We start from the raw sequence: 144,179 nt of genomic DNA, 5'->3' as shown, positions 1-144,179 counted from the left end.
GAGTTTATGAAAGTTACGAAGTAATATTTTAAAATATGAAAACGCTGAATGGGTTGTAAATAGCTTAATTTTACACCTTTTTTCACCTTTTAATCGAAATAGCCCGAAAACGGAATCGAAATTAAAAAAAATGGTCCCAACATTTTGTGCGCCTTTAAAGGGCGCACAATTTCAGTTATACCAAATTTGAACAAAATAATATTTGCTTTCGAAAAATGGTACCTAACTGTCAAAATTGTAGTTTTTTGTCAATTTACGCCACTTCCGGTGCCGACAGATAACACTATTGGTAACAAAAAAAATGACAATTGAGACAACGGGGCATATGAACTTTGTTTTATACAAATCGAACAATAAATAATTAATCTAGGACTGAAAAACTGAATTAGCCAATGGGGGCCAAGGAAAATTACCGAGACAAAAAATTTTCACATTTTTGCCCAAGTCAGAGGACTCGTTATATTTGTGTAAAACACGATTAAAAAATATTCATAAATAAAAAAGTTTTTTGTAAAAATTTAAATTTTCTAAATTTAGCGCCTAATATCTGCGAAGATTTGCAGAAAATCAAAAATCAAAAGTAGCGTAGCTATGTGCCCCGTCTCCGGCTATGCCAAAATGCATCGAAAGTTAAAATCCAATGATTATTGTTAAAATTACTGCAATATTTCTAAAAACGATAGCTTCGGTGATTTCGGACATTTCGCATTGTCGCAGAACGTTCAAAATAGCTTTATCCTCTAAGTCACACCCACTTTTCCGATAAAACCGAAGAAATCGTAACGATCCGACAATCAGTTGCTGAGATCTACTCAAAACAAAAGAAGAATAATAATAATAAGAATAACTAGAACTGCGAAGCAGTAATGACGGGTTTCACCGGTGCCACGTTACCCTTGAACTTATGTCACTTCCGGTACCAAAATTACATTACTTCCGGTGATAATGAAAATGTTAAATTGGTTTATGAAATCAGAAATAGCATCATCACATGGTGAAAATTTTATGTAAATCCTATAATAGTTGCCACCTTTATAGACCAAAAACCTTGAAAAATGACTTGTAGAAAATCGCCTATTTCTCTGCAACCGTACAAGTTAGAAACCATTTTGAGGTATCTGTATGATCGAATGAGTTCATTCTATTTGTTGATTGGAATCAAATATCATAATTTTAAAAACATTACAAATCTGATTCATTTGAATAAAATATCTGTTTTGAAGGCTAAAAATACAGTTTTTGCCAAAATGACGTTACTTCCGGTGATAATGAAAATCTTAAATTACTTGTATGAAATCGTAAATGGCATTAGGTATCACACAATGAAAATTTCATGAAAATCGAATAATAATTGACACTTTTATTGACAAAAAACCTTAAAAAGTGACCTGTTGAAAATTGCCTATTTCTCCGCAACTGAACAAGTTAGAAACCATTTTGTGATATCTATATGATCGTAAGGGTTCATTGTATTAGTTCATTTGAATCAAATATCAAAATTTTAAACAAATAACAAATATGACTCATTTGAATAAATTACTGGTTTCGAAGGCTATAAATACAATTTTTGCCCAAATTACGTCATTTCCGGTGATATTGAAAATGTTAAATTGGTTTGACCTAGTTAAAATTGACATTACACATCAAATGGTGTCACTTTTATGAAAATCGAATAATAATTGACTCTTTTACAGGCAAACTAGCGTAAAAAGTGACTCATGCAAAATTGCCCATTTCTCGGCAACTGCGCATATTACAAATTAATTTTCACATACATTCTCTCCGTATAGATTATTGCTACGAGTTTATGAAAGTTACGAAGTAATATTTTAAAATATGAAAACGCTGGATGGGTTGTAAATAGCTTAATTTTACACCTTTTTTCACCTTTTAATCGAAATAGCCCGAAAACGGAATCGAAATTAAAAAAACTGGTTCCAACATTTTGTGCGCCTTTAAAGGGCGCACAATTTCAGTTATACCAGATTTGAAAAAAATAATATTTGCTTTCGAAAAATGGTACCTAACTGTCAAAATTGTAGTTTTTTGTCAATTTACGCCACTTCCGGTGCCGACAGATAATACTATTGGTAACAAAAAAAATGACAATTGAGACAACGGAGCATATGAACTTTGTTTTATACAAATCGAACAATAAATAATTAATCTAGGACTGAAAAACTGAATTAGCCAATTGGGGCCAAGGAAAATTACCGAGACAAAAATTTTTCACATTTTTGCCCAAGTCAGAGGACTCGTTATATTTGTGTAAAACACGACTAAAAAATATTCATAAATAAAAAAGTTTTTTGTAAAAATTTAAATTTTCTAAATTTAGCGCCTAATATCTGCGAAGATTTGCCGAAAATCAAAAATCAAAAGTAGCGTAGCTATGTGCCCCGTCTCCGGCTATGCCAAAATGCATCGAAAGTTAAAATCCAATGATTATTGTTAAAATTACTGCAATATTTCTAAAAACGATAGCTTCGGTGATTTCGGACATTTCGCATTGTCGCAGAACGTTCAAAATAGCTTTATCCTCTAAGTCACACCCACTTTTTCAGTAAAACTGAAGAAATCGTAACGATCCGACAATCAGTTGCTGAGATCTACTCAAAACAAAAGAAGAATAATAATAATAATAAGAATAACTAGAACTGCGAAGCAGTAATGACGGGTTTCACCGGTGCCACGTTACCCTTGAACTTATGTCACTTCCGGTACCAATGAAACCGTTAAACAGGTTTCCACATAAGCATTGCACACATGAAATAAAATGGACGCAGAAACAACCAAATAAAGCAATCAATTCATTTGCTACATGTCAGTGATCCTGTCAAAATTACATTACTTCCGGTGATAATGAAAATGTTAAATTGGTTTATGAAATCAGAAATAGCATCATCACATGTTGAAAATTTTATGTAAATCCTATAATAATTGCCACCTTTATAGACCAAAAACCTTGAAAAATGACTTGTAGAAAATCGCCTATTTCTCTGCAACCGTACAAGTTAGAAACCATTTTGAGGTATCTGTATGATCGAATGAGTTCATTCTATTTGTTGATTGGAATCAAATATCATAATTTTAAAAACATTACAAATCTGATTCATTTGAATAAAATATCTGTTTTGAAGGCTAAAAATACAGTTTTTGCCAAAATGACGTTACTTCCGGTGATAATGAAAATCTTAAATTACTTGTATGATATCGTAAATGGCATTATGTATCACACAGTGAAAATTTCATGAAAATCGAATAATAATTGACACTTTTATTGACAAAAAAACCTTAAAAAGTGACCTGTTGAAAATTGCCTATTTCTCCGCAACTGAACAAGTTAGAAACCATTTTGTGATATCTATATGATCGTAAGGGTTCATTGTATTAGTTGATTTGAATCAAATATCAAAATTTTAAACAAATAACAAATATGACTCATTTGAATAAATTACTGGTTTCGAAGGCTATAAATACAATTTTTGCCCAAATTACGTCATTTCCGGTGATATTGAAAATGTTAAATTGGTTTGACCTAGTTAAAATTGACATTACACATCAAATGGTGTCACTTTTATGAAAATCGAATAATAATTGACTCTTTTACAGGCAAACTAGCGTAAAAAGTGACTCATGCAAAATTGCCCATTTCTCGGCAACTGCGCATATTACAAATTAATTTTCACATACATTCTCTCCGTATAGATTATTGCTACGAGTTTATGAAAGTTACGAAGTAATATTTTAAAATATGAAAACGCTGGATGGGTTGTAAATAGCTTAATTTTACACCTTTTTTCACCTTTTAATCGAAATAGCCCGAAAACGGAATCGAAATTAAAAAAAATGGTCCCAACATTTTGTGCGCCTTTAAAGGGCGCACAATTTCAGTTATACCAGATTTGAAAAAAATAATATTTGCTTTCGAAAAATGGTACCTAACTGTCAAAATTGTAGTTTTTTGTCAATTTACGCCACTTCCGGTGCCGACAGATAACACTATTGGTAACAAAAAAAATGACAATTGAGACAACGGGGCATATGAACTTTGTTTTATACAAATCGAACAATAAATAATTAATCTAGGACTGAAAAACTGAATTAGCCAATGGGGGCCAAGGAAAATTACCGAGACAAAAAATTTTCACATTTTTGCCCAAGTCAGAGGACTCGTTATATTTGTGTAAAACACGATTAAAAAATATTCATAAATAAAAAAGTTTTTTGTAAAAATTTAAATTTTCTAAATTTAGCGCCTAATATCTGCGAAGATTTGCCGAAAATCAAAAATCAAAAGTAGCGTAGCTATGTGCCCCGTCTCCGGCTATGCCAAAATGCATCGAAAGTTAAAATCCAATGATTATTGTTAAAATTACTGCAATATTTCTAAAAACGATAGCTTCGGTGATTTCGGACATTTCGCATTGTCGCAGAACGTTCAAAATAGCTTTATCCTCTAAGTCACACCCACTTTTCCGATAAAACCGAAGAAATCGTAACGATCCGACAATCAGTTGCTGAGATCTACTCAAAACAAAAGAAGAATAATAATAATAAGAATAATAATTTTAACAAAAACAATAGTGTTTCACACAAGCTACGCAGTGTGAAACCCTAATAATTTTAACAAAAACAATAGTGTTTCACACAAGCTACGCAGTGTGAAACCCTAACTAGAACTGCGAAGCAGTAATGACGGGTTTCACCGGTGCCACGTTACCCTTGAACTTATGTCACTTCCGGTACCAAAATTACATTACTTCCGGTGATAATGAAAATGTTAAATTGGTTTATGAAATCAGAAATAGCATCATCACATGGTGAAAATTTTATGTAAATCCTATAATAGTTGCCACCTTTATAGACCAAAAACCTTGAAAAATGACTTGTAGAAAATCGCCTATTTCTCTGCAACCGTACAAGTTAGAAACCATTTTGAGGTATCTGTATGATCGAATGAGTTCATTCTATTTGTTGATTGGAATCAAATATCATAATTTTAAAAACATTACAAATCTGATTCATTTGAATAAAATATCTGTTTTGAAGGCTAAAAATACAGTTTTTGCCAAAATGACGTTACTTCCGGTGATAATGAAAATCTTAAATTACTTGTATGAAATCGTAAATGGCATTAGGTATCACACAATGAAAATTTCATGAAAATCGAATAATAATTGACACTTTTATTGACAAAAAACCTTAAAAAGTGACCTGTTGAAAATTGCCTATTTCTCCGCAACTGAACAAGTTAGAAACCATTTTGTGATATCTATATGATCGTAAGGGTTCATTGTATTAGTTGATTTGAATCAAATATCAAAATTTTAAACAAATAACAAATATGACTCATTTGAATAAATTACTGGTTTCGAAGGCTATAAATACAATTTTTGCCCAAATTACGTCATTTCCGGTGATATTGAAAATGTTAAATTGGTTTGACCTAGTTAAAATTGACATTACACATCAAATGGTGTCACTTTTATGAAAATCGAATAATAATTGACTCTTTTACAGGCAAACTAGCGTAAAAAGTGACTCATGCAAAATTGCCCATTTCTCGGCAACTGCGCATATTACAAATTAATTTTCACATACATTCTCTCCGTATAGATTATTGCTACGAGTTTATGAAAGTTACGAAGTAATATTTTAAAATATGAAAACGCTGGATGGGTTGTAAATAGCTTAATTTTACACCTTTTTTCACCTTTTAATCGAAATAGCCCGAAAACGGAATCGAAATTAAAAAAACTGGTTCCAACATTTTGTGCGCCTTTAAAGGGCGCACAATTTCAGTTATACCAGATTTGAAAAAAATAATATTTGCTTTCGAAAAATGGTACCTAACTGTCAAAATTGTAGTTTTTTGTCAATTTACGCCACTTCCGGTGCCGACAGATAACACTATTGGTAACAAAAAAAATGACAATTGAGACAACGGAGCATATGAACTTTGTTTTATACAAATCGAACAATAAATAATTAATCTAGGACTGAAAAACTGAATTAGCCAATTGGGGCCAAGGAAAATTACCGAGACAAAAATTTTTCACATTTTTGCCCAAGTCAGAGGACTCGTTATATTTGTGTAAAACACGACTAAAAAATATTCATAAATAAAAAAGTTTTTTGTAAAAATTTAAATTTTCTAAATTTAGCGCCTAATATCTGCGAAGATTTGCCGAAAATCAAAAATCAAAAGTAGCGTAGCTATGTGCCCCGTCTCCGGCTATGCCAAAATGCATCGAAAGTTAAAATCCAATGATTATTGTTAAAATTACTGCAATATTTCTAAAAACGATAGCTTCGGTGATTTCGGACATTTCGCATTGTCGCAGAACGTTCAAAATAGCTTTATCCTCTAAGTCACACCCACTATTTCAGTAAAACTGAAGAAATCGTAACGATCCGACAATCAGTTGCTGAGATCTACTCAAAACAAAAGAAGAATAATAATAATAATAAGAACTAGAACTGCGAAGCAGTAATGACGGGTTTCACCGGTGCCACGTTACCCTTGAACTTATGTCACTTCCGGTACCAATGAAACCGTTAAACAGGTTTCCACATAAGCATTGCACACATGAAATAAAATGGACGCAGAAACAACCAAATCCAGCAATCAATTCATTTGCTACATGTCAGTGATCCTGTCAAAATTACATTACTTCCGGTGATAATGAAAATGTTAAATTGGTTTATGAAATCAGAAATAGCATCATCACATGTTGAAAATTTTATGTAAATCCTATAATAATTGCCACCTTTATAGACCAAAAACCTTGAAAAATGACTTGTAGAAAATCGCCTATTTCTCTGCAACCGTACAAGTTAGAAACCATTTTGAGGTATCTGTATGATCGAATGAGTTCATTCTATTTGTTGATTGGAATCAAATATCATAATTTTAAAAACATTACAAATCTGATTCATTTGAATAAAATATCTGTTTTGAAGGCTAAAAATACAGTTTTTGCCAAAATGACGTTACTTCCGGTGATAATGAAAATCTTAAATTACTTGTATGATATCGTAAATGGCATTATGTATCACACAGTGAAAATTTCATGAAAATCGAATAATAATTGACACTTTTTTTGACAAAAAAACCTTAAAAAGTGACCTGTTGAAAATTGCCTATTTCTCCGCAACTGAACAAGTTAGAAACCATTTTGTGATATCTATATGATCGTAAGGGTTCATTGTATTAGTTGATTTGAATCAAATATCAAAATTTTAAACAAATAACAAATATGACTCATTTGAATAAATTACTGGTTTCGAAGGCTATAAATACAATTTTTGCCCAAATTACGTCATTTCCGGTGATATTGAAAATGTTAAATTGGTTTGACCTAGTTAAAATTGACATTACACATCAAATGGTGTCACTTTTATGAAAATCGAATAATAATTGACTCTTTTACAGGCAAACTAGCGTAAAAAGTGACTCATGCAAAATTGCCCATTTCTCGGCAACTGCGCATATTACAAATTAATTTTCACATACATTCTCTCCGTATAGATTATTGCTACGAGTTTATGAAAGTTACGAAGTAATATTTTAAAATATGAAAACGCTGAATGGGTTGTAAATAGCTTAATTTTACACCTTTTTTCACCTTTTAATCGAAATAGCCCGAAAACGGAATCGAAATTAAAAAAAATGGTCCCAACATTTTGTGCGCCTTTAAAGGGCGCACAATTTCAGTTATACCAGATTTGAAAAAAATAATATTTGCTTTCGAAAAATGGTACCTAACTGTCAAAATTGTAGTTTTTTGTCAATTTACGCCACTTCCGGTGCCGACAGATAACACTATTGGTAACAAAAAAAATGACAATTGAGACAACGGGGCATATGAACTTTGTTTTATACAAATCGAACAATAAATAATTAATCTAGGACTGAAAAACTGAATTAGCCAATGGGGGCCAAGGAAAATTACCGAGATAAAAATTTTTCACATTTTTGCCCAAGTCAGAGGACTCGTTATATTTGTGTAAAACACGATTAAAAAATATTTATAAATAAAAAAGTTTTTTGTAAAAATTTAAATTTTCTAAATTTAGCGCCTAATATCTGCGAAGATTTGCCGAAAATCAAAAATCAAAAGTAGCGTAGCTATGTGCCCCGTCTCCGGCTATGCCAAAATGCATCGAAAGTTAAAATCCAATGATTATTGTTAAAATTACTGCAATATTTCTAAAAACGATAGCTTCGGTGATTTCGGACATTTCGCATTGTCGCAGAACGTTCAAAATAGCTTTATCCTCTAAGTCACACCCACTTTTCCGATAAAACCGAAGAAATCGTAACGATCCGACAATCAGTTGCTGAGATCTACTCAAAACAAAAGAAGAATAATAATAATAAGAATAATAATTTTAACAAAAACAATAGTGTTTCACACAAGCTACGCAGTGTGAAACCCTAATAATAATTTTAACAAAAACAATAGTGTTTCACACAAGCTACGCAGTGTGAAACCCTAATAATAATTTTAACAAAAACAATAGTGTTTCACACAAGCTACGCAGTGTGAAACCCTAACTAGAACTGCGAAGCAGTAATGACGGGTTTCACCGGTGCCACGTTACCCTTGAACTTATGTCACTTCCGGTACCAAAATTACATTACTTCCGGTGATAATGAAAATGTTAAATTGGTTTATGAAATCAGAAATAGCATCATCACATGGTGAAAATTTTATGTAAATCCTATAATAGTTGCCACCTTTATAGACCAAAAACCTTGAAAAATGACTTGTAGAAAATCGCCTATTTCTCTGCAACCGTACAAGTTAGAAACCATTTTGAGGTATCTGTATGATCGAATGAGTTCATTCTATTTGTTGATTGGAATCAAATATCATAATTTTAAAAACATTACAAATCTGATTCATTTGAATAAAATATCTGTTTTGAAGGCTAAAAATACAGTTTTTGCCAAAATGACGTTACTTCCGGTGATAATGAAAATCTTAAATTACTTGTATGAAATCGTAAATGGCATTAGGTATCACACAATGAAAATTTCATGAAAATCGAATAATAATTGACACTTTTATTGACAAAAAACCTTAAAAAGTGACCTGTTGAAAATTGCCTATTTCTCCGCAACTGAACAAGTTAGAAACCATTTTGTGATATCTATATGATCGTAAGGGTTCATTGTATTAGTTCATTTGAATCAAATATCAAAATTTTAAACAAATAACAAATATGACTCATTTGAATAAATTACTGGTTTCGAAGGCTATAAATACAATTTTTGCCCAAATTACGTCATTTCCGATGATATTGAAAATGTTAAATTGGTTTGACCTAGTTAAAATTGACATTACACATCAAATGGTGTCACTTTTATGAAAATCGAATAATAATTGACTCTTTTACAGGCAAACTAGCGTAAAAAGTGACTCATGCAAAATTGCCCATTTCTCGGCAACTGCGCATATTACAAATTAATTTTCACATACATTCTCTCCGTATAGATTATTGCTACGAGTTTATGAAAGTTACGAAGTAATATTTTAAAATATGAAAACGCTGGATGGGTTGTAAATAGCTTAATTTTACACCTTTTTTCACCTTTTAATCGAAATAGCCCGAAAACGGAATCGAAATTAAAAAAACTGGTTCCAACATTTTGTGCGCCTTTAAAGGGCGCACAATTTCAGTTATACCAGATTTGAAAAAAATAATATTTGCTTTCGAAAAATGGTACCTAACTGTCAAAATTGTAGTTTTTTGTCAATTTACGCCACTTCCGGTGCCGACAGATAACACTATTGGTAACAAAAAAAATGACAATTGAGACAACGGAGCATATGAACTTTGTTTTATACAAATCGAACAATAAATAATTAATCTAGGACTGAAAAACTGAATTAGCCAATTGGGGCCAAGGAAAATTACCGAGACAAAAATTTTTCACATTTTTGCCCAAGTCAGAGGACTCGTTATATTTGTGTAAAACACGACTAAAAAATATTCATAAATAAAAAAGTTTTTTGTAAAAATTTAAATTTTCTAAATTTAGCGCCTAATATCTGCGAAGATTTGCCGAAAATCAAAAATCAAAAGTAGCGTAGCTATGTGCCCCGTCTCCGGCTATGCCAAAATGCATCGAAAGTTAAAATCCAATGATTATTGTTAAAATTACTGCAATATTTCTAAAAACGATAGCTTCGGTGATTTCGGACATTTCGCATTGTCGCAGAACGTTCAAAATAGCTTTATCCTCTAAGTCACACCCACTATTTCAGTAAAACTGAAGAAATCGTAACGATCCGACAATCAGTTGCTGAGATCTACTCAAAACAAAAGAAGAATAATAATAATAATAAGAACTAGAACTGCGAAGCAGTAATGACGGGTTTCACCGGTGCCACGTTACCCTTGAACTTATGTCACTTCCGGTACCAATGAAACCGTTAAACAGGTTTCCACATAAGCATTGCACACATGAAATAAAATGGACGCAGAAACAACCAAATCCAGCAATCAATTCATTTGCTACATGTCAGTGATCCTGTCAAAATTACATTACTTCCGGTGATAATGAAAATGTTAAATTGGTTTATGAAATCAGAAATAGCATGATCACATGGTGAAAATTTTATGTAAATCCTATAATAATTGCCACCTTTATAGACCAAAAACCTTGAAAAATGACTTGTAGAAAATCGCCTATTTCTCTGCAACCGTACAAGTTAGAAACCATTTTGAGGTATCTGTATGATCGAAGGAGTTCATTCTATTTGTTGACTGGAATCAAATATCATAATTTTAAAAACATTACAAATCTGATTCATTTGAATAAAATATCTGTTTTGAAGGCTAAAAATACAGTTTTTGCCAAAATGACGTTACTTCCGGTGATAATGAAAATCTGAAATTACTTGTATGAAATCGTAAATGGCATTATGTATCACACAGTGAAAATTTCATGAAAATCGAATAATAATTGAGACTTTTATTGACAAAAAACCTTAAAAAGTGACCTGTTGAAAATTGCTTATTTCTCCGCAACTGAACAAGTTAGAAACCATTTTGTGATATCTATATGATCGTAAGGGGTCATTGTATTAGTTGATTTGAATCAAATATCAAAATTTTAAACAAATAACAAATATGACTCATTTGAATAAATTACTGGTTTCGAAGGCTATAAATACAATTTTTGCCCAAATTACGTCATTTCCGGTGATATTGAAAGGGTTAATTTGGTTTGACCTAGTTAAAATTGACATTACACATCAAATGGTGTCACTTTTATGAAAATCGAATAATAATTGACTCTTTTACAGGCAAACTAGCGTAAAAAGTGACTCATGCAAAATTGCCCATTTCTCGGCAACTGCGCATATTACAAATTAATTTTCACATACATTCTCTCCGTATAGATTATTGCTACGAGTTTATGAAAGTTACGAAGTAATATTTTAAAATATGAAAACGCTGGATGGGTTGTAAATAGCTTAATTTTACACCTTTTTTCACCTTTTAATCGAAATAGCCCGAAAACGGAATCGAAATTAAAAAAACTGGTCCCAACATTTTGTGCGCCTTTAAAGGGCGCACAATTTCAGTTATACCAGATTTGAAAACAATAATATTTGCTTTCGAAAAATGGTACCTAACTGTCAAAATTGTAGTTTTTTGTCAATTTACGCCACTTCCGGTGCCGACAGATAACACTATTGGTAACAAAAAAAATGACAATTGAGACAACGGAGCATATGAACTTTGTTTTATACAAATCGAACAATAAATAATTAATCTAGGACTGAAAAACTGAATTAGCCAATGGGGGCCAAGGAAAATTACCGAGACAAAAAATTTTCACATTTTTGCCCAAGTCAGAGGGCTCGTTATATTTGTGTAAAACACGACTAAAAAATATTCATAAATAAAAAAGTTTTTTGTAAAAATTTAAATTTTCTAAATTTAGCGCCTAATATCTGCGAAGATTTGCCGAAAATCAAAAATCAAAAGTAGCGCAGCTATGTGCCCTGTCTCCAGCTATGCCAAAATGTATCGAAAGTTAAAATCCCATGATTATTGTTAAAATTACCGCAATATTTGTAAAAACGATAACTTCGGTGATTTCGGACATTTCGCATTGTCGCAGAACGTTCAAAATAGCTTTATCCTCTAAGTCACACCCACTTTCCCAGTAAAACCGAAGAAATCGTAACGATGCGACAAGTAGTTGCTGAGATCTACTCAAAACAAAAGAAGAATAATAATAATAATAAGAACTAGAACTGCGATGCAGTAATGACGGGTTTCACCGGTGCCACTTTACCCTAAACATGTTACTTCCCGTACCAATGAAACCATTAAACAGGTTTCCACATAAGCATTGCACACATCAAATAAAATGGACGCCGAATCAACAAAATCCAGCAATATCAATTCATTTTATACATTTGTTACATGTAAGTGTACTGTACTTCCGGTGATAATGAAAATGTTCAATTACTTTTATGAAATCAGAAATGACATAGGGCATCACATGGTGAAAATTGTATGTAAATCGAATAACAATTGCCACTTTTATAGACCAAAAACCTTGAAAAGTGACTTGTAGAAAATCGCCTATTTCTCTGCAACCGTACAAGTTAGAAACCATTTTCTGGTATCTGTATGATCGTATGGGTTCAATCTATTTGCTGATTGGAATCAAATATCATAATTTTAAAAACAATACAAATAAGACTCATTTGAAAAAAATATCTGTTTTGAAGGCTAAAAATACAGTTTTTGCCAAAATGACGTTACTTCCGGTGATAATGAAAATGTTAAATTAGTTCTATGAAATCATAAATGACACAAGATATCATATGGTGAAAATTTTATGAAAATCGAATAATAACTGACACTTTTATAGACCAAAAACCTTGAAAAGTGACTTAAGGAAAATCGCCCATTTCTCTGCAACCGTACAAGTTAGAAACCATTTTGTGGTATCTGTATGATCGTATGGGTTCAATCTATTTGATCAATAGAATCAAATATCATAATTTGAAAAAAATAACAAATACGAATCATTTGAATAAAATATTGTTTTTTGAAGGCTAAAATTTAAGTTTTGAGCAAATGACGTCATTTCCGGTGGCAGCGCAAGGGGTAAAATGGTTTGACATAGTCCACTATGGCATTAGGCATCCAATGGCGAAAGAAAATTGAAAATCGAATAATAATTGATTCTTTTACAGCCAAAATTACGTGAAAAGTGACTCATGCAAAATTGCCTATTTCTCGGCAACTGCTTATATTACAAACTAATTTTCACATACATTCTCTTCGTATGGATTATAGCTACAAGTTTATAAAAGTTACGTAAAAATATTTTAAAATCTGAAAAGCCTGAATGAGTTGTAAATAGGTCAATTTTACGCCTTTTTTCACCTCTTAATCCAATTTGCTAGAAAATGAAAAAGAAATTAAAAAAACTGCTTCCGACATTTTTTGCGCCTTTAAAGGACACACTCTTTGAGTCATATAATTTTTCAAAAAAATAATATTTGTTTTCAAAAAATGGTACCTAACTGTCAAAATTGTAGTTTTTGGTAAAATTATGCCACTTCCGGTGCCGACAGATAACACTTTTGGTAATAAAAAAAATGACAATTGAGACAACGGAGCATATGAACTTTGTTTTATACAAATCGAACAATAAATAATTAATCTAGGACTGAAAAACTGAATTAGCCAATGGGGGCCAAGGAAAATTACCGAGACAAAAAATTTTCACATTTTTGCCCAAGTCAGAGGGCTCGTTATATTTGTGTAAAACACGACTAAAAAATATTCATAAATAAAAAAGTTTTTTGTAAAAATTTAAATTTTCTAAATTTAGCGCCTAATATCTGCGAAGATTTGCCGAAAATCAAAAATCAAAAGTAGCGCAGCTATGTGCCCTGTCTCCAGCTATGCCAAAATGTATCGAAAGTTAAAATCCCATGATTATTGTTAAAATTACCGCAATATTTGTAAAAACGATAACTTCGGTGATTTCGGACATTTCGCATTGTCGCAGAACGTTCAAAATAGCTTTATCCTCTAAGTCACACCCACTTTCCCAGTAAAACCGAAGAAATCGTAACGATGCGACAAGTAGTTGCTGAGATCTACTCAAAACAAAAGAAGAATAATAATAATAACTAGAACTGCGATGCAGTAATGACGGGTTTCACCGGTGCCACTTTACCCTAAACATGTTACTTCCCGTACCAATGAAACCATTAAACAGGTTTCCACATAAGCATTGCACACATCAAATAAAATGGACGCCGAATCAACAAAATCCAGCAATATCAATTCATTTTATACATTTGTTACATGTAAGTGTACTGTACTTCCGGTGATAATGAAAATGTTCAATTACTTTTATGAAATCAGAAATGACATAGGGCATCACATGGTGAAAATTGTATGTAAATCGAATAACAATTGCCACTTTTATAGACCAAAAACCTTGAAAAGTGACTTGTAGAAAATCGCCTATTTCTCTGCAACCGTACAAGTTAGAAACCATTTTCTGGTATCTGTATGATCGTATGGGTTCAATCTATTTGCTGATTGGAATCAAATATCATAATTTTAAAAACAATACAAATAAGACTCATTTGAAAAAAATATCTGTTTTGAAGGCTAAAAATACAGTTTTTGCCAAAATGACGTTACTTCCGGTGATAATGAAAATGTTAAATTAGTTCTATGAAATCATAAATGACACAAGATATCATATGGTGAAAATTTTATGAAAATCGAATAATAACTGACACTTTTATAGACCAAAAACCTTGAAAAGTGACTTAAGGAAAATCGCCCATTTCTCTGCAACCGTACAAGTTAGAAACCATTTTGTGGTATCTGTATGATCGTATGGGTTCAATCTATTTGATCAATAGAATCAAATATCATAATTTGAAAAAAATAACAAATACGAATCATTTGAATAAAATATTGTTTTTTGAAAAGTGACTTGTAGAAAATCGCCTATTTCTCTGCAACCGTACAAGTTAGAAACCATTTTCTGGTATCTGTATGATCGTATGGGTTCAATCTATTTGCTGATTGGAATCAAATATCATAATTTTAAAAACAATACAAATAAGACTCATTTGAAAAAAATATCTGTTTTGAAGGCTAAAAATACAGTTTTTGCCAAAATGACGTTACTTCCGGTGATAATGAAAATCTTAAATTACTTGTATGAAATCGTAAATGGCATTATGTATCACACAGTGAAAATTTCATGAAAATCGAATAATAATTGACACTTTTATTGACAAAAAACCTTAAAAAGTGACCTGTTGAAAATTGCCTATTTCTCCGCAACTGAACAAGTTAGAAACCATTTTGTGATATCTATATGATCGTAAGGGTTCATTGAATTAGTTGATTTGAATCAAATATCAAAATTTTAAACAAATAACAAATATGACTCATTTGAATAAATTACTGGTTTCGAAGGCTATAAATACAATTTTTGCCCAAATTACGTCATTTCCGGTGATATTGAAAATGTTAAATTGGTTTGACCTAGTTAAAATTGACATTACACATCAAATGGTGTCACTTTTATGAAAATCGAATAATAATTGACTCTTTTACAGGCAAACTAGCGTAAAAAGTGACTCATGCAAAATTGCCCATTTCTCGGCAACTGCGCATATTAAAAATTAATTTTCACATACATTCTCTCCGTATAGATTATTGCTACGAGTTTATGAAAGTTACGAAGTATTATTTTAAAATATGAAAACGCTGGATGGGTTGTAAATAGCTTAATTTTACACCTTTTTTCACCTTTTAATCGAAATAGCCCGAAAACGGATTCGAAATTAAAAAAACTGGTCCCAACATTTTGTGCGCCTTTAAAGGGCGCACAATTTCAGTTATACCAGATTTGAAAAAAATAATATTTGCTTTCGAAAAATGGTACCTAACTGTCAAAATTGTATTTTTTTGTCAATTTACGCCACTTCCGGTGCCGACAGTTAACACTATTGGTAACAAAAAAAATGACAATTGAGACAACGGAGCATATGAACTTTGTTTTATACAAATCAAACAAAAAATAATTAATCTAGAACTGAAAAACTGAATTAGCCAATGGGGGCCAAGGAAAATTACCGAGACAAAAAATTTTCACATTTTTGCCCAAGTCAGAGGACTCGTTATATTTGTGTAAAACACGACTAAAAAATATTCATAAATAAAAAAGTTTTTTGTGAAAATTTAAATTTTCTAAATTTAGCGCCTAATATCTGCGAAGATTTGCCGAAAATCAAAAATCAAAAGTAGCGTAGCTATGTGCCCCGTCTCCGGCTATGCCAAAATGCATCGAAAGTTAAAATCCAATAATTATTGTTAAAATTACTGCAATATTTCTAAAAACGATAGCTTCGGTGATTTCGGACATTTCGCATTTTTGCAGAACGTTCAAAATAGCTTTATCCTCTAAGTCACACCCACTTTTCCGATAAAACCGAAGAAATCGTAACGATCCGACAATCAGTTGCTGAGATCTACTCAAAACAAAAGAAGAATAATAATAATAAGAATAATAATTTTAACAAAAACAATAGTGTTTCACACAAGCTACGCAGTGTGAAACCCTAATAAGAATAATAATTTTAACAAAAACAATAGTGTTTCACACAAGCTTCGCAGTGTGAAACCCTAATAACTAGAACTGCGAAGCAGTAATGACGGGTTTCACCGGTGCCACGTTACCCTTGAACTTATGTCACTTCCGGTACCAATGAAACCGTTAAACAGGTTTCCACATAAGCATTGCACACATGAAATAAAATGGACGCAGAAACAACCAAATCCAGCAATCAATTCATTTGCTACATGTCAGTGATCCTGTCAAAATTACATTACTTCCGGTGATAATGAAAATGTTAAATTGGTTTATGAAATCAGAAATAGCATGATCACATGGTGAAAATTTTATGTAAATCCTATAATAATTGCCACCTTTATAGACCAAAAACCTTGAAAAATGACTTGTAGAAAATCGCCTATTTCTCTGCAACCGTACAAGTTAGAAACCATTTTGAGGTATCTGTATGATCGAAGGAGTTCATTCTATTTGTTGATTGGAATCAAATATCATAATTTTAAAAACATTACAAATCTGATTCATTTGAATAAAATATCTGTTTTGAAGGCTAAAAATACAGTTTTTGCCAAAATGACGTTACTTCCGGTGATAATGAAAATCTTAAATTACTTGTATGAAATCGTAAATGGCATTATGTATCACACAGTGAAAATTTCATGAAAATCGAATAATAATTGAGACTTTTATTGACAAAAAACCTTAAAAAGTGACCTGTTGAAAATTGCTTATTTCTCCGCAACTGAACAAGTTAGAAACCATTTTGTGATATCTATATGATCGTAAGGGGTCATTGTATTAGTTGATTTGAATCAAATATCAAAATTTTAAACAAATAACAAATATGACTCATTTGAATAAATTACTGGTTTCGAAGGCTATAAATACAATTTTTGCCCAAATTACGTCATTTCCGGTGATATTGAAAGGGTTAATTTGGTTTGACCTAGTTAAAATTGACATTACACATCAAATGGTGTCACTTTTATGAAAATCGAATAATAATTGACTCTTTTACAGGCAAACTAGCGTAAAAAGTGACTCATGCAAAATTGCCCATTTCTCGGCAACTGCGCATATTACAAATTAATTTTCACATACATTCTCTCCGTATAGATTATTGCTACGAGTTTATGAAAGTTACGAAGTAATATTTTAAAATATGAAAACGCTGGATGGGTTGTAAATAGCTTAATTTTACACCTTTTTTCACCTTTTAATCGAAATAGCCCGAAAACGGAATCGAAATTAAAAAAACTGGTTCCAACATTTTGTGCGCCTTTAAAGGGCGCACAATTTCAGTTATACCAGATTTGAAAAAAATAATATTTGCTTTCGAAAAATGGTACCTAACTGTCAAAATTGTAGTTTTTTGTCAATTTACGCCACTTCCGGTGCCGACAGATAACACTATTGGTAACAAAAAAAATGACAATTGAGACAACGGAGCATATGAACTTTGTTTTATACAAATCGAACAATAAATAATTAATCTAGGACTGAAAAACTGAATTAGCCAATTGGGGCCAAGGAAAATTACCGAGACAAAAATTTTTCACATTTTTGCCCAAGTCAGAGGACTCGTTATATTTGTGTAAAACACGACTAAAAAATATTCATAAATAAAAAAGTTTTTTGTAAAAATTTAAATTTTCTAAATTTAGCGCCTAATATCTGCGAAGATTTGCCGAAAATCAAAAATCAAAAGTAGCGTAGCTATGTGCCCCGTCTCCGGCTATGCCAAAATGCATCGAAAGTTAAAATCCAATGATTATTGTTAAAATTACTGCAATATTTCTAAAAACGATAGCTTCGGTGATTTCGGACATTTCGCATTGTCGCAGAACGTTCAAAATAGCTTTATCCTCTAAGTCACACCCACTTTTTCAGTAAAACTGAAGAAATCGTAACGATCCGACAATCAGTTGCTGAGATCTACTCAAAACAAAAGAAGAACTAGAACTGCGAAGCAGTAATGACGGGTTTCACCGGTGCCACGTTACCCTTGAACTTATGTCACTTCCGGTACCAATGAAACCGTTAAACAGGTTTCCACATAAGCATTGCACACATGAAATAAAATGGACGCAGAAACAACCAAATCCAGCAATCAATTCATTTGCTACATGTCAGTGATCCTGTCAAAATTACATTACTTCCGGTGATAATGAAAATGTTAAATTGGTTTATGAAATCAGAAATAGCATCATCACATGGTGAAAATTTTATGTAAATCCTATAATAATTGCCACCTTTATAGACCAAAAACCTTGAAAAATGACTTGTAGAAAATCGCCTATTTCTCTGCAACCGTACAAGTTAGAAACCATTTTGAGGTATCTGTATGATCGAATGAGTTCATTCTATTTGTTGATTGGAATCAAATATCATAATTTTAAAAACATTACAAATCTGATTCATTCGAATAAAATATCTGTTTTGAAGGCTAAAAATACAGTTTTTGCCAAAATGACGTTACTTCCGGTGATAATGAAAATCTTAAATTACTTGTATGAAATCGTAAATGGCATTATGTATCACACAGTGAAAATTTCATGAAAATCGAATAATAATTGACACTTTTATTGACAAAAAACCTTAAAAAGTGACCTGTTGAAAATTGCCTATTTCTCCGCAACTGAACAAGTTAGAAACCATTTTGTGATATCTATATGATCGTAAGGGTTCATTGTATTAGTTCATTTGAATCAAATATCAAAATTTTAAACAAATAACAAATATGACTCATTTGAATAAATTACTGGTTTCGAAGGCTATAAATACAATTTTTGCCCAAATTACGTCATTTCCGGTGATATTGAAAATGTTAAATTGGTTTGACCTAGTTAAAATTGACATTACACATCAAATGGTGTCACTTTTATGAAAATCGAATAATAATTGACTCTTTTACAGGCAAACTAGCGTAAAAAGTGACTCATGCATAATTGCCCATTTCTCGGCAACTGCGCATATTACAAATTAATTTTCAAATACATTCTCTTCGTATAGATTATTGCTACGAGTTTATGAAAGTTATGAAGTAATATTTTTAAAATATGAAAACGCTGGATGGGTTGTAAATAGCTTAATTTTACACCTTTTTTCACCTTTTAATCGAAATAGCCCGAAAACGGAATCGAAATTAAAAAAACTGGTCCCAACATTTTGTGCGCCTTTAAAGGGCGCACAATTTCAGTTATACCAGATTTGAAAAAAATAATATTTGCTTTCGAAAAATGGTACCTAACTGTCAAAATTGTAGTTTTTTGTCAATTTACGCCACTTCCGGTGCCGACAGATAACACTATTGGTAACCAAAAAAATGACAATTGAGACAACGGAGCATATGAACTTTGTTTTATACAAATCGAACAATAAATAATTAATCTAGGACTGAAAAACTGAATTAGCCAATGGGGGCCAAGGAAAATTACCGAGACAAAAATTTTTCACATTTTTGCCCAAGTCAGAGGACTCGTTATATTTGTGTAAAACACGACTAAAAAATATTCATAAATAAAAAAGTTTTTTGTAAAAATTTAAATTTTCTAAATTTAGCGCCTAATATCTGCGAAGATTTGCCGAAAATCAAAAATCAAAAGTAGCGTAGCTATGTGCCCCGTCTCCGGCTATGCCAAAATGCATCGAAAGTTAAAATCCAATGATTATTGTTAAAATTACTGCAATATTTCTAAAAACGATAGCTTCGGTGATTTCGGACATTTCGCATTGTCGCAGAACGTTCAAAATAGCTTTTCCGCTAAAACTGAAGAAATCGTAACGATCCGACAATCAGTTGCTGAGATCTACTCAAAACAAAAGAAGAATAATAATAATAAGAACTAGAACTGCGAAGCAGTAATGACGGGTTTCACCGGTGCCACGTTACCCTTGAACTTATGTCACTTACGGTACCAATGAAACCGTTAAACAGGTTTCCACATAAGCATTGCACACATGAAATAAACAACCAAATCCAGCAATCAATTCATTTGCTACATGTCAGTGATCCTGTCAAAATTACATTACTTCCGGTGATAATGAAAATGTTAAATTGGCTTATGAAATCAGAAATAGCATCATCACATGGTGAAAATTTTATGTAAATCCTATAATAATTGCCACCTTTATAGACCAAAAACCTTGAAAAATGACTTGTAGAAAATCGCCTATTTCTCTGCAACCGTACAAGTTAGAAACCATTTTGAGGTATCTGTATGATCGAATGAGTTTATTCTATTTGTTGATTGGAATCAAATATCATAATTTAAAAAACATTACAAATCTGATTCATTTGAATAAAATATCTGTTTTGAAGGCTAAAAATACAGTTTTTGCCAAAATGACGTTACTCCCGGTGATAATGAAAATCTTATATTACTTGTATGAAATCGTAAATGGCATTATGTATCACACAGTGAAAATTTCATGAAAATCGAATAATAATTGACACTTTTATTGACAAAAAACCTTAAAAAGTGACCTGTTGAAAATTGCCTATTTCTCCGCAACTGAACAAGTTAGAAACCATTTTGTGATATCTATATGATCGTAAGGGTTCATTGTATTAGTTGATTTGAATCAAATATCAAAATTTTAAACAAATAACAAATATGACTCATTTGAATAAATTACTGGTTTCGAAGGCTATAAATACAATTTTTGCCCAAATTACGTCATTTCCGGTGATATTGAAAATGTTAAATTGGTTTGACCTAGTTAAAATTGACATTACACATCAAATGGTGTCACTTTTATGAAAATCGAATAATAATTGACTCTTTTACAGGCAAAGTAGCGTAAAAAGTGACTCATGCATAATTGCCCATTTCTCGGCAACTGCGCATATTACAAATTAATTTTCACATACATTCTCTCCGTATAGATTATTGCTACGAGTTTATGAAAGTTACGAAGTAATATTTTAAAATATGAAAACGCTGGATGGGTTGTAAATAGCTTAATTTTACACCTTTTTTCACCTTTTAATCGAAATAGCCCGAAAACGGAATCGAAATTAAAAAAACTGGTCCCAACATTTTGTGCGCCTTTAAAGGGCGCACAATTTCAGTTATACCAGATTTGAAAAAAATAATATTTGCTTTCGAAAAATGGTACCTAACTGTCAAAATTGTAGTTTTTTGTCAATTTACGCCACTTCCGGTGCCGACAGATAACACTATTGGTAACAAAAAAAATGACAATTGAGACAACGGACATATGAACTTTGTTTTATACAAATCGAACAATAAATAATTAATCTAGGACTGAAAAACTGAATTAGCCAATGGGGGCCAAGGAAAATTATCGAGACAAAAAAATTTCACATTTTTGCCCAAGTCAGAGGACTCGTTATATTTGTGTAAAACACGACTAAAAAATATTCATAAATAAAAAAGTTTTTTGTAAAAATTTAAATTTTCTAAATTTAGCGCCTAATATCTGCGAAGATTTGCCGAAAATCAAAAATCAAAAGTAGCGTAGCTATGTGCCCCGTCTCCAGCTATGCCAAAATGCATCGAAAGTTAAAATCCAATGATTATTGTTAAAATTACTGCAATATTTCTAAAAACGATAGCTTCGGTGATTTCGGACATTTCGCATTGTCGCAGAACGTTCAAAATAGCTTTATCCTCTAAGTCACACCCACTTTTCCGATAAAACCGAAGAAATCGTAACGATCCGACAATCAGTTGCTGAGATCTACTCAAAACAAAAGAAGAATAATAATAATAATAAGAACTAGAACTGCGATGCAGTAATGACGGGTTTCACCGGTGCCACTTTACCCTAAACATGTTACTTCCCGTACCAATGAAACCATTAAACAGGTTTCCACATAAGCATTGCACACATCAAATAAAATGGACGCCGAATCAACAAAATCCAGCAATATCAATTCATTTTATACATTTGTTACATGTAAGTGTACTGTACTTCCGGTGATAATGAAAATGTTCAATTACTTTTATGAAATCAGAAATGACATAGGGCATCACATGGTGAAAATTGTATGTAAATCGAATAACAATTGCCACTTTTATAGACCAAAAACCTTGAAAAGTGACTTGTAGAAAATCGCCTATTTCTCTGCAACCGTACAAGTTAGAAACCATTTTCTGGTATCTGTATGATCGTATGGGTTCAATCTATTTGCTGATTGGAATCAAATATCATAATTTTAAAAACAATACAAATAAGACTCATTTGAAAAAAATATCTGTTTTGAAGGCTAAAAATACAGTTTTTGCCAAAATGACGTTACTTCCGGTGATAATGAAAATGTTAAATTAGTTCTATGAAATCATAAATGACACAAGATATCATATGGTGAAAATTTTATGAAAATCGAATAATAACTGACACTTTTATAGACCAAAAACCTTGAAAAGTGACTTAAGGAAAATCGCCCATTTCTCTGCAACCGTACAAGTTAGAAACCATTTTGTGGTATCTGTATGATCGTATGGGTTCAATCTATTTGATCAATAGAATCAAATATCATAATTTGAAAAAAATAACAAATACGAATCATTTGAATAAAATATTGTTTTTTGAAGGCTAAAATTTAAGTTTTGAGCAAATGACGTCATTTCCGGTGGCAGCGCAAGGGGTAAAATGGTTTGACATAGTCCACTATGGCATTAGGCATCCAATGGCGAAAGAAAATTGAAAATCGAATAATAATTGATTCTTTTACAGCCAAAATTACGTGAAAAGTGACTCATGCAAAATTGCCTATTTCTCGGCAACTGCTTATATTACAAACTAATTTTCACATACATTCTCTTCGTATGGATTATAGCTACAAGTTTATAAAAGTTACGTAAAAATATTTTAAAATCTGAAAAGCCTGAATGAGTTGTAAATAGGTCAATTTTACGCCTTTTTTCACCTCTTAATCCAATTTGCTAGAAAATGAAAAAGAAATTAAAAAAACTGCTTCCGACATTTTTTGCGCCTTTAAAGGACACACTCTTTGAGTCATATAATTTTTCAAAAAAATAATATTTGTTTTCAAACCCCAAATGGTACCTAACTGTCAAAATTGTAGTTTTTGGTAAAATTATGCCACTTCCGGTGCCGACAGATAACACTTTTGGTAATAAAAAAAATGACAATTGAGACAACGAAGCATATGAACTTTGTTTTATACAAATCGAACAATAAAAAATTAAGCTAGGACTGAAAAACTGAATTAGCCAATGGAGGCCAAGGAAAATTACTGAGACAAAAAATTTTAACATTTTTGCGCAAGTCAGATGACTCTTTAATTCTGTGCACAACACGAGTAAAAAATATTCATCAATAAAAAAGTTTTTTGTAAAATTTTAAATTTCCGAAATTTGGCGCCTAATATCTTCGAATTTTTGCTGAAAATCAAAAATCGAAAGTAGCGCAGCTATGTGCCCTGTCTCCAGCTATGCCAAAATGTATCGAAAGTTAAAATCCCATGATTATTGTTAAAATTACCGCAATATTTGTAAAAACGATAACTTCGGTGATTTCGGACATTTCGCATTGTCGCAGAACGTTCAAAATAGCTTTATCCTCTAAGTCACACCCACTTTCCCAGTAAAACCGAAGAAATCGTAACGATGCGACAAGTAGTTGCTGAGATCTACTCAAAACAAAAGAAGAATAATAATAATAATAATAACTAGAACTGCGACGCAGTAATGACGGGTTTCACCGGTGCCCCGTCAGAAATGGCATAAGGCATCATATGGCGAAAATTGTATGTAAATCGAATGAGAATTGCCACTTTTATAGACCAAAAACCTTGAAAGGTGACTTGTAGAAAATCGACTATTTCTCGGCAACCGTACACGATAAAAACTATCTTTTGGTATCTATATGATCGTATGGGTTCAATCCATTTGTTGATTGGAATCAAATATCATAATTTGAAATATATTACAAATCAGACTCATTTGAAAAAAATATCTGTTTTGAAGGCTAAAAATACAGTTTTAGCCAAAATGACATTACTTCCGGTGATACTGAAAATGTTAAATTAGTTCTATGAAATCATAAATGACACAAGATATCATATGGTGAAAATTTTATGAAAATCGAATAATAACTGACACTTTTATAGACCAAAAACCTTGAAAAGTGACTTAAGGAAAATCGCCCATTTCTCTGCAACCGTACAAGTTAGAAACCATTTTGTGGTATCTGTATGATCGTATGGGTTCAATCTATTTGATCAATAGAATCAAATATCATAATTTGAAAAAAATAACAAATACGAATCATTTGAATAAAATATTGTTTTTTGAAGGCTAAAATTTAAGTTTTGAGCAAATGACGTCATTTCCGGTGGCAGCGCAAGGGGTAAAATGGTTTGACATAGTCCACTATGGCATTAGGCATCCAATGGCGAAAGAAAATTGAAAATCGAATAATAATTGATTCTTTTACAGCCAAAATTACGTGAAAAGTGACTCATGCAAAATTGCCTATTTCTCGGCAACTGCTTATATTACAAACTAATTTTCACATACATTCTCTTCGTATGGATTATAGCTACAAGTTTATAAAAGTTACGTAAAAATATTTTAAAATCTGAAAAGCCTGAATGAGTTGTAAATAGGTCAATTTTACGCCTTTTTTCACCTCTTAATCCAATTTGCTAGAAAATGAAAAAGAAATTAAAAAAACTGCTTCCGACATTTTTTGCGCCTTTAAAGGACACACTCTTTGAGTCATATAATTTTTCAAAAAAATAATATTTGTTTTCAAAAAATGGTACCTAACTGTCAAAATTGTAGTTTTTGGTAAAATTATGCCACTTCCGGTGCCGACAGATAACACTTTTGGTAATAAAAAAAATGACAATTGAGACAACGAAGCATATGAACTTTGTTTTATACAAATCGAACAATAAAAAATTAAGCTAGGACTGAAAAACTGAATTAGCCAATGGAGGCCAAGGAAAATTACTGAGACAAAAAATTTTAACATTTTTGCGCAAGTCAGATGACTCTTTAATTCTGTGCACAACACGAGTAAAAAATATTCATCAATAAAAAAGTTTTTTGTAAAATTTTAAATTTCCGAAATTTGGCGCCTAATATCTTCGAATTTTTGCTGAAAATCAAAAATCGAAAGTAGCGCAGCTATGTGCCCTGTCTCCAGCTATGCCAAAATGTATCGAAAGTTAAAATCCCATGATTATTGTTAAAATTACCGCAATATTTGTAAAAACGATAACTTCGGTGATTTCGGACATTTCGCATTGTCGCAGAACGTTCAAAATAGCTTTATCCTCTAAGTCACACCCACTTTCCCAGTAAAACCGAAGAAATCGTAACGATGCGACAAGTAGTTGCTGAGATCTACTCAAAACAAAAGAAGAATAATAATAATAACTAGAACTGCGAAGCAGTAATGACGGGTTTCACCGGTGCCACGTTACCCTTGAACTTATGTCACTTCCGGTACCAAAATTACATTACTTCCGGTGATAATGAAAATGTTAAATTGGTTTATGAAATCAGAAATAGCATCATCACATGGTGAAAATTTTATGTAAATCCTATAATAGTTGCCACCTTTATAGACCAAAAACCTTGAAAAATGACTTGTAGAAAATCGCCTATTTCTCTGCAACCGTACAAGTTAGAAACCATTTTGAGGTATCTGTATGATCGAATGAGTTCATTCTATTTGTTGATTGGAATCAAATATCATAATTTTAAAAACATTACAAATCTGATTCATTTGAATAAAATATCTGTTTTGAAGGCTAAAAATACAGTTTTTGCCAAAATGACGTTACTTCCAGTGATAATGAAAATCTTAAATTACTTGTATGAAATCGTAAATGGCATTAGGTATCACACAATGAAAATTTCATGAAAATCGAATAATAATTGACACTTTTATTGACAAAAAACCTTAAAAAGTGACCTGTTGAAAATTGCCTATTTCTCCGCAACTGAACAAGTTAGAAACCATTTTGTGATATCTATATGATCGTAAGGGTTCATTGTATTAGTTCATTTGAATCAAATATCAAAATTTTAAACAAATAACAAATATGACTCATTTGAATAAATTACTGGTTTCGAAGGCTATAAATACAATTTTTGCCCAAATTACGTCATTTCCGGTGATATTGAAAATGTTAAATTGGTTTGACCTAGTTAAAATTGACATTACACATCAAATGGTGTCACTTTTATGAAAATCGAATAATAATTGACTCTTTTACAGGCAAACTAGCGTAAAAAGTGACTCATGCAAAATTGCCCATTTCTCGGCAACTGCGCATATTACAAATTAATTTTCACATACATTCTCTCCGTATAGATTATTGCTACGAGTTTATGAAAGTTACGAAGTAATATTTTAAAATATGAAAACGCTGGATGGGTTGTAAATAGCTTAATTTTACACCTTTTTTCACCTTTTAATCGAAATAGCCCGAAAACGGAATCGAAATTAAAAAAACTGGTTCCAACATTTTGTGCGCCTTTAAAGGGCGCACAATTTCAGTTATACCAGATTTGAAAAAAATAATATTTGCTTTCGAAAAATGGTACCTAACTGTCAAAATTGTAGTTTTTTGTCAATTTACGCCACTTCCGGTGCCGACAGATAACACTATTGGTAACAAAAAAAATGACAATTGAGACAACGGAGCATATGAACTTTGTTTTATACAAATCGAACAATAAATAATTAATCTAGGACTGAAAAACTGAATTAGCCAATTGGGGCCAAGGAAAATTACCGAGACAAAAATTTTTCACATTTTTGCCCAAGTCAGAGGACTCGTTATATTTGTGTAAAACACGACTAAAAAATATTCATAAATAAAAAAGTTTTTTGTAAAAATTTAAATTTTCTAAATTTAGCGCCTAATATCTGCGAAGATTTGCCGAAAATCAAAAATCAAAAGTAGCGTAGCTATGTGCCCCGTCTCCGGCTATGCCAAAATGCATCGAAAGTTAAAATCCAATGATTATTGTTAAAATTACTGCAATATTTCTAAAAACGATAGCTTCGGTGATTTCGGACATTTCGCATTGTCGCAGAACGTTCAAAATAGCTTTATCCTCTAAGTCACACCCACTTTTTCAGTAAAACTGAAGAAATCGTAACGATCCGACAATCAGTTGCTGAGATCTACTCAAAACAAAAGAATAATAATAATAATAATAAGAATAACTAGAACTGCGAAGCAGTAATGACGGGTTTCACCGGTGCCACGTTACCCTTGAACTTATGTCACTTCCGGTACCAATGAAACCGTTAAACAGGTTTCCACATAAGCATTGCACACATGAAATAAAATGGACGCAGAAACAACCAAATCCAGCAATCAATTCATTTGCTACATGTCAGTGATCCTGTCAAAATTACATTACTTCCGGTGATAATGAAAATGTTAAATTGGTTTATGAAATCAGAAATAGCATCATCACATGTTGAAAATTTTATGTAAATCCTATAATAATTGCCACCTTTATAGACCAAAAACCTTGAAAAATGACTTGTAGAAAATCGCCTATTTCTCTGCAACCGTACAAGTTAGAAACCATTTTGAGGTATCTGTATGATCGAATGAGTTCATTCTATTTGTTGATTGGAATCAAATATCATAATTTTAAAAACATTACAAATCTGATTCATTTGAATAAAATATCTGTTTTGAAGGCTAAAAATACAGTTTTTGCCAAAATGACGTTACTTCCGGTGATAATGAAAATCTTAAATTACTTGTATGATATCGTAAATGGCATTATGTATCACACAGTGAAAATTTCATGAAAATCGAATAATAATTGACACTTTTTTTGACAAAAAAACCTTAAAAAGTGACCTGTTGAAAATTGCCTTTTTCTCCGCAACTGAACAAGTTAGAAACCATTTTGTGATATCTATATGATCGTAAGGGTTCATTGTATTAGTTGATTTGAATCAAATATCAAAATTTTAAACAAATAACAAATATGACTCATTTGAATAAATTACTGGTTTCGAAGGCTATAAATACAATTTTTGCCCAAATTACGTCATTTCCGGTGATATTGAAAATGTTAAATTGGTTTGACCTAGTTAAAATTGACATTACACATCAAATGGTGTCACTTTTATGAAAATCGAATAATAATTGACTCTTTTACAGGCAAACTAGCGTAAAAAGTGACTCATGCAAAATTGCCCATTTCTCGGCAACTGCGCATATTACAAATTAATTTTCACATACATTCTCTCCGTATAGATTATTGCTACGAGTTTATGAAAGTTACGAAGTAATATTTTAAAATATGAAAACGCTGAATGGGTTGTAAATAGCTTAATTTTACACCTTTTTTCACCTTTTAATCGAAATAGCCCGAAAACGGAATCGAAATTAAAAAAAATGGTCCCAACATTTTGTGCGCCTTTAAAGGGCGCACAATTTCAGTTATACCAGATTGGAACAAAATAATATTTGCTTTCGAAAAATGGTACCTAACTGTCAAAATTGTAGTTTTTTGTCAATTTACGCCACTTCCGGTGCCGACAGATAACACTATTGGTAACAAAAAAAATGACAATTGAGACAACGGGGCATATGAACTTTGTTTTATACAAATCGAACAATAAATAATTAATCTAGGACTGAAAAACTGAATTAGCCAATGGGGGCCAAGGAAAATTACCGAGACAAAAAATTTTCACATTTTTGCCCAAGTCAGAGGACTCGTTATATTTGTGTAAAACACGATTAAAAAATATTCATAAATAAAAAAGTTTTTTGTAAAAATTTAAATTTTCTAAATTTAGCGCCTAATATCTGCGAAGATTTGCCGAAAATCAAAAATCAAAAGTAGCGTAGCTATGTGCCCCGTCTCCGGCTATGCCAAAATGCATCGAAAGTTAAAATCCAATGATTATTGTTAAAATTACTGCAATATTTCTAAAAACGATAGCTTCGGTGATTTCGGACATTTCGCATTGTCGCAGAACGTTCAAAATAGCTTTATCCTCTAAGTCACACCCACTTTTCCGATAAAACCGAAGAAATCGTAACGATCCGACAATCAGTTGCTGAGATCTACTCAAAACAAAAGAAGAATAATAATAATAAGAATAATAATTTTAACAAAAACAATAGTGTTTCACACAAGCTACGCAGTGTGAAACCCTAATAAGAATAATAATTTTAACAAAAACAATAGTGTTTCACACAAGCTTCGCAGTGTGAAACCCTAACTAGATCTGCATAGCAGATATCAAAGCTTTCATATAAACTTCAAAAGGGGTTATTAGAATCTATGAATCATCAACCACTCTGACGGATGTAGAAAGGAATATATTGTTACTAAATCTGTTGTACTGTTTCTTGTTATGGTAAAGAAAACATGAATACAACTATGAGATTTGTATAGAATTGGCATTAATCAATATATTTATTGTTTAATACTACATGTATATTATAGATACAAAGTGAATTAAATGAACCCAATTACATGTACTTTATATAAGCAATGTTTTTTTATTCATCGTTACTTTGAAATCACATTATTTTCATTGATGATAAAAAGGTTGTATTTGTACCGAATCCAAAAAGTATGTTGTATGACATTGCATTATCTGTACCAATTATTTATTTGCAAACCAATATACAATGTTTATTTCTACTCCAATATATTTGTTTCAACCCATGATAGTTTATTCACTCTTCTCACTTAAATACAAGAATAACACACGATTAAATTACTGAAACAAGTAATGCTGGTAGATTATAATTTGATATTGTATACCATTTACTCTCTGTTAGATAAGGCGACGTGGTAATCTGTTAGATAAACATACATGGAAGTATATGTTAGATAACTACAATTTATGATATATTTTAAACCAAGGAAGTGGCCTTTCTAAAAATAAAAAAAAATAAAGGAAAATATATTTCATACAATTGTTATACTGTTACTGTTATCGTGAAGAAACATGATTGTTTATTTAATGTTGTTTATGACAAACATGTAATCATGTACATTTTTTAAATAAGAACAATTATGCTAACAGAACACAGTTTTTATGGGATACAATCACTAGTTTATTCTAAAAGCACGACGTTTCGACAAGTATCCTCTTATCGTTATCAAGCACAAATGACAATTTAGTAAACTTGTGGACAATATGTATGAAATTAATAAGAAACCATCTGCATGGATTAAGAATAACAGTAATAGAAATGTGGCACAATTTCACTGTCTCTACATCTCATGAGAAAGGTTAAGTTATTACACACTCATATATATTTATCTTCAAGTTTACTAATCTGGCGAACACACTTCGTTGCCACATCCCCATATTGACGTTGAACATATTCTTTAAGTGGCATTTAGCGATCAGGGAACAAATTAACAGAACACAGTTTTTATGGGATACAATCACTAGTTTATTCTAAAAGCACGACGTTTCGACAAGTATCCTCTTATCGTTATCAAGCACAAATGACAATTTAGTAAACTTGTGGACAATATATATGAAATTAATAAGAAACCATCTGCATGGATTAAGAATAACAGTAATAGAAATGTGGCACAATTTCACTGTCTCTACATCTCATGAGAAAGGTTAAGTTATTACACACTCTTATATATTTATCTTCAAGTTTACTAATCTGGCGAACTTAACCTTTCTCATGAGATGTAGAGACAGTGAAATTGTGCCACATTTCTATTACTGTTATTCTTAATCCATGCAGATGGTTTCTTATTAATTTCATATATATTGTCCACAAGTTTACTAAATTGTCATTTGTGCTTGATAACGATAAGAGGATACTTGTCGAAACGTCGTGCTTTTAGAATAAACTAGTGATTGTATCCCATAAAAACTGTGTTCTGTTAATTTGTTCCCTGATCGCTAAATGCCACTTAAAGAATATGTTCAACGTCAATATGGGGATGTGGCAACGAAGTGTGTTCGCCAGATTAGTAAACTTGAAGATAAATATATAAGAGTGTGTAATAACTTAACCTTTCTCATGAGATGTAGAGACAGTGAAATTGTGCCACATTTCTATTACTGTTATTCTTAATCCATGCAGATGGTTTCTTATTAATTTCATATATATTGTCCACAAGTTTACTAAATTGTCATTTGTGCTTGATAACGATAAGAGGATACTTGTCGAAACGTCGTGCTTTTAGAATAAACTAGTGATTGTATCCCATAAAAACTGTGTTCTGTTAATTTGTTCCCTGATCGCTAAATGCCACTTAAAGAATATGTTCAACGTCAATATGGGGATGTGGCAACGAAGTGTGTTCGCCAGATTAGTAAACTTGAAGATAAATATATAAGAGTGTGTAATAACTTAACCTTTCTCATGAGATGTAGAGACAGTGAAATTGTGCCACATTTCTATTACTGTTATTCTTAATCCATGCAGATGGTTTCTTATTAATTTCATATATATTGTCCACAAGTTTACTAAATTGTCATTTGTGCTTGATAACGATAAGAGGATACTTGTCGAAACGTCGTGCTTTTAGAATAAACTAGTGATTGTATCCCATAAAAACTGTGTTCTGTTAATTTGTTCCCTGATCGCTAAATGCCACTTAAAGAATATGTTCAACGTCAATATGGGGATGTGGCAACGAAGTGTGTTCGCCAGATTAGTAAACTTGAAGATAAATATATAAGAGTGTGTAATAACTTAACCTTTCTCATGAGATGTAGAGACAGTGAAATTGTGCCACATTTCTATTACTGTTATTCTTAATCCATGCAGATGGTTTCTTATTAATTTCATATATATTGTCCACAAGTTTACTAAATTGTCATTTGTGCTTGATAACGATAAGAGGATACTTGTCGAAACGTCGTGCTTTTAGAATAAACTAGTGATTGTATCCCATAAAAACTGTGTTCTGTTAATTTGTTCCCTGATCGCTAAATGCCACTTAAAGAATATGTTCAACGTCAATATGGGGATGTGGCAACGAAGTGTGTTCGCCAGATTAGTAAACTTGAAGATAAATATATAAGAGTGTGTAATAACTTAACCTTTCTCATGAGATGTAGAGACAGTGAAATTGTGCCACATTTCTATTACTGTTATTCTTAATCCATGCAGATGGTTTCTTATTAATTTCATATATATTGTCCACAAGTTTACTAAATTGTCATTTGTGCTTGATAACGATAAGAGGATACTTGTCGAAACGTCGTGCTTTTAGAATAAACTAGTGATTGTATCCCATAAAAACTGTGTTCTGTTAATTTGTTCCCTGATCGCTAAATGCCACTTAAAGAATATGTTCAACGTCAATATGGGGATGTGGCAACGAAGTGTGTTCGCCAGATTAGTAAACTTGAAGATAAATATATAAGAGTGTGTAATAACTTAACCTTTCTCATGAGATGTAGAGACAGTGAAATTGTGCCACATTTCTATTACTGTTATTCTTAATCCATGCAGATGGTTTCTTATTAATTTCATATATATTGTCCACAAGTTTACTAAATTGTCATTTGTGCTTGATAACGATAAGAGGATACTTGTCGAAACGTCGTGCTTTTAGAATAAACTAGTGATTGTATCCCATAAAAACTGTGTTCTGTTAATTTGTTCCCTGATCGCTAAATGCCACTTAAAGAATATGTTCAACGTCAATATGGGGATGTGGCAACGAAGTGTGTTCGCCAGATTAGTAAACTTGAAGATAAATATATAAGAGTGTGTAATAACTTAACCTTTCTCATGTGATGTAGAGACAGTGAAATTGTGCCACATTTCTATTACTGTTATTCTTAATCCATGCAGATGGTTTCTTATTAATTTCATATATATTGTCCACAAGTTTACTAAATTGTCATTTGTGCTTGATAACGATAAGAGGATACTTGTCGAAACGTCGTGCTTTTAGAATAAACTAGTGATTGTATCCCATAAAAACTGTGTTCTGTTAATTTGTTCCCTGATCGCTAAATGCCACTTAAAGAACAATTATGCTACATGTATGAATAACTCTCAAAAATTATGTTTTCATCAATCCAAGTATTTTTTTATTTGTATTACTTGATTTATACTGAATAAAGATTACACAAACATACAAAATGGTGTTGGGTGTGTGACTGAATTCCTCGTTGAGAAGTGGTATCGGGTGTCCCATAGAGAAGAAGCAAACCCTCCTTGTGATACACTTGTGAACATTTTAAAAGACCCATTTCGCTGTGTTCCAGAAAAATCCCCATTATAGCTAGTGCATTACATGGTTGTTGTTGGGGGAAAGGTGGGTCTTTTCTATTGGCAATGATTTACTTTTTATAGGCCCACATTGAAATGTGGTCGTATATTGTCGTCGCCCCCCTTTTGCTGTTAATATCCGATTGACTTTAAATTTATACGCAGTGTTTAAGGTCATAAGACGAAGAAGCCTTTGATTTGCTCTGCCCAGGCAACGTTCCTGTGCTCCGATTGCCTTCAAATATGCACAGAATGTACCTTGGGATTCTAGCTATCACATATTAAAAATAGAAGAGTGTTGGATTCCGAGAACGTTCAAAATAAATTCAAAACCCGCCCCCAACAATCAAAGGTTTTTTGCTTAAAAAATTGCCGTATTTTATCGAATTTTTATTGTTCTTGATATCTGAGGATTTTTCTCAATTTAGTATGTGATAAATATCATCGCGGCGCAGCCAACCGCTAGAAATTCCAGAGATTTGGACCACCGGAATGATGCCTCAGCAGTCAAAAAAGGTCAAAATAGGCGATTTCGGTTTCTAGTGTCGATACATCGTTACGGTCATTTTAAAAAATTGTCTTTTAAGGATAATGTGTATAGTACCAGTACCTATCACATACGGAAGAGGCGATAAAATCTCTTTGCATTTGCAATTTCAAAATTAATTAAAACCAATATTAAATTCCTAAAATCGTTTTTTTGCTAAAACTTTTTTTTTTTTAATCGGATCAAAATGGGAGTAGGGCACAGAGTCCGGGGTGGTAATGGGCGTATTGTGTCCAAATTTCATGGTTTTCGGACAATCGGTGCCGGTGTCACGGCGAAATTCCACTTTTTTCCCCTCATGGAAGCCGTAAATTGACTTAGAAAAAAAACGACGAAAGGCAGGTGACAAGAACAAACGACTTGAACGAATGCAGGTATCACCTTGAAATTTTTAGGGTACCTAGGTACCAACGTGAAAAGTTGCTCGCCGGAATTTAGTACTCATGGTACCTTTGGTTCCAGCGTAGCGCATGCGCGAAGTCAAATCCAGCTAAACTCGAAAACAACCTTGTCGGCACCGAAAACATCAAAGGAGAAATTCGAATAAAAAATGATACAATGATTTCACACAACAGGCCAGCTATTAGCCTCTCGATTGACAAGAGTTTCATCGCCCTCCATTCATTATAACCAATGTCATCGTGCCCTAAAGAATCAACAAATCAGCTTGCTTATCTCTGCTTACCCTAGGCAAAAAATGCTCATCTTTGAACTCAATCATGACATTGACCTAGTGAACGCCTACACCAAGTTTGAACATTCTAGCTTAATTAGAAGGAGAGTTCTTGTGTTCCAAAGTCCCGGCCCTTCAAATTGCTTCTATTTTTCATTTTCAATTCAAAATGGTGACCATCACGTGACCGAAATCAAAATTCTGATCCGATAGATTTTTAGGTATTCCTTCCAGGATTCCGAAAATATGACGCCCGAGTCTGTAAGTAAAATAGCAAAAAAGCCTTTTTGATTTTTCACGTTTAAAGATGGTGGCACTTCCGGTTCGATCGACAAACTCCATATTTTGTGTACGAATCAGTAATTACTTGTCTAGTATCGAATTTTTTTTTTAGGTCATTCTGACCTATATTTCGACGATTTTTTTGAAAACTTTGATCCTTAATTTCACCAAGGGGAGATAATTTAGAAAATTTCCAAGGACATCATTGAAGTCGCATTGGCAAGAAGTTGTCAAATTGGTAATAACTTCCGGTTCGAAATGACAGCGACGAATTTTCGAAATGAAAAAATCCGAAATTGCAGATTTGAAGTAAATGTTTCAAGATACTCAAAGAAAAAAGAATTAGTAAAATAGGTCAAATAGTCACAGAGTTACAGCATTGTAGGTCAAATGCATTCCTTCGTAAAATTCGGTGATTTCGGATTCGTAAAACGTTTTGAAAATATATTTAATCAACAGCCACCACCAATTTTTGGGGGGATAGGTAAAAGTTTCAGAACGATCCTATGGTTAGATTCTGAGAAATCCGATTTGTGGACAAAACACAAAAAAAAAATAACAATAATAATCTTAACAGAAACAATAAGCTTTCATATGTAATATGAAAGCTTAATAAGAATAATAATTTTAACAAAAACAATAGTGTTTCACACAAGCTTCGCAGTGTGAAACCCTAATAATAATTTTAACAAAAACAATAGTGTTTCACACAAGCTTCGCAGTGTGAAACCCTAATAATAATTTTAACAAAAACAATAGTGTTTCACACAAGCTACGCAGTGTGAAACCCTAATAATAATTTTAACAAAAACAATAGTGTTTCACACAAGCTACGCAGTGTGAAACCCTAATAATAATTTTAACAAAAACAATAGTGTTTCACACAAGCTACGCAGTGTGAAACCCTAATAATAATTTTAACAAAAACAATAGTGTTTCACACAAGCTACGCAGTGTGAAACCCTAATAATAATAATTTTAGTAATCTCAATAGGCTTTCAGACGAAAGTCTGAAAGCCTAATAATAATTTTTGTAATCACAATAGGCTTTCAGACGAAAGTCTGAAAGCATAATAATAATTTTAGTAATCACAATACTAATTTGTTCAAGAGACAATTTTTGTTATTTTTCAAAATTTTCAAATTTGACCTACATTTTTGGATACCTGAAGACCATCCGATACCAGAAATATAAGTTTCATTCCGAGTTATCGCCCTTTATTTTTCGATTTTTTTCGAATTTTCTGCCCATTTCCCAACCCTTATATTTTTGGGAAAGGATAAATCGACAGTTCTGAAAGTCCTGGAACATAAAGCTATATAGTCAGACCGCTGCATAAAGCAATTTCAAAAACGATCCCGAAACCGGAAGTAGTCGAAATAATGATCGATATTTCGAAAAAAACGCAAAAAATTGGTGTTTTGGGGGAAAAACTCGATTTCTCCGTCCAGTATCAGACAAAAGTCTGAAAGCCTAACTAGACCTGCAAGCAGCACTGAACCGGCTATTTATCGACCTACCAAACGATACTTTAGATGTTTTGATCCGGTCACACCCGACGGTGAAATCCCGATTGTTGCAAGAGCACCGATTTTTTTACTGTTTTTTTTTTTTTAAAATATCGAATATTTTTTTGACTACTTCCTGTTTACGGAACATTATCGGTATAGATTTAACAAGTGGTATGGGAACTTAACTTCCTGTCCCAGAAGTTTCAGAAAGATCCATTGGACATTATACCATTAGAAGCAGATTTACAGATATAACGATTTTTCGACTTTTTTCAAAGATTGTGGCCCTTTTGGACCATTTATACTATATTGAGGCTTTTAAATTTGGATTCACACCATAGACCACCATTAGGACTCTAAGTAACATAAGTTTAAGAAAGGAAATAAATAAGAGACGTTTTTTAAATAAAAGCGTCTGAATAGGCTCAAAAAAGGAAAATAATAGATTTTCAGCGTTCTATTATTTATTGCCTATCTCGCGAATTTTTACCATTTAGATGTCATAAGATCGTCCATTGTTCGAACTATCCGATGACACTTTAGTTGTTTTGATTCGGTGGAATGTGGCGTAGTAATCACTTTTTTTCGCAAGATCACCATTTTTTTACTTTTTACGGGTTTTTTTTCTCAAAATATCGGAAATTTTTTCGATTACTTCCGGTTTTTGAATCACTGTCGGGATAGCTTTAACAAGTTGTTTGGTTACCTTATCTTCTGTACAAGAAGTTTCAGAATAATCCATTGAGCTATTTTCCAAAGAAAGAAAATTAGAAGATCATTTTCAGTAATTTAAGGATTTGTCAACTTTTTCCAAGATTGAGGTTCTTTTTGGACCACTTATATTATTTCAATGCTTTTATTTTTGGCATCTCAAAATGCTCCAAAACGGAAAATACTAGATTTTCGGCGTACCATAATTTATTTTCTAGCCATCTAAATCGTATCATTCAGATGTCATATGATAGTCCATTAATGGGGCTATCCAGCGACACTTTAGTTCTTTTGGTCCGCTAACATCTGATGGAGAAATCAAGTTTTTCGCAAGAGCGCTATTTTTTTAAACCTTTTTTCTTCATTTTTTGAATACTTCCGGTATGGAGATTATTGTCGGGATAGTTTTAATAACTGGATTGGCTTATCAAATCGCCACAGGGCTATATAATGATATATTACATTGTCTGATCAGATAAAATGTCCCTGGGAAATCCTAAGTTCAATAGTGCCAAAAATTGTAAAAAATTGTTTAAAAAATAAAGTAATAGAGCATTTTCCAAAATTTCACGATTGTTCAACTTTTTTCGATTTTCAGTACGTTATTTTACCTATTCCAGACATTTCAATGTCTTATTGGATTGATTCATGCACAGGACTACCGGAGGGACTCTCGATAGGGAAAGTTTAAGAAAAATCCCGGGAGCCGTTTTCGAGATACAGGGGTCCAAAAACGCTAAAAATCAGAAAATACTTGATTTTCAGTGTGTCATATTTTGCTGCTTGGTCATATTATCCGTATAAATATAAGGGTTTGGAAATGGGCAGAAAATTCGAAAAGAATCGAAAAATAAAGGTCAACAACTCGGAATGAAACTTATATTTCTGGAATCGGATGGTCTTCAGGTATCCAAAAATGTAGGTCAAATTTGAAAATTTTCAAAAATAACAAAAATTGTCTCGTAAACAACGTATTTTCAAAATTCGAACGACAAAAGCCATAGAAGAATGTTCGAAATTGAAAAATGTGAGATAGCCATTATCTCGGAAAAGATTCGGGGTTTCCGAAAATGTCATTTGTTTGAAAATAGGTAAAGAATTGACGAAACTACGGCCGATTTTCAATTCCGGAAAAAAGTACGAAATTCGGTTACTTCCGGTATGCGCAGAAGTTTCGAAATTGTTTTATCAAGTAGCCACCACATGGTTTCCAAATAGAAAATTTGGTTCCAGATCGATATCTGTTTTCGATCATGGAGAAATAGGCTCCCGCGGAAAAAAAAAAAAAAAAATAATAATAACTAGACCTGCAAGCAGCACTGAACCGGCTTTCAGGAATCAGACAGGAAGTGTGTCATACAATAGCCCATTTATCGACCTACCAAACGATACTTTAGATGTTTTGATCCCGTCACACCCGACGGTGAAATCCCGATTGTTGCAAGAGCACCAATTTTTTTTTACTGTCTTTTTTTTTATTGGACTACTTCCTGTTTACGGATCATTATCGGGATAGATTTAACAAGTGGTATGGGGACTTAATTTCCTGTACCAGAAGTTTCAGAAAGATCCATTGGACAGTTTTACCTCCCTTATACCATTAGAAGCAAATTTACAGATATAACGATTTTTCGACTTCTTTTCAAAGATTGTGGCCCTTTTGGACCATTTATACTATATTGAGGCTTTTAAATTTGGATTCACACCATAGACCACCGTTAGGAGTCTAAGTAACAGAAGTTTAAGAAAGGAAATAATAGAAGTTTTCGAAAAAAAAGCGTCTGTATAGGCTCCAAAAAGGAAAATAATAGATTTTCAGCGTTCCATTATATATTGCCTAACCCGCGAATTTTTACCATTTAGATCTCATAAGATTGTCCATTGTTCGAACTATCCAATGACACTTTAGTTGTTTTGATTCGGTGAAATCTGGCGTAGTAATCATTTTTTTCGCAAGATCTCCATTTATTTAATTTTTACGTTTTTTTTTCTGAAAATACCCGAAAATTTTTCGACTACTTCCGTTTTTTTGATCATTGTCGGGATAGCTTTAACAAGTTGTTTGGTTACCCTACCTTCTGTACAAGAAGTTTCAGAAAAATCCATTCAGCTGTTTTCCAAAGAAAGAAAATTAGAAGATCATTTTCAGTAATCTAAGGATTTTTCAACTTTTTTCCAAGATTGAGGCTCTTTTTGGACAACTTATGTTATTTCAATGCTTTTATTGTTGGACTCACGCCATAGCCCACCCATAGGAATCTGCGTTAAAAAAGTTTCAGAAAAATCGGAGTTGTCGTTTTCGAGAAAAAGACGTCTAAAAAGGCCCTAAAAACGGAAAATACTAGATTTTCGGCGTACCACAATTTATTTTCTAACCATCGAAATCGTACCATTGAGATGCCATATAATAGTCCATTAATGGGGCTATCCAAAGACACTTTACTTCTTTTGATCCGGTAATATCTCACCGAGAAATCCAGCTTTTCGCAAGAGCGACAATTTTTTAACCTTTTTTTTTCATTTTTTGAATACTTCCGGTATGGAGATTAATGTCGGAATAGTTTTAATAACCAGTTTGGGAAATTAAATAGCGGCAGGGCTCTGTAATGATATATTACATTATCTGATCAGATAAAATGACCCTGAGAAATCCTATGTTCAAAGGTGCCAAAAATGCAAAAATGTCAAAATATCGAAAATTAAATTTCAATAACTCAATACATATTATACATCGTTAGAATCGTAATTAGGTCAGCTATCCGAATCTGTAATCTTTTTGTAAAAAATTGTTTAAATAATAAAGTAATAGAGCATTTTGCAAAATTTCACGATTTTTCGACTTTTTTCGATTTTCAGTCCCTTTTTTATCGTATTCCAGACATTTCAAAGTCTTATTGGATGGCATAATTCACAGGACTATCGACTGGACTCTCGATAGAGAAAGTTAAAAAAAAGTTGCGGTTAAGATTTCGAGATACAGGCGTCCAAAAACGCCCCAAATCAGAAAATACTTGATTTTCAGCTTGTCATATTTTGCTGCTTGGTCATAGTATTCGTATAAATTGGGCATCATACGACAGTCCAATCCTTGGGCCACTCAACGAAAGCTTAATTCGTTTAATCCATTGATAATGGATCGTTGTTGAAATTGCTTTATGCAGCGGTCTGACTATATAGCTTTATGTTCCAGGACATTCAGAACTATCGATTTATTCTTTCCCAAAAATATATGGGTTGGGCAATGGGCACAAAATTCGAAAAAAATCGAAAAATAAAGGGCGATAACTCAGAATGAAAATTATATTTCTGGAATCGGATGGTCTTCAGGTATCCAAAAATGTAGGTCAAATTTGAAAATTTTGAAAAATAACAAAAATTGTCTTTTAAAGAAAATTTTTCATTTTTCGAACGCTAGAAGTCAGCGACGAAGTTTCGAAATTTTCAACTGCTATCGTCCGAGAAAAGACTCAGGGTTTCTGAAAATGTTATTTGTATGAAAATAGGTACAGAATTGACGAAGCTACGGCCGTTTTTTTAAGTTTTATGCACCGCACGAAATTCGGCCACTTCCGGTCTGCGCAGAAGTTTCAAAAATAGTTTATCAAGTAGCCACCACATGGTTTCCCAATAGAAAATTAGGTCTCATATCGGTATCTGTTACAGGCACTGAGAAATAGGCTCTACCCAAAAAAAAAAAAATAATAATAACTAGATCTGCATAGCAGATATCAAAGCTTTCATATAAACTTCAAAAGGGGTTATTAGAATCTATGAATCATCAACCACTCTGACGGATGTAGAAAGGAATATATTGTTACTAAATCTGTTGTACTGTTTCTTGTTATGGTAAAGAAAACATGAATACAACTATGAGATTTGTATAGAATTGGCATTAATCAATATATTTATTGTTTAATACTACATGTATATTATAGATACAAAGTGAATTAAATGAACCCAATTACATGTACTTTATATAAGCAATGTTTTTTTATTCATCGTTACTTTGAAATCACATTATTTTCATTGATGATAAAAAGGTTGTATTTGTACCGAATCCAAAAAGTATGTTGTATGACATTGCATTATCTGTACCAATTATTTATTTGCAAACCAATATACAATGTTTATTTCTACTCCAATATATTTGTTTCAACCCATGATAGTTTATTCACTCTTCTCACTTAAATACAAGAATAACACACGATTAAATTACTGAACAAGTAATGCTGGTAGATTATAATTTGATATTGTATACCATTTACTCTCTGTTAGATAAGGCGACGTGGTAATCTGTTAGATAAACATACATGGAAGTATATGTTAGATAACTACAATTTATGATATATTTTAAACCAAGGAAGTGGCCTTTCTAAAAATAAAAAAAAATAAAGGAAAATATATTTCATACAATTGTTATACTGTTACTGTTATCGTGAAGAAACATGATTGTTTATTTAATGTTGTTTATGACAAACATGTAATCATGTACATTTTTTAAATAAGAACAATTATGCTACATGTATGAATAACTCTCAAAAATTATGTTTTCATCAATCCAAGTATTTTTTTTATTTGTATTACTTGATTTATACTGAATAAAGATTACACAAACATACAAAATGGTGTTGGCTGTGTGACTGAATTCCTCGTTGAGAAGTGGTATCGGGTGTCCCATAGAGAAGAAGCAAACCCTCCTTGTGATACACTTGTGAACATTTTAAAAGACCCATTTCGCTGTGTTCCAGAAAAATCCCCATTATAGCTAGTGCATTACATGGTTGTTGTTGGGGGAAAGGTGGGTCTTTTCTATTGGCAATGATTTACTTTTTATAGGCCCACATTGAAATGTGGTCGTATATTGTCGTCGCCCCCCTTTTGCTGTTAATATCCGATTGACTTTAAATTTATACGCAGTGTTTAAGGTCATAAGACGAAGAAGCCTTTGATTTGCTCTGCCCTGTGCTCCGATTGCCTTCAAATATGCACAGAATGTACCTTGGGATTCTAGCTATCACATATTAAAAATAGAAGAGTGTTGGATTCCGAGAACGTTCAAAATAAATTCAAAACCCGCCCCCAACAATCAAAGGTTTTTTGCTTAAAAAATTGCCGTATTTTATCGAATTTTTATTGTTCTTGATATCTGAGGATTTTTCTCAATTTAGTATGTGATAAATATCATCGCGGCGCAGCCAACCGCTAGAAATTCCAGAGATTTGCACCACCGGAATGATGCCTCAGCAGTCAAAAAAGGTCAAAATAGGCGATTTCGGTTTCTAGTGTCGATACATCGTTACGGTCATTTTAAAAAATTGTCTTTTAAGGATAATGTGTATAGTACCAGTACCTATCACATACGGAAGAGGCGATAAAATCTCTTTGCATTTGCAATTTCAAAATTAATTAAAACCAATATTAAATTCCGAAAATCGTTTTTTTGCTAAAACTTTTTTTTTTTTAATCGGATCAAAATGGGAGTAAGGCACAGAGTCCGGGGTGGTAATGGGCGTATTGTGTCCAAATTTCATGGTTTTCGGACAATCGGTGCCGGTGTCACGGCGAAATTCCACTTTTTTCCCCTCATGGAAGCCGTAAATTGACTTGAAGCCAGGGTCCTTGAAGTTGTACAGCTGCACCCGGTGACCGATATTTATTTAACGGGGAATAAGTGATAATTCATATTATAGCAGTAAATAATTAAAATATTTCATAGGGATTATAATAATATCTATATCTTGTCTGGATACAGGGTTAAAACCAATATTAAATTCCGAAAATCGTTTTTTTGCTAAAACTCTTTTTTTTTAATGGGATCAAAATGGGGGTAAGGCACAGAGTCCGGGGTGGTAATGGACGTATTGTGTCCAAATTTCATGGTTTTCGGACAATCGGTGCCGGTGTCACGGCGAAATTCCACTTTTTTCCCCTCATGGAAGCCGTAAATTGACTTAGAAAAAAAACGACGAAAGGCAGGTGACAAGAACAAACGACTTGAACGAATGCAGGTATCACCTTGAAATTTTCAGGGTACCTAGGTACCAACGTGAAAAGTTGCTCGCCGGAATTTAGTACTCATGGTACCTTTGGTTCCAGCGTAGCGCATGCGCGAAGTCAAATCCAGCTAAACTCGAAAACAACCTTGTCGGCACGGAAAACATCAAAGGAGAAATTCGAATAAAAAATGATACAATGATTTCACACAACAGGCCAGCTATTAGCCTCTCGATTGACAAGAGTTTCATCGCCCTCCATTCATTATAACCAATGTCATCGTGCCCTAAAGAATCAACAAATCAGCTTGCTTATCTCTGCTTACCCTAGGCAAAAAATGCTCATCTTTGAACTCAATCATGACATTGACCTAGTGAACGCCTACACCAAGTTTGAACATTCTAGCTTAATTAGAAGGAGAGTTCTTGTGTTCCAAAGTCCCGGCCCTTCAAATTGCTTCTATTTTTCATTTTCAATTCAAAATGGTGACCATCACGTGACCGAAATCAAAATTCTGATCCGATAGATTTTTAGGTATTCCTTCCAGGATTCCAAAAATATGACGACCGAGTCTGTAAGTAAAATAGCAAAAAAGCCTTTTTGATTTTTCACGTTTAAAGATGGTGGCACTTCCGGTTCGATCGACAAACTCCATATTTTGTGTACGAATCAGTAATTACTTGTCTAGTATCGAATTTTTTTTTTAGGTCATTCTGACCTATATTTCGACGATTTTTTTGAAAACTTTGATCCTTAATTTCACCAAGGGGAGATAATTTAGAAAATTTCCAAGGACATCATTGAAGTCGCATTGGCAAGATCTACTAACATTCTAAATTTCACGAAAATCGCACAACTATTAAAGAAGTTGTCAAATTGGTAATAACTTCCGGTTCGAAATGACAGCGACGAATTTTCGAAATGCCAAAATCCGAAATTGCAGATTTGAAGTAAATGTTTCAAGATACTCAAAGAAAAAAGAATTAGTAAAATAGGTCAAATAGTCACAGAGTTACAGCATTGTAGGTCAAATGCATTCCTTCGTAAAATTCGGTGATTTCGGATTCGTAAAACGTTTTGAAAATATATTTAATCAACAGCCACCACCCATTTTTGGGGGGATAGGTAAAAGTTTCAGAACGATCCTATGGTTAGATTCTGAGAAATCCGATTTGTGGACAAAACACAAAAAAAAAATAACAATAATAATCTTAACAGAAACAATAAGCTTTCATATGTAATATGAAAGCTTAATAAATAATAATAATTTTAGTAATCACAATAGGCTTTCAGACAAAAGTCTGAAAGCCTAATAATAATTTTAGTAATCACAATAGGCTTTCAGACAAAAGTCTGAAAGCCTAATAATAATAATTTCAGTAAAAACAATAGCACTGAACCGGCTTTCAGGAACAGACAGGACGTGTGTCATATAATAGCCCATTTATCGAGCTACCAAACGATGCTTTAGATGTTTTGATCCGGTCACACCCAACGGTGAAATCCCGATTGTTGCAAGAGAACCGATTTTTTTACTGTCTTTTTTTAAAAAAAAAATATCGAATATTTTTTTGACAACTTCCTATTTACGGATCATTATCGGGACAGATTTTACAAGTGGTATGGGAACTTAACTTCCTGTACCAGAAGTTTCAGAAAGATCCATTGGACAGTTTTACCTCCCTTATACCATTAGAAGCAGATTTACAGATATAACGATTTTTCGGGCTTTTTCAAAGATTGTGGCCCTTTTGGACCATTTATACAATATTGAGGCTTTAAATTTGGATTCACACCATAAACCACCGTTAGTTAGGACTCTAAGTAACATAAGTTCAAGAAAGGAAATAAGAGAAGTTTTCGAAATAAAAGTGTCTGAATAGGCTCAAAAAAAGAAAATAATAGATTTTCAGCGTTCCATTATATATTGCCTAACTCGCGAATTTTTACCATTTAGATGTCATAAGATCGTCCATTGTTCGAACTATCCAATGACACTTTAGTTGTTTTGATTCGGTGGAATTTGGCTTAGTAATCACTTTTTTCGCAAGATCGCCATTTTTTTTACTTTTTACGGGTTTTCTTCTCAAAATATCAGAAAATTTTTCGACTACTTCCGGTTTTTGGATCATTGTCGGGATAGCTTTAACAAGTTGTGTGGTTACCTTACCTTCTGTACAAGAAGTTTCAGAATAATCCATTGAGCTGTTTTCCAAAGAAAGAAAATTAGAAGATCATTTTCAGTAATTTAAGGATTTTTCCAAGATTGAGGTTGTTTTTGGACAACTTATGTTATTTCAATGCTTCTATTTTTGGACTCACACCATAGTCCACCGATAGGACTCTGAGTAGAAAAAGTTTAAAATCGATGCTCTTGCAACAATCGGGATTTCACCATCGGGTGTTACCGGATCAAAACATCTAAAGTATCGTTTGGTAGCTCGATAAATGGGCTATTGTATGACACACTTCCTGTCTGATTCCTGAAAGCCGGTTCAGTGCTGCTTGCAGGTCTAGTTATTATTATTTTTTTTTTGGTAGAGCCTATTTCTCAGTGCCTGTAACAGATACCGATATGGGACCTAATTTTCTATTGGGAAACCATGTGGTGGCTACTTGATAAACTATTTTTGAAACTTCTGCGCAGACCGGAAGTGGCCGAATTTTGGTGCGGTGCATAAAAATTAAAAAACGGCCGTAGCTTCGTCAATTCTGTACCCATTTTCATACAAATGACATTTTCAGAAACCCTGAGTCTTTTCTCGGACGATAGCAGTTGAAAATTTTGAAATTTCGAAACTTCGTCGGTGACTTTTAGCCTTCGAATAATGAAAAATTTTGTTTAAAAGACAATTTTTGTTATTTTTCAAAATTTTCAAATTTGACCTACATTTTTGGATACCTGAAGACCATCCGATTCCAGAAATATAATTTTCATTCTGAGTTATCGCCCTTTATTTTTCGATTTTTTTCGAATTTTCTGCCCATTGCCCAACCCTTATATTTTTGGGAAAGAATAAATCGATAATGCTATAATGCTATATAGTCAGACCGCTGCATAAAGCAATTTCAACAACGATCCGTAAACCGGAAGTAGTCGAAATAATGATAGATATTTCGAAAAAAAAACGCAAAAAATGGGTGTTTTGGGGGAAAAAATCGATTTATCCGTCCAGTATTAATGGATTAAACGAATTAAGCTTTCGTTGAGTGGCCCGAGGAATGGACTGTCGTATGATGCCCAATTTATACGAATACTATGACCAAGCAGCAAAATATGACAAGCTGAAAATCAAGTATTTTCTGATTTGGGGCGTTTTTGGACGCCTGTATCTCGAAATCTTAACAGCAACTTTTTTTTTAACTTTCTCTATCGAGAGTCCATTCGATAGTCTTGTGAATTATGCCATCCAATAAGACTTTGAAATGTCTGGAATACGATAAAAAAGGGACTGAAAATCGAAAAAAGTCGAAAAATCGTGAAATTTTGCAAAAAGATTACAGATTCGGATAGCTGACCTAATTACGATTCTAACGATGTATAATATGTATTGAGTTATTGAAATTTAATTTTCGATATTTTGACATTTTTGCATTTTTGGCACCTTTGAACATAGGATTTCTCAGGGTCATTTTATCTGATCAGATAATGTAATATATCATTACAGAGCCCTGCCGCTATTTAATTGCCCAAACTGGTTATTAAAACTATTCCGACAATAATCTCCATACCGGAAGTATTCAAAAAATGAAAAAAAAGGTTAAAAAATTGTCGCTCTTGCGAAAAGCTGGATTTCTCGGTCAGATATTACCGGATCAAAAGAAGTAAAGTGTCTTTGGATAGCCCCATTAATGGACTATTATATGGCATCTCAATGGTACGATGGTTAGAAAATAAATTGTGGTACGCCGAAAATCTAGTATTTTCCGTTTTTGGAGCCTTTTTAGACGTCTTTTTCTCGAAAACGACAACTCCGATTTTTCTGAAACTTTTTTAACGCAGATTCCTATGCGTGCGCTATGGCGTAAGTCCAACAATAAAAGCATTGAAATAACATAAATTGTCCAAAGGGAGCCTCAATCTTGGAAAAAAGTTGAAAAATCCTTAGATTACTGAAAATGATCTTCTAATTTTTTTTCTTTGGAAAACAGCTGAATGGATTTTTCTGAAACTTTTTGTACAGAAGGTAAGGTAACCAAACAACTTGTTAAAGCTATCCCGAGAATGATCCAAAAAGCGGAAGTAGTCGAAAAATTTTCGGATATTTTGAGAAAAAAAACCGTAAAAATTAAAAAAATGGAGATCTTGCGAAAAAAGTGATTACTACGCCAGATTTCACCGAATCAAAACAACTAAAGTGTCATTGGATAGTTCGAACAATGGACAATCTTATGAGATCTAAATGGTAAAAATTCGCAGGTTAAGCAATATATAATGGAACGCTGAAAATCTATTATTTTCCCTTTTTGAGCCTATTCAGACGCTTTTATTTCGAAAACTTCTCTTATTTCCTTTCTTAAACTTCTGTTACTTAGAGTCCTAACAGTGGTCTATGGTGTGAATCCAAATTTAAAAGCCTCAATATAGTATAAATGGTCCAAAAGGGCCACAATCTTTGAAAAGAAGTCGAAAAATCGTTATATCTGTAAATCTGCTTCTAATGGTATAAGGGAGGTAAAACTGTCCAATGGATCTTTCTGAAACTTATGGTACAGGAAATTAAGTTCGCATACCACTTGTTAAATCTATCCCGATAATGATCCGTAAACAGGAAGTAGTCCAATAAAAAAAAAAGACAGTAAAAAAAAATTGGTGCTCTTGCAACAATCGGGATTTCACCGTCGGGTGTGACGGGATCAAAACATCTAAAGTATCGTTTGGTAGGTCGATAAATGGGCTATTGTATGACACACTTCCTGTCTGATTCCTGAAAGCCGGTTCAGTGCTGCTTGCAGGTCTAGTTATTATTATTATTTTTTTTTTTTTTCCGCGGGAGCCTATTTCTCCATGATCGAAACTTCTGGTACAGGAAATTAAGTCCCCATACCACTTGTTAAATCTATCCCGATAATGATCCGTAAACAGGAAGTAGTCAAATAAATATTCGATATTTAAAAAAAAAAGACAGTAAAAAAAAATCGGTGCTCTTGCAACAATCGGGATTTCACCGTCGGGTGTGACCGGATCAAAACATCTAAAGTATCGTTTGGTAGCTCGATAAATGGGCTATTGTATGACACACTTCCTGTCTGATTCCTGAAAGCCGGTTCAGTGCTGCTTGCAGGTCTAGTTATTATTATTTTTTTCCGCGGGAGCCTATTTCTCCATGATCGAAAACAAATATCGATCTGGAACCAAATTTTCTATTGGGAAACCATGTAGTGGCTACTTGATAAAACAATTTTGAAACTTCTGCGCATACCGGAAGTAACCGAATTTTGTACTTTTTTCCGGAATTGAAAATCGGCCGTAGTTTCGTCAATTCTTTACCTATTTTCAAACAAATGACATTTTCGGAAACCCCGAATCTTTTCCGAGATAATGGCTATCTCACATTTTTCAATTTCGAACATTCATCTACGGCTTTTGTCGTTCGAATTTTGAAAATACGTTGTTTACTCGACAATTTTTGTTATTTTTCAAAATTTTCAAATTTGACCTACATTTTTGGATACCTGAAGTATATCCGATTCCAATAATATAAGTTTCATTCAGAGTTATCGCCCTTTATTTTTCGAATTTTCTGCCCATTTTATAACACTTATATTTTTTTGAAAGCCTCAATTGATGTTTCTGAAACTACTGGAACATAAAACTATATATAGTCAGACCGCTTGGTAAAGCAATTTCAACAACGATCCGGAATCCGGAAGTAGTCGAAATAATGATAGATATTTCGAAAAAACGCAAAAATGGATGTTTTGGGGAAAAACTTGATTTCTTCGTCCAATATAAATGGATTAAACGAATTAAGCTTTCGTTGAGTGGCCCGAGGAATGGACTGTCGTATGATGCCCAATTTATACGAATACTATGACCAAGCAGCAAAATATGACAAGCTGAAAATCAAGTATTTTCTGATTTGGGGCGTTTTTGGACGCCTGTATCTCGAAATCTTAACAGCAACTTTTTTTTTAACTTTCTCTATCGAGAGTCCATTCGATAGTCTTGTGAATTATGCCATCAAATATTTTCTGATTTTATCTCAAAAACTTAACCTACATTTTTTTTTTAACTTTCTCTATCGAGAGTCCTTGCGGTATTCTTGTGCATGAAAACATCCAATAAGTCTCTGAAATGTCTGGAATAGCATAAAAAAGGGACTGAAAATCGAAAAAAGTCGAAAAATCGTGAAATTTTAGAAAATGCTATATTATTTTATTATTTAATCAGATCGTTACGATAAGGTTACACATTCAGATAGCTGACCTAATTACGATTCTAACGATGTATAATATGTATTGAGTTATTGAAATTTAATTTTCGATATTTTGACATTTTTGAATTTTTGGCACTTTTGAACATAGGATTTCTGAGGGCCATTTTATCTGATCAGATAATGTAATATAGGGTCATACTATATACCGGAAAACACCGGGAAAACAACCGGAAAACACCATTTTATACTGAATACCGGAAAACACCGGAAAAACACTAAATACCGGAAAACATCCTAAATACCGGAAAACACCCTAAATAGGTAACCCGGAGCCTGGTCCTCTGTGTGCGGTTTTGGACCAAGTGAGCGCCGATGAAGGAAGGTCAAGGTCATTACGATGTTCGTTTTACAAATAGCCCCCCCCCCCAAAAAAAAAAAAAAAAAAAATATAAAAATTTCCGATTATTTTTCTCTGAAATTTTGTTGATGCCTATTATGTTTTGAATGTTTTAAAAGACACAATCAGTCTACCTCCATCATTGACCATATTTTATTTTGTATTTTAATTTTAGTTTTCAGTAAATTTCAGTAGATTTCAGTGTTTCAGTATTTCATTAGATTAAACACTGCCCTTGGAGGGCCCCATTATATGCCGGTTGCGCCGGTCTCCTGGTTCGAATTAGTGGAAGGCACGACTAGGCCAACTCCTCCCTAGGTAACAAAAAATCGCATCATAAAACAGCAAGTATCATCAAAAGCGAGTTAATAAATCTCTGAATAGTTCGAGTTGAAGTTCCAGGTTTAACCGCTATGTGTCCTAATCACCAAACGAAATGGATGCCAAGCAATTCTCGGACAGGCTGTAATCTGAAAAGTGTTTATCCTTTCCAAGAGCTGTCCATCCCGTTGGAAGGGCTAAAAATCTACTTGTTTCTGAGCTTACTTTCATTCCAGGGTCAAATATAATCACTTGAATCATAATAATATTCAACATATTCCATCATATTCCGAGGGCCGCACACAGGATTTTTTTCTGGATTACTTTTCGAGCTTTTTTCCCCAACTTGTTGACCAGTTTTCCTTGAGAAAACCCCAACTTTCGCCCAATTGTCCATGAGAAAACTACATAATCTATCTTACTGCATTGACGGGAAGTGGTAAGCTGGACGTCTGTGAAAAGGGTTGATCGATAAATTTTCAAGGAAGCAATTGTTGTTTTTGTTTGTGAAATAGAGGACTCTAGCCGATGAGGCTACTTTCCCCCCGAGAATCTCAGGCAACCAATTTGTTTTATGTACTACTATCGTAATAAAACATTACTATGTTAACCACTTCCTGGTGGCTGAAGACTTACACCGAATGCGTATTCGGAAAAAAATGTCCCCGAGAAAATGTTTTTTCCGACAATCGATATTTGCACATCTTTTGCACAAATTATGCTGCACTGTGTAAGAACTTGCATCCTTTGATCTGAAGATTGTAGATGGAAAAGTATCATTTGCACTATTTCAAAGTAAACCTGCATTTTCGTATATCATCCCGTAATTTGTGATTAATGACAATGACTGTGGAAATAATATGGGTTGAGGAACAGAAGATCTATGTTCGTCACGTGACTGGACAATTTCACCCAAGTCCCACCCTGACGATGATCCCTCCCTGAGCGGCGCGGCGCGCTCTCTAAAAAAGATTTGGGCACAGTTTACTCTTCTAAGTTTTCCGGTAGCTATTTAGTAACCCGGAGTTTGGTACTCGTGTGTGGTTTTGGACCAGGTGAGCGCTGATGAAATAAGTTCATTAACATACAAGCGAGCGATCGCCTACGGTCAAAGAAAAATTTCTTTTCAGATTTTTTTTAACAATTTCTTCTCCTAAATTTCTCTCAAAAAAAAAATTCAAATTTTTTTTCCAGTATTTTTCTCTGTAAAATTATTTTCTACGGAATGTTTTTTTGTAAAACCAATTTTTTTTGTGACAGAAAAATTTTGGAGAAAAAAAAATCGGAAATTTTTTTGGGGGGTGGGGGCTATTTGTAAAACGAACATCGTAATGACCTTGAACTTCCTTCATCGGCGCTCACTTGGTCCAAAACCGCACACAGAGGACCAGGCTCCGGGTTACCTATTTAGGGTGTTTTCCGGTATTTAGGATGTTTTCCGGTATTTAGTGTTTTTCCGGTGTTTTCCGGTATTCAGTATAAAATGGTGTTTTCCGGTTGTTTTCCGGTGTTTTCCGGTATATAGTATTGCCGTGTAATATATCATTACAGAGCCTTGTGGCTATCTAATTGCCCAAATTGGTTATTAAAACTATCCCGACGATAATCTCCATATCGGACGTATTCAAAAAATGGAGAAAAGGGTTAAAAAAAAATTAGCGCTCGTGCGAAAAACTTGATTTCTCCATCAGATCTTAGCGGACCAAAAGAACTAAAGTGTCGCTGGATAGTCCCATTAATGGACTTTCATATGACATCTGAATGATACGATTTAGATGGCTAGAAAAAAAATTATGGTACGCCGTAAATCTAGTATTTTCCGTTTTGGAGCATTTTTAGAGGACTTTTTCTCAAACACAACAACTACGTTTCTTCTTAAACTTTTTTTTATCTCAGAGTCCTATGGGTGGGCTATGGCATGTAATATATCATTACAGAGCCTTGTGGCTATCTAATTGCCCAAATTGGTTATTAAAACTATCCCGACAATAATCTCCATATCGGACGTATTCAAAAAATGGAGAAAATGACATCTGAATGATACGATTTAGATGGCTAGAAAATAAATTATGGTACGCCGAAAATCTAGTATTTTCCGTTTTGGAGCATTTTTAGAGGCCTTTTTCTCAAACACAACAACTACGTTTCTTCTTAAACTTTTTTTTATCTCAGAGTCCTATGGGTGGGCTATTGCCGTGTAATATATCATTACAGAGCCTTGTGGCTATCTAATTGCCCAAATTGGTTATTAAAACTATCCCGACAATAATCTCCATATCGGACGTATTCAAAAAATGGAGAAAAGGGTTAAAAAAAAATTAGCGCTCGTGCGAAAAACTTGATTTCTCCATCAGATCTTAGCGGACCAAAAGAACTAAAGTGTCGCTGGATAGTCCCATTAATGGACTTTCATATGACATCTGAATGATACGATTTAGATGGCTAGAAAATAAATTATGGTACGCCGAAAATCTAGTATTTTCCGTTTTGGAGCATTTTTAGAGGCCTTTTTCTCAAACACAACAACTACGTTTCTTCTTAAACTTTTTTTTTATCTCAGAGTCCTATGGGTGGGCTATGACATGAGTCCAAAAATAAAAGCATTGAAATAACATAAGTTATCCAAAAAGAGCCTCAATCTTGGAATAAAGTTGAAAAATCCTTAGATTACTGAAAATGATCTTCTAATTTTCTTTCTTTGGAAAACAGCTGAATGGATTATTCTGAAACTTCTTGTACAGAAGGTAAGGTAACCAAACAACTTGTTAAAGCTATCCCGACAATGATCCAAAAACCGGTAGTCGATAAAATTTCCGATATTTTGAGAAAAAAAAACGTAAAAAGTAAAAATATGGTGATCTTGCGAAAAAAGTGATTACTACGCCAGATTTCACCGAATCAAAACAACTAAAGTGTCATTTGATTGTTCGAACAATGGACGATCTTATGACATCTAAATGGTAAAAATTCGCGGGTTAGGCAATATATAACGGAACGCTGAAAATCTATTATTTTCCTTTTTGGAGCCTATTCAGACGCTTTTATTTCGAAAACTTCTCTTATTTCCTTTCTTAAATTTCTATAACTTAGAGTCCTAACGGTGGTCTATGGTGTGAATCCAAATTTAAAAGCCTCAATATAGTATAAATGGTCCAAAAGGGCCACAATCTTTGAAAAAAAGTCGAAAAATCGTTATATCTGTAAATCTGCTTCTAATGGTATAAGGGAGGTAAAACTGTCCAATGGATCTTTCTGAAACTTCTGGTACAGGAAGTTAAGTTCTCATACCACTTGTTAAATCTATCCCGATAATGATCCGTAAACAGGAAGTAGTCAAATAAATATTCGATATTTAAAAAAAAAGACAGTAAAAAAAATCGATGCTCTTTCAAAAATCGGCATTTCACCGTCGGGTGTGACCGGATCAAAACATCTCAAATATTGTTTGGTAGCTCGATAAATGGGCTATTGTATGACACACTTCCTGTCTGATTCCTGAGAGCCGGTTCAGTGCTGCTTGCAGGTCTAGTTACTATTATTATCTGACCAGTTGACTTTTACTCGTATGAACAGTTTTGGACACCCACTGTGAGTGTGACCCACTACAAATTTGGGGGGTCAAACCTTTTGTAACTGATGGCCATATTATTTTGTAATTAGATTATGAATATTGACTGTCGGAGTCACTTCTCTGCAGGTAGGGTGGGTTTGTCGTTCAGATTGGTTAAGTTCTTGTCCAAATCCGAATGAATTGAACAAAAATATAAAGTGAGTCATTCGTGTCTTTCCAGTGTCAAATTCCCATAGAGGGCGCTTTTCCGTTAGGTCGCGCGTCAACATAGCCTCGCACATCCAAGCCGGCATCGTTCGTAATATCGTTGATAAATGTTTCTGGAAGTAAGGGTCTATAACAGGAAAGTGGAGTTTTAACAGGTGGGGTCTATTTGTTGAAAAGTTGAATTTGAATAGTATTAGCGAAAGAAACATTCCACTATTTTGAGACTTAAAACAGGTAATTTAAAAGCCGAGAGTTTGAAAACTGATAGATAATACCAGGAATTAGATCAAAGGTCTTGTTCTTCAGAGAAAGGCATCGTATTCGTAAGGTCGAATAATCCGTGAAAGGAATGTCATTCCTAATAAGGACATACGTAAACTTTTCAAGTCTAGTTTATGAATCGATCATTATGTGTAGGATAAAGCACGAGACTAAGGTTATAATTATGCTGGGGAAAGAAAGACTGAAGAAAATAACCCGAGAAAAAGAAAAACCGAGGCCGGCAGACCGAGGTTTTTCTGTCGAGGTTTTTTTTCTGAAGTCTTTCTTTCCCAGCATAACCGAAGTCGAGGACTTTACTTAAAGGCTCAATACCACTCTTGTTGTAACTGAATAATATGCCCCAATCTTTATTCTGGTCAACAAATTGTACTATTTTAGAATATTTCAATTAATTGATGATACAAATTTCATCTTAACACACCTTATTTAAAATTTTTGAAAAATTCAACATAATGGTTTGAAACGTCTAACGTGAACCTTTTCAAATGAAACTTCGATTTAAAAATAGTTTCGAACCCTCTGGACAATTGAAATAGGATGTAATGGATAATTTACACAACAGGTAGGACACTTAAACATCTAGTACTTCGAGATATTATTTATTTTCTGGAGCTTTCAAGCCAGCAAGAGTGTCATTGTCCCTTTAAAATACTTTATCAGTTTATCTTGCTTATAACCCGTCTATGTTTACATGTACGCAAGATGAGAAGATTACATGTCATTTCGGTCCCGCGTCATTTCGGACTTACGTCATTTCGGACTCCAAAAAATATGTCCCCGACATTTCGGACTCGGGTAGGTGACATTTCGGACTCGGGTAGGTGACGTTTCGGACTCGGGTAGGTGACGTTTCGGACTCGGGTAGGTAAGATAGAATTATACAACACACTGACGCCAATTTACTTTATGAACTATTTTATTTATCAACATAGCATAAAATGATAACATCGATTTATAACAACGGGCATATTATTTTATTTTTAAACATACCATATAGCGATAACAACGGTCATATAAAACATTCATTTATTGTATAAATACATACACATTCATACATTAACGCAACATTTATAACAACACGTGTATTTATTTGATGAAAAAATAGCTTTAGTCGGCTATTCATTTTTTTTTTTTTTTTTTTTCATTTTTTTAATTATGTAATTGTTTTTCACTGAGCGGGTGGACCATACAAATGACTTATTTTTTTTAATAGTCTACTAGTGCTCATCTGTTTTTCATTGTATGAATCCCATATATTAAAAAGTTGGCCTTCTACATGTCGATACCGACGTCTTTGGTGTCGTCTCAATGAACCTTCCGACATCATTGTGAGGTCCAGTGGTATCTTTGTAGCTTCTGAAAAAAGTGCGCAAATCAATAGATAAAATGGCACAGGACCTCTGGCGTTGACACGGGAATTTAGTCTGTTGTGCCAGCCCTCCACGTCGTTATTGGTTCTCACTGGCAACATAAACACGCACCAATCTTCTATTGGAAACAGACGAGATGAAATCCATTGATCTTCTATGTATGTACATATCGGCTCTAACTGTTCTGGGCACCTGTCTTTCAAATGGGCAAACATGCCCGCCACGTGTTCTTCGGGCAGGAAAGGGAGAGCCATCAATCGCCTCAAATAATTAAACACGTCCCCCTTTTCGTTGTACGCTGTCTGAAATAATAAAATATTAGAAATATATTAATACTGAAAATCTATTTGTGCACTTGTACTTTAAAAGAAGATATTATAATAAGAATTTTTTTATTTTACTATAAGAAGATTTATTATAAGAAGAACGCACAACATACCTGGAATCCCTTTTCTTGAATTTTCCGGAAAACGGCCTGGGTCCAATGAAACACGCATCCTTGAATTCTTATATCTACAAAACGGCGTCTAAGGGCCTGCCATAACCCCGCCTCAAAATCCACCACAAATCCCTCCAAGGCAATCTGGCTTGGTAGCATCTTGTCCACTGCCCGGAGAACACATCTACAGCATTTCCATTCAAAAGCAGTTCTATGTCGGTTTAAACTCCTGTACTCATCCCGAGTGATGCCTGAAATAGTGATAAATAAAATAATAATATTCCCGGATTGCGGGTACGTGTCAATAAATAACAATAACGACAAATTTATAACGTTTCAATAAATAACAATAACTTACAAGCTGAAACGACAAATTTATAACGTTTCAATAAATAACAATAACTTACAAGAAACGACAAATTTAAAACGTTTTAATAAATAACAATAACTTACAAGAAACGACAAATTTAAAACGTTTTAATAAATAACAATAACTTACAAGAAACGACAAATTTAAAACGTTTTAATAAATAACAATAAAGAAAATTTCATTACGTACCGGAATCGCAGGTTCGATGTTGCCATAAAAGACAAGAATCGCACTGGAGGCCTTCTTGTCGAGGACGGACAGGATTGGTACACTTTACGCAATTTCCACTAGCCATGATAGATTCGTGTAAAAATTGAGAATGATTTGAATTGAAATATGGCACATATATATAATACATTTGAGCTTGGGCTCAATCATTTCTTAACGGCTTCATTAATCTCAGCTTGCTTTCATTAATCAACACCAGATTAAATACGAGTTGCAGTGTTTTTATTTCTCAATCATTTCTTAGCGGCTATTAGAAACGCCGATCAGTGTTTTTATTTCTCAATCATTTCTTAGCGGCTATTAGAAACGCCGATCAATTATCGCTATTAATCTTAAATACAACAATGGGATGGTTTCACTAATCGCTGGATTCACTAATCGCTAGATTAAAACAACAATCGCGGATCGATTATCGTCAATTTACTCATCAAAATACAATAATATCCGATCAAGTAAATAAACAAATACAAAAAAGGCAAGTAGCATAGGTTTTACTTCAAGTTCAAGTTCAAAGGCGTGTTGTCAAGTAATGGCCTGTATGGGATAAATAAAACAAGACTAACAATGTTTAAATCTTTATTAATGTGAATGGTCTGTCTTGAGCCTCACCTACAACGAAAGAAAAACAGCTATTACTAATATATACACACATAATTTTAAGTTTTATTTGAGTCCGAGTCCGAGTCCGAAATGTCGCCGGTCCGAGTCCTAAATGTCGTTTGACTGAGTCCGAAATGACACCGAGTAAGTCCGAAAAGTCGCCATACTGAGTCCGAAACGACGTTTGTGCTGAGTCCGAAATGACGCGGGACCGAAATGACGTGCTACCGATGAGAATATCCCAGAATTCCCGTAAGAAAAACCTTATATCATGTTTTCTTATGGGAAAAAAACGGATGTATGCGGGTCAGTTCATCCCACGACCGTTTCACCCCGGGCTATTTCATCCCAAACTATTTTTTTATTGGGCTGTTTCATCCCCCTCGTTATTAGAATAGCAGTTAATTAACTGAGTTGTACTTATTGTTAAATAAACTGTTAAACACTTATTTATTGTTAAATAAACATGTACTTTCGGGTAGACTAATCACCAGAATTCACCGGAATTCATTTACAATCACCGGAATTCACTTCTAAAAATCCCCGATTCCTCCTACAAAACTCACTTATTTTAAATGTATAATACATTTTGATCTCTCCACAGGCCAGATAAAGGCGCTGTAGGTGAATTTATTTGAAAGACTACCGGAATTCATTTCAAATATATGCATCATGATTATGATAACGTAGGGCGCGTCGTATTACTTTTACTCAATAGGCTGAACTCCAAAATAACACATAATAACAATTCGCTCGAATTACCCAATACGGTGTTTCATGGTTACCCATGATCCTTTGCGCGTTGGAGTAGTTCCGGTTTAACGCAGACGTCATTGGCTATGGCGAGTCACTGCGTCCAAGTGCAAAGTCAAATTTCATATGTAAACAAACAAGAAATTATAAGGTCGCTGAAAGCATTCAGGAAGAAATATGGAGGTGGACAGTTTTGTTGTGTTCCCAACTGCAGTAACCAGCGAGGAAAGGATAAAATTAATAATGTGAAAAGATCCTATTATAGATTTCCAAAGCACAACAACAAACAGTTCAGATTATGGATGACAGCGATCCGACGTGATGATTGGGATTATCGTAACTGGCACAGGGTCTGTTCAGATCATTTTAAAGGAGGTAGGTCTAACTTGTTTTCTTTTTGATCACACATTATATCTAGATATAGAGTTGTGTTTTCCGCTGCAGTAAGAGTGGGATAATACAATAAATAGGAAATAATATCTATATATAGCCAATATATTATAGGCCCTATATCATTTGGTTTAGGCCTAAAGTAACAAGTACTAAGTGGAAGTCATTATATTTTTTTACATGAAGATATCTAACATAGGTTTATGTAAATTAAAGCTTCCCTCCCCAGTTTTGAAGGAAGAATGTCACACCCCCGCCTCCCTCCCCTAGAGTCTAGGCTAGAGCAGTGGGGTTCGATGGCTAAATGGTAAGCACGTACGTGCGCGCTGTACAATAAAGTCTGTACGTCATTCACTCATTTAGTCAACTGGCGTGGTTTCGATTCCCTGGTTGTACGTGACAAGGAGTAGGGTCGCTTGTCCAACCTCGTGGCTTTTCTCCGGGTTCCTCCCACTGCTAAAGACTCCTACGTCACGTGCAAGCGAATTATTAAAATAAAATTGAACCGAATGTTATTCCCGAAATGACCTAGTTTGTGTCGAGTGGACGTTAAACCCCATTTCTCTCTCTCTCTTTCCTCCCACTGCTAAAGACCCCTACGTGCAAGCGAATTATTAAAATAAAATTGAACCGTATGTTATTCCCGAAATGACCTAGTTTGTGTCGAGTGGACGTTAAACCCCATTTCTCTCTCCCCTAGATAGGCCTTTTTTAGTACCTAAATTAGGGAATGAGTGAAATGGGGTTTAACGTCCTACTTTTTTTTAACTAATCTACATGTATGATCGAAATTTATCAGAATTAGAAAATGAATATTTGATAGCATTATATAGTATAGCCTTGTATTTTTAGGTAAAAAAGGAAGTAATCCCTCAGGCCCAGGCTTTGTTCCAACAGTATTTTCGTTCAAAAAGGAACCAACACCAAGGCCCAGCAGAAATTCTAGTAGACCTGTCTTGTCTCCACTGAAAGAACATCAGAATTCATCCATCCCACCCAAGAAGCGTTGCTGCCTTACATTTTCACAGTCCTTACAGACTAAAGGTTTGGAAAAACATGCTCTTCTTACCCCACAGCCGGAAGGTCATGATTATATTGTTACAAAAATGCAAGAAATGGATGAAGCAATCAGAACATTTTTACCAGAGATAGAAGCAAAAATGAAAAAACTGGAGAATTTAGAAAAATTAAATGAAATTTACAGAAATCAAGTTTTAGATTTGGATCAGATAAAGAGCAATCCCCAAAAAATGCAATACTGGACTGGTTTTCCAAATTATGAAACATTTCTTGCATTGTTTGAATTTCTTGAGCCACGTGCGCAAAACATGAAGAACTGGAGAGGAAATACTACTCTTCAAACAGAAAATTTTACTAAATTTTACACAAACAAGCCAGGTCCAGACAGAAAGATGAGTTTACTGGATGAGTTTTTCCTAACTATGGTGCGGTTAAAATCACCACTTCTAACTGAAGACTTGGCTCAGAGGTTCAGTATTTCAATTGGAACAGTATCGTCAATATTCAGTTCATGGATAAACTTAATGTACAGTGACCTTAAACTGTTGTGTGAACTTTCAACTCGAGACATCACCGAGGAGAACCAGTCACATGCTATGGGTTCATATAAAGATGTTAGAGTAATACCCGATTGCACCGAGTTGTTTGTTCAAAACCCAAGTAAATTAGAAGAAAAGAAACAGTTTTTTTCAAATTACAAACATCACAACACTTTCAAATTTCTTGTTGGCATCAGCCCCCAGTTAGGAATAACATATGTTAGTCGTGCCTATGGTGGTCGTGCTTCAGACAGACATATTACATCTGATTCAGCAGATCTGTTGCAGAGACCTGAGATTAATAAAGGGTCTGTTATGGCAGACAGAGGTTTTGTAATTGAAGGTATCTTAAGTGATATGGGAGTGAAGTTACATATGCCATCATTTAAGGGAAGAGAGAGACCCCAGTTGTCTGCTAAAGAAGGGTCATTGTCCAACACGATCTCAAGTGTGCGTATCCATATTGAACGTGCAATTCAGCGTATCAGAATGTATCACATTTTGCATGGGGAACTACAGTTGTCAATGAAACATATAGCTGAGCAAGTGTTTACTGTATGTGCATATTTAGTTAATTTTCAAACTCCTATTGTGAAGTCTTAGGCAACTAAACATACTACTGCAGCAGCTAAGTCGTCCAGGTAGTCAACAAGTGATGTCAAATATTTTTTCTTTTGTCAGTAATGAAAACATTTACAACTCACTTTTAAACTCAGGAAAAAGTAACAACCCACCCATTAAGTAATTATCAGAAATCATTAGAATTTGTTTCAATTGTTTGTCTCAATGCCTTTATAAATTATACTGTGCATAATTTTATATTAACTTTAACTTCTAGCACGTCCGCAAGATTTCTCAAGTGATCAAGGGTCATAACTCTGGCAGTAATTATCTGAAATCGTTGAAAAGCAATAGGCTACTCCGTCTCATGACCGTAAATACTGTGTATAAATTTAAAGTCTATTGGACATTTAACTTAGCCTCTAGAGCATAATTATTGGGCGTATCAAAAGCACATTGTACATATACATGTACGTATCCTGTACATGTATGTGTAGGCCTACTTATTTGATATTTTGCTGTACATAAGGTTAATTGCTATAAATATTATTAGTTGTAGGACGTTAAATTACATTTCATTTATTGTACTTGTTATAAATATTATTCTAATTGTTATATAAATATCATTATTTTAATTGTTATAAATTGTGATTATTTTAATTGTTATAAATTGTGATTATTTTAATTGTTATAAATTGTGATTATTTTAATTGTTGTATGTTATAAATATTAATTGTTGAACAATTGAATATTTAGTGCTAGAATTAAAATATTTTGTTTAATAAATTGTGACATTTAAATGTTTTCATTCGTTTTCTTCATTATCGAAACAAAGTTAATAAGCAAGTTTCTCTATTCTAATTCTGTCCAAGTTTAATGATTCTGACTTAAATCAAATTTACCTGTGCAAGTACATGTACGCGTGTACATCATTTAAGAAAAGACAGACAAGTTTTGTTTATTAACCAGGGGGCCTCAGGTTCGCTCCCGATGTTGCCTATCTTCATAAGCCCAGTCAGTGCAGAAAAGTAGGACGTTAAACCCCTTTTCATTATCAGATCTTTTTTTTCTTTTATAAATTTGATATCCCAAAGATCTCAGTTCCTGTCGATCTTTACGCACATCAAACCGTAATTTCCTGGATTATGACCCCTGAATGTATGAAAAATTGTTTTTTTCACTTCTCCTAGAGGTCACACTTTTTATCCTGTCAATATCTGTGCACATTGGTCTGTAATTTCCTGAATTATGCCCTGAATGTATGAAAAATCATGTTTTTCATGTTTTAAAAAACGTTTAAATTTATCACCGTTACACCATAATGCCAGCTGAGTTAGACTTTCATGAAAATCAGACCAATACTGCCTGACAAAATGGCCGCTCTCTGTAAGCAAAAGGGTTATGGACCCTGTAGAGGTCACAATTTTTATCCGATTTCAATGACACTTAAAATAAATGTGTATATTCCAAAGAACTGGGTTCCATTTGATGCTTGAGTGTATCGGATCAGAACTTCCTGGATTATGGCAACTGATTTTACGTAAAATCAATTTTTATACGCCTACAGGTCACAATTCTTATCCGAATTTAACGAAACTTGAAATATAGGTGTATCTCCAAAAGATCTCAGCTGCTTTCGATATTGGCATGTATCGGATCGAAACTTCATGGATTATGGCCCCTGTTTGTACGAAAAATCACGTTTTTGGCTTGTGGACCCTATAGAGGTCACAATTTTTATACGCCCAAATTTTCATGTGGACGTATTATGCCGTCGCCCCTGTCCGTCCGTCCGTCCACAATTTGTTTGTGGACACTCTACAGGTCACAATTCTTATCCGATTTTAACGAAACTTAAAATATAGGTGTATCTCCAAAAGATCTCGGCTACTTGCGATATTGGCATGTATCGGATCGAGACTTCATGGATTATGGCCCCTGTTTGTACGAAAAATCACGTTTTTGGCTTTTGGACCCTATAGAGGTCACAATTTTTATCCGATTTTGTTGAATCTTGAAATGTAAGTTTATAACACAAAGATCTCAGTTCCTTTCGACATTCGCGCATATCAGACCATAACTTCCTGAATTATGCCCCCTGATTGTACGAAGAATCGCGTTTTTAGCTAGTGGACCCTATAGAGGTCATAATTTTTATCTGATTTAAAAAAACGTATTATTATATCACCGTTAAACCCTAAGAACAGCTGAGTTCGAATTTCGTGAAGGGGGGTTGGGTGGCTGAATGGTTAGCACATGCGCGCTGTACCATAAAGTCTGTCATTGAGTCAACTGGCGTGGTTTCGAATCCCCGGTTGTATGTGGCAAGGAGTAAGGTGGCCTGTTCAACCTCGTGGGTTTTCTCCGGGTCCTCCGGTTTCCTCCCACTGCTAAAGACCCCTACGCGCAAGCGAATTATTGAAATAAAGTTAAAAACCATGTGTTAGTCCCGAAATGACCTAGTTTGTGTTGAGTGGACAGTAAACCCCATTTCTCTCTCTCGAGAGAGAGGCTAAAGTTAAAATCCGGTTGACTTTAAATTTATACACAGTGTTTAAGGTCATGAGACGAAGAATCCTATTGATTTTCAGCGATTTCCGATAATTACTGCCAGAATTATGGCCCTTGATCACTTCAAAAAATCTTGTGGACGCTCTAGAGGTCAAATTTAATATCCAATTGACTTCAAATTTATACACAGTGTTTAAGGTCATGAGACGAAGAAGCCTATTGATTTTCACCGATTTCCGATAATTACTGCCAGAGTTATGGGCCTTGATCACTTCAAAAAATCTTGTGGACGCTCTAGAGGTCAAAGTTAATATCTGATTGACTTCAAATTTATACACAGTGTTTAAGGTCATGAGATGAAGAAGTCTATTGATTTTCAGTGATTTCCAATAAATACTGCCAGAGTTATGGCCCTTGATCACTTTGAAAAATCTTGTGGACGCTCTAGAGGATAAAGTTAATATCCGATTGACTTTAAATTTATGCACAGTGTTTAAGGTCATGAGACAAAGAAGCCTATTGATTTTCAGCGATTTGCGATAATTACTGCCAGAGTTATGGCCCTTGATCACTTTGAAAAATCTTGTGGACGCTCTAGAGGCTAAAGTTAATATCCGATTGACTTTAGATTTATACACAGTGTTTGAGGTCATCAGATGAAGAATCATATTGATTTTCAACGATTTCGGATATTTACTGCCAGAGTTATGGCCCTTGATCACTTTGAAAAATCTTGTGACGCTCTAGAGGCTAAAGTTATCACCGATTGACTTCAGATTGGTACACAGAGTTTAAGGTCTTGAGACGAACAAGTATATTGATTTTCAATGAATCCATGATGTTAAAAGTTTTGTTTACTAAACATTAGCATGGGACAGAACTTTATAAAATCCAAACAAATTCTAATGGTTTTCTGATAATTACTTAATGAGTTGTTACTCTTAATCAGATTTTAATGTATTATAAATGTTTCATTACCGAAAAAAGTAAAAATATGCGACAACTCTTGTTGACTGCCCGGACGATATAGCTTCTGTGGGCGTATGTTTCGTTGCCTGTCAACCTATCTTTATCTGATTTTGTTGAAACTTGAAATGTAAGTTTATAACCCAAAGATCTCGGTTCCATTCAATATTTGCACATATCGAATTGTAATTTCCTGAATTATGGCCCTTGATTGTAGGAAAAATCACTTTCTTTTTAGCTTGTTCTCAGTCCCTTTCGATATTCGCGCATATCGGACTGTAACTTCCTGAATTATGGCCCCTGATTGTACGAAAAATCAAGTTTTTATATGCCCACATTTTCATGTGGACGTATATTGTCGTAGCCCCTGTCCGTCCGTCTGTCCACAATTGTTTGTGAACAGTCTAGAGGTCACAATTTTTATCCGATTTCAATGAAACTTGAAATATAGGTTTTATCACCCTAAGATCTCGGTTCCTTTCGATATTGGCATCTATCGGACCGTAACTTCATGGATTATGGCCCCTGATTGTACGAAAAATCACGTTTTTGGCTTGTGAAACTTGAAATGAAAGTTTATAACCCAAAGATCTTGGTTCCTTTCAATAATCGTGCATATCGGACCGTAACTTCCTGAATTATGGCCCCTGATTTTTATATCACCGTTATACCCTAAGGACGGTTGAGATCGAATTTCGTGAAAATCGGCCCAAAACTGACAGACAAAATGGCCACCGTTCGTTCTCAAATAGCGTAAAAATATGGCATATCAAGGTTGTGGACCCTATAGAGGTCACAATTTTTATCCGATTTTGTCGAAACTTGAAATGTAAGTTTATAACACAAAGATCTCGGTTCCTTTCCATATTCGCGCTTATCGGACAGTAACTTGATGAATTATGGCCCCTGATTGCACGCAAAAACACGTTTTTTGGCTTGTGGGCCCTATAGAGGTCATAATTTTTATCCGATTTAAAAAACCGTATTATTATATCACCGTTACACCCTAAGGACGACTGAATTTGAATTTCGAGAAAATCGGATCAAAATTGACAGACAAAATAGCCGCCGTTCGTTCTCAAATAGCGTAAAAATATGGTATATCAAGGTTGTGGACCCTATAGAGGTCACAATTTTTATCCGATTTTGTTGAAACTTGAAATGTAAGTTTATAACCCAAAGATCTTGGTTCCTTTCCAGGGTATGAAATAAGCCTCTTATATGGTAACCTCAAAATAGGTTACGCTAATCTGCATCAAATTTGAACTGGTAACCTATAGGTTACGATGCCATATTTGTTTAGAGCCGACCCTCGAATTAGCCTAGGGGGATTTGGGGCCAATTAAAAGATTAGCCAGCTACCCCTAAGCTTATTAAATCAGCAGGGCCCATATCCCTAAGCGAATTAGTGGATTATTGTTAATCCTAAAACTCTCTACAAAATTGCAAATAACTAAATAAAAATTTTTTTTATACAAAAATGTACAGATTGTCGTGTTCTTTCCAATGATATAAAATTCAATTGTACAAACTAACAATTACCGGTATATTACTATAAATAATATTGAAAAGTCAGTTCCACTAAAATTATGACTTTTCTCTGTCATAATAAACGTGAACATGTATCTCCTAAGATTTTATTTTAAAAAAAAGAACAGTGTTCAAAGTAAATATAAATATATAACTTTTAGAAAGAAATATCGCCCCAAATGACCGTCACTTCATCACTATGTGACATTTCTGCCTTTGTTGGATATATGGTGGGAATTGTCGTCTTCTTTGCTTCATAGCATCGAAAATAAAAATATATAGTTGAAATCTTCGGCAATGTAATATTCCTCTATGTAGCTTGTATTAAATCCTAAAAGTTTTGATTCAATTTAGCTTTCCAAACTCTAGAATTATTATCCGTAAGTTTTGTGGTATCGTCTGTCTGGAAACGTATCCAAGATATGGTGGCCGACACGCTTGATCTCGGCTGCTTCGCATCATTCATAACGTCCCCCAAAAATAACAAATAGTTGATTTCTTCGACATTATCATGTTCTACGATATACATGGCAGTAAATCATAAAAAATCTGATTCCATTTCACTTTCCATGTCATAAAATTATTAGCCGTGAGTGACAACGTGAAAATATTGGAATAATGCCAAAGTCATTGACACGGTGTGAATTTTCACCTCTGACCTATTACGTAAATACCGGAAGATCCATTGTTGAAAAGTATGTTTTTTATTTGATAATTTGCGAATATAACATTCCTTTTCATTGGGTGTTTTATTTTTATTACTCAATCACCATTTATTTAAGAAATAAAAACAATAGAAATCAGTTGATTGATCTGGCGCTTTCGTTCGCAAAAGAGGCAAATGAGTATGTCGTTGCCAGGTATGATGGGTCCGCGAGTTGATTTGCTACCGCCAAAATGACAGGTGCGAACTTAACGATCTTTCAGGCATTTATTTATAATTGTAAAATGTTTTAATGTAGTAGTGAAGGGAATATTTTAACTGAAACCTTTAGTTTATAAATTATAGCTCGGTGGTCGAGAACGGAAGTCCGTTCGCGTGTTTCCAGGTCATGGTAACCGATGCGTAACCTGAACGACCGTTCGCGTGTTATTTCGTACCCTGCTTTCAATATTTGCGCATATCGGACCGTAACTTCCTGAATTATGGCCCCTGATTGTACGAAAAATCGCGTTTTTAGCTTGTGGACCCTATAGAGGTCATAAATTTTATCCGATTTAAAAAAACATATTATTATATCACCGTTACACCCTAAGGACGGCTAAGTTCGAATTTCGTGAAAATCGGCCCAAAACTGACAGACAAAATGGCCGCCCCTCGTTCTCAAATAGCTTAAAAATATGGTATATCAAGGTTGTGGACCCTTGAAATGTAAGTTTATAATTCAAAGATTTCGGTTCCTTTCGATATTTGCGCATATCGAATTGTAATTTCCTGAATTATGGCCCTTGATTGTAGGAAAAATCACTTTCTTTTTAGCTTGTTCTCTATCCATCTCTCAAAAATGTGGGCGTATTCTGCCTGGCAGCCGCTGGTTTAAAATTTTTTTAAAATTCTATTTTAGCTTATTCTCTGTCCATCTCTTGTAAAATGTGGGTTTATCTTGCCTGCCAACCGTTTGTTTTTTTGCAGATTATCAAGATGTCTAGTAGAAAAACAAAAGGAAAGACTACCAAAAAAAGGGCCCAGAGAGCTACTTCAAATGTCTTCGCGATGTTTGATCAGTCTCAAATTCAGGAATTCAAAGAGGCCTTTAATATGATAGATCAAAATAGAGATGGTTTTGTTGATAAAGAAGATCTTCATGATATGTTAGCTTCCTTAGGTAATTCAAATAAGATCTTCATGATATGTTAGCTTCCTTAGGTAATTTAAATAGCCCTGGAGGGTTTTCCATGGTCTAAAACTAATAATTAACAATTTTCAGCTTCCTAGGTCAAATAAATCCTGTTTTCTATGGCTGTAATCGCGTGAATGGAAATCCCCGGAAATGTGACATCAGAGCAGTATTTTACCGCAAGTGTCTCCTGTACATAAACGGTAATTGCGCTTATATTTCAATAACTTTTGAGTCAGATTATTTGCATATATTGAGATTGATATCAAAGTATTATAATACAATCGCTAGTAATATACTATTCAAAAAAAGTAGGGGATATTTGATTTTTAAGTGTTATTAAAGTCACCTAATGAAACTGACGAAGAAACAAATGACAAAATGAAATGAAGTTCACATTCATCGATTTATTCCAAATGATTGTTAGACCAAGTAAGGCACAGACTGACCATTATAAGGGTAAAATGATACCCGGGGTCAAACAGCAAAGTTACCACAGCATCACAACCAAGTCAGTAACGGGTAAATCCTCCTCTGTTTGCCAAACAAGCATTGATCCGACGTGGCATACTCCTAATGAGACGTTTAAGGTCATTTTGGTCCAGATTGTCCCATTCCTGTTGCAACGCAGCAGCAAGTTCTTGGACATTGGCAGGACGTTGTTGACGTTGACGTAACCTCTGTCCAAGCATGTCCCAGACATGCTCGATGGGGGAGAGGTCGGGACTCAGTGCTGGCCAAGGTAATGTGGTGATGTTTTGTTGTTGGAGGTAACCTGTAACGATCCTGGCCCTGTGACATCTTGCGTTGTCATCCTGGAAGATGAAACGGCGGCCATGACGTCGTGCGAACGGCACAACATGGACTGCCAGGATGTTGTCCCGGTAGTACTGGCCTGTAACACGCCCTGCAACAACATGTAAAGCCGTTCTTCCAGCAACAGTGATGCCTCCCCACACCATAACAGAACCACCCCCAAATCGATCATGTCTGATGACGTTAACGTCTTGGAAGCGCTCGTTTCGATGACGCCACACCCTCCTACGTCTGTCCAAAAAATCAACAGTGAACCTTGACTCAACTGAAAACATCACATTGCTCCAGCGTCGATTATCCCAGTGTTGACGATCCCTACACCAACGACGTCTTGCCTGAATGTGATGATCTCTCAAACAAGGGATCATGCGAGGACGTCGGGCGCGAAGGTGACCCCTATGCAGTCGATTCCGAATCGTCTGGCCACTCACTGTCACACCAGTGTCTGTTTGAAGACGAGCGCTGATCTGATTTGCTGTGATGACACGATTTCTCAAGGCCAAGGTACGGATAAATCGATCCTGGGCTTGAGTTGTCGCCCTTGGTCGACCTGAGTGTGGTCTGTCCTGTACAGATTGTGTATCACGGTATCTGGACCATAGCCTGCTTATGACAGACTGAGAAACATTCATCGTCCGCGCCACAAACGCCTGTGTTGTGCCGATCTGTAGCATGCCAAGGGCACGTAACCTTTCATTTTGGGTAAGCCGACGCATATCAAAATTTGTTTTCTGGTCACTAAAACAATTAAACTGATGTTTCCATCCTGGAATTCAATGCCACAATGACTGTAACATTCAAAGTCAGAGTCGTGCAAATCTTGGGTTGGACCCCCATGATGATCCCAAGCATCACCTGCATTCCATGCGGTAGCTATTGGTGCGTTTGGGCGTCACATGTAACTCGAAATGTTTCTTCTGTTAGGTTCTATAGTGACTTTTTTCGTAGTCATTTGCATATTTTAGTATTATGCCCCCAAAATCAAATATCCTCTACTTTTTTTGAATAGTATATATTTAACTGAAAAAGTAATCCAAAATCGCAGATTTAAAGTCGGCTAATTTCAGTCAACAGCTTCCGATTTCATGCTTAAATCACGTGGCATGAAATGTTTACTCTTTGTCAGAGAATTGTCAAAATCGCATAGATCACAGGAGTCTGACCTTTCATCCGTATATATATATATATATATGGATACACCGAACTAGACAATATATATAATAAAAAAAAGAACAGAAATGCAATGCCTGTTGAGACCTCGATTTTACCTGCTCTCGCTTCGGCTCGCTTTTTTGTCCCCCGCCTTTCGAAGAAAGCAGGGGACTATTAAAATGGGTTCGTCCGTCTGTCTGTCTGTCTGTCCGTCTGTCTGTCCGTCACACTTTTTGGGACACAATAACTCTCTTCCTAATTGAGCTAGAATGTTCAAACTTGGTGTATGTGTTTATTAGGTCAATGCCTTGATGGAGTTCGAAGATGAGCATTTTCCGCTTAGGGTAAGCAGAGATAAGCAATTTGATTGGTTGATGCTTTGGGACACGATAACTCTCTTCCTAATTGGGCTAGAATGTTCAAACTTGGTGTATGTGTTGATTAGGTCAATGCCTTGATGGAGTTCGAAGATGAGCATTTTCCGCTTAGGGTAAGCAGAGATAAGCAATTTGATTGGTTGATGCTTTGGGACACGATAACTTTTAATTGAGCTAGAATGTTCAAACTTGGTGTATGTGTTTATTAGGTCAATGCCTTGATGGAGTTCGAAGATGAGCATTTTCCGCTTAGGGTAAGCAGAGATAAGCAATTTGATTGGTTGATACTTTGGGGCACGATAACTCTCTTCCTAATTGAGCTAGAATGTTCAAACTTGGTGTATGTGTTGATTAGGTCAATGCCTTGATGGAGTTCGAAGATGAGCATTTTCCGCTTAGGGTAAGCAGAGATAAGCAATTTGATTGGTTGATGCTTTGGGACACGATAACTTTAGTTCTAATTAAGTGAGATTGATGAAACTTGGTGTATAGTTTCATTACAGTAATACCTTGACTAAGTTTGATAATGAGCATTTTCTGCTCAGGGTAAGCAGAGCGATACACAATTTGATTTTTATATGTGTCCTCTAATTATTTTCCTATTTCGGCGGGGGACATCAGCCTCACTGTTGGCTTGTTTTTCAACAATTAGTAATGTCAGGCAATCAAATCTCTGTCGATTCACTCCGATAGGTTTTTTCTTCAATCTAGCCGTTTTTATTTGAATAAATACTCCCAACAAAACGATATCATAGCCACTTGTTTCCAATATTTACATTATTTTCGTTCGTTAATGCTTGTCATTGACTCCATGAGCTATCGTCACAGAAAAACCTAACCCACCTCTGAGTCTGAAGTCTAGTATCCTTCCGCGTCAAAATCATGAATATTCACCAAAACCTCGCAGAAAATACATATTAAAACATTCTTCGATTCTACAACCAAAAGTCAACAAAAATCTCCATACAAAAGGTGAAAAACGGAAAGGGAGAGAGAAAAACTAAATATATCTTTGGCCCTTGTGTCAATGGTCTATTCACTGCGGATCGATTTTATGTGACGTCAGGCATTGCATTTCTGTTCTTTTTATACGCCACATTTTCATGTGGACGTATATTGTCGTCGCCCCTGTCCGTCCGTCCACAATTGTTTGTGAACAAATGTGACGTCAGGCATTGCATTTCTGTTCTTTTTATACGCCCACATTTTCATTTGGACGTATATTGTCGTCGCCCCTGTCAGTCCGTCCGTCCACAATTTGTTTGTGGACACTCTACAGGTCACAGTTCTTATCCGATTTTGACGAAACTTGAAATATAGGTTTATCTCCAAAAGATCTCGACTGCTATCGATATTAGCATGTATCGGATCGAAACTTCATGGATTATGGCCCCTGTTTGTACGAAAAATCACGTTTTTAGCTTGTGGACCCTATAGAGGTCATAATTTTTATCCGATTTTGTTCAAACTTGAAATGTAAGTTTATAACCCAAAGATCTCTGTTCCTTTCATTCTTCAATGTAAGTTTATAACCCAAAGATCTCTGTTCCTTTCGATATTCTCACATATAGGACCGTAACTGCCTGAATTATGGCCCCTGATTGTACAAAAAATCGCGTTTTTAGCTTGTAGACCCTATAGAGGTCATAATTTTTATCCGATTTAAAAAAACGTATTAATATATCACCGTTACACCCTAAGGACGACTCAGACCTATAGAGGTCACAATTTTTATCCAATTTTGTTGAAACTTGAAATGTAAGTTTATAACCCAAAGATCTTGGTTCCTTTCAATATTCGCGCATATCGAACCGTAACTTCCTGAATTATGGCCCCTGATTGTACGAAAAATCAGGTTTTTAGCCTGTGGACCCTATAGAGTTTATAATTTTTATCCGGTTTAGAAAAACGTGTTATTATATCACCGGTACACCCTAAGGACAGCTGAGGTCGAATTTCGTGACAATCAGCTCAAAATTGACAGACAAAATGGCCACCCTTCATTCTCAAATAGCGTAAAAATATGGTATATCAAGGTTGTGGACCCTATAGAGGTCACAATTTTTATCCGATTTTGTTGAAACTTGAAATGTAAGTTTATAACCCAAAGATCGTGGTTCCTTTCGATATTCGCGCATTATGGCCCCTGATTGTAGGAAAAATCACATTCTTTTTAGCTTGTTATCTATCCATCTCTCGAAAATGTGGGCGTATCCTGCCTGGCAGCCGCTTGTTATCCGATTTTGTTGAAACTTGAAATGTAAGTTTATAACCCAAAGATCTCGGTTCCTTTTGATATTCGTGCATATCGGACCGTAACTTCCTGAATTATTGCCCCTGATTGTACGAAAAATCGCGTTTTTAGCTTGTGGACCCTATAGAGGTCATAGTTTTAATCCGATTTAAAAAACGTATTATTATAGCACCGTTTAACTCTACGGACGGCTGAGTTCGAATTTCGTGAAAATCGGCCCAAAACCGACAGACAAAATGGCCGCTTTTCGTTCTCAAATAGCGTAAAAATATGGTATATCAAGTTTGTGGACCCTATAGAGGTCACAGTTTTTATCCGATTTTGTTGAAACTTGAAATGTTAGTTTATAACCCAAAGATCTTAGTTCCTTTCGATATTCGCACATATCGGAGACCGTAACTTCCTGAATTATGGCCCCTGATTTTACGAAAAATTGCGTTTTTAGCTTGTGGACCCTATAGAGGTCATAATTTTTATCCGATTTAAATAAACTTATTATTATATCACCGTTACACTCTAAGGACGACTGAGTTCTAATTTCGTGAAAATCGGCCCAAAACTGACAGACAAAATGGCCGCCCCTCGTTCTCAAATAGTGTAAAAATATGGTATATCAATGTTGTGGACCCTATAGAGGTCACAATTTTAATCCTATTTTGATGAAACTTGAAATCTAAGTTTATAACCCAAAGATCTCGATTCCTTTCGATATTCGCGCATATCGGAACGTAACTTCCTGAATTATGGCCCCTGATTTTACGAAAAATCGCGTTTTTAGCTTGTGGACCCTATAGAGGTGATAATTTTTATCCGATTTTAAAAAACGTATTATTATATCACCGTTAAACCCTAAGGATGGCTGAGTTCAAATTTCATGAAAATCTGCCCAAAACAGACAGACAAAATGGCCGCCCCTCATTCTCAAATAGCGTAAAAATATGGTATATCCAGGTTGTTGACCCTATAGAGGTAACAATTTTTATCTGATTTTGTTGAAACTTGAAATGTAAGTTTATAACCCAAAGATCTTGGTTCCTTTCGATATTTGCGTATATCGAATTGTAATTTCCTGAATTATGGCCCTTTATTGTAGGAAAAATCACTTTCTTTTTAGCTTGTTCTCTATCCATCTCTCGAAAATGTGGGTGTATCCTGTCTGGCAGCCGCTGGTTGGTCTATGAAAGTGGAAATTATTATTCGATTTACATAAAATTTCACGATGTGATGCCTTATGCCATTTCTGATTTTATAAAACTAATTTAACATTTTTATACGCCCACATTTTCATATGGACGTATATTGTCGTCTCCCCTGTCCGTCCGCCGTCCACAATTGTTTGTGAACAGTCTACAGGTCACAATTTGTATCCGATTTCAATGAAACTTGAAATATAGGTTTATCACCCTAAGATCTCGGTTCCTTTCGATATTGGCATGTATCGGACTGTAACTTCATGGATTATAGCCCCTGATTGTACGAAAAATCATGTTTTTAGCTTGTGAACACTGTAGAGGTCACAATTTTTATCTGATTTAGTTTAAACTTGAAATGTATGATTATAACCCAAAGATCTCGGTTCCTTTCGATATTGGCGCATATTGGACCGTAACTTCCTGAATTCTGGCCCCTGATTGTACGAAAAATCGCATTTTTAGCTTGTGGATCCTATAGAGGTCATAATTTTTATCTGATTTAAAAAACCGTATTATTAGGCTGACCTTAAAAATATCTTTGTTTCACCAAACCCGACCCACAATCGAGGAGAAGGGTCGGTAGGTCGGTTTTTTTTTCCGGAGAAATCAATACAGAAAACTTATTAGCTGTATACTACAGATTCATTAATTTTGTTTAATGAATTTGGGGTCTGACGTAAAAAGTAACGAACTGAAAGTTTTTATTAAACTTAAGAGCTAATTTGACAGCTTAATAATTTTCCGGGTGGAAACATTCGTCTTCTTAATATTGGCAAACAAATCAATGACATCGGGATTTTTCGTGATGCCCGACTCGCACATGATTTGCCACGAACTTGAAGTGTGAAACTCCTTCAACACGTTTTTAACGATAGTGCGGGTTGTGCCTTCATTTTTCTCGAAAACGGATATTGAAAATATCGTCGTCATGTTTAAAACTACGCACCACAGACATAGAGGCAGAATCATTTCGTGGGAATGGACGTGTATTCGTCTGCAACCATTTTGTTGAGAAGCGACACCTGTGACGCTTTCGTCTTGATCAACCAGTTTCAATAATGAATCAAACCATAGCCATAGTAAAGGGAAATAACTCTCATGATATATTTCAGGTTGACACACAAAATAAAATAAAAAGATCGTGGAAAAGTTAGGCGAAACAAAGATATTTTTAAGGTCAGCCTTATATCACCGTTACACCCTAAGGACGACTGAGTTTGAATTTCGTGAAAATCGGCCCAAAACTGACAGACAAAATGGCCGCCCTTCGTTCTGAAATAGCATAAAAATATGGTATTTCAAGGTTGTGGACCCTAAAGAGGTCACAATTTTTTATTCGATTTTGTTGAAACTTGAAATGTAAGTTTATAACCCAAAGATCTTGGTTCTTTTCGATATTCATGCATATCAGACCTTAACTTCCTGAATTATGGCCCCTGATTGTATGAAAAATCACTTTCTTTTTAGCTTGTTTTCTATCCATCTCTCAAAAATGTGGGCGTATCCTGCCTGGCGGCCGCTGGTCATTATTACCGGAAGTAATGTAATTTTGTCAGGATCACTTACATGTAACAAATGTACACAACGAATTGATATTGCTGGATTTTGTTGATTCTGCGTACATTTTATTTGATGTGTGCAATGCTTATATGGAAACCCGTTTAATGGTTTCATCGGTACCGGAAGTGACATATGTTCAAGGGTAACCCGGTACCGGTGAAACCCGTCATTACTGCGTCGCAGTTCTAGTTAGGCTTTCACGTTCGGTGAAAGACTATTGTTATTACTAAGATTAATATTATTATATATTTTTTATTGGGGGAAGCTAGATCTCAGCAACTACAATAGATAGAGGTCTGAAGTTTGATTTTCTCTCGGGAAAATGGGTGGTGGTTAGTGCTTAAATGTAAAACCAAATTTGTGCGCATAGCGGAAATGCGTCAAATCTTTAACGTGCACGCAAATTGAAAATCGGACACAATTCTGTTAATTCTCAATCGATTTTTCTGATATTTACATTTTTGGATAGCCGGAGACATGGCTGAGTAGATAGCAGTTCAAAAATGTCGAATTTTGAAACTTTGTCGCTTTCATTTTTTCGGTGAATATTGGAAAATTTTCAAAATTTTCTTAGTTTTTTATTTCTTGAAATTTTTCAATTCTGATTACATTTTTGGATAGCTGACATCAATCTGATTCCAGCGATATAAGTTTTCTTTTAAATTTCGGATTTTGATTTTGGTCGATTTTGGCGATTTTTGCAAGTTTTAGTCAAAATTCAATAACTCTAAAACGGCTCCAACGAATTTTCTGAAACTTCAGGAATATGAAGTCGAAGGACAAAACCAGTCCATGAACTATAAATGAAAATCCTCTAATCACCGGAAGTAGTCAAGAAAGGTATCCAAACTTTGACAAAAATTGTGAAAAATGGGTGTCTGTGCGGAAAATGCGATGTATCAATTGTGTTCTTTTCGATTAGTTAAAGTTTTTTATCGTTTAATAGCCAATTGAATTGTCTATCGGATGGTACTAAAGCGGCAAGTTTCTATCAAAAATTTAAAAAGTTATGTGACTTTGAAAAGTAACGTTTTTTACGATTTCGAGCAACTTTGGACGCATGTTTCTCGGAAAGTCTCCCAACGATTTTTTAAAAACTTTCTCAATCGAGAGGCTAATGGGTACTCTGTTTTGTGAAACCACTGTATCATTTTTTGAAATGTTAGGGGTAGCCGAAAAAAGAGATCGGAAATCGAAAACGTCGTATTTTTACGATTTGGAGCATTTTTAGAGGCCTATTTCTCGAAAAGTCAACATAATTCTTTTTTGGAACTTCTTCTACAGAGAGGCCTATCGGTAGTGTTATACATAAAACGATTGTACAATAGTCCCAAATTTCAGGAGTAGCAGAACAAAGGGATCGAAAATTGAACACGGCACCTTTCATTGTTAAGCGAAACATAAGTGGGGGATACAATCTGTACGTTTGGTCAACGTATAGAGTCTATTCAAGAGTGCTTTTATCAGTGATGATATTTGAACTGAAATTATTTCAACTATGAGTGTTTTCTTCTTTCTAAAATATGGGTTTAGTGACCCTGTAACAGAAATAGTTGATTGCTGTGTGTAATAATTAGCCTTTGAATTAATATTGTTGCTTCTGTGTCAAAATTATCTTATACCGGTAATCATCTGGACAGAAATCGACGACTCGCGCTGTTTATAAGAAAGTCCAATTTATTAATCGTTTGCAGTAGTATCATACAGTGGTATCGAATATTGCACCTGTGATAAAAGGCATGACGTTGTTTGAGCATGGACTCTATCTGTAATTAATATTAGATTTTTATTAGTGACGTCAAATCTTTAACGTGCACGAAACCAGAAAATTGGCGATATTTCATTGAATATTCAATCAATTTTTGAACCAGTTACATATTTGAGTAGCTGACATGAACGTGATTCCGAAGTCCCGTGTACACATTGGTGTGACCGTAAAAGATCCCTTGGCGGTTGGAATTCTATATAAAATAAGACTAGCGCCGCTGTAAGAGCATGTTTAGAGATCATTTCGGGACTAACATATGATTTATTTTTTTTTATTTCAATAATTTGCTTGCGCGTAGGGGTCTTTAGCAGTTGGAGGAAACCCAAGGACCCGGAGAAAACACACGAGTTTAGACAGGCGACATACTCCTTGTCATGTTCAACCGGGGAATCGAAACCTAGCCAGTTGACTCAATGACAGACCTTATGATACAGCGCAGTCCCAAAGGCTATAGCCTACCGTGCAAATTCCAGCCAGCATAATTTATCTATATAAGAGACATTTATTCCTACTGGCGATTTACAAATATTGCATGAAGAAATTCAAATCATAAGAACAAAAACACGACTAATGCACAGTATCATATTGATTATAAAAGTATAATGTATAGATTGGTTATACTATATATGTCACAAAACAACAATCATTAGATAATAATAATTATTTACTAATTATATAAATCATTTAAGAGGTAGGAGTTATCCATTGTTTAATTCATCAGTTATATAATTACCCTGGTTAGAGAGAGAGAAAGAAAAATGGGGTTTAACGTCCACTCGACACAAACTAGGTCATTTCGGGACTAACATATGGTTTATTTTTATTTATTTCAATAATTCGCTTGCGCATAGGGGTCTTTAGTAGTGGGAGGAAACCGGAGGATCAGGAGAAAACCCACAAGGTTGGGCAGGCGACCCTACTCATTGTCACGTACTACCGGGTAATCGAAACCCCCGCCAGTTGACTCAATGACAGGCCGTATGATACAGCGCAGTTCCAAAGGCTAGCCTACCGAGCAAATTCCAGCCAGCATAATGAATCTATATAAGAAACATTTATTCCTACTGGCGATTTACAAACAGTCCCCAAGGCTAGCCTACCGTGTAATTTCCAGCCAGCATAATGTATCTATATAAGAGACATTTATTCCTACTGGCGATTTACAAATATTGCATGAAGAAATTCAAATCATAAGAACAGAAACACGACTAATGCACAGTATCATATTGATTATAAAAGTACAATGTATATATTGGTTACACTATATATGTCACAAAACAACAATCATTAGATAATAATAATTATTTACTAATTATATAAATCATTTTAAGAGGTAGGAGTTATCCGTTGTTTAATTTAACAGTTATATAATTACCCTGGTTAGAAAGGTACGAACACCTACGACACCTACGATATTTCTGAAACGTCGGGACTCTGAAGCCTAGGGACCAAACCAGTTCATGAACTATAAATGAAAATCCTCTAATCACCGGAAGTGGTGAAGAAAGGTATTCAAAATTTGACAAAATTCTGAAAAATGGGTGCCTGTGTGCCAAATGGGATGTATCAATTGGTTGTTTACCGAGTACTTAAAGTATTATGTCGTATGATAGCCACGCGTATTATCTACGAGAAGGTGGTATAGCAACAAGATTTTATTGCCAACTAGAAAATTTATGGGACTTTGAAAAGTAAGGTTATTGTCCCCCGCCTTTCGAAGAAAGCAGGGGACTATTAAAATGGGTTCGTCCGTCTGTCTGTCTGTCTGTCTGTCCGTCACACTTTTTGGGACACAATAACTCTCTTCCTAATTGAGCTAGAATGTTCAAACTTGGTGTATGTGTTTATTAGGTCAATGCCTTGATGGAGTTCGAAGATGAGCATTTTCCGCTTAGGGTAAGCAGAGATAAGCAATTTGATTGGTTGATGCTTTGGGACACGATAACTCTCTTCCTAATTGGGCTAGAATGTTCAAACTTGGTGTATGTGTTGATTAGGTCAATGCCTTGATGGAGTTCGAAGATGAGCATTTTCCGCTTAGGGTAAGCAGAGATAAGCAATTTGATTGGTTGATGCTTTGGGACACGATAACTTTTAATTGAGCTAGAATGTTCAAACTTGGTGTATGTGTTTATTAGGTCAATGCCTTGATGGAGTTCGAAGATGAGCATTTTCCGCTTAGGGTAAGCAGAGATAAGCAATTTGATTGGTTGATACTTTGGGGCACGATAACTCTCTTCCTAATTGAGCTAGAATGTTCAAACTTGGTGTATGTGTTGATTAGGTCAATGCCTTGATGGAGTTCGAAGATGAGCATTTTCCGCTTAGGGTAAGCAGAGATAAGCAATTTGATTGGTTGATGCTTTGGGACACGATAACTTTAGTTCTAATTAAGTGAGATTGATGAAACTTGGTGTATAGATTTATTATATGAATACCTTAACTAAGTTCGATAATGAACATTTTTTGCTGAGGGTAAGCAGAGTGATAAGCAATTTGATTGGTAGAAACTTTGGAACACAATAACTCTCCTTCTAATTGAGGTAGAATGTTCAAACTTGGCATAGGTGTCTATTAGGTGAATGTTTAAACTTGATGTATATGTAGATGTTCATTAGGTGAATGTCTTGACTGAGTTCAATAATTAACATTTCGAGCTGAAGCTAAGCAGAGCTAATCGATTTCATTTGTCGATGGTTTGGGACAAGATAATCTTGATTCTATCTGATAGAGAGTGATGAAACTTAGTGAAAAAAATAAATGTGCGATTAATTAATATGTGTCATCTATTTATTTTGCAATTTCGGCGGGGGACATCAGCCTCACTGTTGGCTTGTTTACGATTTCGATCAAGTTTAAACCCATGTTTCTCGGAAAATCCGCCAATGATTTTTTTCAAACTTGCTCAATCGAGATTCTACTGGGTAGTGTATTGTGTGAAACCCTTGTATAATTTTTCTAATTGTCATGGGTAGCCGAAAAAAGAGATCGAAAATTGAAAACAGCGTATTTTTACGAGTTGGAGCATGTTTAGGGGTCAATATCTGAGTTATGCTAGAGTGTGTTTTTTTTGGGGGGTGGGGGAGTAGTGGGGATAGTCTTTTGTCATATATCTGGCGATCGTGTGACTCCTTTGCGACCGTGAAAGCCTTCAGCATTGCGTGCAATTCTAGTGATGATTGTTTTTACCAATAAAACAATCATCCAACACGTTGACCGTTTTATTTTCCACTTGAGCATATCTCAGAAACTACTTGGCGGATCTGTACGATATCTTAGGTTTTACAGGAAAGTCGGTATGACTTAGAGATTAAACCTATTTCGAACATTCTGTGACAATGCGAAATATCCGAAATTGCCAAAGTTGTCGTTTTTTTAAATGTCGCCATAATATTTACAATAATCGACGGATTTCAACATTTGGTACATTTTGACATAGCCGGAGACAGGGCAAATAGCTACGGTACTTCAGATTTTTGATTTTCGACGAGATCTTCGCTTATATTAGGCGCAAAATTTTGAAACTTTAAATTTTTACAAAAATTTGTTTTATTAAAGATACATTATGGGAGATAAGATAAAGAGATGGCAGTTCTCGCCATAATAGTTAAAAACTAGATAGTGTAAAGGTAATTTGCTGAAAATTTCAGTCAAATTGATCGACTATGAGCCGAGAAAGAAGCGGGTGAAATTTTTGCATAGTCTCGGTCATCATTACTAAAATCATTAATATAAACAGCATAGTCTCGATTATCCACTTTTTCTGATTTAATTATCAACGGCCTTTAGCGGCATATAGGAATCTAATCCAGCCAACATCGAAGGCTAGCCTTGACATCGAGAGTTTATTATGGTCTGGATAAGTTAATTAATGTCTAATTGATAATTTAGATAACATTTCAGGCCTAAAGAAAGACTTGTAATAAGCAGAATTTGCTCTTGCATAATGCATGTTTAATGAATATTTTTTGATGGTATCTTACACAGGATTAAATGGTCATCTGACTTGAGCAAAAATGTGAACAATTCTTGTCTCAGTAATTCAGTTTTTCAGTCCTAGATTAATTATTTATTGTTGGATTTGTATAATAGAGAGTTCATAGGGTCCGTTTTCCGAAATGTCATTTTTATACGCTGTGGAGGCCAAAGTTAATATCCGATTGATCTTAAATTTATGTACAGTGTTTAAGGTCATGAGACGAAAAATCCTATTGATTTTCAGCGATTTCCGATAATTACTGCCAGAGTTATGGCCCTTGATCACTTCCAAAAATCTTGTGGACACTCTAGAGGTCAAAGTTAATATCCGATTGACTTTAAATTTTTTACACAGTGTTTACGGTAATGAGACGAAGAAGCCTTTTGATTTTCAGCGATTTGCGATAATTACTGCCAGAGTTATGGCCCTTGATCACTTTGAAAAATCTTGTGGACGCGCTAGAGGCCAAAGTTAATATCCGATTGACTTCAGATTGATACACACATAATCAGATTTTAGTGTATTATAAATGTTTCATTACCGAAAATTAAAAATATGCTACAACTCTTGTTGACTGCCCGGACGATTTAGCTGCTGTGGGCGTATGTTTCGTTGCCTGGCAACCTATCTTTTTTGTTACCGGTAAAGTTTCCTGTCGGCAACAGGAGTGACATAATTTTACCAAAAACTACAATTTTGACAGTTCAGTACCACTTTTTGAAAGCAAATATTATTATTTTTAAAATTTGACATTACCAAAAGGATGCGCTATTCAAAGGCGCACAAAACATCTGACTCAGTTTTTTAAATTTCGATTTCGTTTTCAGGCTATTTCTATTACCGTAAAAGGTGAAAAAAGGTGTAAAATTAAGCTATTTACAACCCACTCAGCATCTTCATTTTTTAAAATATTTCTTCGTAACTTTCTTAAACTCGTAGCAATAATCCATGCGAATAGAATGTATGGGAAAATTGATTTGTAATATGTGCAGTTGTCGAGAAATAGGCAAGTTTGCATGCGACATTTTTCACATTCTTTTGCCTGTAAAAGAGTCAATTATTATTCGACTTTCAATTTGTTTTTACCATTTGATGCCTGGGGCCAATTTTGACCAGGTCAAACCAGTTTAACATTTTTATTATCACTGGAAATGATGTCATTTGGGCGAAAACTGTATTTTTAGGCTTCAAAACAGATATTTTATTCAAATGAGTCTGATCTGTAATGTTTTTAAAATTATGATATTTGATTCCAATCAACCAATAGAATTAACCCATACGATCATACAGATACCACAAAAAGGTTTCTAACTTGTACGATTGCAGAGAAATAGACGATTTTTTTCAAGTCACTTTTCAAATTTTTGGTCTATAAAAGTGTAAATTATTATTCGATTATCATAAAATTTTCACCATGTGATGCCTTATGCCATTTATAATTTCATAGAATTAATTTAACATTTTTATTTTCACCGGAAGTAATGTAATTTTGGCAAAAACTGTATTATTAGCCTTCAAAACAAATATTGTTTTGAAGTGAGTTATATTTATCATTCGTTTAACATTATGATATTTGATTCCAATGGACATATAGATTGGATGAATAAGATCATATATATGTCCAAAAATTGCTTCTAGCATCTTCCCTTGTCGAGAAATTTCCCATTAGAAAGTCAGCTAACTCGGCGGTAAGTTAGTAACAAATTTTGTCAGGATCACTTTTTTGACATATGTAACATATTTTATAACACGTCTGCAATGCTTATGTGGAAATCTGTTTAACGGTTTCATTGGTAACGGAAGTGGCATAAGTTCAAGGGTAACGAGGCATCAGATGTGACATAAGTTTAAGTGTAACGTGGCATCGGTGAAACCCGTCATTACTGCATCGCAGTTCTAGTTTTGATTGTTTTTTCATCAACACACAGAGTAATCATCTAACAACCAGATCTTATGAATTGGTCCTCTTCAATAGTTATAATAGTAATTAATCTAGAAATCTAGAATAAATTGTCTAACTGAAAAATCATGCTTTGTAAGTTCTTAAAGGGGCGTGGGGCTATTTAAAGTTGCAATTTCATATTTTTAAATTGTATTTTTAAAATTTATTAAAATAAAGCGTTAAAATAGATGGTATCTATAAACAGTCCTGCCTTGTTAAAGAATAATCCTATTAATCCTATAATTCACTATTGCCAGTTGAGAAATTGGCAAAAATATCATTTTCCTCTTCAAATTCAAACGTTTGAAAAAAGCTACGCCATGGTGGAGAATAGAAAACAAGGGAGGTAATTGTGTTATTATGTCCAGTGTAAATGAGTTTTAAGTGAGAGAATGACACCTATGATCGTATAATAGTGAGTTGACAACCTATTGAGCAAAAGACATAGAAATAATTATGTTTTGACTTTCTTAGAAAATATGAAATTGTAACTTTAAGGAATGACGTTTGTGCACAATATAATGAAATGATTACCACCGGTGTAAGGCAGAATATGTCAACTGCAAATATGATCTTATGAATTGGTCCTCTTCAATAGTTATAATAGTAATTAATCTAGAAATCTAGAATAAATTGTCTAACTGAAAAATCATGCTTTGTAAGTTCTTAAAGGGGCGTGGGGCTATTTAAAGTTGCAATTTCATATTTTTAAGTTGTATTTTTAAAATTTATTAAAATAAAGCGTTAAAATAGATGGTATCTATAAACAGTCCTACCTTGTTAAAGAATAATCCTATTAATCCTATAATTCACTATTGCCAGTTGAGAAATTGGCAAAAATATCATTTTCCTCTTCAAATTCAAACGTTTGAAAAAAGCTACTCCATGGTGGAGAATAGAAAACAAGGGAGGTAATTGTGTTATTATTTCCGGTGTAAATGAGTTTTAAGTGAGAGAATGACACCTATGATCGTATAATAGTGAGTTGACAACCTATTGAGCAAAAGACATAGAAATAATTATGTTTTGACTTTCTTAGAAAATATGAAATTGTAACTTTAAGGAATGACGTTTGTGCACAATATAATGAAATGATTACCACCGGTGTAAGGCAGAATATGTCAACTGCAAATATGATGACTAAACATCATTTTGTTCATAAGACGCTCTGCATGCGTGAACCTTAAAGTCTGTACCGATTTAAAATAAAAAAAAAAGACAATCCCACATATCCACATTCCTAAAAACATGTGTTTTACTGTAATTACTCGTTATAAATTGGTATTGCATGTAGCGGGTGGGGGTCCGACCAAATCCTAACAACTCCGTGAAATCGTGACGAATAACTTCTTAGTTACCGTAGTCATATTGTAAGTGTAGCTTTGTTTTCTTTATTTTGACATTCTGCTAATTGAGAAACCATTTGTGTAATAAATACAGGTTATTGAATGGACTGAAGCTACATGTATAATCAAAAATACATTGACATCTCTTTTGAAAATTTGTAATTATTACTACTGATAATTAACAATAAAAGTCATATTGTCCACACGACTACAACAAGGTAATAGTTTGTTGTTAAAGGTGCGTCTATGTTCTGTCAATCGGTTTCTTTTGATATCACGTGTCAGTTCTCATTATGGAACCTTGATTGACAGTGTGCATTCACCAGACTCTTTGGTGCCGAAATGAAAACGTCAGCAAGGTATTATCGGACTGGTACGTGGCAATGTACATGTATTCAACAAAGTTCCATAAACTTGTTGACGGTGAATTCTGACTTTGTGTGATTACATATCAGGAGACGAAGGCTTTTAATTTATTTGTGATTTAAACCAGAAAAGATATATTGATTGGGGTGTGATTTACCGATATTAGATGCCATTTGTAACTTATTTGTCAGTATGTGAATAACTATTTAGATGGATAAAACTACGCCCCCGGTAAGAGTAGTATATATTGGTGTGCATTTTATAATTTTTCCGTAATTTGATTGAATTTGTAATAGTCCATCGATGCAAGTCTTACAAATGTCAAACATATTAATGAAGTAATAATGTATCGGTATAGGCATATTTCTATTTAAAAGCAGACAAAATGACAATGCTCGGGTTTAAATAACAGAATTACCCCGTGATATAACCGTATATACGGTCAATGATATAACAGATCAAAGAAACGCTTACACCAATCTTCACACGTAGGCACCAACGCATTAACTGATCTATAACAATGTATAGCTCTACATGTACTTCACCTAAAATAAACGATCAGAGGCATGGTTTAATTAAAACACTGAGTCACACCTTGTTTCCAACACCAGGCAGTGCTAGCGTGTCACTCAATATTCGCTCGGGGTTGCCATCAAAGTCTCAAAAAATAATACCAAGGTTGTGGAACGTCATCCAATTTTGATGAAACTTTAAATTTATGTTTATATCACAAAGATCTTAGTTCTTTTCGATAATCGGGCATATCCGCAGGTAACTTCCTGGATTATGACAACTGATTGTTTGAAAAATCCCATTTTTAGCTTGTGGACCCACTAGAAGTCACAATTTGTATTCAATATCAAAAAAAATAAGGCTTAAATATATCACCGTAATACATCAATGAAGGTTGAGTTCGAATTTAGTAAAAATCTGAACAAAACTGCCGCACAAAATGGCCGCTCTGTGTACGCTAATAGTGTCACGGTTGGGGACACTTTAGAAGTCACAATTTTCTCTTCTGATTTCAATGAAACTTGAAATGTCTAACACAACAACTTTTGGTCTTCGAAGGAATTATTAGTGAGCAGAAGTTCGCCCATGTATCTGTTATCACTCGTCACTTCAGTCACTTCCGATTCAGGAAACCTGTATTACTCAGCTATCGTAGCAATGATACCTGTGTTAAAATTATATTTGGAACGTGTTCTATCACATATGAGATAATGATTGACACCAATATGTCCGATTGATGTCCGATTGACTTTAAATTTATACACATGAGATGGAGAATCCTATTGATTTTCAGCAATTTCCGATATTTACTGCCAGAGTTATGGCTCTTGATCACTTCAAAAAATCTTGTGGACGCTTTAAAGGTCAAAGTTAATATCTGGTTGACTTTAAATTTATACACAGTGTTTAAGGTCATGAGACGAGGAATCCTATTGATTTTCAGCGATTTCCGATAATTACTGCCAGAGTTATGGCCCTTGATCACTTAAAAAAATCTTGTGGACGCTCTAGAGGCCAAAGTTAATATTCGATTGACTTTAAATTTATACACAGTGTTTAAGGTCATGAGACGAAGAAGCCTATTGATTTTCAGCGATTTCCAATAATTACTGCCAGAGTTATGGCCCTTGATCACTTTGAAACATCTTGTGACGCTCTAGAGGCTAAAGTTATCATCCGATTGACTTCAGATTGATACACACAGTTTAAGATCTTGAGACGAACAAGTATATTGATTATCAATGAATTTTTATGACTTGAACAGCTAAATCCATAATATTAAAAGTTTTGTATAAATATATGACATGCGCATGTAATGTACACGTGTGTGAAATGGCTTTATTCAATATCCGCTTCCACCAAAATGAAATGGGCGACATTTAAAGTAGATGTATATTGTTACACCGGAGATTTTTCAATGATTAACACAGACAGACTAAGAATATAGTCCCAAAAATGGCGCGTTTCTGGTAACGTGACTTACCGTTAAGCGCCCCGTGGAGTGGATCGAGTGCTCTATGAATGATTGATTTAGATTAACTGAAGCTGCAAGCTCATCGTATGACATATATAATTTAAAGTTTGGATTTTATAGCAACTAATAATTGATGGATTACATCTAAGTTATAGACGAAGATGTAATGATACGTTGTAAAAAAATTGTAAGTTGTTCATTGTTGCATACATTTTGGCCGACGTTATATGCATGTACAGTGTGTTAGAAAAAAATCCTAACCGATACAGAATGCCAGTAAATGTTTTCCCGAGATTACCGAACTCATTTTGTTGTTATTCAAACCGGCCTGTACATTATACATCAATATAAACATTTCGTTAAAATCTGAACAACGCATGTGAAATTGGATGTTCGGCAACAGAATTGAATACCTGGCGTAATTGGACACCTTGACTTATTTTAATCACAACTTGGGAAATTGAACGGTCCAACTAATTATTGAACAGTCGTGAAAATTATGCGGGACGCTTATAATTACACATGTGTCGACAAACTAAACACTAGTTAATTAACGCTTGGTAATCAAAATTGCACGTTGAGATTTAAGTTGTATACAAGGACAAATTGAATGCTATTAGGCCAAATTCAATGATATTTATGGATAATTCTACATAGATTAGATAATAACGCTATTTACCCGAGATTCCACGGTAGCAGTCGTATAGTGTATCCAGCTAATAGATTGGCGTCAAGAATGTGTTAAATGCTGTTAAGATTCACCAAAAACCACCCAGTTTGTGCTACCGTGTAGATTAAGAAACACCGTTTACTTTTGACATCGATCGTCTGCTTTACCACTGTCCAGTTTCTCGAGATGTTTTTTAGAAATGAACACTCCATTTAGATTTGAAAGGGGTTTAGTTTTTAGACAAGGCCTTTATTTTCCCTGACGTTGTCAAGAAATGAACACAGTGTTTAATTACTTATGGCGTTTAGATTTTAGCCAAATTACCACTTTACTGAGAGCAGTCTAGTAACTTACGGGTGAGTAGTAATGCAATGCCGTTTACTTTTCATGTCTTGTAATTAATTTGCCCAGTGTCATCTAGAAAACTTAAGGCGTTTGTTTTTGTGTGAAATATTTAATTTCTATCTCCCAATATTAGAAACTATGTTCTAAAATTCTCAAATGAACTGCATATTTGTTGAACATCGTCTATTCTTCGGTATTGCTGACGTCCGTTAGGAAAAGTCGATTTACAATGAATTGACAATTTTCCCGGCGTAGATAAAACTTGCATTTTATTTATTAGAAATTAACAAAACAATGGACGTATATGTTGTTACTTATAATCTTGCTTTCTGGGTTATTTACCTGCTTCCGCAATTAATAACAAATGTATTTGTGAATTTACATATTAATGTGTGCAGTTCTCGTTTCAGCCACAAATGAAACATCATTTTCGTCATTTATCTAGGCGTCTTTGCGGGACTATTTTCACCAACATTTATTTTTGTATCCCCACCCCTTGGGAATGTTGAAAAAATACCGAAGGAGGGGAATTGTTAACAATTGTAGGTACGGTGTTCCCCCATTGAAACGGGCAAGAACCGCAAAGCGTATCTAATTTATAATTAGTCTTGTCACAATAAAATCGAGTATTTCTAATCAAAAAACAAAAGCAAAACAAGCAGGGTCATTATAATATTTAATATCCAAATACATGGAAAGTTCCTCTACAAACTATATACACATATATTGCACACAAAACACTTATCAGTTTGCACACTAAAATCGGGATACCTCACATTCAAGTCTAAAACATAATCCGCGTCTTGTTTACAAACACAAAATATAAAAACATATTTACACAAAAGTTCAAAATTTAATCGGCGATATCAGATTATATTCTTTGAATGACCTACTACTATTGTTTTATAAATGACAAATTCCAGCCACGTCCTAGCTGTCTCTGTTCCATCAAAAACCATAGCCTATGCCGTCGCTTGGAATATACAGTTATAAATGCTCGTCATTACAATTTAGATTATATTCTTTGAATGATCGTCTGCTTATATAAACAAATTCTAGCCACCTGTCTCAGTTCCGTCTGAAGCCATATCGCTCACAGACGTGTAATTACACCACCATCGCATGGAATATACAACAGTCATAAATGTCTGTCGTTAGATTCTTTGAATGGCCACTATCTATTGTTTAATTAATCCCCTAATCCAGACACATGTTTTTGTAGTGAAGTATATTGGTATTGTTATTTAATTGCTGTTATGATTTTAGATTTTTAGAATACTTCACCGATGTTTTTCTAATAAAGTATACTCGTATTGTTTGTTAATTGGCATTATGATTTTAATGTTTAGACATGAAATCTGAATATAAATTATTAGATGGATAAATAAAAGGTTTGTCTGCGATATCACCTTGGTGGAAGCGGACGTAAAATACAACTAACTAAGAAGAAGAAGAATAAATAAATAAATAAAAGGTATTTTACAATTACATATTGACAGCTTAATCACTCACCAAAATACAACTGGATTGATATTATTTCGGCACCATAATTAATTTTAAAACTAATCGTTGATTTAATTTCCACACACGAAATGGAACTAAATATAAGAAATCTGTATAAGAATCAATTTAGAATAGAGTAATAAATTATAAAATAAATCATAAATGAATGGAACCTGTTGTAAGGCGGACACTGCATGCCTTCTTTTAACGTTAGGTTATTTGAGATGCCAGGTAATCTGACCAGCTGAAGATAACACGTGTCGAAAAAGTGACTACGTGCAGTTTTATTCTTTGATCTGTTATATCACAGCCACAGGGCAATTCTGTTATAGTGAAACCAACCTGCAGGAAAGGGACTATATTACAAGTTGAAAGTTTTGCATTGAGGATTGCTCGATTGTAGGCGATGTACTTTTTGTGAAATTGGTGCCGAGAATTGGCGTGTTCGGAAAATAAGCTAAAGCGTATGCAAAGGAAGACGTTGGACACTATTCTCGATAAAATATTTATAAAATAGGAATTATATGAACTGGGGAAGAAAATTGTACCGGGACTATAGAGGTGAGTCGTTTAGTTGCTGTGTAGTGACGTTATTTATTAATGAAACTGTTATTGAATAAAGTGATTTATTTTGTTGTTTGTTATTTCTAAATGCGAGCGCTGTAGATTGGCGAATCTGCCACATGGCGTAAAGAAAATTATACTTATATCAAACACTCATATTATACTGACTATGAATATTTCTGCGTCCCTAACATTTACACAATGTCGTGTGGACGACTTATTCTACATCCTGAAATTAAACAAAGTCGTGTGAGCAAGTCAACCAATGCAACGTGGATGACTTAACCAGATTTTTTGTGTGGACGACTTGACTAGCATATATCTGACAATTGAAAAAAATATATTGACTGTCACTAGATAAGAGAACATGAGAAAAAGTCAGTGCATTACAGACCCGTCAACCCCTCAAAGTTGAAATGCAGTAGGGTAGTGTAAAAAATGCAGTAGAAACCACGATTTGGCAGTAGATTTCCAAAAACGCGTAAATTCGCACTTCCAAGGGTAATTAATTTAGAAATGAAAAACTGAACTGCAGGCCCAACAATAAAAAAATTGCATTAAATGCAATGGGTAATAGATAGATAAAATATACACAAGCAATGGTAACCATATCTAAAAAATTTTATGTAAAAATTAAACCAAAATTGAATATGTAGCCTACAGAAAGAAATAATTTGTAATTTAAAAAAATAATTAAAATTACCAGTTCAGTTGTACTGGAAGTACCACTTTTCTTTTGGTTTAACTTAGCATGATTTTAAAAATATCAATGGTTTGTGACGCGTGTTCCCCATTCCCCATTCCGCTAGTTTTTGTCAATATTGTTTCATGTAAGATAATTGGTGTGCTTATTAGATTCTATAGTATTTCTACATTAGGAATAGAGGAGGGGGGCAGGCGTAAAAAATTAGTTTTGCATAACGGCTAACGACGAAATATTGGTATCGATATAAATAATCATGCCCCTCATCCATGGCGATTATCCTCTCAATGTACCGTGATTTTTTCTCCTGTGATTCCGTAAATCTGCTTTTACATTTATTCCAGAGAGCATTCCATGTAAGTCAGAATCGGCGAGACGTATTCCATCTTGAAATTAAAGTTCCAGGTTGTGTTGCATTCCAAGTATTGTATTAGAAGCTCTGTACGTACGCGCGCAAACGAAAATGTCAGCCATTGCTGCCGTAAATTGGTCGCTATTTGTTTAGTTTATCGTTACCATCGCTACGTATTTGGAACAGATGCCAATAATTATATCCGCTTTATTAACTCTAAAATAGATTGAAAAGAATTTGAGAACAAATCTCTTAACTAAATTACACCTTATAATGTCCCAAATCGATGTTGATAACTGAAAGTCGTGATCTTTATTGTTTACATGCAGAGAGTTGCTTCCCTTAGTTCCATAGTTTTGACGAGTAAATTAAAAAACTCTTTTTTTGAAAATGCGGTAGAAATCTATTACCGCGCAGTAGAGCGGTACATGAGGCCTTTTCGCGGCACTTTACCGCGTGATGTGGTAGAGTTGACAGGTCTGGTGCATTACCATGTTTTTATTAAGTATAGAATGAATAAAAACAAGGGAATGTACAGGCAATTTCGATTTTTCTCTTGTTGTTATTAATTGCAGAAGTGGGTAAATAACCCAGAAAACAAGATTATAAGTAACAAGATTGTAACTAAATACCAAAAAATTGAGTTTTATCTACGCCGGGAAAATTGTCAATTCATTGTAAATCGAATTTTCCCAATGGATGTCGGCAATGCTGAAGAATGGACGTCAGTGCATTACCATGTTTTTATTAAGTATAGAATGAATAAAAACAAGGGAATGTACGGGCAATTTCGATTTTTCTCTTGTTATTAATTACGGAAGTGGGTAAATAACCCAGAAAACAAGATTATAAGTAACAAGATTGTAACTAAATACCAAAAAATTGAGTTTTATCTACGCCGGGAAAATTGTCAATTCATTGTAAATCGACTTTTCCCAATGGACGTCGGCAATACCGAAGAATGGACGATATTCAACAAATATGCAATTCATTCGAGAGTTTTAGACACTATACTCAGATTTTAAATCTGAACATAGTTTTTAAAATTGGGAGACAGAAATTAAATATTTCACACAAAAACAAATGCCTTAAGTTTTCTAGATGACACTGGGCAAACTAATTACAAGACATGAAAAGTAAACGGCATTACATTAATACTCACCCGTAAGTTACTAGACGGCTCTCAATAAAGTGGTAATTTGGCGTAAAATCTAAACACCTTAAGTAATTAAACAATCTGTTCATTTCTTGACAACGTCCGGGAAAATAAAGGCCTTGTCTAAAAACTAAACCCTTTTCAAATCTAAATGGTAGTGTTCATTTTTAAAAAACATCCTGAGAAACTGGACGGTCGTAAAGCAGACTATCGATGTCAAAAGCAAACGGCGTTTCTTAATCTACACGGTAGCACAAACTGGGTGGTTTTTGATGAATCTTGACGGCAATCTATCAGCTGGATACGTGCATTAAACACATTCTTGACGGCAATCTATCAGCTGGATACGTGCATTAAATTCTAGATGATAATCGTAGTTTCTTTCCTTTTTTCGTAAAATCTGGACGATACCCGGTCCCTAGTGAATACTATTTATAATCAATTAATCATAAATGGACTTCCAGAAATGTGATCAGTTAAAAACATATTGAATTCAACAATCATGAATTTTTTCAGGTAAAAATCCAACAGAACAATATTTGGATGAAATGATGAATGCTGCTCCAGGTCCTATTAATTTTACTATGTTTTTAACAATGTTTGGTGAGAAATTAAATGGTACAGATCCAGAAGATGTCATTAAGAATGCCTTTGCTTGTTTTGATGAAGAAGGAACTGGTAATAATTATTTCTCTGTATAAATTATATAATCTTGCAACTGCAAGCTGTAGGCATTATTATTCCAGTGATTTGATGAGTTTCTTTTTTATACGCCCACATTTTCATGTGGACATATAATCTTGTCGCCCCTGTCCGTCCACAATTTGTTTGTGGACACTCTACAGGTCACAATTTTTATCCGATTTTGACGAAACTTGAAATATAGGTCTATTTCCCAAAGATCTTGGTTCCTTTCGATATTCCCATGTATCGGACCAAAACCTCATGGATTATGGCCCCTGATTGTACGAAATATCAAGTTTTTAGCTTGTAGACACTCTAGAGGTCACAATTTTGATCCGATTTTTATGAAATTTGATATGCATGTTTATAACCCAAATATCTTGTTTCTTTTCGATATTTGCGCATATTGTATTGTAACTTGCTGAGTTATGGCCCCTGATTGTACAAAGAAATCGCGTTTTTAGCTTGTGGTCCCCCTAGAGGTCACAATTTTTATCCGATTTAAAAAAACGTTTGACCAAAACTGCGGGACAAAATGGCCGCCCCTTGTATGCAAATAGTGTAAAATATGGTATATCAAGGTTGTGGACTCACTACACTAGGAATTTGGTATCGTTTAGAACAGGGTTTTTAGCGCTGAAAGTATGCATATAGTTTACTTTCAAAACATCAATAAACTATAACACAAGCTAATACAGTAATACAAGTAGTAGTATCCTGGTGTTTTACGTCTGCTTCCACATAAGTGATATCGCAGACAATAAATAGGAGAGCCGAAGCTGCTTCCTGTTTTTAGAATATGATTTTGCAATCTTTCCATTTTCGGCCTTAGGCCATGGATTGGGTTTTGTGGGAAGTTCTTCCCTTTATTTAGTAAAAAACATATCGTTTGGTAGATGTTTTCTTCTGCTTCTGGATTGGTAGATGTCTTAGTTGTGGGATTAGTGTTTAGGTGCCAGGCCCGTCTTATCGTGACCCCCCCTTACTCCACAATCCCCCTCTATGGGTTTGGTATCTGTTTCTTTTGCGGAATAGTGTTTAGGTCCTGAGTCCGTCTGACCGTAACTCCCCTTACTCCACTATCCTGCTAGCTTGGTAGATGTCATCTTTATGGGATTTGTGTTTAGGTGCCAGGCCAGTCTTATCGTGACCTCCCCTTACTCCCCTATCCCACTCTGTAGGATTGATGACTATTTTTTGCCGGAATAGTGTTTAGATGCCGAGTCCGTCTGATCGTGACTCTCCCTTATCCACTATCCTGTCAGTTTGATATAAATCCCCTATGTAGTTTAGTGTTTAGATGCCAAGCCCGTCTAAGCGTGGCCCCCTCTTACTTCACTATTCTACTTAGTCCAACTGTGTCCATTAAGGCGTGGATTTGTTCGAAGATTTGCAGTTTCAGATCTGGTCTCGGGAACAGTAAGTTCTTAGTGTTGAATGGCATGTTGTTAGTCTCCATCATTCTCACTAGTTCCCTTCTCTCCTCCTTGTATACCTCGCAGTCTACCAGGATGTGGTTGGTGGTACATTCGTCTCCGCACTCACAGATGATGACTTGGTGTTTGTAGTCTTGCAGCTGCTCTTTCACCCTTAGTTTCGATATAAGTCTGCATATATCTCTTCTAGGGTGATTGATCGCTGTCTTCGTGTAGATTTTGTCATCCAGTCGGAATCTGTATGTGTCAAGTTCAACGAGTTTTAATTCCCAGAATGAATTGACCTGTCTTTTAACCATACTGTAGATTTCCGTGGTGCTGTAGTCTATGGCGCGGAGTGGTGCTGTGCCCTTGAGACCTTCGTTGGCGAGTCGATCTCCCTCCTCGTTTCTTCTAATGTTGACATGTGATGGAATCCACACAAGCTCTAATTTGCTTCCCTTCTCTAGGACCCTCTGGTACAGCTGCCTGATTTCCAAAATGACTTCTGGTCTTGAGTCCGAGTTGTCATTTTGGATTGAAATCAGACTGCTCAGAGAGTCGCTTGGAATGACGAACTTACTAGTCTTTTGATGGGAGATCCATGATATAGCGTCACAAATGGCCACAAGCTCTGCAGTGTACACCGAACAGTTATTGGGCAGTTTCCTGCTTATTCCCTGTTCCCCGTTTGGCAGATATATTCCAAACGAGCTTGTGCCCCTTTCAGGGTTGCGTGAGCCATCCGTGTACACATGGTCCCAGTCATCAGACGGCCAGTTGTCTTCCAGGTGTTCTAGAGAGAAAGCACGTGCAGCAGGGTGGTTGTTTTTCTTGTCGGTTTTCTGTAGTAGATCTAGATTGACCAGCGGTATAGGGAGCGTCCAAGGGCCGATTGCTGGGTGGTGGTGTTCATTTATCACAAGCTCCCCCAGTCGCAGTTCCTTGATTGTTTCCCTGATACCCTGGCCAAAGCTTTTCTTTCTAGGATCTCTCACATATCTTGTCTTTTGTAGACTGACAAAACTAGGGGATCTTTCTCTCAGTTGCGAGATCTTGGCCCAATACCTTGTCGCTAGTTCTTTTCTTTTTAGGGATAGGGGCAAATCCCTGGCTTCCTGTAGTAATGCCTCTCTCCTAGTCCCAAGCCCTACGCCAGTCGCAATACACAGAGCTTTGTATTGGATGGTGTCAAGCTTACTTAAGAGTTTTGACACGCAGTTCATGAAGGCCAAAGAACCGTAGTCTAATACAGAGCGTATTAGAGCACGATACACCATCATTAATTAGGGTGACCCATGCACTCTACAGAAATACAGTCCACTGCTGATAGTTCGAGACTACCACTGAAGCGTGCATATTCGCCGTGTCGAGACCAACTTTCTGACAGTATGATACTATAAATAGCCATGGCACGTGCAATTCTCTACAAATCTATCAACTTTTACAGCCGTAAAAAATTTATTGTTGACGATTTTGAATAGCAGTAAAATTAAGCTTCTTGGTTATTACAGCAGATTCAGAAATTACGTTCGTTTCATTTTTTAAATCGCTTTATCATTAACTGTACCGTTAAGAGCGGCATCTTTTGGTTTAGTACAAATAATATCTCTGAAACACTCGGGTTAGACAGGAACATGATACTAGCAGTAGTTTCATTTTACTTTTACAAGCTTTTTAAAACAATTGTTGAGCTAGCTAATGTGCTTATTTCTAAATTCAATTTCTTGTTCTAGCTTTCTGTTATGTTTCGTAAAAAAAGTAGTCTTGATTATCCCGACCTGTCAATCAGACGTAGAATGGTCGATAGACTGGTTAAGCGAGACTAATTTCAAAACAAGGGCACGTAACCTATCTTTTACTCAAAAGTGTCAGGATGTTATGGACGACACTTGGAACCAGTTTTCAGTCTATTATTTATAGATGATTTATGGTCATAGCTTATTAAGTACAACATGATCGTTTATTTAGTGACAATAATTGTGTGAAACTGATTTGAGGCTTGGTATATATATAAATATTGTGGCGTAATTGTCGAGATATTTGGAGATATTTATTTATGGTGGGTCACCCTACATTAATGTAACTCTATAGGCACCCCACATGCTACCCGTTATTTTTCTCATTAAGTTTAGGATTTTGGAGGATCTATCTACAGTCAAGTCGATGTGCGGTCAGCCTTCGGTCAAAGATTACGCCAAGGAACTTGGTTTGGTCTTTAAACTCGATGGTTTTCCCGTTCATACACAGAGTCATTCTGCTTATCCCACTATCCCTGCTCACAAGCATACCGACCGTTTTCTTCTCTGAGACTTTAAATCCCCAGACGTTTGCCCATGTCATGAATTTGTCTAAGGCCTTTTGCATGTTCTTTTACAGTTCACAAAAGCTCCTCCCTTTCCTCCATATGGTACTGTAATCAGCAAATTTAGCTACGTCAGTTCTGGCATCGAGGTAGGATGATTTCTGTATGTCATTGATCATGATATTGAAGAGGGTGGGACTGATGACCGACCCCTGAGGCGTGCAATTTTCTAATGTTTGCACGGCACTCAGGAATTTGCCAACATTCACCTGTATCCTTCTATCGCTCTATCCTTCTAAAGCTTTTGATCCACCGAAACATTATGCCTGTTATACCGATACTTCCCAACTTAAAAAGCAGCCCGTCTATCCAAACATAACAGGCACCCCGAGAAGAGTGCCTGCGGCATAACTTGTTGTAGTCCCACCAGGTGGTCCATTGTTGATCGTCCTTTCCTGAACCCTCTTTGATTGTCGATCAGTCGGTTACTCTCCAGATAGGACTGTAATCGGGTGTTAACCATTGTCTCCAAGGTTTTGCATAGTGTGGATGTCAAGCTTACTGGTCGATAGGACTCTGCCTTTGTCCTCTCTTTCCCCGGTTTCAGTAGAGGGATGACGTTTGCTTTCCGCCATTCTTTAGGTACCTCTCCTGACAGCCAGGACGTGTTGAAGAAGTTTAGTAGTGTCGTTATGGCGTTTCTAGGCAGATGTTTGAGCATTGAGTACTTTACTTTGTCCTCCCCAGCCGCACTATCGATCTTGAGGGAAAGAGCCTTATTTAACTCTTCCTCAGAGAAGGGTAGGTTGATTGGGTCAGCCTCTTCATTAGATTCAATTACTAATGAAGGGTGCTGCGAGTAAAAGATTTCCTTCCTCTTCAGAAACTCTGGTGATTGGTTTTCATCTCTGCTTGCGTCTGCAAATGTTTTAGCAAGTAGATATGCCTTTTCCTTGCCGTTGGTAACGTGCTGATCTCCATCTTCAAGGTTTGGTATGTTGAATAATCTGCATTTCCCTTTCATGGCGTTCAGCTTCCTCCAGACGACCCCCGTTTGCATGTTTTTATTCAATGTATTACAGAATGTCATCCAGTGCCCACTTTGTGCCTTCTGGATGGTTTCTCTTGCAGCATATTTCAACTTCAGGTAGTTTTGGTGGTTGACTTCATTGTAGTGGCGTTTCCAGAGGCGAAGTGCCTTCTTTCTTTCGTTAACCGCCTTCTGACATTCTGGTGACCACCAAGGTTTTCTAATCCTTGGTTTTCCACCAGAAGTCTTGGGAATGGAGTCGTTTGCGGCACCTATAATAGAACTTGTGATGTTGGCAGCGTACACGTCGATGTTGGCATCGATGATATCTTCTTCCTTCCAACAAAGGCACCCTACACGGAAGTTGGCCCAATCGGCTTCTTTCATTTTCCAATTGGGTCTCCCGTTATAGACTTCCCAGGTTGCTTCAGCCTGAATGCAGAGTTCTATCAGTAGATGGTCACTGCCAAGTGTTTCATCTTCGTGTACTTGCCAGTTGCAGCGGTTTGCAATACCAAGCGTACAGATCGTGAGATCTAGGTGCGAAGGTGGGGCATTTCCTCCAACAAAAGTAGGGCTCTCGTCGTTCAGTACGCATAGGTCGCTCTCTTCTATTATTGAGCATAGGCTTATCCCCCGACAGTCATTCCTCGGTGACCCCCACAGGACGTGTTTTGGGTTGAAATCCCCGCAAAACACAAATTCGCCTTGCGGAAGCTGGTCGAGAAGTGACTGGAAGTCAACTGGTTTTCACGTGACATCTGGGGGTACATAGACATTCACTATTGTCAATTTTGTATTATTGCTCAATGTGATGGCTATGCCCATTGCTTCTAGAAAGGCTCCACTACGTCCAGCGAAACAGAAATATAATTTAAGTTATCACTGACGTAGATGGCAAGACCGCCGCCACGTGTCGTGCTGCCTTGTCTGTCCCTTCTCTGACAAGTGTATCCGGGCAAGTAGATGTCGTTCTTGGTTGGTAGTAGCTTGGTTTCTTGGAGGCATATTACATCTTTGAGGTTGCGGGTCATGTATTTTCTCAGCTCAGCACATCTGGGGACCAGTCATTAATGTTTAGTTGTAGAACTTTTACCTGGCCCGCCATGATGACTGTCCGGATGGATGCCTCTTAGACCGGGAGCCCAGAGGGTCAACCTAGCTGAAAAGTGTACCAATTTTCTCCTTTATGGTATCAATGTATGTATATCTGGTATTACAAATTAGTTTGTAATATAAGCAGTTACCTAGAAATGGGCAATTTTGCATAAGTCACTGTTTTCGTTATTTTGCCTGTAAAATAGTCAATTATTATTAGATTTTCACAAAAATGACACCATTTGATTCAAAAAGCAAGTATGCGTCGTATCAAATTGATTACAATTTAAAATTGACACCGGAAGTGACGCCATTTTGTCAAAAAATGCATTTTTAACTTTTAAAATCAATATTTTTTTCAACCAAGAATTCTTTAATATGTATTAATAATTTTAACTTTTGGTTTATATTCACATATTAATAAAATTCATAAGGTCATATAGATTTCACAAAATTGTTTCTAACTTGTTCAGTTGCGGAGAAATAGGCGATTTTCAACAGGTCACTTTTCAAGGTTTTTGGTCCATAAAAGTGTCAATTATCATTCGATTTTCATAAAATTTTCACTGTGTGATATCTAATGCCATTTACAATTTCATACAAGTAATTTAAGATTTTCATTATCACGGAAGTAACGTCATTTTGGCAAAAGCTGTATTTTTAGCCTTCAAAACAGATATTTTATTCAAATGAGTCTGATTTGTAATGTTTTTAAAATTATGATATTTGATTCCAATCACCAAATAGATTGAACCCATACGATCATACAGATACCAGAAAATGGTTTCTAACTTGTACGGTTGCAGAGAAATAGACGGTTTTATACAAGTCACTTTTCAAGGTTTTTGGTCTATAAAAGTGGCAATTATTATTCGATTTACATAAAATTTTCACCATGCGATGCCTTATGCCATTTCTGATTTCATAAAACTAATTGAACATTTTCATTATCACCGGAAGTGCTGTACACTTACATGTAACAAATGCATAAAATGAATTGATATTGCTGGATTTGGTTGATTCGGCGTCCATTTTATTTGATGTGTGCAATGCTTATGTGGAAACCTGTTTAATGGTTTCATTGGTACCGGAAGTGACATATGTTTAGGGTGGGGGGGGGGTGGATGGCTGAATGGTTAGCGTGCGTGCGCTGTATCATAAAGTCTGTCATTGAGTCGACTGGCGTGGTTTCGAATCCCCGGTTGTACATGACAAGGAGTAGGGTCGCCTGTCCAACCTCGTGGGTTTTCTCCGGGTCCTCCGGTTTCCTCCCACTGCTAAAGACCCCTACGCGCAAGCGAATTATTGAAATAAAATTAAACCATGTGTTAGTCCCGAAATGACCTAGTGTGTGTCGAGTGGACGTTAAACCCCATTTCTCTCTCTCTCTCTCATATGTTTAGGGTAACGTGGCACCGGCGAAACCGTAGTCATAAAAATATTCGAAATTAAAAAAAAAACACAGTAAAAATCGGTGCTCTTGCAAAAATCGTGATTTCACGGTCGGGTGTGACCCGATCAAAACACCTAAAGTATCGTTTGGTAGCTCGATGAATGGGCTATTGTATGACACACTTCCTATCTGATTCCTGAAAGCCGGTTCAGTGCTGCTTGCAGGTCTAGTTAGGCTTTCAGACACTATTGTTTTTACTAATATTATTATTATTATTTTTTTCCGCTGCATCCTATTTCTCCATGATCGGAAACAGATATCGATCTGGAACCAAATTTTCTATTGGGAAACCATGTGGTGGCTACTCCTTAAAACAATTTTGAAACTTCTGCGCAGACCGGAAGTGGCCGAATTTCGTGCGGTGCATAAAAATTAAAAAACGGCCATAGCTTCGCCAATTCTGTACCTATTTTCATACAAATGACATTTTCAGAAACCCTGAGTCTTTTCTCGGACGATAGCAGTTGAAAATTTCGAAATTTCGAAACTTCGTCGCTGACTTCTAGCCTTCGAAAGATGTAAATTTTTGTTTAAAACACAATTTTTGTTTAAAACACAATTTTTGTTTAAAACACAATTTTTGTTTAAAACACAATTTTTGTTTAAAACACAATTTTTGTTATTTTTCAAAATTTTCAAATTTGACCTACATTTTTGGATACCTGAAGACCATCCGATACTAGAAATATAAGTTTCATTTCGAGTTATCGCCCTTTATTTTTCGTTTTTTTTCGAATTTTCTGCCCATTTCCCAACCCTTATATTTTTGGGAAAGGATAAATCAAAAGTTCTGAAATTCATGGAACATAAAGCTATATAGACAGACCGCTGCATAAAGCAATTTCAAAAACGATCCGGAAACCTGAAGTAGTCGAAATAATGATAGATATTTCGAAAAAAATGCAAAAAATGGGTGTTTTGGGGAAAAACTTGATTTCTCCGTCCAGTATCAATGGATTAAACGAATTAAACTTTCGTTGAGTGGCCCGAGGAATGGACTGTCGAATGATGCCCAATTTATACGGATACTGTTACCAAGCAGCAAAATATGACAAGCAGAAAATCAAGTATTTTCTGATTTGGAGCTTTTTTGGACGCCTGTATCTCGAAATCTTAACCGCAACTTTTTTTTTAACTTTCTCTATCGAGAGTCCATTCGATAGTCTTGTGAATTATGCCGTCCAATAAGACTTTGAAATGTCTGGAATACGATAAAAAAGGGACTGAAAACCGAAAAAAAGTCGAAAAATCGTGAAACTTTGCAAAATGCTCTATTACTTTATTATTTAAACAAATTTTTACAAAAAGATTACAGATTCGGATAGCTGACCTAATTACGATTCTAACGATGTATAATATGTATTGAGTTATTGAAATTTAATTTTCGATATTTTGACATTTTTACATTTTTGGCACCTTTGAACATAGGATTTCCCAGGGACATTTTATCTGATCAGATAATGTAATATATCATTACAGAGCCCTGCCGCTATTTAATTGCCCAAACTGGTTATTAAAACTATTCCGAAAATAATCTCCATACCGGAAGTATTCAAAAAATGTAAAAAAAAGGTTAAAAAATTGTCGCTCTTGCGAAAAGCTGGATTTCTCGGTCAGATATTACAGGACCAAAAGAAGTAAAGTGTCTTTGGATAGCCCCATTAATGTACTATTATATGGCATCTCAATGGTACGATTTCGATGGTTAGAAAATAAATTGTGGTACGCCGAAAATCTAGTATTTTCCGTTTTTGGGGCCTTTTTAGACGTCTTTTAACTTTTTTAACGCAGAATCCTATGCGTGGGTTATGGCGCGAGTCCAACAATAAAAGCATTGAAATAACATAAGTTGTCCAAAAAGAGCCTCAATCTTGGAAAAAAGTTGAAAAATCCTTAAATTACTGAAAATGATCTTCTAATTTTCTTTCTTTGGAAAACAGCTGAATGGATTATTCTGAAACTTCTTGTACAGAAGGTAAGGTAACCAAACAACTTGTTAAAGCTATCCCGACAATGATCCAAAACCCGGAAATAGTCGAAAAATTTCCGATATTTTGAGAAAAAACCCTGTAAAAAGTAAAAAAATGGCGATCTTGCGAAAAAAGTGATTACTAAGCCAAATTCCACTGAATCAAAACAACTAAAGTGTCATTGGATAGTTTGAACAATGGACGATCTTATGACATCTAAATGGTAAAAATTCGCGGGTTAGGCAATAGATAATGGAACGCTGAAAATCTATTATTTTCTTTTTTTGAGCCTATTTCGAAAACTTCTCTTATTTCCTTTCTTAAACTTGTGTTACTTAGAGTCCTAACAGTGGTCTATGGTGTGAATCTAAATTTAAAAGCCTCATTATCGTATAAATGGTCCAAAAGGGCCACAATTTTTGAAAAAAAAGTTGAAAAATCGTTATATCTGTAAATCTGCTTCTAATGGTATAAGGGAGGTAAAATTGTCCAATGGATCTTTCTGAAACTTCTGGTACAGGAAGTTAAGTTCCCATACCACTTGTTAAATCTATCCCGATAATGATCTGTAAACAGGAAGTAGTCAAAAAAATATTCGATATTTAAAAAAAAAAGACAGTAAAAAAATCGGTGCTCTTGCAACAATCGGGATTTCACCGTCGGGTGTGATAGGATCAGAACATCTAAAGTATCGTTTGGTAGCTCGATAAATGGGCTATTGTATGACACACTTCCTGTCTGATTCCTGAAAGCTGTTTCAGTGCAGCTTGCAGGTCTAGTTAAGATTATTCTTATTCTCTCTAAGTAATATCGTCCTAGTTATATCAACTTCAATATTTTTAGATTAGTTACAATAAATGGCTTTACTTTAGTCTTAATTGAACATATATTTACTACACATAACATAGTAATTACAAGTTAATTAGCGTCATCTAGACATACTATGGACATTTATGCAATTATATTGTAGTTGGTTTTTTTTTTTTTTTTTACATTCTGTTGATAGTCCTGTACATATCATTATAGCTACTTAATTGTCTTATCTTACGATGCAGGACGGGGGGCCTGACAAGGACAGCTGTCTAGTCCTTCGGATGAGACGAAAAACCGAGGTCCCGTGTATACATTGGAATGCACGTAAAAGATCCCTTGGCAGTTGGAATTCGATATAAGAGTAGGCGATAGTGCCGCTGCCCGGGGAAAATTTCCCTCATAGCACACTGTATGGCGTATGCCCGTCTTCATTAGCCCAGTATAGGAGCAGAACAGTAGGACGTTAAACCCCATTTCATTTGTCTTATCTTACTAAATGGCTTCACTTCACCCTGGTTAATTAAGTCTTTGTAGAATATCACCTCCTTTGATGTTGTTGTTGTCCTGTGTGGTTTCACGAATTGTTGTTATAATTTTCTGTATAAATTGACCTCACATTCTTGTATTACTGTATTAGCATGATAACGTTGAGAGAATACTCTTCGAAACGTCGCTCAAATAAATAAGTAGCTGTTTTTCCATAAGTATGTGTTATAGTTTATTGCCCTATCCAGTTACTAAATGCCTCTTAAGGATTATTTCAAAACATTGTTCGATAATTGATAAAAATCATTTTTTGAAAAATTTTCACAAGTTGTTTTCCTTTATTTTGTTAATGTAGAATGGTAATGAACTACTCTTTTCATTTTCTTTGTTTTCTTTGTTTCGTTTGAATTTGATTTATCTGTTTAGTTTTTGATTGTTTAATTTTTGTTAATGAAGTTGATTCTTTTAAACTTCGTTTTTTATTTTTGAACTCTACTTGGTGTAGGTGTTCATCAGGTAATACCTCGACTGAGTTCAATATAGAGATTAGCCGGTTGATTTATTGGATATAAACCTTTGAATAATAGCGCCTAACAGGCAGCTGTGTTTAATTGTGTTTAATTATGTTCTCCTGATTTTGATTGTTTCTGTGTGTTTGAAGTAAATGTTTGCGATATGTGCTTAGAAACACTTCATGTGTAATGAAGCGCTATATAAATCGAACAATAATAATAATAATAATTTAAAAATTACAAAAAAGGTTTAGTTAGTACTCTGGCTTAGTTTAATGGTAACGGGTTTAGTTTCTCTGAGAGGTGTTTATAAATGGAGACCCGTTCACTTATTTACGGCATTTATTTATTAGAAGAGCCTTTCAGTTTCCCGAGATACGTTGAAAAACCAACACACAGTTTACTTATTAGACGAGCCGTTTAATTTCCCGAGATACGTTGAAAAATCAACACACGATTAATTTAATTTCCCACAAACTGTTTATCCGATCGGTTCATTTTGATTACGATTATTTACATATAAAGTACGAATAAAAAAGGTGAATATAAAAAAAATGCACACCCATAGATTATCACCTTACCGTGGTCGTAGTATTATTTATTATCCATTACCCTATAAAATAGTATTCCACCATTGACAAATACATCAAAAATCGGTAAATCACGTCCCAGGTAATTATACAATTGGAAATAGGTAAATCACGTCCCAGGTAATGTATCTTTTTAAAATCACAAATGAATTAACTAGTCTTCCATCTGTACATGTGGTCATAAGTCAAGCTTACAATGGCAGTGCGATAATCTCGCAAGACTGTACATTAGACTGGCGCCAAAAAAAATCACTGTCAATCTCTATAGAAAAGCTGTCGCCTATTTTCAGACAGCGTAATTACTCGATTGGGGTCTTCTGTGCAATTTAGTTGATTATTGGGTACAGGTGTTAAATTTTGGTTCTGAATCAAAATCAACATTCCCGAAAAAGAAAAGGTTTTATAAATAAAACAGAACATATATTTAGCTATGATAATCTAATAACAAAAAGCAATTGTATGTATTTACAGTGGACTCTGTCAAATCCGACATCGTACGGGATCGTTACAATATGTCGGAGTACACAGAGTGTCTAAATACTCAGTTTTCTCAAAACCGGAAATATTGTAACTTCGAAAACCGGAAGTATTATTATAATGTAGCTTCGAATCACCAGAATGTTATTCCCTTTAAAAATGATAAACCTTTCTGTACATTCAAAATTTTATTACATTAATTTTTATTTCATTTAACATGCATAGGCATTTTGAATAGGTCAAGTCTGTCATTAATTTATCTTCTTCGTTGTCTTCAATTGATCGCACTCTTGTGTTTGCTATCACTTGTTCATTGATAATGGGCTTACTCGATTGAACGTTCCGAAATTGAATTCTCTCAATCCCAAAAATAGTGACAATTGAGTGAAAATGGTTACTTCGGGCTACAACGCATGTGTCGACTGGATATCTCATCCAACCATGCAGCCGAAACACGTTCGTTGTGTTTAATTACGTCACAATTCTACTCACACCACCTCCGTCGTCGGGACTGACAGAACTGTGACAGGACTGAATTCTGTGTCACTCGATTGCAATTCTGTCAATTCGGGACGTTCCGGACTGTGAATCGAGCATCCCCAGGTCATCGTCACATGCGCAACAAATGTTTCCAACAGGTGCTAGGAATATTTTTACGACTATGAATTCGGGGGAAAATTGGTGGATATTCTTGAGTATTTGTCACAACTGTCATACAAGAGATTAAAATTATCAAAGTAATCAACAAAGAACCACGGTAGCGAGTTTTAATCTCATACATATAAATTGATTGGTGATTGCTTGTCAATCTTTTGTGGCTTCATGCCCATCGAGTTTTAATCTCACCGATAATTGATTGGTGAGTGTTTGCTTCACACCTACCGATTAAAGGCCGGATTATACGGTGTCGATTCAATGGAAATCATATGAAATAAAGAAATAGCAGCATGCACAAAAAGAAATCAAAATTGGAAAACAATCAATGGATTTATATATAATTTAATAACAAAAAGCAAATTGTATGTATTGATAATGTAAATGAACCATTTAAATCCTATACCACAGTCTGTTAAAATTGTTAATAAAAATCTGTGTCTTTAAAAATCTTTCGCTCAATCAAAATTCAGAGCCAAGCCAAACTAAGCCAGAGTTATTTTAGTATTCAAAATAAACGCAACTTTTATGTTGTGAAAGTCGTCTTTTAACTACGATTATCATATGTGTGAAATAGCTTTATTTAACAGCCGCTTCCACCGAGGTGATATCGCAGACAATTGTCATATTAGTCACTAATCTCCTCTTAATCTTTATTGCCATACACATTAATTACAGAAAAGGTCTGTGTATACACGGTATTATGAGCTATTCACCTTTTTGTCAGCTGATTGGTTCGTTCGTTCTGATTGTTTTTTGGATTATATTTATAGGATTGAGTCATAAATGAACGTTATTACAGTATAGATTAATTATTTGATTGGTCGAATGCTATTGTTTTATTAATTCACACCTGTGGTCAAGTGCCTGGGTGTCATATGAAACCATGTTTTTGAATATACATGTTCGTAAGTACAGTATGGATTAATTCTTCAATTGGTCGAATGCTATTGTTTTATTAATTGTCACCTGTCTGGGTGCCTTACAAAATCATGCCTTTGAATGTACAGTTGAGTCATAAATGTCCCTTTTTATTAACATTAATTATTTGATTGGTCGAATGCTGTTGTTTTATTAATTCCCACCTGTAGTTACCAGCTGGGTGTGGGTCAGTTCATGCCACAACCATTTCACCTCGGACTGTTTCAAGTTTCAAGTTTGTATTACCCTTGAGTAACAGACTCATTGGGAAAAACAAAAATATTAATTGTTACTATTCCGTTTAATCTCTTCATCTCTTATCTATACTAATATTTGTGACTGTTGTTTGTCTGTCTGTCTGTTCAGGGTTGGCGGCTACACTAGGTCTGCCCCGAGTCTGAAATTTGGGGTACAGGGGTAGCTCGGACCAGGGAGTAACATAGGCCAGGTGGCGTAAGTCTACCACTTCCGGTTTCGGAGTTATGACCCCCGAGCGAAGCGGGGTTTGCAGCTACACTAGGTCTGCCCCAAGTCTGAAATTTGGGGTATAGGGGTAGCACCGACCGGGGAATAACATCGGCCAGGTGGCGTTAGTCTACCACTTCCGGTTTGGGAGTTATGACCCCCGAGCGAAGCCGGGTATCCTGGTAGTTTTATTATAAAAATGTACCAAGGTTTACAAGTTCAGATACATTTTTAGTACATAAAAGATAAAATAATTTAAAAACACAGGGGTTCGAATAATAATAATACTTTTTTTATATATTATTATCTCAGTTTTTTAGAAAATTGGACAAATTAAAACTAAATGGTACTCAACTTCAATGTCTTCAAAATTACACAATGTACATAATCGTTTACTTCTCTCAATATATTTAGTACTATATCGTAACCTTTCAATATTTAAATTATGGTTTAGTCAAATAATATTGTAAGCCAAATGTATTCACAATATGCTTATAAATGATACATTTACTTGATAATTCAAATTTCTCAATACACTCCTGTCTAAATATGTCTAATAATCTTTGTCTGATGATATCGATACAATTTGTGTTTATGAGATGAGCAGGTTTTTCCCATAAATCTCCCAAACCAATTATAAAAAAATTCCTTCTTAACATTCAGGACCCACGGGTCATTATTTATTAACATATTAGAGTAGCAAGATTTAAGTAAGACATTAGTAGAAGAACGTATTTTAATCCAGTATTTAAATATCCGTAATTTTCTCGTGGTTTCGAAGCGCCGGTTGTACGTGACAAGGAGTAGGGTTGTCTGTCCAACCTTGTGGGTTTTCTCCGGGTCCTCCGGTTTCCTCCCACTGCTAAATCTTGTGACGCTCTAGAGGCTAAAGTTATCCTTTGATTGACTTCAGATTGACACACAGTGTTTAAGGTCTTGAGATGAACAAGTAGCAAGAATTGAGTAAGACATTAGTAGAAGAACGTATTTTAATCCAGTATTTAAGTATCCGTAATTTTCTCGTGGTTTCGAAGCCCCTGTTGTACGTGACAAGGAGTAGGGTTGTCTGTCCAACCTTGTGGGTTTTCTCCGGGTCTTCCGGTTTCCTCCCACTGCTAAATCTTGTGACGCTCTAGAGGCTAAAGTTATCCTTTGATTGACTTCAGATTGATACAGAGTTTAAGGTCTTGAGATGAACAAGTATATGGATTTTCAATGAATCTTTTTGACTTGAACAGCTAAATCCATGATGTTAAAAGTTTCATATACTAAACGACAGCATGGGGCAGAACTTAATAAAAACCAAACAAATTCTAATGGTTTTCTGTTAATTACGTAATGAGTTGTTACTCTTAATCAGATTTTAATGTATTATAAATGTTTCATTACCGAAAAAAGTAAAAATATGCGACAACTCTTGTTGACTGCCCGGACGATACAGCTACTGTGGGTGTATGTTTCATTGCCTGGCAATGATGTTAGACATCATAAACTAACAAACAAAATGAGTATACTTTATTACAAAAACATCGCTGAACTAATCTAAAATCATAACGGCAATTTTAAAAACAATACGAATATACTTTACTACAAAAACATTGGTGAACTGACTTAAGATCTAAAATCATAACGCCAATTAACAAACAATACGAATATACAGCAGTGAACTAATCCTGGTCGTGATCGGTAATCAACAAAAATCGACGACTAAAACTTATTTATTCCATACATTATTGTTAATGTAACAATAAGTAAGTGTTTAACAGTTTATTTAACGATAAGTACAACTCAGTTAATTATAATAACAAGGGGGATGGAACAGCCCGGGATAAAACAGCTCGATAAAAAAAATTTTAATGGTTAATATCTAATTATACAAAAACACATTGCTGAACAGGGTCGAAAAGCTCTCTCCTCAGTCTCAAAAGTTTGTAATGAAAATTATTTTAATATTGTAACTAAACTTTGTATTTCTTATACTTTTATCTCTTGTATTCTAAATTATGGGGTTTTCATTCAGGACATGATATAGAACAAATACATTTAAGGTACCTTAGGAAAATCTTAATTTCCACATGATCTATTGAGAGAGAGAGAGGTCATTTCGGGACTAACATGTTTTTTAAAAATTTTATTTCAATAATTAGCTTGTTCGTAGGGGTCTTAAGCAGTGGGAGGAAACTGATCAAGGGCCATAACTCTGGCAAAAATTATCGGAAATCGATGAAAATCAATAGGATTCTTCGTCTCATGACCTTAAACACTGATGTGTATAAATTTAAAGTCAATCTGATATTAACTTTAGCCTCTAAAGAGTCCACAAGATTTTTCAAAGTGATCAAGGGCCATAATTCTGGCAAAAATTATCGAAAATCCCCTAAAAGAAATAGGATTCTTCGTCTAATGACCTTAACCACTGTGTCTCAATTTAACGTCAATCGTATATTATCTTTAGCCTCTAAAGCGTCCACAAGATTTTTCAAAGTGATCAAGGGCCATAACTCTGGCAGTAATTATCGGAAATCGCTGAAAATCAATAGGTTTTTCGTCTCCTGACCTTAAACACTGTATAAATTGAAAGTCAATTGGATATTAACTTAAATTCGGGACATGATATAGAACAAATACATTTAAGGTACCTTAGGAAAATCTTAATTCCCACATGATCTATTGAGAGAGAGAGAGAGGGGGAGGTCATTTCGGGACGAACATATGTTTTTTAAAAATTTTATTTCAATAATTCGCTTGTTCGTAGGTGTCTTTAGCAGTGGGAGGAAACTGATCAAGGGCCATAACTCTGGCAAAAATTATTGGAAATTGCTGAAAATCAATAGGATTCTTCATCTCATGACCTTAAACACTGATGTGTATAAATTTAAAGTCAATCTGATATTAACTTTAGCCTCTAAAGAGTCCACAAGATTTTTCAAATTTGCCATAATTCTGGCAAAAATTATCGGAAATCCCCTAAAAGAAATAAGATTCTTCGTCTAATGACCTTAACCACTGTGTCTCAATTTAACGTCAATCGTATATTATCTTTAGCCTCTAAAGCGTCCACAAGATTTTTCAAAGTGATCAAGGGCCATAACTCTGGCAGTAATTATTAGAAATCGCTGAAAATCAATAGGCTTCTTCGTCTCATGACCTTAAACACATTGTATAAATTTAAAGTCAATCGGATATTAACTTTAGCCTCTAGAGCATCCACAAGATTTTTCAAAGTGATCAAGGGCCATAACTCTGGCAGTAATTATCGGAAATCGCTGAAAATCAATAGGCTTTTTCGTCTCTTGACCTTAAACACTGTGTATAAATTGAAAGTCAATCGGATATTAACTTTAGCCTTTAGAGCGTCCACAAGATTTTTTGAAGTGATCAAGGGCCATAACTCAGGCAGTAATTATCGTAAATCGCTGAAAATCAATAGGCTTCTTCGTCTCATGACCTTAAGCACTGTGTATAAATTTAAAGTCAATCGGATATTAACTTTAGCCTATAGAGCATCCACAAGAGTTCACAATTTTTATCTGATTTAAAAAAAACGTTTTAGTATATCACGGTTAGACCCTAAGGACAGCTGCATTCGAATTTTGTGAAAATCGTCCTAAAACTGACAGACAAAATGGCCGCCCCTCGTTCTCAAATAGCGAAAAAATATGGTATATCAAGTTTGTGGACCCTATAGAAGTCACAATTTTTATCAGATTTTCTTTAAAATTGAAATGTAAGTTTATAACCCAAAGATCTCGGTTCCTTTCGATATTTGCTCATATCGAATTGTAATTTCCTGAATTATGGCCCTTGAGTGTAGGAAAAATCACTTTCTTTTTAGCTTGTTCTCCATCCATCTCTCGAAAATGTGGGCGTATCCTGCCTGGCAGCCGCTGGTTATCTGATTTAAAAATACATTGTGGGGGGGGGGATCACGTGGCTAAGTGGGTCTGACGCTGGATCACTAGCCGGGAGGTCGGGTGTTAGATCCCTGCATTGGCCGAGAAAGTTCGTCGAGATTTTCCGGCGTGGTTCCCCCTTGTCAGTGATGCAGGACAGAGGGCCTGACAAGGACAGCCGTCTAGTCCTTCGGTTGAGTCGAAAAAACGAGGTCCCGTGTATACATTGGAATGCATGTAAAAGATCCCTTGGCAGTTGGAATTCAATATAAAAGTAGGTGATGGTGCCGCTGGCCGGGCAAAATTTGCTCATAGCACACTGTATGGTGTATGCCCGTCTTCATTAGCCCGACATAGGAGCAGAACAGTAGGACGTTAAACCCCATTTCATTTCATTTCAAAAAACATTTTAGTATATCACCATTACACCCTAATGATGGATGAGTTCGAATTACGTAAAAATCATACCAAAACTGACAGACAAAATGGCCGCCCCTCACTATCCCTTTACTGAAAATATTATTGCTACACAATTATTATGTCTGATCAGGTACATATTATTTTACTAATTAGACGAAATAAGTAAACCACGGTGTACTTTTGCTCTAAAAATATGAGAAAAACTGCCTTACCCCAAACAATAACAAATCTACCAACACCAACATTTTTTTCTTTCTTATTTCTTGAAATGTTTTGTACAACAGCGTGGAAACACCAAATAATTTCTAGTATTATAAAGTCTAGTATTATCGTTCCAAAATATATCCAAAGTAGCAATGAAACTGTTGTTCTCTCCATCAAAGAAGTATGTTTTCACTTCAAAATATTCACCATCTTGTGAAGTAGTTATGTCCCTTGATTTTATGTCAACAACATAGAATTTGTTGGTGTTTGTAGATTTGTTTGGGGTAAGGCAGTTGTTTCTTATTTTTAGAGCAAAAGTACACAGTAGTTTACTTATTTCGTCTAATTAGTAAAATAATATGTACCTGATCAGATATAATAATTGTGTAGCAATAATACTTTCAGTAAACTGTTAGTGAAAAAACTTCAATCAGTCAGGAGGTAATTAGTAGTTGAAATATTGCTAGCCGGATGTGGACAGTGTGGTTGACAAGGTGTGAATTGGATGTGGGTGTGGCCTGCCTCTGTTTTTGTACGCCGTATAATCGCCATGATTGTTCTACAACTTGAAAACAAGTATGGTGATTATTTAGGGTGTTAAATTTTTTTATTTGATTATTTCTGTAGTTTTGTAATCGGAGTTCAGCTTTAATTATAACAGCTATCAAATCCACACAAAAATCCAAGGCACTCGTTTTATTTTAGAAAAGAATAACTGTATTTCAGTTTCCACACGGGTAGACTAATCACCGGAATTCATTTACAATCACCGAATTCACAGGAATTCACTTCTAAAATCCTCGATTCCTCCCACAAAACTCACTTATTTTAAATGTATAATACATTTTGATCTCTCCACAGGCCAGATAAAGGCGCTGTAGGTGAATTTATTTGAAAGACTACCGGAATTCATTTCAAATATATGTATCATGATTATGATAACGTAGGGCGCGTCGTATTACCCAATAGGCCGAACTCCAAAATAACACATAATAACAATTTGCGTCGAATTACCCAATAACTCCAAAATAACAGCCAATAACCCCAAAAATGTTGACTGTGGAAACACAATATAACAATTTATTTGAATTTAAGAAGCCTCGCTGATTTGTCCCCAAATCGGAGGTTCACAGGAGATAACTCGTGTATGTGATTTTTGTTGACAAGAAACTAATGTATACTTTCATTGCAATTTGTTGTAATGTATTGTAATAAAAGATTGATTAATAGTTTATTAAAACAGTAATTATATGCATGAAAGATATTATGGTATATATAGTGCAATAAACAATTTAATATTATAGCTATATTTATTTATTTATAATTGCAAATTGCGCCGATTGTCACTTTCAGTCATCGACATCGTAACTTGTTTAGAAATAAATAAATTCTCATGTTATCATAGTTTATTATGTTTTTTGGAGGTGTGATTGTATGTGATTTGTCACCTTTTACAATGACAATTAACTGGTGAACATTCAATATGCCTACTATTGATGGCAGTGTATACAAGTTGATTGAAAATCATAGCCGGCGATAATTAATGTGCAATGAATAAGGAAAGAAAGCTGTTCTTTGTATAATATTTTAATCATTAAATACCACTTTATGGGTTCGAAATCAAATAATTATTAAAATATTTGAAATTAATTCCAGCAGTCTTTCAAATAAATACACCCACAGGGCCTTTATTTGGCCTGTGTAGATATCAAAATAGTTATTTGTTACATTATAATGTATGATGCATTTAAAAAAAAATTAGTCTTGTGGGAGGAATCAGGGTTTTTTTAAAGTGAATTCCGGTGTTTATATGTGAATTCTGGTGATTGTAAATGAATTCCGTTGAATTCCGGTGATTAGTCGGGCTCATTCCACATGAACCCCAAATCAATGATGAATTGTCAACTTGTAATCACAGGCACTTGAAGGGATTAAAATAAAATTTGTTACAACTGTTTGACTATATATTACAGTATTAAGAAGGTGCATCACCCAACATTTTGTTTTGACTTGTTCACGACATTTCGTCTGCTATCATCTCACAATACTCACTAGTTCTAGCACTTCCCATCATTTTTATAGCCATTGAGACTTCATTTAATCCTTATACAGTTTCCAATGTATTTAAATTTGTCATTTTACAATCTTATTAATTACAAATCAACCCAGAAGCGCTATCACATGTCCATTTCAAACTTCATTGGACCGGAAGTTGCAGGTATAGATAGTAAACAGAATTGGTCTCTAGACCGATCCTTGGGAACACCAAATCTTACTTGGGCTGGATTTGATTTAGCATTGTCTACACATACAATCTGATTACGATTGAATAAGTATGACTGAAAAAGCTTTTCAGCAGAGTCAGATAATTTGAACCTATATTTGAGTCTGTGAAGTAAAATATGATGATCAATAGTGTCGAATGCTGCAGAAAGATCAAGCAAAACAAACAATATGACACACTTGTTGTCCATACCACGCAATAAGTCATTACTCACTCTGACTAGTGCAGTTTCACAACTATGATTGTCTCGATATGCGGACTGAAATGGTTCTGAGAGATTCTCATGAGTTAGATGTTTGAGTTGTTCAGCAATAACTTTCTCTATGACTTTCGAAACAAACGATAAATTTGATACTGGTCGGTAGTTTTTAAGACAGCCTGGATCAAGGTTTAACTTCTTTAGTAATGGTCTGACATGGGCCGTTTTGAATGCAGTCGGAAACTGGCAGCTAGATTTTTTTGCGCATATCGGATCTTAACTTCCTGAATTATGGCCCTTTATTGTACGAAAAATCGTGTTTTTAGCTTGTGGACCCTATAGAGGTCGCAATTATTATACGCCCACATTTTCATGTGGACGCATATTGTCGTCGGGCCTGTCCGTCTGGACGTCCAGTCATCCGTCCACAATTGTTTGTGGACAATCTACAGGTCACAATTTTTATCCGATTTCAACGAAATGGTCTGACATGGGCCGTTTTGAATGCAGTCGGAAACTGGCAGCTAGATTTATTTGCGCATATCGGATCTTAACTTCCTGCATTATGGCCCTTTATTGTACGAAAAATCGTGTTTTTAGCTTGTGGACCCTATAGAGGTCGCAATTATTATACGCCCACATTTTCATGTGGACGCATATTGTCGTCGGCCCTGTCCGTCCGGACGTCCAGTCATCCGTCCACAATTGTTTGTGGACAATCTACAGGTCACAATTTTTATCCAATTTCAACGAAACTTGAAATATAGGTTTATCTCCTTAAGATCTTGGTTCCTTTCGATATTGGCATGTATCTGACTGTAACTTCATAGATTATGACACCTGATTTTACGCAAAATCGTGTTTTTATACACCCACATTGTTTGTGGACACTCTACAGGTCACAATTCTTATCCGATTTTGACGAAACTTGAAATATAGGTTTATCTCCAAAAGATCTTGGCTGCTTTCGATATTGGCATGTATCGAATCAAAACTTCATGGATTATGGCCCCTGTTTGTACGAAAATCACGTTTTTAGCTTGTGGTCCCTATAGAGGTCACAATTTTTATCCGATTTTGTTGAAACTTGAAATGTAAGTTTATAACCCAAAGATCTTGGTTCCTTTCGATATTCGTGCATATCGGACCGTACCTTCCTGAATTATGGTTTTTAGCTTGTGGACCCTATAGAGGTCATAATTTTTATCCGATTTAAAAAAAACATTTTAGTATATCACCGTTACACACTTACTTTCGAAACAAAATTCGTTAATCTGATAACAATGGCGATTAGAATATATCGGATAATCAAATTGGGTTTGGTTATGATATCGGGAAATGACGGTACTGCGTGTGATCAATTTTAAGATACGAGCATTTATATAGTGGTATGCACGATAATTTGTAAACAAATTCAACCCACAAAAAAGATCAAATATATAAATAACTGCAGTCCGACTATGGTACGAAGTACAAAACACATAGTATTCATCATGAAATGAAATACGTATAAGAAAGGATATACGTACCTATCCCACGTATAAATCCATGTATAAAGACCTACACTTAACAAAGATCGATCTGCGTAAAACACACGGTCGAACAAAAAATCGCACGGTAAATTAGATTTAACACCTACGCGTCAGATAAAGCCTGCTGGTCCTTGATAAATCACCTTTGCTGCAGTTATAACACGCTTTCGAGAAAACTCACCAAACAAAGAATACACACCGTGTCAGTCGATTAACACACCAGTACAGAAAACGCACCGTCGCCGAGATTTTCAACCCAAGCGATAATTATATCACCTTTCAGTCAATTTCTCACTCCTGTTAACCCTTTTAGGGGGATAACGACATTAATGTCGTTTTCCGACACACACACGCTTTACGGGGATAGCGACATTAATGTCGTTTCACCGTAAGTCGCCAAAGTAACAATGTACACGATTGGCTGTATGACTATGAGATAATTCTATTTTTATCGACTAATGGGTGAAAGAAATGCATGATCTAATTTATAAGAACGGTAACTCTTATATTGTTTTGATTTGAAGTCGGATATTACCGTTACTTAGCGATAACATAAACAGATGGCCTCGGGCTGTCAATAACATGGCGTCTGCCACGAAACCCCGTAAGCGTCCTCGCCCTAATATCTTTACTGTAGACGATGTTCTTGACATGATCCATATTTCTGATGAAGAAAATTGTTCGTCTGACAGTGGCAGCGATATTGACATTGATGAACTGTCTGCATACGAGTCAGATTCAAGTGAATCAGATCGAGATTGTCAAGAACGGGATGTAAATGTAAAAAAACCAAGAAGATGCTCGACGGAGTCGACGATAAATATTAGGCCTAATGACGTTGAAACACTAGTACATCAAGATGATAATTTTGGTACAGAAGACCAATTAGACGACGTTTGGATACATGTGAATGATAGGCAAAATGACAGGCCCCTAATCTTACATGATTTTACAGCCGAGTCCGGTCCTGTGTGGAACCCAGAGAACTGTCATGAACCTGTGAAGTATTTTGATAAATTTTTTGAATCAACCAATTTTACAAATAATAAATCTCTTTGGCAGTTTTTTGTAGACGAAACAAACAAATACTTTCAATATAGATATGATAAATATGAAAATATATCGCCCAGATCTAGACTGCATTTATGGATTCCAACTGATGTACATCAAATGAGAGCGTTTATCGGGTTGATCATAAATATGGGCTTGGTACGAAAGCATACATTAGAACAGTATTGGAATGTGAAAGACTTATCCCAAGAGACACCAATATTTAGAAACACTTTCACGTATGAAAGTTTTAAACTATTCCTTCGTTGTTTTCATGTCAGCGACAGTTCGATGGAGCCGAAAAAAGGAACTTTTAATTATAATCCCATTTACAAATTTCAGTCCGTTTTAGACCATTTTAATACGTCTTTGGCACGTGCATATCTTCTGTCATGTAACATAAGTATAGATGAAAGCATAGTTGGTTTTAAGGGCAGACACGATCTTGTGAACTACATAAGAATTTAAAAACATCATCAGTGGGGACCAAAGGAATATAACCTGTCTGATTCTAGGACTGGATATTTGTATCAGACCTTATACCACACATCAAGTATAAAAACATCACAATATGGACAGCTGTATGATGTATGTGATAAATTGTTGAGAAACCACAGTGGAAAGTATCATCATTTAATTGTAGACAATTACTATACTAGTATAGACTTATGTAATAATATGTTGTCTAAACAAATATATGTTACAGGCACGGTTCGTTCAAACCGTAAGGGATTGCCCCCAGGAATCAAACAAACTTTAAAAAAAAAAAGACGAAGTAATTGCTGTACGCAAAGGTCAGTTGTTGGCAGTCAATTGGTACGATCGCAGACAAGTTAGGTTTTTAACAACGCATGGTTCCGCTAATGATGTCAAGCTAACTAAGAAAGACAACAGACTCGTTCCTCAGTTAGTGAATGAGTACAATCACAGTATGGGAGGGGTTGACCTCAGTGATCAAATGACAGATCATTATGCAGCAGAATTGAGAACTGGCGGAAGGTTGTCTTTCATCTTATAGACAGAACAGTTACTAATGCATATTTGTGCTATAACTATAGTATAAGAACAATAAGAATATAAATGGACAAAAACTAAATCATCTCAACTTCATGATCCAGTTAGTAGACGGACTTATAAATGGCTATAAACAGCCACGCCGAAAAATTGGTCGTCCCAGCCTCACAACTTAGAACAGAGTACTTTCTAGCATACAGCATTACCTAGAATCTATTCCTGATAAAAAGCGTAAACAGTGTGTGAGCTGTGCACAATCAAGGGATGTAGGGTTTAAAGGTACGCGTATAACCACATGGTGTCGAGAGTGTGGAGTGGGTCTATGCCGCAGATGTTTTCCTGGTTATCATTTAAATTAAAGTAAACATGTTAATTATTGAAAGCTTCAGTTTGTAAAAGAGTGCCAATATTTTGCTACATGTAAAGCATATATAGTTTATCTGAAAATGAAGAAAACATTTAGTATTACCAATATACTGGTATGAGTATTATAGCTGTAATGCTGCAATTTGATCAAATGACATTATTGATTTTTGATATGTTTTGTAATTGGTGATTGAAAATGTGTTCATTAATTGCAATTGTATTTTACATGTAATGCAATTTTGATTAGATAGTATAATTTGATTGTTGATATTTCTGCAGGTTCTTCTGTTTTCCTTGAAACTGCTGAAAATATGTAGCTAATTGCATTAATCCACCTGGATTGTAAGCCTATATGTATTTCACCTGTGATGCAATTTTGATCAAATAGTCTTCTCAACTGAATAATGAATTTATTAAAAGTTGATTTTTTTCTATCCTGTTATGTTTCATTGAAATTGAAGAAATGGTGTACACAAGTTGCTTATGTATTTATTACACCTGAATTTACCTGTATTTACCTGTAAGTGCAATTTTCACCATTGTTGTTGCGATTATATAGTTGTTACCATTTGATATATTTTAATTTAAAATGGTTAGTGAAAAAGTTAGGAAAATTGTACATTTTTCAGTACACCTCAATTTAATTGTATTTCCACATGTGACACTACTTTGACCAAATGATATTATTGATTGTTGATATTTTTTGTAATTGGTGATTGAAAATGTGTTCATTAGTTGCACCTGAATTTCACTTGTAATGCAATTTTGATCAAATAGTATTATTTGTTTGTTGATATTTCCGTAAATTTTTCTGGTTTCTTTGAAACTGCTATAAAGGTCTATGCTAATTGCTTTAATACAAAACTATACAGTTATATGGGACAACAATCACTGGTTTATTATACACAGGCACCATGTTTCGATAAGTATTCTCTTATCGTTATCAAGCACAATGACATTTAGTAAACTTGAGGGTCTATATATATGTACAATGCGAAACCATTCTTATTACTAATCATTAGAAGAGTTCAACCAATTAACAGACATATTTAACATCAAAGACCTGAAAAGCACTGTGTGATGACAAGGATATAGTTGTACATGAACCTTAAAACCATCCTGATATTGAAAAAGAAAAATGATTAGGGGGAAACCATACATTAAACAAACAGTATATAACCGATAGAGGTTATAAACACACGGTCTTGTAAATAAAACCACATTCACAAAATGTTATGAAAACAAAGCATAATAGCACTAAGATAACACAATAAACTGATCCAAGGGTTTGAAGGATCTAATATAGGCTAATAATAATATACTAAGTTAACATAGTAATCACGATTCAAGGTGTTAAAGTTCAGAGAATATATGTTATTAAAAGTTAATAACTGGGGGGGGGGGATCAAAAATATACATAATTAAAAGTGATAACTAGGGGAGGGGGGGGGGGAGAGAAAAACCCATTAGACCACTTGTATGTAACTGATAAGGGCTTATAACACAGGATCTTGACTGAAAAGTAATTCAGCATAATATCACAATAACTTAAAAGGTTATTAAAACACAGCATAATAGCACTAGGATAACACAGAAATCGCGAGCTAAGGTGTTGTAGGTTGATAACAGGCTAAAACTGATTGGACTAGGTTAACATAGTGATGTGCGATTAACGTGTTGTAAGTTCAAAAATAATTATTGAGAGTTAATGGTTACCCATTGTAGGCTAATTGACTGATTTGATAACTTCATCATATGCCCTCGGAATAAATAGTCCCAAATCTTTGTTTAATTCTGGAGAAAATCTTTTGATGTTAATGGCTTCTTTTAACTTCCTAATTTTCTTATTGTTTTGGTTAGCAGCCAGAATTTTTACCTTATCCCAGTCTATTTTGTGTCTTGGATGATCTTTCAAGTGTTCGGCTATGGCTGATATGTTGGTTGGGGCTTTGGACTTGTGTTCTGAAATTCTTTTATCCACTGGTCTTGGTTTCCCCGATATAGGTCTTATCACATGAGCAGCTAATTTTGTAGATGGCCCCTTTTGGTTGCACAGGAGTGGTAGGTTGCAGTTTTCCACTGGCGTTTAAGATCTGTTTGAGGGATGTGGGGATCGAGAAGGACGTGTCAATGTTGGATTTCTTTAGTAATCGGCTGATCTGGTAAGTGAGATTTCCATGGAATGGTAGGGTGATTCTGATAGGGGAATTTTCTTGTTTCTGTTGGTTGCTTATGCTGTTTTTTAGGGTGGCCTCAATCTGTCTATTAACTATGGTTGGGGGGTAATTATTTAGGTTGCAGAAAACGTTGCGTAAGTATTCTAATTCATGATCAAGATACTCTGGTTCACATATGTTGATAGATCTGCGCACTAAGGTGGATATAAGGGCTGTTTTAATATAGTGGGGATGGCTAGAATTATAATTAATGTACTGGTCTGTGTGAGTTGGTTTACGATAAATCTTAGTTTTCAGTTTGTTGTTTTGTTTGTGGACATGGACATCTAAAAATGGAAGGGTGTCTTCTTCCTCTGTCTCTATGGTGAATTTGATCCTGTGGTGTTGGTTGTTAAGGTGATCAAGCAGGGCCATGGGTTCATCTTGTTCTTTCAAAACAACAAAAGTATCATCTACCTTGCGAAGCCAAACCAAGGGGGTAATGGGGGACGTGCTGAGGGTGCGTTCTTCAAAATGTGTCAAGAAGATTTCAGACATGATCGGTGAGAGGGGGCTTCCCATTGGTAACCCATGTATTTGCTGGTATATGTCATCCCCCCCAGGTGAAGTAAGTGGAGTCAAGGCACATGTTTATAAGTTCGATGATGCTGTTAGTTGTTAATTTGGTATCAAGTGGAACTTCTAAATTGTCAATTCGGGAGCGGAGAACTTCTGTAGCTTCATGGCGGGGAACGTTGGTAAACAGATCTGTTACATCATACGAGACCATCCTTCCAGGTTGAGTGACGTCTCTGACTTTTTGGCAGAATTGAGTAGAGTCCTTGATAAATGAAGAAGACGTTGTTCCTAATGGTGAAAGCAGCTTAGAGAGGTGTTTGGAGACATTGTAGAACACCGAGTCCCTTGAGCAGACTAGTAACCTTGCCTTGATAGGGTTTTTATGAGTTTTAATCGTAGCTCTAGCGTACGGAGGGCGTGGGTGGTTGGGCCTCAACTGGTAAAAAAGTTCTTGGGTGATCTCTTGTAGGTCTCGGAGTTTATCTAGTTTATTATTTAACTGTTTTTCAAGTGTAGTGGTCGGGTTCTTCCTAATTTTCTTGTATGTGGTATTGTCTTGAAGGAGTACGTTTACTGTGTTGTGATAGTCATTGGTGTTCATTATAACTGTAGATTTCCCTTTATCAGCAGGAATTATGGTTATTGATTTGTCACCTTTCAGGTCCTGGATTGCTTCTTTATCTGCTTCGCTGATGTTCTTAGAGTTCTTTTTGGTTTGGGATTTTGTTATCAAATTAGCTATTTGGTGCCGTAGAAAGTCGACTTTCCCGCCCGGTGCCAGTTGTCGAAGGCCCTTCTCTACATTGGCGATGAGATCATCGTGGTTTTTGGGTGGTAGGGAGGGAGCATACTTCAGGCCCTTAGATAGCAGGTTGATCTGGTCATCACTGAGTTCTTTATTACTTAGGTTCACTACTGTCTTGGTGAAGAAATCTGTCTTGTGGTGGGTTGAGTTTCCATTGGTGTTTCTGGGTTTTTCCTGCTTAAGCTGTTCAAGTTTCTTGAGTTGACGTTGTTTAATTCCTTCCGATTTAGCTAGGTTGGTAGATGTCTGAATGTGTCGGATAGAGTTAAAATCTTCATTTGTGAGTTGGTCTTTGAGAACCTCATGTAATCCATTGATTTGACATAACAGACGGTGTTTGGTGTTCCGGTGATGTTGGATACGTTCCCGGACGAGGGACTTGCTTGCACGTTGTAGGATCTTGTTGGCGAAATTGGAGCTCACTGGGCTCTTAAGCTTTAAACCATTAGGCACAATGTCACTGTCTCTACATCTCATAAGAAAGGTTAAGTTATTACACACTTGAATATATTTCCCTTCTAGTTTACTAAGCTGGCGTACATCTGAACTGTAAGTCTTTTTACCTGTATTCCACCTGTGATGCAATTTTGATCAAATAATCCTCTCAACTAAATATTGATTTGTTCACAAAAATTTTTTTTTATCCTGTTCGGTTTCATTTAAATTGAAGAAATTGTATACACAAGTTGCCTATTTATTCATTACACCTGAATTTACCTGTATTTACCTGTAAATGCAGTTTTCCTCATTGTTGTTGCTGTTACAGTTATTATCATTTGAAATGTTTTAATTTAAAATGGTTAGTGAAACATTTAGTGACAATTTGTATATTTCTTAGTACACCTCAATTTACCTGTATTTTCACCTGTGATACTCCATTTTATTTTTTAAACTTTTAACTTGTTGTTTCCAAAATTCATTATTTATGTTGTTTTTTCTTAAATTAATAAATTTTTGAGAAAACAAAATACTTTTATCTTGGTTTATAATTTTTACCTGAGCCACACCTGTATTTACCTGGGTAAAATTGTTCCAATTACAAAGTTTTTGCATTTTCAAATAATGTGGTGTATAAGCATATGTCTCACCAAGTTTGGTGAATTTTGATAACATAGTTGTAAAGATATAATAATTTTAGATTTGATCCTGGCCTAAAATTTATTCACTAAAATTAACTCCCCCACAGTGGTTCACCAGTTGCGAAAAATTGCCCCCTAAAAGGGTTAAAGGGGACATGCTAGTCGAAAACACACTTTTGACTATAACTTTTGATTGAGTAAAGATAACTAAATGAAATTTGGACAGCTTATTAGGGCTGTACAGGCTAACCTACATGTCAAATTTCAAATCTTTACAATGAGTACAACCTAATAATATTACAAGTTGTAAAATCCTCACCCCCTACGCCAGATGAAAAAAAATTGTTTGTGGCAGGTTATCAATCTATGAGTGTAAATTTAGTTTTTAAATATTCCTAAGTCAATGGTCTATGCAGCTATGTGGGTTTTTATACGCCCACATTTTCATGTGGACGTATTATGCCGTCGCCCCTGTCCGTCCGTCTGTCCACAATTGTTTGTGGACTCTCTACAGGTCACAATTCTTCTCTGATTTTGATAAAACTTGAAATATAGGTTTATCCCCAAAAAATCTCGGCTGCTTTCGATATTGGCATGTATCGGATCGAAACTTCATGGATTATGGCCCCTGATTGTACGAAAAATCACGTTTTTAGCTTGTGGACCCTATAGAGGTCACAATTTTTATCCGATTTTTTTTAAAACTTGAAATGTAAGTTTATAACCCAAAGATCTTGGTTCCTTTCGATATTCGCGCATATCGGACCGTAACTTCCTGAATTATGGCCCCTGATTGTATGAAAAATTGCGTTTTTAGCTTGTGGACCCTATAGAGGTCATAATTTTTATCCGATTTAAAAAAACGTATTATTTTATCACCGTTACACCCTAAGCACGACTGAGTTTGAATTTCGTGAAAATCGGCCGAAAACTGACAGATAAAATGGCCGCCCCTTCGTTCTCAAATAGCGTAAAAATAGGGTATATTAAAGTTGTGGACCCTATAGAGGTCAAAATTTTTATCCGATTTTGTTGAAACTTGAAATGTAAGTTTATAACACAAAGATCTCGGTTACTTTCGATATTTGCGCATATCGAATTGTAATTTCTTGAATTATGGCCCTTGATTGTAGGAAAGGTCACTTTCTTCTTAGCTTGTTCTCTATCCATCTCTCGAAAATGTGGGCGTATCCTGCCTGGCAGCCGCTGGTTTTAATGAACAATGATTATTTTACGTTTTACAGAACTTGGTGGTGAGTTCATCAATTTTCGTTTTTTGTCACCATACTTCATAGACATACAAAAAAAAATCTGTTTGTTACAGAGGTATGGAAAAGCCACCATGTATTGTTTACACCTTCAAGAATAATCCCTCCAAATTTCAGTTCTTTATCTTTATTAGTTTTTGAATGTCATCGAACGGAAAATGAGAAATTCAGAGTTGAAGTTTCACCATGGTTTATTTTTTGTTTAAAATCACTGGAAGAATATGTTTGACAATTACATGCCTAGCTTATACCTTCAGGATCAATCCCCATAAATTGCAGGTCTTTATCATGAACAGTTTTAGAGAACCATTTTCTGGAATATCACTAAGCATAAGAAAAAAGGCCGAAAATGAAGAAATTCAATGTTTGAATATTCAAATGTTGTTTTGTTGGTTCACAATTGCCCAGAAGAATATGTTTGATAATTGCATGTATAGCTGACATCTTAAGGAATAATCCCTGCAAATTTCAGGTCATTATCTTTAATAGTTTTAGAGAACCATTTTTTCTAATGATGTGTATAAAAAGCCGCGAAAACCGCGAAATAGTTTTGTGGGTTCAAAGGAAAAAGAAAAAGTTAGAAGCTTATTATCTATATATAGGTACATGTATAGCTTACACCTTCCAAAAATGATTCCAACAATTTACAAATTTTAGATTTTTATCTTGATATTGAAGGTAAAAAAAAATAAGCAAAAATTAAGAAATGTTTTGCTTTTTGTTTTTAGGGGGGTGGTATAAGTCACCCAGTCAACATCTTTTTTTTTATTTTGGAAAGTTGAAAATTTTTTGTAATTGAAATTGCCCGGAAGAGTACGGTACAAAAGCTGATGTACCTTCAATAATTAATATTGAATAATCCCTATAATAAATGTCGATGTTTTATTACAAATCGTTTTAGACTAGAGAAGCATTATTTTCAGTATGGTTGACCTAATCCCACTGCCCTTCTTTTCTTTTACCGAACAATTCCATAATTGCCGTGAAGAATACGTAAATAACCTATTTTTAGAACAGAACTATGAAAATAACGGTAAATCATCGTGAGTAGTCGGGATTATTGCATTATCATTCATAATAGACAATTTCTGGATCTGACAACCGAACCTACTCAGTTAAATTCGGGTTGCTAGACGGTGGGCTTCGCGGAGTCAAAATTTGATGTGCGCATGCGCTGTTGGAGTTGTTTAGTTCATGACCCTACTCGACCCTCCTAATAAGGAAATTTCCGTAAAATGTACCGCTTGCATTCAGCCGAAGGATGCCGATATCTAACTGGAAGAATAACAATGAATTTATTTTAGTCTCGCAGTTTAGTGCATGCGCTTTTGAACGATATGTACAAAATGGCCGTCACTTGAACGTTTTAGACGTTATTAGAAAAAGCGTATTTTTTCCGAATTTTCAGTCAAATATAACAGAAAAACAGCACCCCCACGCCAAGTAATGACCCTATTCAAAATAAAAATAAGTTATTTGACAAAAAATATATATTTCCTCGGATAAAGGACATAACAAAGAAGCCAAAAAAACATAAATCTCAAAATCGTATTTTTTTACATTTTTTAATCATTTCGACCCGCACGTCCAATTAATTAACACACCGTACCTACAGATTTTAGCCTCTTCGTATTAGATTTGTTGCGATAATTAGAATTTTACCGATATTGGTACAAATTTACTAAAAAGCGAGAAATCTATACTGTAAACATACAAATGGAAACAAATTATGTGTATTGCCCGCCTCGAAATTGTCAACGGGAGTGCATCGTCTACATTGTCACTATGCACTCAGCCATTTTACGGTTTGCTGCTTTGAAACACGTGTAAATATGTTCTAGTGTATAGGAAATACAATAGATGGCACTTGCAGTTACGGTACTAATTTTAGCGAGGGCTTCACTGAGTCCACGGTAATACCGGGTACGCATATTTTAACGGCATTTTATAATACCCAGTACTACCGGGTAGACGCAATGAAAGGGTTAAAAGACGTAAAAGATATCGTAGACAAAATGACTGTCCTACTACTACTACCTGGTGCTTTGACGGCTGCTTCCACAGAAGGGGGGTATAGATGGTTTCCTCCCACTGCTAAAGACCCCTACGCACAAGCAAATTATTGAAATAAAATTAAACCATGTTAGTCTCGAAATGACCTAGTTTGTGTCGAGTGGACGTTAAACCCCATTTCTCTCTCTCTCTGGCTTCCACAGAAGTGATAGCGCAGACAAGACATAGGAGAGCCGAGGCTTAACTTTCTGTTTTTAGAATATGATTTTGCAATCTTTCCATTTGCGGTCTTAGGCCATGGAGTAGGTTTAGTTGGATATGTATTGTTTGGTTGAAATGACTGTCTATTGTTTTAGGGTGTTATATACTCTTACGATATGTGACATGTATGACTAGTTTTTAGATGCTGTCGGCTCTCATCAATGCGATTAAAATGTCCTCCAATGGAGAAACCACGAGGTAAACACGTGGATTAAAATTATAATCACTTGTATTGGATTTATGAATAGTCCGACAGAGGGGAAGCAATGACTTCTGTTTAAGATTAGATTGATAAATTGTCTGACAAAGGATTAAGACAGACAATCATGGCAGATTAAGTAGTTAATCAAGGTAGGTGTTTAGACGGTATAACACGATAAATACGTTGATCAATTAATTATCTAATCAATCCAGCCTATTATCAACGATAATCAGGTTGAGTGGTAGTTATACACTCAGTACACTATACAATTTTGGAATTTTGAATATTATTCACCATGTCTTGATGTCTTGATATTCCTGTTAGGACAATTTTGGGCGTTTGGAAAATAGCGTCGGACAAGTCCGGATATACGGGCGAAATCCCATCCCTGGTTATAACCTCTTTTCTAAAATCCTTAGTTTTCATTGGATTTTCTTAAAATTATGAGAGGATGAAACTTATCAATAGTCGAATTTCAACGATCTTCCCTTCCAGTGTTATTCCACCTTTTTTGAAACCCTTCTGAATGCGATAGAAGCCATAATTTTACCTGACATTTTGAGAGATATTAAAATATCAATAAAACAAAGAAAAAAGATAAATCAGTGGCAGACAAAATGACAGGCACCTGAGAGATTGTGCCTGACATTGTCTGTGACTCCAGAGATATACATGTATCTGCCATGTGGGCGTATTTCCACGCTTTCTGTTACTACATGTATCTATTTGATAATTTTATTGCACTATAACATGATTGTAATTGTTTATCTATAGGTATTATACCTGAAGAAAGATTGAGAGAATTACTTACTACCATGGGAGATAGATTTACTGAAGATGAGGTCAGTATCCCTCAAATATCTGAATATTATTAGAATTTATGCAATTTATAACAAATAGAAATATTTGATGTACATGTATAAATGAGCATTGATATAAACCTGAAATTAGAATTGAATTTTATTTCTAATCAAATTTTCTCCTTTAGGAATTCTATTGATTTTGAACAGTTTCTGATAATTTCTTTCAGAGTTAAACTACTTATTATTATAGCATAGCCCTTGATCAGCTTCAAAAATTTTGTGGATATTCTACCTTCAGAATAGGTTATCATTTCATTAAAGGACAATATTGGTGTCAGTCATTATTACATATGTGATAGAACTGGTTAAATACATTCCAAATATAATTTCAACACAGAGATCATTGCTATGGTAGATGTGTAACAAGCACGTGAAGAAACGCGAAATGACGCCAAACATGACAAACACGAGTTATCCTTCTATATAACTGAATGAAGTAACGAGCGATAACAGACAAACGATCGAATTTCATTTCACTAATAATTCCATTGAAGATGAAAAGTTATTATATGGGACGGTGAGAGGGTATCTCACAATTCAAAAATAGAATTGGCTGTCACTAGATAAGGGAAAACGAGAAAAATAGAAAAATCCTGTGCATTCCCTCGTTTTTATTCATTCTGTTCTTAATAAAAACATGGTAATGCACAGGCTTTTTCTAATTTGTTTGTTATCTTTTATCTACTGACAGCCATTTCTTTTTTTGAATTGTCAGATATCCTCTCAGCGTCTCATATAATAACTTTTCATCTTCAACTGAATTATCAGTCAAATGAAATTCGATCGAGTGTCTGTTATCGCTCGTTTCTTCAGTTAGTTATATAGAAGGATAACTCGTGTTTGTCATGTTTGTCGTCACTTCCCGTTTCTTCACATGCTTGTTACACATCTCCCGTAGCAATGATCTCTGTGTTAAAAAATTATATTTGGGATGTATTTAACCAGTTCTATCACATATTTTATAATGACTGACACCAATATTGTCCTTTAAATTAATGCACCTTGTCCATGTTTGTATGGTTGCCAATATTAAAGAAGTTAAGTGTAAATTGTAAAGAGTAAAATGTACCAAGTCCTAATGACGAAGTGACACCGTCTGCTAAATGATAGCATTCGTTGTACGACAAAGCACATTTTTATACGCCCACATTTTCATGTGGACGTATATTGTCATCGCCCCTGTCCGTCCGTCCGTCCACAATTTGTTTGTGGACACTCTACAGGTCATAATTCTTATCCGATTTTGACGAAACTTGAAATATAGGTTTATCTCCAAAAGATCTCGGTCCAAAACTGACAGACAACATGGCCGCTCTTCGTTCTCAAATAGCGTAAAAATATGGTATATCAAGGTTGTGGACCCTATAGAGGTCACAATTTTCATCTGATTTTGATAAAACTTGAAATACATATTTATAGCCCAAAGGTCTTGGTTCCTTTCTATATTTGAGGATATCGGATCATAACTCGTTTTTATACGCCCACATGGAAATGTGGTCGTATATTGCCGTCGCCCCCGTCCGTCCGTCCGTCCGTCCATCGTCCACAATTTCTTGTGAACACTCTACAGACTACATTTATCAACCGATTGTTTTGAAATTGATATATGTTGTTTGTATAAGTGAGATGAAGAAGCCTATTTAATTTCAATAACTTCTGTTAATTTCTTCTGGAGTTATGGCCCTTGTTTCACTTTGTTGCACCTTGTGAACGCTCATGCATCATTTAAATTAGTAAAACAAGGAAGCCTATTGAATTTCAGCAATTTCCGTTAATTACATCTAGAGTTATGGCCCTTGTTTTACTTTGTTGAATCTTGTGAACGCTCTAATGACAAAAGTTATCAACCGATCTGTATGAAATTGATATTCATCATTTAAATTAATGAAATGAAGAAGCCTATTGAATTTCATCAATTTACGTTAATTTCTTCTGGAGTTATGGCCCTCGTTTCACTTTGTTGCACCTTGTGAACGCTCTAACGACAAAAGTTATCCAACCGATCTGTATGAAATTTATATGCATCTTTTAAATTAGTAAAACAAAGAAGCCTATTGAATTTCAGCCATTTCCGTTAATTACATCTAGAGTTATGGCCCTTGTTTCACTTTGTTGAATCTTGTGAACGCTCTAATGACAACAGTTATCATTTGACCTGTTTGAAATTGATATGCATCATTTAAATTAGTGAAATGAAGAAGCCTATTGAATTTCAGCAATTTCCGTTAATTTCTTCTAGAGTTATGGCCCTTGTTTTACTTTGTTGCACCTTGTGAACGCTCTAATGACAAAAGTTATCAACCGATCTGTATGAAATATATATGCATCATTTAAATTAGTAAAGCAAAGAAACCTATTGAATTTCAGCAATTTCCGTTAATTACATCTAGAGTTATGGCCCTTGTTTCACTTTGTTGAATATTGTGAACGCTCTAATGACAACAGTTATCATCCGATCTGTTTGAAATTGATATGCATCATTTAAATTAGTGAAATGAAGTAGCCTATTGAATTTCAGCAATTTCCAATAATTTCTTCTGGAGTTATGGCCCTTGTTTTACCTTGTTGCACCTTGTGAACGCTCTAACGACAAAAGTTATTATCCGATCTGTATGAAATTTATATGTATCATTTAAATTAGTAAAACGAACAAGCCTATTGAGTTTCAGTTATCACCTAAATTAGTGAAATGAAGACGAACAAGCCTATTGAATGTCAGCAATTTCCATCAATTACGTCTAAAGTTATGGCCCTTGATTTACTTTGTTGAACTTTGTGAACTTTCGAACAACAAAAGTTATCATCCGATCTGTTTGAAATTCATATGCATTTTTTGAATTATTAAAACGAAAAAAGCCTTTTGAATTTGAACAATTTCTGTAGATTGCTTCCAGAGTTATGGCCCTTGTTTTAGATTTTAGAACCTTGTGAACCTTCAAACAACGGAAATTATAATGTCATCTGTATGAAATTGTCTATTAAATTCCCCTAATTACCTACAAAAGAATCGGACGATTTAGCTACTGTGGGCGTATGTTTTGTTGCCTGGCAACCTATCTTTAGCTTGTGGTACCACTAGAGTTTTTATAACTTTTTATGAGGCAATTTGTCACAATTCCATATTAGACCGATCTAAAGTTCATTTTATTGCCTTTCTGATGCTACTAAAATCAATAAAATCGAAGCATGTTAAGTTCTGCCACCGAGCACTTGAAAATGGTATATACCGGGAAATTTTGTTGAAAATGATATCTCGTAGTTTCCGCTAGAAACAACTGGAAGAGGGGTACAAATTATTGGATTGCCGAAGGCGCTCCATAAGCGCCATAGGCGCGAGGCTACTACCAGGGGGGTCTGGGGAATAAAACCCCAGAAAATGTTTTCTTCGCGAACGCTGTAAATCCGTTTTCCGAGCATCTCGGAGAAGAAAATTCACCGACCTAATTCCATCGTTTCAGGAGGAAAAAATCTCAAATTCGGCATGACAGACCCACAAGTAGCTGTTTAATGTATGATTCCCATGTCATTCTCAAATAAAGTTCACTTATTTAAGCACGATTTTTCAGATATTAATTGCCGATTCTACCATCACGATGTATGTTTTGTTTACACGCAGTCATCTGGTGGGCTGCGCATGCTCAGTTGGCTATTTTATATAGCCGAGTAATTAATGATAGCCGTTTTCCGCCAGAAAAAACTGGAAGAGGGAAACAAATTATTGGATCGCCGAAGGCGCTCCATAAGCGCCATAGGCGCGAGGCTACTACTAGGGGGGTCTGGGGGAAAACCCCCCAGAAAATGTTTTCTTCGCGAACACTGTTAATCCGTTTTCCGAGCATCTTGGAGAAGAAAATTCACCGACCTAGTTCCATCGTTTCAGGAGGAAAAAACCTCAAATTCTGCATGACAGACCCAGAAGTAGCTGTTTAATGTATGATTCCCATGTCATTCTCCAATAAAGTTCACTTATTTAAGCACGATTGTTCAGATATTAATTGACGATTCTACCATCGCGATGTATGTTTTGTTTACACGCAGTCATCTGGCAGGCTGCGCATGCTCAGTCGGCTATTTTATATAGCCGAGTAATTGATGATAGCCGTTTTGCCGTCCCGTCCCGTAGCACATTAAAAAAAAAAGAACAAATAATAATCATGCTGTAAAAAATAATTCTGTATAGAATGCACCAAGTCCAGTTATATATTTAAATTCAACAGTTGTTCTCTGAACCAAATACTGAATTAGAAATTGATAAAATGGACAGAAATGTATCGTTCTTCATTCATTACTGCCAGAGTTATGGCCCTTGATCACTTCAAAAAATCTTGTGGACGCTCTAGAGGCCAAAGTTAATATCCGATTGACTTTAAATTTATACACAGTGTTTAAGGTCATGAGACGAAGAAGCCTATTGATTTTCAACAATATCCGATAATTACTGCCAGAGTTATGGCCCTTGATCACTTCAAAAAATCTTGTGGATGCTCTAGAGGCTAAAGTTAATATCCGATTGACTTTAAATTTATACACAGTGTTTAAGGTCATGAGACGAAGAAGCCTATTGATTTTCAGCGATTTCCGATTATTACTGCCAGAGTTATAGCCCTTGATCACTTCAAAAAATCTTGTGGACACTCTAGAGGCCAAAGTTAATATTCGATTGACTTTAAATTTATGCACAGTGTTTAAGGTCATGAGACGAAGAAGCCTATTGATTTTCATCGATTTCCAATAATTACTGCCAGAGTTATGGCCCTTGATCACTTCAAGAAATCTTGTGGACGCTGTAGAGGCCAAAGTTAATATCCGATTGAGCTTAAATTTATATAGAGTGCTTAAGGTCATGAGACGAAGAATCCTGTTGATTTTCAACGATCTCCGGTAATTACTGCCAAAGTTATGGCCCTCGATCACTTTGTGACGCTCTAAAGGCTAAAATTATCATCCGATTGACTTCAGATTGATACACAGAGTTTAAGATCTTGAGACGAACAAGTATATTGATTTTCAATGAATTTGAAAACAAATGAACAGTTAAATCCATGATATTAAAAGTTTTGTATACAAAACGTTAGCATGGGGCAGAACTTTATAAAAACAAAACAAATTCTAATGGTTTTCTGATAATTACTTTATGAGTTGTTGCTCTTAATCAGATTTTAGTGTATTATAAATGTTTCATTACCGAAAAAAGGAAAAATATGCGACAACTCTTGTTGACTGCTGGACGATTTAGCTGCTGTGGGCGTATGTTTCGTTGACTGGCAACCTATCTTTTAGTTTCTTGATGTTTCCTCTTAGGATGCAAGACTGGAACTGATGAACGAGGCTCAGTCCCTTGCCTATATATACAAATAGGTTGTAACAGCGTAGCAAGCTTGTGGCTAGGAACTTTGTTCCTGTATGGTGGTAACATGGTTGAAGGTGCTGGGGACGTACGTGGCTGTAAATGAAAAACTTGCTAAGAAGCCCTTGTGACATTATGTTATCAACTGACTTCCAAGCTGAATGTGGAACGAGCATGTGGAATGCCGTTGCGTTGGAAACATAGAGTATGTCAACACTTACACAACGATGTTGCCGCCTATACTTATCACTGCCACCAGTTCTTTCAATGGTGATGGCAGTGGTTACATCGTCATATTATCGCAAAATGGCTACCCTCAAATAATGACCTACTGAGAAAAAATGTCAACATTGGTTTTTTATATGCCAACATTTTCATATGGACATATATTGTCGTCGCCCCTGTCCGTCCGTCCACAATTGTTTGTGAACAGTCTACAGGTCACAATTTTTATCTGATTTCAATGAAATTTGAAATATAGGTTTATCACCCTAAGATCTCGGTTCCTTTCGATATTGGCATGTATCAGACTGTTACGTCATGGATTATGGCACCTGATTGTACGAAAAATAACATTTTAGCTTGTGAACCTTGTAGAGGTCACAATTTTTATCCGATTTGGTTTAAACTTGAAATGTATGCTTATAACCCAAAGATCTCGGTTCCTTTCCATATTCGCGCATATCGGAACGTAACTTCCTGAATTATGGCCCCTGATTGTATCCGATTTGGTTTAAACTTGAAATGTATGCTTATAACCCAAAGATCTCGGTTCCTTTCCATATTCGCGCATATCGGAACTTAACTTCCTGAATTATGGCCCCTGATTGTACGAAAAATCGCTTTTTTTAGCTTTAAAAAATTATTATTATATCACCGTTAAACTCTAAGGACGGCCGAGTTCGAATTTCGTGAAAATCGGCCCAAAACTGACAGACAAAATGGCCGCTGTTCGTTCTCAAATAGCGTAAAAATATGGTATATCAAGGTTGTGGACCCTATAGAGGTCACAATTTTTATCCGATTTTGTTGAAACTTGAAATGTAAGTTTATAACCCAAAGATCAAGGTTCCTTTCAATATTCGCGCATATCGGACCGTAACTTCCTGAATTATTGCCCCTGATTGTATGAAAAATCGCGTTTTTAGCTTGTGGACCCTATAGAGGTCATAATTTTTATCCGATTTAAAAAAGGTTTTATTATATCACCGTTACACCCTAAGGACGGCTGAGTTCGAATTTTGTAAAAATCGGCCCAAAACTGATAGACAAAATGGCCGCCGTTCGTTCTCAAATAGTGTAAAAATATGATATATCAGGGTTGTGGACCCTATAGAGGTCACAATTTTAATCCTATTTTGATGAAACTTGAAATGTAAGTTTGTAACCCAAAGATCTCGGTTCCTTTCGATATTCGTGCATTTCGGAACGTAACTTCCTGAATTATGGCCCCTTATTTACGAAAAATCGCGATTTTAGCTTGTGGACCCTATAGAGGTCATAAATTTTATGTGATTTAAAAAACCATATTATTATATCACCGTTACACCCTAAGGATATCATATTGTTGGTACTCCCCACATGACGGGTCGTCGTCCACAATTGCCTATGGACACACTAGATGCCTAAGTTCATACACAGTATTTATATCCTTGAGACAAAACCTTTTGATTTTCAACGATTTCAGATAATTACACTCAAGAGGATAAAGTTGATAATTACTGCCAGAGTTGTAGCCCTTGATCACCTTGAAAAAAACTTGTAAATGCTTAACAATTTCTGAAAACTAGGAACAAGTCAGTTTGTCATCTGATTACCAGTACATATTTTGTATAATAAATGTTAGCATCAGAAAAAACTAGAAACCAATCAAAATTGAATAATTTCCGATAATAAATTAATGGGTTCTTAATGGGTTGCTACTCTTTATCATTTTTTGGTGTCCTGTACCGGTAAATGCTCCCATGACCTACAAAAGAATAAATTGCGACAACCCTTGTGGACTGCTTGTACAACTTAGCTGTTTGGTGCCTGTCGACTTATCTTTGGTGTTTAAATTGCTCTAGTTACAAAATGCACCTATAAAATAATTGCACTGCAGCATACTTTACTGAACTGCTTTGATGATTTGTTGTTATATATTTCATTGCCTGGCAACCTTTCTTCCTACTGTTATTGTCATTGTGGACCTGTCTTATGTTATTTTATTTGATATTACTTGTAACTTTTAATTTACTTGTACAGGTTGATGAAATGTTCAGAGATGCCCCAATAAAGAAAGGAGATTTCAATTATTTGGAATTTACAAGAATATTGAAGTATGGGAAAAAAGATGAATAACTGTTTGATAACAAAAATTTTCTTCAAGAGCAAAAGACAAACATTCCTTTATTATGGACCAATAACAAGGTTTTACACCTTAAAGTCATGTTATTGTTACAGCAGGTTTTGTTTTCACAGTATGTTCAGTTTGATCTTTTGATCCCATCAGTATTTTATAAGATTTGATAAAATAAAAAAAAAACTGCCAACAGACCAGATATAATAGTTGAACATAAGATCATTAAAAATTTGCAAACAATTTTCATGTTCTGTATATTTTTTTTATTATTGTCCCCCGCCTTTCGAAGAAAGCAGGGGACTATTAAAATGAGTTCGTCCGTCTGTCTGTCTGTCCGTCCGTCTGTCTGTCACACTTTTTGGGACACAATAACTTTCTATCTAATGGAGCTAGAATGTTCAAACTTAGTGTAGGTGTTTATTAGGTCAATGCCTTGATGGCTTAGGGTAAGCAGAGATAAGCCATTTGATTGGTTGATGCTTTCTAATTAAGTGAGAGTGATGAAACTTGGTGTATAGTTTTATTGCATCAATACCTTGACTAAGTTCAATAATGAGCATTTTCTGCTCAGGGTAAGCAGAGTGATAAGCAATTTGATTGGCTGAGACTTTGGAACACAATAACTCACCTTCTAATTGAGCTAGAATGTTCAAACTTAGTTTTTGTGTTTATTAGGTCAATGCCTTGATGGAGTTCGAAGATGGTCATTTTCGGCTTAGGGTAAGCAGAGATAAGCCATTCGATTGGTTGATGCTTTGGGACACAATAACTTTAGTTCTAATTAATTGAGAATGATGAAACTTGGGTGTATAGTTTCATTACATAAATACCTTGACTAAGTTCGATAATGAGCATTTTCTGCTCAGGGTAAGCAGGGTGATAAGCAATTTGATTGGTCTAGACTTTGGAACACAATAACTCTCATTCTAATTGAGGTAGAATGTTCACGCTTGGTAGGTGTCCATTAGGTGAATTCCTTGATGGAGTTTGAAGATGAGAATTTTCGGCTTAGGGTAAGCAGAGATAAGCAGTTTGATTGTTTGATGCTTTGGGACACGATAACTTTAGTTCTAATTAAGTGAGGACACTTGGTATATAGCCTTATTATATCAATACCTTGACTAAGTTCGATAATGAACATTTTTTGCTGGGGGTAAGCAGAGTGATAAGCCAATTGATTGGTCTAGACTTTGGAACACAATAATTCTCCTTCTAATTGAGGTTGAATGTTCAAACTTGGCGTAGGTGTCTATTAGGCGAATTTTTAAACTTGATGTAGATGTTCATTAGGTGAAGAAGGCTTGGATGGCCGAATGGTTAGCACATGCACGCTGTATCATAAAGCCTGTCATTGAGTCAACTGGCGTGGTTTCGAATCCCCGGTTGTACGTGACAAGGGGTAGGGTCGCCTGTCCAACCTTGTAGGTTTTCTATGGGTCCCCCGGTTTCCTCCCACTGCTAAAGACCCCTACGCGCAAACGAATTATTGAAATAAAATTAAAACCATATATTAGTCCCGAAATGACCTGGTTTGTGTCGAGTGGACGTTAAGCCCTATTTCTCTCTCTCTCTCTCATTAGGTGAATGTCTTGACTGTGTTCAATGATTAACATTTCGCGCTGAAGCTAAGTAGAGCTAATCGATTTTATTTGTCAATGGTTTGGGACAAAATAATCTTGATTCTATCTGATAGAGAGTGATGAAACTTAGTGAAAAAAATAAATGTGCGATCAATTAATATGTGTCATCTATTTATTTTGCAATTTCGGCGGGGGACATTAGCCTCACTGTTGGCTTGTTTTATATGTGGTTATTAGCTGATAATTTGTTTATTTATGGTGAACACTGATCTGGATTGATCTAGCACATGCCTACATTAATATGTGGTTGTATATTATCGTCACCCTCGTCTGTCCTTTTTCCAAATTCAGTTGTGAACGTTCTACAGGTTGAAATCATCTGATCTTTAAATTTACACACTGTGATGAACAACCCTATGATGTAGAATCCTAGTGATTTTCAACAATAAATAGGTAGAGTTATGGCCTTTGATTTGATCAACTGGAAAAATCTTGTGGTAGCTCTAGAGGCTAAAATTGTACAATTGAAATTTATACAGTGTATTTGTTCATGAGAAGAGGAAGCCTTTTGGTTTTCAGCAATTTCCAATAAGTTATGTCCCTTGATCACTTTGAAAAATCTTTTGGATGCTGTGGAGGTTAATGTTATCATCCAATTGACACTAAATTTATACACAGAGCAACTTAAAGAAGCCTATTAATTCTGATTGATTTCTCATAAATACTGCCAGACTTATGGCCCTTGATAACTTCATGTGGATATGCTAGAAACCAATTTTATCCGATTGACATGAATTTTTCATTAGATGAGGAAACCTTTTTCAACAATTTCCATTAACAACTTCCACAGTTCTTGCCCTTGACCACTTTGATAACTTTTTTTGTCCCATCCGAACGACTAGACAGCTGTCCTTGTCAGGCCCTCTGTCCTGCATCACTGACAGGGTGGGGGGAACCACGCCGAAAAATCTGGATGCACTTTCTAGGCCAATGCAGGGATCGAACACGCAACCTCCAGGCTAGTGAGCCAGCATCTTACCCACTTAGCCTCCATTACCCTTCTACATAAGGATAAATATGCAACAACCCCTGCAGACTGCTCAGTTGATTTACCCGCCTGCCGGGGATGTATGTTTCACAGCCTGGCTACCTTTCTTATGTATTCATGTCATAGAAGTTCTTGTTACCAAGTTGAATTTATATATTCCAAATCAGCTTACAAAATTTTGTAAATTGCTCTTTGCTTCTGCATTGAATAGTTTTGTTATAGAGAACTGTCTTGGTCAATTCTCTATAACATGGCTCTTAAGTATTATGTTGGAGGAAAAAAAATCCCCCCCCCCCTCCCTTGATGTCTTCAATTAGAAAGTGATGTGATAATAAAAATTCTCAGACATGATGTATTTTATTGAAACCCACCATGGCTGTGTGGTTAGATAAAGATAAAAAGACTTGAACATAGATATGTTGTTTGTGTTTATATTTCGTTACAGAACAATTAGGTGCAAACCCATTCCAATTTGTAGCTGACAAATATTCCCTGTTACAATATTATTTGTTGTCTACTACTTGTGTTCTAGTGACACTCTTGTCTTTTCCCTTTACTTAAAGGACAATATTGGTGCCAGTCATTATCACATATGTGATAGAGCTGGTTAAACACATTCCAAATATCGTAGCAATGATCTCTGTGGTAAAATTATATTTGGAACGTGTTTAATTAGTTCTATCACATATGTGATAATGTCTGACACCAATATTGTCCTTTAATATCACAACCCAGTGTGAGATAACATCAGTTTCTTATTGCAATCAAAAATATAAAGTAAAAAAGTTAAGATTTCTTCCTGTGTTTTCCTCTTTTCTAAACCAATTCAGGAGGGGGGGGGGGAGCGAGGGGGAGGGGTAGATGGCCATAGGGTTAGCACAAGGTCTGTCATTGAATCAACTGGCATGGTTTCGATTCCCACATGACAATGAGTAGGTTTGCCTGTCCAACCTCGTGGGTTTTTCCAGTCCTCCAGTTTACTACACTGCTAAAGAACCCTACGTGCAAGCGAATTATTGAAATAAAAATGAACCATATGTTAGTCTCTGATTTACTGCCTTATACAGGTGAATATTAATAAATTTGAGGCTGAAAGTAAACATGTCAATATAAAAACATTCCTCCCTAGGTTCATCATATACCTTGTGTAGTACTAGTAGAACATTGGATCCATTGGCCTACAAACCTGGTTGGTTAGGGGGGAGGGGAAGGTCAGAAATCGAAGACCATAATAACATGTCCGTCTCGCCGTCGAAGCGCTGTGTGGGGGTGGGGGTGAGTGTTACCCGGGATGGAATGAGGTCTCCCTCAGAAAATGTAGGAATATTAGATGGCTGCAATTGCGTTTCCTTGCTTTTTTTGTCTGTAAATACTGCCACCTGAAAGTGATGAAACAAATAATGTTGACCGTTGATGCCCCCCACCCCCCATGGTGACTATTCTATAGTGGAGCTAGACACTATTTTTGACACAGATTTCAAATGTTTTATCTATTAGTCAATTTAAAAGAAATTTCGATGCCAAGTTTTTGTGACTCATTGATAAGCCATGAAATGGAATGAAATTATTTAGTTGTCTTGTTGATGAAGACTAATAATTGTTTCCACCGATTTCATGAGAATGTTGTCTATAATTTATAGCAATTCTTTCTTTTTTTCCTTTCTCCCCTTTTGCATGGCAGTTTTTATACGCCCACATTTTCATGTGGACAAATTACGCCGTCGCTCACCCGTGTCCATCCGTCCACATTTGTTTGTGGACACTCTACAGGTCACAATTTTTATCCGATTTTGAGGAAACTTGAAATATAGGTCTGTCTTCCAAAGTTCTCAGTTTCTTTCGGTATTAGCATGTATCAGACCATAACTTAATGGATTATGGCCCCTGCATGTATGAAAAATCATGTTTATACGCCCACATTGAAAATGTGGTTGTATATTGCCGTCGTCCACAATTTATTGTGAACACACTACAGACTACATTTATTATCTGATTGTTTTGAAATTGATATATGTTGTTGATATTAGTGAGATGAAGAAGCCTATTGATTTTCAGCGATTTCCGATAATTACTGCAAGAGTTATGGCCCTTGTTTCACTTTGTTGTACCTTATGAATGCTCTAACGACAAAAGTTATTATCCGATCTATATGAAATTATACGCATCATTTAAATTAGTAAAACAAAGAAACCTAATGAGGCTGACCTTAAAAATATCTCTGTTTTGCCTAACGCGACCGACTAACTAAAACCACCCCAGACTTGAATTATTTTATTGCACTTTTCTGCGATCTTTTTATTTTATTTTGTGTGTCAACCTGAAATATATCACGAGAGTTATTTCCCTTTACTATGGCTACGGTTTGATTCATTACTGAAACTGGTTGATCAAGACGAAAGCATGTCCATTCCCACGAAATGATTCTGCCTCAATGTCTGTGGGGCTTCGTTTTAAACATGACAACGATATTTTCAATATCCATTTTCGAGAAAAATGAAGGTACAACCCGCACGATCATTAAAAGCGTGTTGAAGGAGTTTCGCACTTCAAGTTCATGGCAAATCGTGTGCGAGTCGTGCATCACGAAAAATCCCGATGTCATTGATTTGTTTGCCAATAAAAAAGACCAATGTTTCCACCCAGAAAATTATCAAGCTGTCAAATTAGCTCTTAAGTTTAATAAAAACTTGTAAGTTCGTTCCTTTTTACGTCAGACCCAAAATTCATTAAACAAAATTAATGAATCTGTACAGCTAATAAGTTTTCTGTATTGATTTCTCTGACTTTAAAAAAAAAATCTGAAAAAAAAACCGACCTACCGACCCTTCTCCTCGATTGTGGGTCGGGTTTGGTGAAACAAAGATATTTTTAAGGTCAGCCTGAATTTCAGCAATTTCCGTTTATTACATCTAGAGTTATGGCCCTTGTTTCACTTTGTTGAATCTTTGTTGATCATCCAATCTGTTTGAAATTGATATGCATCATTTAAATTTTTGAAACGAAGAAGCCTATTTAATTTCAGCAATTTCCGTTGATTACACCGTGAGTTATGGCCCTTGTTTCACTTTGTTGTACCTTGTTATTATCCGATCTGTATGAAATTTATATGTATCATTTAAATTAGTAAAACTAACAAGCCTATTGAGTTTCAGCAAATTTCTGTTAATTACATTTGTTGAAACTTGTGAACGCTTGAACGACAAAAGTTATCACCAAATCTGTATAAAATTCATATGCATCATTTAAATTAGGGAAATAAAGACGCCCATTGAATGTCAGCAATTTCCGTCAATTACTTCTAGAGTTATGAAATTTATATGCATTATTTGAATTAGTAAAACGAAAAAGCCTGTCGAATTTCAACAATTTCTGTAGATTACTTCCAGAGTTACGGTCCTTGTTTTAGTTTTTAGAACGTTGTGAACCCTGAAACGACGAAAATTATAATGTCATCTGTATGAAATTGTCTATTAAATTCCCCTAATTACCTACAAAAGAATAAATATGCGACAACCCTTGTCCACTGCTCGGGCGATTTAGATGCTGTGGGCGTATGTTTTGTTGCCTGGCAACCTATCTTTTTAGCTTGTGGACACTCTTGAGGTCACAATTTTCATCTGATTTTGATGAAACTTGAAATGCATGTTTATAACCCAAAGATCTTGGTTCATTTCGATATTTGCCATATCGGATCGTAACTTCGTGAATTATGGCCCCTGATTGTACGAAAAATCCCTTTTTTTTTTAGCTTGTGGACCCTGTAGGTGTCACAATTATTATCTGATTTAAAAAAAAAAAGCTCGAATATATTACCGTTACACCGTAATTATGATTGAGTTCCAATTTCGCGAAAATCAGACCAAAACTGCCGAACAAAATGGCCGCCCCTCGTACGCATGTGGTGTAAAAAATGGCAGTGGCTATTTGCCACATGTGGTAAGCAAGAATTTCAAAATAGCCTTACGACTACAGACCACATTGTTACCCGATTTTAATGAAACTTAAGGATTATGATAACATTGATAACATCTCTGAGTAGCAAAACTTTCGGCCACTTCCGGTTAGCGGTTTCCGAGATATGGGGGTTACCACACATTTCATGTGGCACGGCTACAGACCGCAATTATGAACCGATATCCATGAAACTTACAGAGTATGATAACATTAATAATATCTCAGAGTAGCCAAAATTTCGACCACTTCCGGTTAGCAGTTTCGGAGAGATCAGGTTACCACATATTTCATGTGGCACGGCTACAGACCGCAATTACCAACCGATTTCAATGAAACTTGCAGATTATAATTACATTAAAAATATCTCAGAGTAGGCAAAGTTTCGGCCACTTCCGATTAGCGGTTTCCGAAATATCAGGTTACCACACATTTCATGTGGCACGACTACAGACCGCAATTAACAACGGATTTCAATGAAACTTACAGAAAATGATAACATTAATAATATCTCAGAGTAGTCAAAATTTCGACCACTTCCAGTTAGCGGTTTCGGAGATATCGGGTTACCACACATTTCATGTGGCACGGCTACAGACCGCAATTAACAACTGATTTCAATGAAACTTACAGAAAATGATAACATTAATAATATCTCAGAGTGGTCAAAATTTCGACCACTTCCGGTTGGCGGTTTCCGAGATATCAGGTTACCACACATTTCATGTGGCACGGCTACAGACTGCAAATACCAGCCGATTTCAATGAAACTTGCAGATTATAATAACATTAATAATATCTCAGAGTAGGCAAAATTTCGACCACTTCCGGTTAGCGGTTTCCGAGATATCAGGTTACCACTCATTTCATGTGGCACGGCTACAGACTGCAAATACCAACCGATTTCAATGAAACTTGCAGATTATAATAACATTAATCATATCTCAGAGTAGGCAAAATTTCGACCACTTCCGGTTAGCGGTTTCGGAGATATCAGGTTACCACACATTTCATGTGGCACGGCTATAGACCGCAATTACAAACCGATATCAATGAAACTTGCAGATTATAATAACATTAATAATATCTCAGAGTAGGCAAAATTTCGACCACTTCCGGTTAGCGGTTGCGGAGATATCAGGTTACCACACATTTCATGTGGCACGGCTACAGACTACAATTATCAACCGATATCCATGATACTTACAGAATGTGATAACATTAATAATATCTCAGAGTAGGCAAAATTTCGACCACTTCCAGTTAGCGGTTTCCGAGATATCAGGTTATCACACATTTCATGTGGCACGGCTACAGACCACAATTATCAACCGAATTCCATGAAACTGACAGAATATGATAACATTGATAACATCTCTGAGTAGCAATAACCAACCGATTTCAATGAAACTTGCAGATTATAATAACATTAATAATCTCAGAGTAGGCAAAGTTTCGGCCACTTCGGGTTAGCGGTTTCCGAGATATCATAAAGCTATATAGTCAGACCGCTGCATAAAGCAATTTCAAAATCGATCCGGAAACCAGAAGTAGTCGAAATAATGATAGATATTTCGAAAAAAAAAAGCAAAAAATGGGTGTGTTGGGGAAAAACTTGATTTCTCCGTCCAGTATCAGTGGATTAAACGAAATAAGCTTTCGTTGAGTGGCCGAGGAATGGACTGTCGACTGATGCCCAATTTATACGGATACTATTACCAAGCAGCAAAATATGACAAGCTGAAAATCAAGTATTTTCTGATTTGGAGCGTTTTTGGACGCCTTTATCTCAAAAACTTAACCTACAATTTCTTTTTAACTTTCTCTGTCGAGAGTCCATTCGGTAGCCTTGTGCATGAAAAAATCCAATAAGTCTTTGATATGTCTGGAATAGGATAAAACAGGGACTGAAAATCGAAAAATCGTGAAATTTTGGAAAATGCTATATTATTTTATTATTTAATCAGATTTTTACGAAAAGGTTACACATTCAGATAGCTGACCTAATTACGATTCTAACGATGTATAATATGTATTGAGTTATTGAAATTTAATTTTCGATATTTTGACATTTTTGAATTTTTGGCACTTTTGAACATATGATTTCTCAGGGCCATTTTATCTGATCAGATAATGTAATATATCATTACAGAGCCCTGTGGCTATCTAATTGCCCAAATTGGTTATTAAAACTATCCCGACAATAATCTCCATACCGGACGTATTCAAAAAATGAAGAAAAGGGTTAAAAAAAAATTAGCGCTCGTGCGAAAAACTTGATTTCTCCATCAGATCTTAGCGGACCAAAAGAACTAAAGTGTCGCTGGATAGCCCCATACCACTTGTTAAATCTATCCCGATAAAAAAAAAAAGACAGTAAAAAAATTGGTGCTCTTGGAACAATCAGAATTTCGACGTCGGGTGTGACCGGATCAAAACATCTAAAGTATCGTTTGGTAGCTGGATAAATGGGCTATTGTAGGACACACTTCCTGTCTGATTCCTGAAAGCGGGTTCAGTGCTGCTTGCAGGTCTAGTTATTATTATTAAGCTTTCATATTTCATATGAAAGCTTATTGTTTCTGTTAAGATTATTAAGCTTTCATATTTCATATGAAAGCTTATTGTTTTTGTTAAGATTATTATTATTATTATTTTTTTTTTGTGTGTACTTTCTGCAAATCGGATTTCTCAGAATCTAACCATAGGATCTTTCTGAAACTTTGATCTACCCCCCCCCCCCCCTCCCCAAAATTGGGTGGCAGCTTTTGCTTAAATATATTTTCAAAACGTTTTACGAATCCGAAATCACCGAATTTTTCGAACGAATGCATTTGACCTACAATGCTGTGACTATTTGACCTATTTTACTAAATCTTTTTTCTTTGAGTACCTTGAGACAATTACTTCAAATCTGCAGATTCAGATTTTCGAATTTCGAAAATTCGTCGCTG

The 144,179-nt window shown here is 35.1% G+C and overlaps 2 protein-coding genes across 3 annotated transcripts; both read left to right on the top strand.

Annotated features, from left to right (window-relative positions):
• The first annotated feature begins 54,482 nt into the window (after positions 1-54,482).
• LOC126818838 (myosin regulatory light chain 2, smooth muscle minor isoform) lies at positions 54,483-137,687 on the top strand. 2 transcript variants are annotated; one of them, XM_050546476.2, is made up of 5 exons: positions 54,483-54,622; positions 67,660-67,852; positions 92,414-92,575; positions 126,870-126,937; positions 134,550-137,687. In XM_050546476.2, the coding sequence occupies exons 2-5, from the start codon at positions 67,669-67,671 to the stop codon at positions 134,643-134,645; spliced, it is 510 nt and encodes a 169-aa protein (XP_050402433.1). In that variant the 5' UTR covers positions 54,483-54,622; positions 67,660-67,668; the 3' UTR covers positions 134,646-137,687. The 2 variants fall into 2 exon arrangements, with proteins under 2 accessions (XP_050402433.1, XP_050402432.1); XM_050546475.2 differs by having other exon boundaries at positions 54,545-54,701.
• Positions 57,992-61,573, top strand: LOC126818825 (uncharacterized). The gene is made up of 2 exons (XM_050546429.2): positions 57,992-58,884; positions 59,752-61,573. The coding sequence occupies exons 1-2, from the start codon at positions 58,596-58,598 to the stop codon at positions 61,059-61,061; spliced, it is 1,599 nt and encodes a 532-aa protein (XP_050402386.1). The 5' UTR covers positions 57,992-58,595; the 3' UTR covers positions 61,062-61,573.
• Positions 137,688-144,179: the final 6,492 nt, after the last annotated feature.

This window comes from Patella vulgata, chromosome 4 (assembly GCF_932274485.2).
Source record: "Patella vulgata chromosome 4, xgPatVulg1.2, whole genome shotgun sequence".
Classification (NCBI taxonomy): domain Eukaryota; kingdom Metazoa; phylum Mollusca; class Gastropoda; family Patellidae; genus Patella; species Patella vulgata.
This window is presented reverse-complemented; position numbering and strand designations above follow the sequence as displayed.

Coding starts and splice junctions, on each gene's coding strand:
- LOC126818825 (XM_050546429.2), top strand. CDS start 58,596: ATGGCGAGTCACTGCGTCCAAGTGCAAAGTCAAATTTCATATGTAAAC. Junction 58,885..59,751: donor TTCAGATCATTTTAAAGGAG/GTAGGTCTAACT, acceptor TTGTATTTTTAG/GTAAAAAAGGAAGTAATCCC.
- LOC126818838 (XM_050546476.2), top strand. CDS start 67,669: ATGTCTAGTAGAAAAACAAAAGGAAAGACTACCAAAAAAAGGGCCCAG. Junction 67,853..92,413: donor TGATATGTTAGCTTCCTTAG/GTAATTCAAATA, acceptor GAATTTTTTCAG/GTAAAAATCCAACAGAACAA. Junction 126,938..134,549: donor ATAGATTTACTGAAGATGAG/GTCAGTATCCCT, acceptor TTACTTGTACAG/GTTGATGAAATGTTCAGAGA.